The sequence below is a fragment of the Archocentrus centrarchus genome, chromosome 3 (assembly GCF_007364275.1).
Source record: "Archocentrus centrarchus isolate MPI-CPG fArcCen1 chromosome 3, fArcCen1, whole genome shotgun sequence".
NCBI classification, from domain to species: Eukaryota; Metazoa; Chordata; class Actinopteri; order Cichliformes; family Cichlidae; genus Archocentrus; species Archocentrus centrarchus.
This window is the reverse complement of record NC_044348.1, coordinates 21,707,539-21,832,851: the sequence shown is the minus strand read 5'-3', so window position 1 is coordinate 21,832,851 and position 125,313 is coordinate 21,707,539. Positions and strand designations below refer to the sequence as shown.

Genomic DNA, 125,313 nt, shown 5'->3' with positions numbered 1-125,313 from the left:
CAAGACCAAAGTGCTGAACAACAAAAACAGCACACAACAGTACACAAAAGTGTATATAAAAAAAGTAACAAACAAGACAACAGCAACAATAAAATACATAGTTTATCATAAGTCAAATAATAAAATAGTATAAAATAACCAGATAATAAATAAGAAATAAATACATAATGACTAAAATCAACATCTCAAACCTGGTCAAAAGCCAGGTGAAATAAGTGGGTCTTAAGAAGAGATTTAAAAGTTGTCAGCGAAGAGGCCTGTCTAATATACAATAGCAGGGAGTTCCACAGTTTAGGGGCTGCCACAGCAAAGGCTCTGTCCCCCCTAAGCCTCCACTTAGTCCTCGGCACATCCAAAAGCAGTTTGTCAGCTGATCTGAGCACAGCAGGAAGGGGCGTGTACATGCAGTAACTCAGAGAGGTACGATGGAGTAAGGCCATTTAAAGACTTAAAAACAAATAAAAGAATTTTAAAATTAACTCTAAATAAATGAGTAACGAGTGCAATGAAGGTAAACAGGAGATGCACCAAGACTGATGTATTAGCTGTAAAAATAAACTTTAGCTTCCATTTCTGCTCACCAGTTTGGACAAATTAATTCAAATAAATTATAGTATGCTTAACATTAAGTTTTTTGTTTGTTTTTTTTAAAAAGTTGGGTTTAATCGCTCAGATCACACAAACATACTCTTTGCCACACATTTAGTTTGGTGGGTCACCCTACTTTTCTCATTTTGTGTTTTGGAGGCTGTACTTAAAATCAATGGAAAGGATGAAAAGTGTGAAGGCAGTTGGTCCAGATGACATACCTATGGAGGTATGGAGATACCTAAGAGAGAGGGGCAGTGGTCTTTTTAACTAGATTATGCGATGTGATATTTGCTTTGAAAAGTTGTTGATGAAGAAGTGTAGAGCAGGTCAGAAGGAGTTGTACTGTGTCTTTGTGGAGCTAGCAAAAGCATATGACAGGGTGCCAAGAGAGGAACTGTGGTACTGCATGAGGAAGTCAGGAGTGGCAGAAGAAGTATGTGAAGGTGATGCAGGACATGCATGAGGACAGTGAGAGACTGGCGAAGTGTGCAGGAGGGTCAATATCAGTATAAAGTACCTCATCAGAATCAATAAATTATTGTTAACATGTTTCAAAATATGAAATTTTAGGTATTATTATAAATGTGGATACACTGACACACACATCAGTACAAGAATAAGTTTCTTAAAATTAATTTCACTAATTTTATACCATTTTCTTTGGTAGAATGTATCTGTTTTTGCTGTGTCTCACACGCTGGTCTGCTCCTTTCAAGCAGTGTAATAAGGCAGTAAATGGCATAAAATGAAAATAGTTTTTAAATGTTCTTATTACTCTTAACAAATTCTTGGGTAAAACAAACCATTTAAGATTTTTTGTCTCCATTTTTATTATTTTATTTAACATTTTGTGCACGTCCCTAAAACTACTGTCCACCCTGTTATCATGGAGTAATTGCCCCTTTAAGAGACCAACTAATGAAATCAGTAACATCAACACCCTGAATCTGTCTTTCTTCAATGGAGGTTGAAACAGCTGCAGCAGCTACAGTGAGCAGCTACACTTATATTTCCTAATTTTTATGTAATTATGTTGGTAGTTAGGTGTGGTCAACCTTAACATGTCCACCCTGTCAGAGGGTCGCGGGGGGGGGGCCGCAATAGAAAAAGTTTTCACAAAGTTTAAATATATTTTGAAAACAGCATGTGGTCTCCTTCAATAACCAGTTAACTTTGGTAGCTGATGGTCCACCGTGTGCTTTTAGATACTAAATTAATCCAAAATGTCCACCCTGTCATTGTCCACCTATCGCCAAACCCCACATGGCAGGGTGGACTTTGTTTTGTATAGTTGGGATTTTATTTAATTTTTTTTTTACATATTTTGATGAGATGGTGATAATTTAAGAATTCTTTGAACTTTTTTTTTTCTCAAATTAGGATCATACTGCTAAAAAGGGTCAATCATTGGGGAGTTTTGTATTGTCTTTTGAGTCCAGGTGGAGCAGAGACAGCAAGGCAATATTGGGAACACCAAGATGCTGCCCCAGACAGAGTAAGAGATGGGATAAAGACAGAAACACTGGAAAGAAGAAAGGTATCCCTGAGCCCAGTGAAACAGAGAAGGGGGGAAATGGGGAAAAAAAAAAGAGAGATGAGTATCCTGCTGCTTTAACTTGCTGTGGAGAAATGCATCAGTACAATTGAGATATTTTTTTTTTTTACGTAATATCATTGTTGCTACAAGATTCCATCCATCCTCTTCCGCTTATACTTTTCAGGGTCGCGGGGGGGCTGGAGCCTATCCCAGCTGACATAGGGCGAGAGGCAGGGTACACCCCATACAGGTCTCCAACCTGTCGCAGGCCTAACACAGAGAGACAGACAACCATTCACACCTATGGGCAATTTAGAGTGATTAATTAACCTAACCCCAGTAAGTGCATGTCTTTGGAGTGTGGGAGGAAACCACGCAGACACAGGGAGAACATGCAAACTCCACACAGAGAGAGGTCCGGGCCAAAGTGGAATCAAATCCGGACCTTCTACATGTCATTCTAATTGTGAGGCAGCAGTGCTAACCACCACGCCACCGTGCTGACCTCTGAAAAATTATGTTAGTCGAAAGGCAACTGGACACAAGCAAACTTAAGACAGAAACAGTGAAGAACTTGGGAAGTGACGCCCAGAGAAGCAATTAGTCAAACACTTCCTTTTGCCACCTTAGACCCTATTATAGATCTTAATTGTGATGCAAAAAGCTTATGCATGTTCATATTTATATTTTGTAAAGTTTACTTTTGTTGAGAAAGCTCTTAATAAATCTATTCATGTCCGCAGTTAACACATTTTTGTGACCCTGTCATCATACCCTGTATTTTTCAGTTTTTTTGAAAATAATCAAGTTATTGTCACAGGTTAGTAAAGCTTTTCACATTTTCTTAATAAACTGTGCCAAATAATATTGTTTTGAAAAAGTGATCAGATTGCGGTTTTTAGAGATTTTATTTAAAAAGGAAAACAACTATCACAGATTCTTTGAAGACACGGGCAATTGCAATGATTCACTATTTTCAAAAGCCTTATTTTACCAAATAAATATTATATTGAGCAAGGGACAAACTAGCTATCTGAAAATGTGCATTGTATAATCATGTTGGCATGAAAATTTATTTTCATTTGACTTTGTCCACGACAGCGTGGACATATTTTACAATGTGCTCATTCTTTATCTGCTGGCAGTAAATTCATAAAATGTATGGGCACTTGACCAACATTCATTTACAACAGCCTAAAGTCAACTTGATACAATGGATATGAAATTAGTTGGGAAATTGAAACTTTTTTTCTGGACGATTTATGAAGTCCCAAAAGCACTTTTTGGTGATATTGACCCAGGAATGACGGGGTCAGGGTGGGGATGGGATTACATCAGGGATAAGCTCTGAGCCCTTTCTTGTTTCTGATGGTGATGGACAGGTTGACAAATTAAGTTAGGCAGGAGTCTCCGTAGACTCTGATGTTCAGAAATGACACTGATCTGTACTGAGAGTAGGGAGCAGGTGGAAGAAAGGTGGAGGTATACTCTGGAGAGAAGAGGAATGTAAGTCACTAGAAGCAAGACAGAATGAGAGAGAAACAGGTGTAAGAGTGGAGCTGCAAGGAGCACAGGTAGTGAAGGTAGTTGAGCTTAAATACCTGAGGTCAACCATCCAAAGCAATGGACAGTGCACAAGAGGTGAAGAAGAGAGTGTAGGTAGGGTGGAGTGGGTGGAGACAAGTGTGAGGAGTGATTTTTGACAGAAAATAGCAAGAATGAAAGGTTTACAAGTAGTGTGACCTGCTATAGGTATGATTTGGAGACAGTGGCACTGACAAAAAGACAGGAGGCTGAGCTGAAGATGCTGTTTTATTGGGAGGGACCAGAATGGACAAGATTAAAAATTAGTATACAAGAGGGAACAGCTTAAGAGAAAGTTAGAGAGGCAAGGTTGAGATAGTTTGGACACATGCAGAGAAGAGATGGTGGATTATGTAGGACAAAGATGCTAAATATGGAGCTGCCAGGCAGGCGATAAAGAGGAAGACCACAGAAGATTCATGGATGTAGTGAAGGAGGACATGTAGTCAATGCAAAAGAGGAGGATGCTAGATATAGGGTGAGGCTAGGGGCAGATGATCTGCTGTGGCAACCCCTAAAGGGAACAGCTGAAAGAAGACAACTTCAAAATAAATCAAAAACATGGGTTTACTGTAAAATAATTTATTTCATAATATCTTTTGGTACAGATGTATTGTAGAATTACATGTATTACTGAAACCAGGCTCTTAAATGAGGTAAAAGCAGATTATTATATAAACAAATGAAAAATCAACAGGTTTTCAGTTACCAGGTAAGCAAAGCAATAAATTTAGTCTGTCCAAAGCACCTTCACTAGTGCAAGCACATATTCAAACAGAACTTAAATTACTTTTGCATCCACATTATATATGAAAATTCTGATTTAATGATGTTTAGAAATTATGTCATTCACAGCTGACACATTTCAGTTTATGCACCCAATGGATTATACAAAAACATACAAGACAGACGCCACTCAGCATTCATTAATACGACATAATATACTTAGGATTTTGTTCTATACAACTTTAGTGCTATTACTCATTCAAGTGCAGCACATGCACAATTAAAATTCTTATTCCCTCTTTTGAATGAGCCTCTCTGGGTGTGAAATTACTGCATCAATACAGGGATATCTCTTACTTTAAACCCTTTTTTTAAAAAAAAAAAAAAAAAAAAAAAAAAAAAAAAAACACACTTAATTATAGAAGTAATTTTTCTTCTCCTACTGGCCATAAGTATGTTGTAAGAACCCAGTATTATATTTAAGTGTGTTTGTCTCTCACCTCTTAGAAAACCCAATTCAGGAAAACATTTATTTGATGTCCTTCATCCACGGCCTACGGAGGTTTGTGGAATTTGTCACAGTCACATTTAAATCATTTCAGTAACAAATATATTCGTGGTAATATCATGAATAACTTATTTTTAACAATTTCCTGTGTGACTCTCTAAAGTCTGTCACTACACCACATATACTATATCTATATTACATCATCAGTATATCACACATTTGTATGCACATTTTGTTTTCTGAAAATCTATACATATAAGACCTGTCTGTCTATATTTTAGCTCCAACCCTCCCTCTGTGTGTTCTCCAGGATCTCTTCATAAAGCCAGCTTTGTGTGAATTCCTTGCTCTTGTCCATCAGCTGGAACAGTCGGAGATACTCTTCTGGATATACGTGGCCTGTCAGTATGTCCTCTGGCATGCCCATCTCTGATAACAGTTTATTCCCACTATCTGGTGACCAGAGACTAGAAAACACACACACACACACACACACACACACACACACACACACACACACACACACACACACACACACACACACACACACACACACACACAAAAAAAAAGGCACAGTAAGGAAGAGGGAAAGAAGCTGTCAGCTTGAAGTTTGCTAATACTATAATGTGACTAGTACTCAAATTAGAACCGGGCCCATGCATTTCCACCAACTAAAGACTGGTGCTAGCGGCAAAAATCTCACACCAGCAAGGCATCACAGATTTGCTGGACTAAAAGTTGCAGCTACTTATATTAACAGCTATAGCAGGAACTACCACAAGAAACTCACCAATGATGATTGGCAGATGCAGCCCACAGATTCTGTCCACTATTATTTTCTTGGGATGGAAACCCCCAACTTCTGCTAGAAGCTCTACAGATTATACTTGTACAAACTCAACCTCTCCAAAATGTTTCCCTCTGTCAACACATCCTATGATCGGTGCAAACACTGGCCTCTCTAGCTTGTACATTCTGGAACTGCCCAAATATTTTCAACTTTTGGACTAAGACACTGCAGACTTTGTCAGAGGTTCTGTGGACAGATCCGTCTGGATTCAGTTCTGGCACCATCTGAGGTGAAAACAGCCACCCTGGGATTGTCAAATAATCAATACATACTGATTTGGTTTGTCTTTTTACTAGCACAAACACTTGTTTTATTGAATTGGAAATAAAACACCAACCCACCTGCATGTGAATTTATTTGTGAGTGTGAATTTATTTTACGTGATATAGCAACCTTTTATTATTTTAACAAAGACCTTTATCTGCAGTATTACCTGTGACATCCTTTTATTATTTTCAATCCCTGAGAGAAAATATTGATATTCATGTTCACACTGTACCAAAAAAAAACAATAAAGAGTTGAGAAAAAATAAATAAATAATGAGCTCCCCAACCTGTCGATATATGGGTGGTTCTCAGAAGGGGCCGCATTGATGATAAACTGATGTGTGCAGGTATTTGACTAAGATTACTTCTCTGATTCAACATGTGCAATATTTTGCCTATTTAAGCTGTGTGCACTGCTTACTTGAGCCTGTCAATGAGCTTGACCTTCCTCTTTGCCAAACACTGCTTGACCATCATCAGCAGAGTTGACGCATTAGATGGAGTCAGTCCTCCAGAGAACAGGTCTGCCCGTGGACGCAGGCGCACCAGGCACAGGTGATCATTTGGAAGCTGAGGGGAGGGCAAGGGGAAATTTTATAATAAATAGACAATTCAATCAAGTTTAACCAATTGCTGTTATTGAGCCTATTCCCTTCCTTACCCAGCCTTTATGGCTAGGTACGCTCTGTCCTGATGACACCACAAATGACTCCCACGGCTCCTGCACAGAAAAAAGTGAAGAGCTGACAGCTGCAAGACTCTTTATGAAAGATTTCTTACTGTTATGTTGAAAATGTGTAGAGACCTCAATGGAGGCATTGGAGTCGAAAAGCTGTGATTGTAACATGCTTTTACTTTTTAAATCTTTTTGCCACTGTCCGTCATACTGTACCTTGTGCAGTAGTTCAATCTCACAGGCCATCTGCCAGAGGACGCCAAAGGCTCTGTAGTACATCATTTCACCAGGACGCGCCACCAGTTTCTGATATTTTTACACAAGGATCAAAGAAAACCAGATTGATTCACGAGTCACCAGACACTAGTCTCTACTACAGGTTGTGTTGTCAGCATGAATATGGAAATACAGCGAAGATCACCAAAGCTTATGAGCTATACAGATGCATCATGGCTTAAAGCTGCACCAAATAAAATCAGGAAGTGCAAGAAGATGTTTAATCTATTCCATCCTCATTAAGATGAAAATACATGCCAGTTTATACTCCGTAACATGGTTATTTCTGCACAGGTTAAATACTCTTGTTCATTTACCAGGTATTCTTTCTCGCTTATGAAGAGGTTGAGCTCTATTCTTCCATATCTGTAGACAGACAGCCGCTCAAACAAAGCGTAAACCATCTTCAGCAGCGTGCTACGCTCATTGCGCTGGGGCAGGATTCCCACCACCTTCACTGGGATATCTAAAGAAAGGCATCCAAGAATTCATCACCATAAGTCACACGTGAACCCTTTAAAGCCTGAATCATGAAATAAATGCCAAAAAAAATCTTAAAAAACAAAAAACAAAAAAAAGAGAGTGTGAATGATTTTATTATTTTATTCTATTATTTTATTATGTGTGTCCTGATTAGGATTCAAGGCACTGTTGAGCACAAGAGTAAAACTGTGGTATTTGTTAGCAGCCAGAGGGGCTCAGCTGAAGGACAAAAATCCCTCCTTTCTCACCATCAGTCCAAGCAGAGTCTGAGATTCCCAGGTCAGTAAAGAGCTTATCGGTGAACATAGCTGGGGGTTTCACGTTGCCGGGACCAATGGGGTCTAGTTTAAAGTAGTCACAGTGAACTACTTCCAGCTGCCCATCAAGGCGGCTTTCTAGCTCCTAAAAAGAGAAACATTTATTAGTCTAACTTGTATATCAAAGAGAAACATTAACTGGTGACATAAAATACTACACTTAAAAATTTATCAGGTTAAAATAAAGGGCTGGTTAAGCTCTGTGTACAGAAACAAAAAGCAGTCTGATGATTAGAGATATTTAGGTTACCTGTAGGTCACGTAGAAAGGACCTATCACCCTCAAGAGCGACAACTCTCTGAGCTCCAGCATTTAACAGTGTCCTAGTTAATACCCCAGGACCTGAAACAGACAAACACAAATGTAGCCCATCAATAATAAGAATAATATATTACATTTTTTTATTGCACCACTCTAGTTAAAAAAACACAAAAAAAAACTGTTTGTCAATGTCTGTGCAAAGTTGGAAGAATACTGCTCAACACTGTACAGATAAATACATACCTGGGTTACATTCAAAGATAACAGTTTTAGCATCTTGTAGATCAGGTCCCAGATGCTGTGCTACCAGATTAGCCAGGTCAGGGTCCACTATGAAGTGTCTGATTTTTTTACAGGCCTGAGCACGTCGTACATTCTCTTCTATCTCCTCGAGGTCTAGGAAGTCATACTGGCTCAGAGGACGGCACTGGCCCTGTAAAAAGACATAAATGCAACGGGCATTGTCAGTGAAAAGGCTCAAATTACAATAAAAAATGTAATTGTTTTCAAAATTTTATCTTTCATTTCAGTAATGCATGGTTTCTTTCCTGCACACATCACGTTGATCAAGTAACCTTAAAAATCTACAACAACCTCAAACACAGCAAAATATGCAGGTCTAGTGCAGATTTATCTTACGTGACGTGCTAAAGGAATGCAGGTACTGTCAGATAATAGTGGTGAAAATAAAGCTGATCATAGACCACAACTATGCTAGATATTTTATCTCTTGTAAGCCTGTAAACCCATAATAATGTTCTAGGAGAGCTGGAGGAAGATTCTGGTTCAAAGTAAACAATTCCTTGTAATGATTCTAAATGCTACACAACATTTGCCAGTACACCAATTTACCCTGAAAGACAGAAATTTCTCTCTCTGTCCCGTTTTTTTTTTTTTTTTTTTTACATCCCATTTAGAAAAAGGCCACACATAAATACAAGCAATTGAAATGCAGTATATGGCTATTGTCTCGAATCAATCAAAGTTAAAATAAATGTCTACCTGTACAGCTACAGCTGACAGATTCCTGTGTGTGAGCGCAGACGAGGGGGATGTCCTCTCTGCACGAGGCTGTTGGGAATTTGGACCGAGTGAGGGCCGACCAGGACCCAAAGACAGGGAGTCCAGACTGTAGGCCCTCCTTTGAAGGACAAAAGCACCTGGAGCACAGAAGCCAGAGGGACCCACTGGGGTCAACACTGCCTTGCGCAAACAGGACTGACCTCTGACAGTGTGACAGCAAGCAGAGCGCAGCATCAGCTCCACCACTCTACAAATCTGGATGGACATGGTGGATATACGGCTACAAGAGAAGGAGGGGGAGAGAATGAAGACCACTTTGAGTTACTGCCCAGAAAGAAAAAAAGAATCACAATGACTATAATTACATAAAATATTATCAATAACAATAATAATACATTTCATTTTAGGTGCCATTCAAAACACTCAAGGTTACCATACAAGGAAGAGTTAAAAAAAACAAACAAACAAAACAAAAACAAACAATATAAGAATAAACCAAGAAAATATTAATCAAGTAAAGAAAACAGGTTTACAATATAGAAAATCATTAATAACAGAGGATTCATGACAGGTGGATGACAATAAGAGTGAGTATGCCAGTTTAAAGAGCTGCATTTTGAGACAGGATTTGAAAGGGGCGTGAGGGTCATTGCTACAGATGTCTGGTGAGTGGGAATACCAGAGGTGAGGAGCAGAGCAACTGAAGGCTCTAGACCCCATGGTAGTCAAACAGGCAGAAAGGACAGTGAGATTGAGAGACAGGGGCGTAGAAATAATAGCAAATAACACCCGTTACGTACCTACCAATCGAGGGGTATGATTAGCTAGGGATGGTAGGGAGATGTCCCCACCAATATGAAATGATGGCAGGTATGTCCGTACCAATATTTGCTCTGCGGGTGTAATTAGTGGTGTAACATGACTCAACTCACGTCCCTACCAATGTTAATAACAAACCTACAAGCTTGTGGAGAGAAGACGATCTGAGAGCTCAAATGGGTGTGTTGACGCAAGCGTGTGACAAATAGAGGGAGTTCTGGACTAACTGAAGTTTATGGATGCACTTGAGCTGATGACCAAAGAGAAGGGAGCTGCATTAATCGATGAGGGTTTGAACGAGGACAGCGATACTAGTGGGTGTGACAGATGGAAGTATGAAGACTGAGTGACATTACTGATTCTTGACATTACTGACTCTTAACCTGACAGGGATGGAAAAACTGTGGAGTTGTCAATGAGGAGTGAAAAACTAACATTTTGACACACAGGGATTTGGTGCCAATGAGGAGAACCTAAGTTTTATCACTGTTCAGGATTCACCAGGATCTGATTGTCTAGAGACAAACATAGAGGGAAGTGGGTGGGAGAGCAGTGAGTTAGGTAGAGCTGGGTGTCATCAACATAACAATGGACATTTATATTAAATTTATGTAAGATATGATGAAGGGGGGGAAAAAACAAAACATAGACACACAAATAACTTGTAAGAGTAAAATTAATTTCTCACAGATTCTTCCCTTATCTAGTCTTTAAAGAGTCTATAATAAAATAATCATCCTCTAACATATACACTATATTGCCAAAAGTATTCACTCTCCCTACCTAATAATTTAATTCAGGTGTTCCAATCACTTCCGTGGCCACAGATTTATAAAACCAAGCATCTAGGCAAGCAAACTGCTTCTACAAGCACTTGTGAAAGAATGGGTCGCTTTCAGGGGCAGTGAATTCCAATGTAGCACAGTGATAGGATGCCGTCTGTGCACCAAGTCCAGCCATGAATATTTTCAGGAATTGGGCTCGGCACCTTAGTTCCAGTGACAGGAACTCCTAATGCTTCAGCATACCAACACATTGTGGACAATTTTGTAGGAACAGTTTGGGGATGGCCCCCTAACTGTTCCAACATGACTGCGCATCAGTGTACAAAGCAAGGTCCATAAAGACATGGATGAGCGCGTTTGGTGTGTTAGAACTTGACTAGCCTGCACAGAGTCTTGACCTCAAACTGATAGGACACCTTTGGGATGAATTAAAGCAGCGAGCCAGGCCTTCTCATCCAGCATCAGTGTCTGACCTCATAAATGCTCTTTTGGAAGAATAGTCAAAAATCCCCATAAACATAAACATTCCTAAACCTTGAGGAAAGCCTTCCCAGAAAAGTTGATGCTGTTATAGCTGCAAAGAGTGGCCGACATCATATTAAACCATGGATTAAGAATGGGATGTCACTCACGTTCATATGCCTGTGAAGGCAGATGCGCGATTACTTTTGGCAATATAGTATAGTTAAGTTTAACATTTTGCACCTTGACAAACACTCGTGTACACATGTGAGAACAATCCCTTCTGTTAGCACGTGGGTGGTTTTGCAGAAGCATAGTAACACATGCTAACTTTGACTTAACGTTATCAACCTCACCGTAGAGCCCACAGAAAAGCTCACACTTTCTTTGATCATCTGACTGCCAAAGAGGCATAAAATAACCTGAACCCGAGACACATTAATATAAACCAAAGTTGTTAGCCGAGAGTTAGCGCTAGCAGTGCGCTAACCTCTCTTAAAGCTAAAAGCCAAACAGCTATGTAATGGCGAAAAACGCGAGCATACCTCAATGCAGATTATCCAGCACTTCTTTCAAACCTGACGGCACCCAAGCTTTAAAGTTTATTCTCGTCTATCTGCTCGCTGGAAAAACTCTGTGACATTGAACCCACCGCATCCTGACCTGATCCTGCATGCGTTGTTTTTGCGACACTCGTGGTGGAGAAGAAGCACCTGCTGTCGTCACTGACAGGCGACCACTGCGTGGGCCAATCATAACCCGGTGAAGTCCTCGGCCTAATATGGCTAGTATACAAACACTTTAAAAAACAAACAAGATTCAGTATAAGTTACGTATTTTTAAGAGGGTATAATTTTTTTTCTCCTAAATACAATTTAATATAACACAATTTCTTTGCACGACATTGTTTAAGTTACTAAAAACTGCCACTGCTGTCGATATCTGTTAGCATATTAGCATATTATCGTGCTACGGAAGTAGACAGAACAGCGTCGTAAAAGCGCACGCAGTCTGTGAGGCTGTCAGACTGGATCCCGGATCCTGCTGAGAGGGTTGAAGGTGTCTGTACAAGCTTCTGCAAGCCTCTCTGCTGTCACTATGGCGCGCGTGGAAACATCTTCAAGCAGGCCGTACCACCTTGTTATCTTCGGAGCCTCCGGGTTCACGGGCCAGTTCGTGGTGGAGGAGGTGGCCCGGACGGTGTCCGAGGGTCCGAAGGGGAACTTGAAGTGGGCCGTGGCCGGCAGAAGCAAACAGAAGCTGGAAAAAGTTCTGGAGCAGGCCGCTGGAGTCCTCAGTATGTATCCGAATAAGTCCATGAGCTGTGCATATACAAGCAGATAGTTACTAGAGTAAGGCTATTCTAGTGGACTACAACTACATGTGGAAAACATTTGAGTTAAAGGAAATGAAAATGAAAATTGAAACCATGTTTATATACTAACAAACTTTCTGCAAAATAAAATATAAATATGCAGGAAATGCATGTAGTATTCGATTTGTTAGCACAAGAAGCATGAGGAGGAGGCCTTTATAAAGAACTGTTTTGTATTGTCTTACTGTTGTTTGTAATTCTGAATATTCCTTAGCTTTCACCCCAATGAGTAAATACCTCCATATATCAATGAATACAAATAGAAACTAATAAAAAAAATTAACTTTTAAAGCAGAAAAACAAAACAAGCAAAGCCAACTTTAGGAAACTAAACCGAATTTAAAAAGTGCTACATATATCTACATGTATTCTTGAAACAGGGTTAGATATCTGTTTTAAAAGTCTGATTAAAAAAGGCTTTTTAAAAACGACCTGCGACAATGTTAGCACATTGTCTGTCTGAGTTGAACAAATTAATTAAAGGAAACTGACTTAAATTTAAGATGGTAAATCTCTTCAGGTTGAGCTCACTGATAGTAATTAGCTTGATGTGACTTTGACCCTCAGCTGGAAGTTCCAAAGTACAGTAAAGCTGATGTTGCAACAAAAAGGCAATCCCTAATAATTGTTCTTCCACTGTAAAAGCATGAATAATAAATATTTTACTCAGCTAAAGATTAAAATATATAATCAGTGTCTACATTTAGTTACTTGGTTAAATCACCTGGCAAATAAATAATGAAATTAAAATGTTTATGAAGTTGTGCTATGCCCAGCTGAAATTGTAAGCTAAAAATTGTTCATATTTCTGTTTCTTATTGCATGATCAACCAAATAAACCTTATTTTGAAATGCATTTCAACAGAAATGGCTGAATTTGATTCCTTCAGAGGAAGGAACTAGGAATGCATCACATGATTTTAGTGTCTGTTAAATTAAATTGTCTTATTTAAAAAAAAAAAAAAGTAAAAGAGTTTCAATTTAATTAATGAATCAAAACAGAAAAATCTGCAGTCACAAACATAAATAGAAATATAATTTACAGGAATGCAGTCAAAAATGCGGTGTGGAATAACTGTTGTATACTAAATATATTTAGACCGGCAGTAAGTTTCCAAGTTGATGATTTGTATCTATGCAACGCTCTAAACATGGATAATTGAGTCCATCACTTGCTGAACAGCAGGGAGTTATTCTGTTGTTATTATAGTGATACAAGTTTCCAGAGGATTAGACAGGATTGTCCAGTCCTCTTTGGCTTTCTCTTCAGGGAGTGTACAACAGCTGATGGAACATACCAGTTCACTGTACTATCCCCGTCCATGACAGCACACGGCTAGTTTAGCCACTCTGTGAACACTGAAGATGGCTTGTGTATTTGTCTCCTTTTCTTCTAGGGGCTTTATATAATTACAGCAGCACATTTTAAAACTGCTCATGCTGTTTAAGTTCTTACTTATCCAAGATATTTCTTCCAGCATGTGCATCATCTGCATTATTTTACACTATGTTATGCCTGTCCTCGTTTTCACTCAGTGTACAGAGTTCTCACATCAGGACGAAATTTTTCATATTGCTGTAGGAGGCTGGCTTCATCTTTTGCCATGTTCTTCATGTTCTTAGACTTTACTAGAGTAGCATTTCCCGATTCACAGTTCAAAATTATCCTTATGTTCTGGCCCTTATGCAGTTCCTTATTTCATCCACTGTCTGAAACAATCATTTTAGGTCTTCTGCCTTTAACCCTTCTGAGACCTGAGTGGCTGTTTGTGATGTGTTTTTAATTTCTCCTAGATATTTGTGATTAGATGAACCTGATATGTATATAAACTAAGCTTCCTCTTCAAACAAGAAGTTGTGTTTTGTTACTTTTGTTAAAAAAATAAAAAAAATGTCCTCAGTGGGTTTATTTTGCAGCATAACACAACAAAGTTAACGTAGCTTAACAAAGTATGCACTGTTTAGCAGAATGAAGAATAAGGTGAACCAAAGCCAAAATGTAATGTCCCCATATGAGGACTCAGGGTCTTAGGAGTTTAAGCCACCTTTCTTATGTTTATGTGCCTAAGGTCTGAACAGCAGGTGGATGGTTCTGCTGCCATAGCTGTGAGCCTGAGATTCCCATATTAAGGCCAGCCCCTGTCACTGACATCGTGCAGAACCGAGAGTAGAAAAAGTAGAAATAGATCACTTGTAGCAGTCTGAAGCCTGAGCTTTTAGCTCACCAACATCATTATATGAAACCATATTTAACATGGATTTGTATAACCTTCATGGTATATATGACAGAAAATGTTTGAACAGGCAAAATAAATGATCTGCTTTGCATCTTTGCTTGGATAACAGTGTGATAGCAGTGGTGTAATAGCACTGACACTGAATATGCTGCCAGACACATTCACTGGACTTTAATATAAACAAATGAAAGAGACAGTATGGCCTCATGTTATTTATGTAAACTATGAACACTGATGTTTGTGTGTGCAGGTAAGCCCGAGCTAAGGACAGAGGTGGACATCATCGTGGCAGATGTAGAGGAACCAGACTCCCTTGCAGCCATGTGCAAACAGGCTGTGATTGTTCTCAACTGTGTGGGGCCTGTAAGTAGGCAATTCCCCAGATGTCTGTTTGCATTTTTGACACACAGAACTTGCACCGTCTCACGACATAAACTAGTTTTTCCTCATATAGCCTGCCAAGAGTAGCATGTTGGCATCTTGCTTTGGCATAAGTATAGGTTATCGCACCCATCTCTCACTCCCTCTTTCTTTCTCTCCCATACAAATGCACACACAGGGCATCCTTCATTTCTGCTTTCATTGACACAATGAAGGCTACTGACTTGCTGCATACAATAGCATGTATTGTGTTAAAGTCAGAATGAAGAGTGGGTTTCCAGTACTGATGAGTCGCATCCTGTGCATCATTCAGGTTTGTTTCAAATCAAAATCTTCCACTACAGGAACCACAAATGTTGGAGCAGCACTCCACTAACACACAGTTTTTCTTCTTCCATTTTCTCTCCTAGCTAACTTTTCCTAAAGCAGTATTGTAATGAATCCATTATTACCAGGGAGAGGGAAAAACACATGTCTATCTGCACCGCTTTTTCTGTTCCAGTTCTCAGGAACAGGAACTGGAAGTGCTAGTTTGAAAGAGGTGAACTTGTTCTGCACGTTGGTCTTTGTAGTTTTAATAAACCTTGCACAGAATACCAACAAAATGAAAATGATTTTAAATGAGCAGAACAGCAAGAATTCTTTGGATACAATAAGATTAGATATAAGATTAGATAGGAGAGAATTTTTCCCCAAAGCTGGGAAATTACTGTATTACAGCATCCTCAACATGAAAAACCACCTAGCTTGATTTAAAAGCAAAATCACAAAACAAAAATCTCAGAAAGGTAAAAAATTCCCCCCCAAAAATAATTAACTTAAATAGAGATTAAGAGCTCGGTAAATCAAAATGTAAATATAATACATTACGGAGCTTAATAAGTCACACCTAACAAATGCAAATATTGTGGTTTGAGGCAGGAAAGGCAGGAAACTTCACACCATAAGCGCTACAAATGTAGCATTCTTGACATAGGTATTGTATTGTATTAGAGTTTGTAGCCATACCTAATAAAGTGGCGTGCAACACTTGGCAGCAAAATGAACAAGTTCAGCAAGATTTGCTGCAGAGTGTTTTTCATGCTGCATCACTCTGCTACATGTTTGAGGCAGGAAAGGACTATAAGGTAACCATAGACACTGGTAACTGTGCAAGTGCGAGTGTGTTGCATTTGTCTTCAGAGTAGCATAAGGATTTAGCAATGGGAAAATCTCCAATTTATAAAATCCTGATTGAGTAATTAAGAGAGAAATGGTGAAAAAAGAAATGATGTAAAACATTATTAATTAATTAATTAGTCTGTCTGTGTCTATAGTACAGATTCTATGGTGAGCCAGTGGTCAAAGCCTGTGTGGAAAATGGAGCACACCATATTGACATCTGTGGAGAGCCTCAGGTATGTATGGGTGTGTTTCCTTCAAAGTCTGAACTGAAACATATTTACAGCATTTTTGCTCAAACAGCACAGAAGTTAAAGAGATTTGATTTCTTGGCAGTAGTCCTTTTTGCTCAGCATTTCTACTAGTTCTGTCATTCACACTCACACACACAGATAAGTGTTGTTTAGATATGTGCCTGTGTTCCCTGTGGATGTCCTAACATTCAGCTTTGAAATTGTTTTTGTTTGAAAATAAATGGGAGAGTTTGATACTGCAGCTTGTTAAGCAAAATTATTTCTCACTAAGCCCCGTGACAGCAACTGTTGCCTTATTGTCAGGTGCTTGTGTGTGACAATGAGGACCTGACAATGAGGCAACAGTTGCTGTCACTGTCAGGTGCTCGTGTGTGATACACCAAGTCTTACCAAAACACATACAGCACTTTGGCGTCTGTTTCCAGACTGTTTCTTGTTTCCAAAAGGTTACATGAAAGCTACACAAAATATCCCCCTACCTTCAACATGTCAGGACATCCCAGATTAAAAACTCAAAACATTTTGGGTTTTTTTTGGGTTTTTTTGTATTTGCCTCAGAGAAGATTGCAGTTATGGTTTATGTATTTCCTCTAGCTAAGTTTAGTTGTTGTTTGAAATCATGGTGAAGATAATTCTCATTCCCAGGTTTAAGATGGTTTAAAATAATCATTGATTAATTAGCCAGGTATTTTTATTTATGTGTTTGGGGTTTCTGGTGCTTTAATGTGTGTGTGTGTGTGTGTGTGTGTGTGTGTGTGTGTGTGTGTGTGTGTGTGTGTGTGTGTGTGTGTGTGTGTGTGTGTGCGCGCTTCTATCTGGTATTATGTAGTTTCTGGAGGGCATGCAGTTGAACTACAGCAGCCAGGCAGCTGAAAATGGTGTGTACATCATTGGGAGCTGTGGATTTGACTCCATTCCTGCAGACATGGGGGTCCTCTACACCAGAGACCAGTTCAAGGGTGTGCACATATTGACATGAACACAGTCTACACATTCAATATACTTGCACATTAACACAATATAATTCAAATTTGTATTCACTGTCATAAAAGTCTCCCAAACTTACATGTTTGTTTATCCACAGGTACATTGACTGCAGTGGAGAGCTTCCTGAATGTCAGCACAGGAGCTGATGTATGTTTCAGTGAGCCAGCTTGTTTAAGCTTGATTACACACTTCCTCTCCTCAGATCCTCGTACTCATTATCTTTTATTTATTTATTAATTTTTTTAAAGCTCAGCTGTTTTGAGGAAAAAGTTGGACTGTCATAGCCTTGGCGTCGGCGTCTATTCCACAAAAACTTTAGCGTTGGCCATAACTCGAGAACGATGTGAACTAAAATATTAAAATGCACTCCATAGATGTATACTGTTCAAGACAGACTAGTCAAACTTCACACATTTGACTTTACTATAACAGCTCTTTGACCCTCACTCCTCCCCCTTCCCCCTGTTGTGAATCCAAAACAGCCAAGCATTGGCACCACTCAGCGGTGCTCTTGTAGCTTTTTTTTTATAATCACAGGGCATAAGTATTTATGTTCTCCATATTTTTCCCCTCTGCATGTGTGCATTTCTGTCTTCCTCTAACAGGGCGGGTGTATCCATGATGGCACGTGGCAGTCGGCCATCTACGGTTTTGCTGACAGCCAGAAGCTTCAAAGTCTTAGGAGGAAGTTTAATCACAAACCTCTCCCTACGGCTGGCCCAAAGCTTAAACGCAGGTACACAGGGCAGTAATGCCTTTGTTTAGTTATTTAATTTATTTTTAAACAAACCAAATCCTTTAATTAGCATTAAATTGCCTGCCTCACAGTAAATATTCTCCCTTATATGTTTACCCACAGAATAAAATTAATAGTTTAGAACCTGAAAAGAATCACGGTCAAAAAATATTAAAAAAAAAAAAAACCTTCTGGAGACCATATGAGGGATAGGGTTTTTTTTTTTTTTTTTTTTTTTTTTTCATGCTTGGATCAATAACATTGCTTATCAACTCTCTGAACCTGATACTACCTTGTGCTACCTTGACTTGAGGCTGAGACAGCTGCTGTTAGTCAGGCGTGTTCAGTTGGAGGACTGAAGACACCAGTACAGCGGCCATGTTCAGATATTACAAAATGCAGTATTTTATTTTTTTCCCAGTTTGGTGGTGTTGCCACATTCATGTGCAACAAGAAGCACTATGAGAGCACAAACCTCTGCCAAGACAACTCACTCTCTGGGCAGTATTTACTTTTAGTGGAATAGTTGTATTTTATATATTCATTTTGTTTCCTTTGTTCTTTTTAAACTTTTAAGAAATTTGTAGTGCTGTAAAAATCAGAAAAGGGTAGCATGGCAGATGTTTACTTTGATCAAACAAACATTATGTAGGAGTAGGTCTTGGATAATGAGTATTAATTTGTAAATAACTGGACATAAATAACTTGAGCTTATATAATATTATACAACAGTATATTTCTAAATAGGCAGCTCATTCTCTTTCTCTTGATAATACTTTCTTTAAAGATATAACACATTTTGGGGTCAACTTGAAAGAAAGGCAGATGTGAAATGTAAAAGTGAGGTCAGAGGTCACATGTGACATATTTTAAATCTTTACACTGTACTTTCTATATGTTGACAATACACAACACACTTGTAAGAATCATAGCCCCCATACATATTTTTGTGTAATCACTGAAATGCGTGCATTTGTAGGGGAGCGTTGTTCTACAGTAATGAGATCCAGCAGTACTCGGTGCCCTTCATGGGCTCTGATCCCGCTGTTGTGAAGAGAACACAGCGCTTCCTGGTGGAGGAATATCAAGCGACTCCTGTCAGTCTTTTATTTATTTACTAGTTAGTTTCTTTTAATATCTCTTTTGTTTTTGCCTTTTTTTCATCCCTGGTCGTCTTTACACACACCATACTTATGTTAAATTTCTGCTGCTGATTCACTTGTAAAATTCATTCTGAAACTAAACTGGACAGAAACGTTTTCAAAGATTGGTGACTACACAAGGAAAATCTGAAAATGCATGTGGCTTTTCTGGATCGAAGAAAATCATCCCATATCTTTTTTTTTTTTTTTTTTTTTGGGACAGTTGAAAGTTTTAAATGAAGAGCCAGTATTCAGGAGCTTATCCTCAACTGTCTTGTTTTTCAGATGAAAATGTATGCAGCTTGTATTTCACTCATTCTTATCAACACTTCAGGTCCAGTATGGAGCATATGCAGGAGTAGGAGGTATTGGAAGCATCATCAAACTGATGTTTGCTGGCATCATGTTCTGGTTCTTAGTCAAGTTCAGTTTTGGACGGAATCTGCTCGTCAAGGTAAACAAACATAAAATTTGACTATAACTGTACAGTACAGTGTTAACAGGTAATGTGTGTTTGGAAATGCTGTCAATCATGTCTGGTTTGTCTTCAGCACCCAGAGTTCTTCTCCTTTGGATTCTTCTCAAAGGCTGGACCAACTAGAAAGCAGGTAATGTGTTGACAAAACAAAAAGCCTGAGCTTGCAGACTCTACAGTTAATCTTAAATGCAAGTGAAAATAAAACATGTTAAAATAGGTCTGTCTGCTAATAAGAACATGCTGTTTTCTGGCATGTTTTAGATGGAGGCTTCATCCTTCCAGTTCACCTTCTATGGAGAAGGCTACACACAGGAACAGGACCCCTCCCAGGGAAAACCTAACGCCAAGATCCGCACACGGGTTCAAGGACCAGGTAATCTCAAATTAAAAATCCTAGTCTGACACAAGATTATGTCTTTGATGTGGCAAAATGTGAAAACAAAGATAATTTTATCCCCTAAATCAAACTGATTGGCTTGTTATTTATTGGTTGCTGGTTTTTGTAATCTGCATGCAGCAGACTCTAAAGATGCTTGAAAGCAGAAACATGGCAACAATGCTGTGGATAGTGAGATGAATACTAGTGAGACAAATTAGCCTAGGTAGCCACTCTGGCCTTCTTTTGCTATCAAATTCTAATGCTTGTTTCGTTTTCTGTTATTCAGAGGCTGGATATGTGGCCACACCCATCGCCATGGTCCAGGCTGCTCTAACCATTCTCAACGAAGCTGCAGCCTTGCCCAAAAAGTGAGTCATCACACCGCCATCACTCCCCCACATCTACTGCTTGACCTGGATGTGACTTCACACTCAGTTATAAAACTAACCATCCATCAGTCCATCCATCCATTTTTCTTCCACTTCCAGTTCAGGGTCACAGGGTGGGGGCAGCAGTGCTAACCACTGCGCCACCGTGCTGCCCACAAAACATACCATAAATGTGTAATTCATCTTTTGACATTTGTACATTTTCTTAGGTTTTCCTCAGTTATTCATACAGATCTAGTAGATTAACCAGTATGGGACCAAGTTCATGAGAATAAGGTCTTGCAGTAAATTTTGCATGTAAAATAACCATTTAAACTCACTCCCAAAGGAACTGGGTGATTAATTTTTAGTCATAAACCAGATGGAAGTTTAATGTCTTCATGCTGATAAATGGTTCTGTGAAATATAAGTGTGTATTAGTGCGAAACAACTTTAAAATTCAAAAAGTGAGAGTGAGAATGTGGACACTTTTTGAATGACAAATATTGCTTCAGCCTTTGATACGTTGTCATGATTCAATATTAATGAATCCATGAGAGAGAAAATATTTACTTTTTTTTTTTTTTTTTTTTTTTTTTCACAGTGTAGTGGTTTTATATCTAATGAATCTCACTTGGTGAGATTTCTGGGACTTGCTCTTAATGCAGTTCTTTATTATATATTTATTTTCCAGGGGAGGAGTATATACTCCAGGAGCTGCGTTTGTGAAGACCACACTAATCGCCCGCCTCAACAAGCATGGCATCCAGTTCTCTGTCATCTAAAGTTTGTTCTCTCCCTGCTGCCATTCTCCAGGTTTTTGTGAGCACTTACTAATATGCCTAATAGCAACTGCAACGTTTCCAACATTGGAAGAGTGCTGTTTAATCAGACCAATGAGTTTCAGATGAAGTCCTGACATTGTTTGTGGTGTTATTTTTTTGACATGTATTCCTTTTGTTTAGTCAGAAACTTGCCGGTCTCTGTTTGGCTTGAATGTATTAACGTTCCGCTTGCAAAACAAAAAACACAACTGCAGCAGTGTTTCCTAGCCAAGGGCAGTAAAAAAATGTTGTGCGGAAATGGGTTTCGCGTGGTCCTCCACTAACACAATTATTGTTGACAAAAAAGGAATTCTGGAGAGAACTGGATTTACTTCACATCTTTAAACACAGTAAAGTAAAAGTGGTTGGGGGCATTTTGTATGTGCAACAATGGGATTAAAAAAGGTCCTGTCATCTGGGGTTTACGTTAAACAGAATTAGACCACTGGACACAAATTTAAAAAAAAAACATCTCATGCTCCCTTCAGTGACTGAATTTTAAAACAAAGTATAAATTTTGGAAGTATGTTTATGATTTTCTGTGGTTGGGTAGATTGGTAAGGAAGGTGGAAAAGAGGAGTGCAGCTGTAGTGAACTTCGTGAAGCAAAGTCTTTTCCTTTAAAGTCAACTTCTGCACTCTTTTGTTCTAGCATACAGTAGTTTTTTATTTTTTTTTTTTTATTTTAAATATGTACAAGAGCAATACTAGGTAGCATTAACATGATAGCCGTACATATTTTGTTCTGGTTCTGTGGAGTAAAGCCAAAAGTAGAGGACAGAAACATGCTGTGTGTTTATGTACACGTTTGCCTTTATTGGCCCGTTAGTTAAAATCTTCCCTGCTTGTTGGACTAATAACTTTTTTTTTTTTAAGGTTAAATTTCCAGTGGTTCATTTTCCAGTTAACCTTAAGCCTTGTCAGATAACTACATCCAGCTGCCTGTGCATCAAACAAGCATGAGTTATTCCATGAAACTGAACAGTTCCTCTCTGCTGTTTAAGTCTGGAAAAAGTGTTTTTTTCCTTGCTGGATTAGGTGCACAAACATGATTTTTATCAGCGCAGACTTGTTCATGTTTGGCTGTTATGTGCACGTGACAAGCTGTTTTGGGGGTTGCTTTGGTGTGCTTTGCTTTGCTCATAAATAAAACCAACTCTGCAAATAATTACAGGTCTTGCATCTTTCTCGTGCATCTTCACGGAAAAACATCAGCTGCATTTCCTGTCAAGCAAGATGTTTTATTTTTTATCCTTTCAAAATTCGTCATCCCACCATCTCAAAATGCTTCAAGGTGCATATTTGAGCAGTTAAGTATTTTCTAAATGACATTTAGAGTGTAATGATTATGTTCAATAGATTTGGATATGATACATCTTTTAGACATTAGCGTAACTGAGAAAAGCAGAAAGTAGCAAAAGTAGCAAATTACTATTAAGTAGCAATTACTATCATCCACTCACCTCACCCTCAAGATTTCTTTTAAGTATGGCCTGACTGCACTCCAAAGTGCAGTGTATTGTATTTAATATGAACTGACAGTGATGATCTTGGATATAAAATTAAAAAAAAAGAAATGATGTCAACATGAGGTTGCAAAAAAGGAAACTATTTCAGTAAAGCTGTCTTTTCTCAGTGTCTGTTGATGAGAAACTGCACAATTTAAGAATGATACAACAGTATTGTAGCTTGAATGCAGTTTTGAAGATGTCACTGATGCAACCCTGTTGTGTGGATCAGGAATAAAGAGGAAAAAAAAAAAAAGGTTGTTGCATAATTAAACAGGAAACTGCCTAAAATAAATACTAACAAAGCTCATTTATTCATAAAAATACAATTACCTCCTTTACACAGCAAAATTTGTGATTTAAAAATTGTGGGAAGGTGAATTATTTTACAAAGAGTTCCTCTTGACTATTGCTTCAAGTCAAGGTGAACCATACAAGTTTGTTGGTATTTTAGTTTTAAACATCTTCCGTTGAACAGTTGAGGTTCATGCCGTCTCTTGGTTCAGCAGCTGATGAGAGTAGATGGCATCTTCATAGTGGTATTTCTGTGCTATGGCCATGATGGAGTCGTGGCATCGGATTGTACTCAGAACTTTCAGTAGGTCAACCACAGCAGACCTACAGTAGAAGCACATGGTTTTGATTACATTTGTGGGGGTGGGGATAACATCTAAACAAACTTATGACAATAATGACTATAAAAATATTGCTGTCACACTACAGGAAACTCCAATAGCTGATGTATCAATTGAAAGAGTCACAGTATGAAGGAATTTTGGTGGGGAAAAAAAATCCATCTTTCTACATAATCTTTTTAGGTTTCGTGATCGTTTTTCCTCGTCCGTCTTTCAACAACAAAGTCGATCTTACAGGACAAAATCTACACCTTTCTTACCTAAACGTGTTTTTATTACCTGGTGTTTGGATCTTCAGGCGGCTGCTGTTTGCAGATGGCATGAACTTTCTGAACTACGTGGTTTCTGAAATTCTGCAGCTGAGGCAAACACGTGCTCTCCCCTTTAAACCAAGACAGAGGTAGACTATCTGCTATCTGAGGAGAGAGGGAGGAATGACAATGCATCATTATCAAGGTCAAACTAGCATGCAGAACACCTGTGATCCAAATAAATACCTTTTTGCATGCATAAACAGCATTGTTGGAGAGTGTCTGACTGCACAGTGTGGTCATCAGGTATCGGTTCAACAGCTTGTCCAACATCAGTTCCTTCAATACGAAATCAGGGAGCAGCAAATCCCACTTCCCCATGTTACCTAGTAGCTAACAGAAAAACAAATGCAGCTGCTATTAAGAAAAGCGGCTTCGAAATACATGGAAAATTTGAGACAACACAAGTGCCTAAAGCAGTACTTTTACAGCTGTCCAGAACTGCTGATCTCTGAAATGACGCTGAGGAGATGATGTCTCTTCAAGAAACCTGACAGAAGAACAAACAGTATAAATAACAGACTGTAAATACCCCAGGCTGATAGGACTTGATGTTGACAAAAGAATACCTTATTTGACTATTAAAAGACAATTTTATCTAATGACTGAAAAGAGACTTTTCAGCTTCAACTCTCTCTTGAGTACTATTGCTTGTATGTAATAAGGGAAAAGAGCTAGAAAGGTGCAAAATGGTGGCGGCGCAGCAGCTGCTCATACAGATATTAATCCAATATTAAAACACATCACAGAGAAACTGACTTTTTGGGGTACAGGGGAATGAAGACATCTTCATCTACACAGCTTCTCAGCCTGCGGACAACAGCCTCTGTGAATGCCTGTATGGGACACAAATAGACAAAATACGACACAGTAAATACCAAGCAAGTTTAAAATAGTAGTAGAAGACAACAGCAAGGTGGTTTTTGTTTTTAAAATACAGTTCAAGTTTAACGTGTAAGTGTTGGATTTACCTTGACTGGTTTACTCGGTTCTCCTTCAAAGGTGGAATAGTCCTCCTTCAGTCTGTGACACACATCAGTCAGACAGACAGAGAGACTGTTGATGGGACATGGGGTCCCACACCAGCTCCACATAGGCTGAAAAGCCAAACACAAAAGGACAAGCAGTACTTGACACATCTTTGGTATGAAATAGAGGCCACTATAATGTGCATATGAATTGTTACAAGACAAGCAGAGAGCAAACATTATAAAAGGCTGGGTGGAATTGGAGGCAAGGCTGCTTTCCAATTTAACTGCAGCAGGAACTGGAAAAGCAGGAAATAGAGTCTACTGTAAAATATTTGTTCTAGGTATGGATTGTCATATGGACTCTTTGCCACTTAAAGCTATCCTAAAGCCCTGAGATGATTTATACATTCAGGCCATAAAAATTTTATTTAGATTTGAATATGCACAGCAACTGAAAAGCAGAACCAAAAAGCAAAGTAAAAGAAAAAAAGGTTGAGATAATTCAGATTTATTCAGAAATTGAAGAGATGATTTTCTCGCTAAGACCTAAAGGAGACTGCTTTTTACAAAAGTGGAAGAAATGATTGCCTATACCTCAACACCTCAACTGAAGAGGACACTACCTTCTTGTAACTTAAAAATATGGGGTGGCTGTAGCTCAGGAGGTAGAGCAGGTCTAATCGGAAGGTTGGTGGTTCGATCCCTGGCTGCTCCAGTCTGCATGCCAAAGTATCCTTGACCAAGATACTCAAGCCCAAGTTGCTCTCCAGGAATATGAATGTGTGTGAATGTTAAATAGAAAGCACTTAGCTGTTGAATCAAGTAGGGGCGTAGGAATGAGTTTCCTATTGGGGGGACACATATCAGAAACCTGACAGATCCATAAATACTCTGAGCAAAGCAAAAAAAAAAAAAAAAATGCTATTTGATCTTTTACTTTTCTTTTTCAAATGTTTCTTGGAAAAATAGTGTGTGTACAGCTATATTATTACATAATTTACATATGTATATGTTTTATAATCGTAAGATGTGGGCAAACTGGCTTGAGTTACCAATGCACAGATAAATGTTACCAGTGCATAGACAAATGTTACCAGTGCATAGATAAATGTTACCAGTGCATAGACAAATATTACCAGTGCACAGATAAATGTTACCAGTGCACAGACAAATGTTACCAATGCACAGATAAATGTTACCAATGCATAGATAAATGTTACCAATGCATAGTTACCAGTGCACAGATAAATGTTACCAATGCATAGTTACCAGTGCACAGACAAATGTTACCAATGCACATACAAATGTTACCAATGCACAGACAAATGTTACCAATGCACAGACAAATGTTACCAATGCACAGATAAATGTTACCAATGCATAGTTACCAATGCACAGATAAATGTTACCAGTGCACAGATAAATGTTACCAATGCATAGTTACCAGTGCACATACAAATGTTACCAATGCACAGACAAATGTTACCAATGCACAGACAAATGTTACCAATGCACAGATAAATGTTACCAATGCATAGATAAATGTTACCAATGCATAGTTACCAGTGCACAGATAAATGTTACCAATGCATAGTTACCAGTGCACAGATAAATGTTACCAGTGCACAGATAAATGTTACCAATGCATAGTTACCAGTGCACAGACAAATGTTACCAATGCACATACAAATGTTACCAATGCACAGACAAATGTTACCAATGCACAGATAAATGTTACCAATGCATAGATAAATGTTACCAATGCATAGTTACCAGTGCACAGATAAATGTTACCAATGCATAGTTACCAGTGCACAGATAAATGTTACCAGTGCACAGATAAATGTTACCAATGCATAGTTACCAGTGCACAGACAAATGTTACCAATGCACATACAAATGTTACCAATGCACAGACAAATGTTACCAATGCACAGACAAATGTTACCAATGCACAGATAAATGTTACCAATGCACAGATAAATGTTACCAATGCACAGATAAATGTTACCAATGCATAGTTACCAATGCACAGATAAATGTTACCAGTGCACAGATAAATGTTACCAATGCATAGTTACCAGTGCACATACAAATGTTACCAATGCACAGACAAATGTTACCAATGCACAGACAAATGTTACCAATGCACAGACAAATGTTACCAATGCACAGACAAATGTTACCAATGCATAGATAAATGTTACCAATGCATAGTTAGTGCCAGTGCACAGATAAATGTTACCAATACATAGTTACCAGTGCACAGATAAATGTTACCAGTGCACAGATAAATGTTACCAATGCATAGTTACAAATGCACAGATAATTGTTACAAATGCACAGATAATTGTTACCAGTACACATGACTATGTTGTGCCTTCAAATAAAAGCACGCGGGTTAAAGATTTCAAAATCAAATATTTTTCTCCTCTGCTGTGTAATTTTTGGGTGGGACAAATGCACCTGTCTCCAGTATTGGGGGGGACATGTCCTCTCCGTCCCCCTTGGTTCCTACCCCTATGGAAAGAAGTGCTTTTTTTTTTTTGCGGTTTTTTTTTTTTTTTTGGCCACAGCGGCTTTTGTTGGCAGTGGCAGTGGAGAGAGACAGGAAATGGGGGAAAGATACAGGGGAAGACACGCGGGCAAATTGGCGACAGGCCGGGACGCGAACCCGCGCCGCCCGCACCGCAACGCGGCACATGTATGTGGTCGCCAGCTTCACCACTAAGCCACCCCGGGCCCCGGAAAGAACTGCTTTTATGAATGTGTGTGAATATATTTTGAGAATGTAATGTGTGTAATATCCCAGCTGTTTTTTTTCCTGTCAAAACTTACTAATTAAAAAGTGAATGTAAGGGCCCATTACCAGTCATTTTGGGTACGACGGTCCTTTCTATGACGTTGGACAGTGTCTGTCTGTCTGTGTGCTCTAGTTCCTCATGGCCATGTCCATGACAAAAGGTCTCCACTGCTGTGAACCATGGGAGGTTTTCAAAGTCCATACTGGCATCCTGAGAAAGGCACACACAGACACAAATCTATGGTTACTGCTGCTGTCATATTATCGCACAATAAGCTATGGCAGTTGTGTGAATGTACAACTAATTCTCTGTGTTTACAGTTCCGTTTCCCAGACATGCATTCTTTTTGTAATGCAGGTCTTAGTCTGGGACTAGGGTTAATCCATGTCTGGAAAACCTGCTGCATGTGCACACATGTTTAAGTACCTTTAAAGGGTTCCAAGCCAACAGCTGATGCCTAATGATGGGGTTCAGCAACTTAGGCAGACACAAGAGATGTAAGCATTGTGGTAGGGACTCCGAGTAGCATCCTCTCCATTCTTCAAAGCGGGACAGAATCTTTTTAACATTGCAGAAGTCGTCTTGGACATCAAAACACCTTCTGGGACCTCAACAGTATATCAGCTGGAGTGAACAGAAAAGGGAAGAAGAGAATCAGACAAATCCACACATGCCTCAAGGAATTCAGGATTTTCTCCAGTTCATGGCCTAAAATTTCAAAAAGAAAGCCATAAAGAGAGAACAGAGTTACTGTAATAACAGAAGGAAAAAAAACCAAAAACTTATACTGCAGTCTGGCAGAATCTGACTGTATTGCATTTTACTATGTTAAAGATTCACTGTTTAAACAAAGGTTTAGGCTATAGGATGAAGCTCACAAGAGTATAAAGCTGTACAGTCACATCTCACCTGTTTTCTTCTGTAACTGCTCCTCCTCTTCTGCTGAAGGCTGTGTGTCTTCAGGTGTATCAAAATCTTCCTCGGTTTTAACACCAACACTGCAACACAGAAACAAATATACTGCTATCTCTACAAGACTAGAGCAGAGTACCTGCTTAAATGTGAGCATATACCTCTTTTTCTAATACATGAACAGAATACATTAGACAAAGTACATAAAATGTAACAGACCAAAGAAGGAAATGTTATCTTGAAAGGTATTTCATTACACTCACCACTGATTTTCTGTTCCATTGGCTGAACTTCCACTCTGCTCTGCTGTGTTATCTACAAATTACATCCAGTTAATTTAAATATTACATCCTGAGACACACTGCACAGTAGGTTTTATTACACGTGGACACACAGATGCCACTCACAGCTGAGCTGCTGCAGGCGGTCTGCCTGCTCCTTAATCTTTTCTGTGTCTTTGAGCTAACAGCGCCTCCAACTGGTCAGACAGCAGAGTGTGCAACTCTAGTTCCAAAGAGTTGATCTCAACAACCTACAGCAAACAAAGCAGTGACAGTCACCTAAATTATCTGGGATTATTTAGTCAGATATTGAGATGTGGAATATACACCACAATCACACAATTTAAAATGATGAAATAATATAAAAATATTCCAGTAAAATTGTCCAACAACACTAACTGCTGGTCACAGACACGCTGATCTATGGGATACCATAAAGATACAAGCAAATTCAGCTGTTATTATTAAATGTTAACTTTGCTTATAAAATAGTCAGCAGTAGTGAGATTCTGACCTTCTCCTGCAGACACTCCACCATGTTGTGGACATAACCCGTCATGGTCCTGTAAAATTTTAGCTGCCTCTCTGAGGTGCTTTCCTCCAGATCCTCCAAGGAGGTTTTAGCACTCTCAACATCGCCCTCGATCCTCCTCAGCTCTGCCTGGCGTGCTCTGTACACCTCCTTCAAAGACTCCAGTCTAGCGAGAAAAAATTTTTTAGAAAGTGGAAAGTAAAATCAGGGAAATGCGCTGCACGTTTTGACTAAAACATGTGGAGGATGGCAATATGGAGTAATAAAAATATAGAGTATGGAAATTTATGCATGTTTAATCCTGACCTCTGGAATCATTAGTAAGGATTACCGCTACTGTACGGTATATCATTTCAAAATTTTATCCAAATCTGTTGTCACTAATATTTTAAATAGTGTGGAATAAAGAGCAAACTAACTTCTCAGTGATCCTTCTCTTGACAACTGAGACAGTGACAGGAGGAAACGTCTTTGGAATTCTGACTCCTGTAGATTTCTTTTTTTGTCTTCCTCTGTCTCGACTGCTTCTACTATTGCTGCTGTAGCTGCTGGAGTCACTCCCAGATGGGCTCTAACGAGAAAATATCAGGAGGTCAAAAGGATGTCAAGGCAACAGAACAAAGACAAGAGATGACAAAAGATAAAACAGGTGTATAACTTATAGTAAAGTATTAATAGAAATGTGCTAACAGAGTAGTGAGAATCAAAAGAAGATGTTAATGGACCTGCCTACCTGCTCCCCTGTTCGTCTCTTGACTCCCTTTCCAATTTGTGTCTCTTCCCAGAGTTCCTGCTCCTCCCCATCAGTCCCTGAGAGGCTGCCATCACTTCCTCCTAAAATATACAGAAATACACAGTAAGAAATTTTTAATTCACAGGATTTGGTTCAAAGCAAGATGAACCATTCAGACGGGCCTATATCTTTCATTTTAGCTTAGGCAGCTTTTTATTGTTTCATTAATCACACTCTCTGTGCCTCCTCCTCTTTCTTCGTTTCTCTGCACCTCCATTCCTGCCATTCTCTCTTTCTCACCTCCTCACACTATGTTCTCTATCCCGTCCTCTCATACCTAGCTTCTCAGCAATTCTTTCCCTGATGCTCTTCATCCGTGGGGCAAACTCGATTCGTTTCTCGTGATCATCCAGCTCATTATCATCATCATCTCTGTCATCTTCATCCTCCCTGCTGTAGTGATCTGGGGTGCTGCCAGCTGAACTCTGGCCATCTCTGCTCAGGGGAATGAATTCCTTTTGGGTTCGATTGGCGCGACGCTGTCTCCTGGCTGCCGCGATCTCTTTAGCATGGGGATATTTACTACAGGCACAAACAAAATAATGGAAATATAAATGAACAGCCATGCATCCAGATTAACACATAGCCAAAAAGGCAACTGATTATTTTACTCATATCATGAAGTTTTAAAGAACTGAGAATCCTTCTCTTTGACAAAAGCATACCTGGTGTATGAGCCGAGCTGCTAGAGTCTGAGGCTGAGCTAGCTGAAGGAGACCTCGCACCACCCTCATCACTGTCATTGTCATCATTGCTACCATCATCATTGTCGTCATCATCATCCACAGAATGTGGTGAAGCCTGACTGCTATGATCTTGCCTGGGAGAAGTTGATGATGAGACACCACCACCACCTGATGAAGTTGGAAGAGAGAAGAGAGTACAGAAAAGAGAAAGAGAGAGTACGAAGGTCACTGATTTTACCCAATACATAAAATGCTTGTTTTGACTACTTGACTCACTAAATAATGTTAAGTTTGATGATTGACACATTTGTTTTTTTAATTATACTACCATAAGTGCCAAATAATACTATAAGTGCATTATTTTCATCAAACTATAAAGTCAGCTGCACTGATACAGCATGTTTTCTGGTATACATCAGATATAACACAGAATCTATCGATGTAAAACCTAAACATTATAATCTTAGGATTTGTTGCAGATTGTTGCATTCAATCGTAATAGTTTGAACTGGATGGACTGGTCACACTAGCAGGTAAATGTATACAGGTTTGGAGAAATGTTTGGTGCTCATTTACTTAAGAAAAAGTCATTTTGGTCAACTAAATTTTCAAAAATAGCTGGAAAACATCAATTTCTGTCAAATAAGGTACCACAACCTTACTGCCTCTACTGAAGTCACCTCAAACAGGTCAATTCTAAACCAAGATAAAAACCTGTGTACACATGAACCTACTCATTCTTTCTTATAGGTTGGTTGCAGATACATTGCCTGCCCAATCAGTGGTTTTAATGCTCATATACTGTATGCACAATCTGTTTCTAAGGGTATTTGTTCCAGCCATGGACCTACCTGTGCTGTGGGTGGTCTTGCTGGGAGGAGCCTCCTTCCTCCTAATCTGGAACAGCACAGCTTTCTCAGATGACTTCTTCAATTTAAACGTAGATTCCTCAGCTATGAGAGAAGGTGGAACAAACCAGAGATACATGCCGTTACATTGAGGCCCCACCATCAACCTCTGTTTGGGTGATCAGATCACTACAAACTAAATGTCGGGCATTTCAGCTGCTGTTGTCTGCTAATCATATTTGGATTTCAGTAGGGATGCATCCATAGATCTGCATTTCTTCTTGAGACACATTACTTAAATGACTCATGTAAACTAGAGCCAATATAAATGTGGGCGATTGTCTTATGTGGGGATACATGTCTATGTGTACTGTAACTTTCAGATAAAAAGTAAGCAAAGCACACGGGCTCTAGGGGCAGCTGATACATGAGGACAGATGATCAGTATATAAAACTCAGTGAACTGTTAGTGTAGATTTGCTGTTTATGGCCTTCTACACGAATCACCTCCTTTGCGAGCAGAATAGGGGATCTTCAGATTTCCTTCTTCTCTAACTTTGTCTCTGAGCTGAGGAGTTAAAAAAATCGATTCATTTCCATTTACTTACCTTCCTTATCATCAGAGAAACTCAAAACAGAGGGTTCTTTCTTATTAGTCCCCTCTTTGTCTTTCTTCCTCTCTTCTCTTTCATCTGTCACGTCCAACGTTTCCCCGTCTTCTCCGTCACTAGTGTACGACTTCGGAGGCGTCGCTTCCCGCTTGGAGCTGCAAGTGATGCCGCGGCCTTGCGCTGCTTTAAGGGGCTTATTTACCACAGCTGGGGCGGTTTTCTCCGGGTTTTCGTCTCCTTCTTTGCTGTTCTTTACCTGGTCCTCATCGTCACTGGAGCTGTCTTTTCTCTGCCGAAAGTTTCTCCGGGGTTTCTTGTTAAACATTTTGCCCCACTCACCACGGAGGTAGCGAGTTGTAAACTAGCCGTAAACCGCGGAAATTGTTTGAAAATGTCGCGAGGCAACCGCAAGGCAACATAGGTAATGTAGTGCACATGGGGGTAACTAAATGGAATAAAACTTTTTGGTCTTTCAGAAGGAAAATGTTCACATATGATAGTAAACTATACACAGGAGACTCCTGTTCTGCTATGTGACCATGACATTCCAGATAAATTAATAATAATAATAATCAATAATAGTTAACTGTCTCGTTAAAACTGTTATACAACAAGAGCACTATGTGGGAATAAACTGAAGTCAAAACAGGACCTGAGATGAAAATAACACTCAATTTATTATTGATGTTCTTAAAACAGAATTAGAGCCATTGTCCCTGTGGCACCGTATAATAATACAGTGCTAAATAAAATGACATGCACTAATGTTAAAGAACATTACATGAAGTGAAAAGTATTGGTTCAGTTGTAGATGGAAAAGAATATGTTTGTAGGTTTTAGAAGACGGACTTGTACCTCACAGTGTTTTGGTCCACTGCCTACCATTCCCTAACACCTTTACTTTACAAACTATAAACAAAGGATGTTTGAGTCACTGTTTTTTGCAACATTTTATACCAAAAGACAAACAAGAAAACAAAGAATGAACAATGGAAACATAAGACCTATACAAGTAAACAAATACCATACAGCAGCATAAAACAGTCCCAGAGACTGCGAGTCATCCAGCAATTTCAAGTAAGGTTTCCAGGTGTCTTAAAACTTCACATAAGATCTACCTTTACCACACCAAATCCATTCAAGGTTAGCAGTAAGCAACAGCTCATTGAGCCAACTTTTAAAATAAACAGGTGATGTTGTTTTCTCTTTGCAGCTATCAGGCTTTCACTCAGAGTTTGTGATCTTGTACCATCAGAGTAGGCAAATATGGCCAAATCACAGTCCAGGTGAATGACCACACTATTTCCAGCTTTTTTTAAGTGACTTGATTTGGATAATATAGTATTTCTGTGTTTTGGAATTTCTCATAGATAAAGCCAGTTACAAAGCAGGCTATGATTTTTTTTCTTGAAAATTTGTGACTTTAATCTTGGGGAATTTATGATTTGTTTCTTGTAAATGTATGACTGTATAATCTCAGAATCTATGACTGTATAATCTCAGCATATATGTATATAATCTTAGAATGTATGATTTATAATCTCAGAATTTATGACTGTATAATCTCAGAACATAGTTTTCTCTAAATTTGAATAATTTCCGAGTTATGCAAGAATTTTAATCCCTTCTCCATTACTCTCCTAGTCTGGATCCATGTTATATAATATTGCCCTCACTTGTCTGTTAACTGCCTCCCATCACATCGATTGTTCTCCTTTTCCATCTGTTCCACTTGTATTCCTCCCTTTCTCCTCCTCCCACTCGGCGGACGGCCGGACGTTAGCAGCGCCCCGCAAGCTCCGATCACTCGTCGTCAGCCATGTTGTTGGTGTGACACACCGAGCTGTCAGCAACAGGTTCTGTGAACAGAAACGCTGGCAAACTTGAGTTTTCTCCTCAAAACGGCGGCTCTTCGCGGATACTAAACTTCGAGAGCGTGTGCGGGAAACCGTCCAGAAGTGGTGGCTAGGCATTTTTGGCCCCACGAAAGCTCAGAAATTGATGTTTTTAAACCGTGGCGGTGTGAGAGGTAGGCAAGCGAAACTGCTTATCTAAGCATGACTGTAAGTTTGAAATTGTTATGAGAATGCTTCTACAGACCTCCTGTGAACTTTCAGATATTTCTCACGTCTTTTCTATGTTAATGGTTCCTTGTGTGTCTTATTTAATTTGAAAATATGAAAGGAAAAAGTGTTCTTTAAAGAGGTGATGCTTCACTGTTGATGTCAAAACAACCTGGGACGGTGGGAGTTCGGGTTAGCTTGCTAAATTGTGTGTTTTAATTAAATGTTTTGTTGTAGGTTGTTTATCGGCACTTCTTTAAGGCGAGAGTTCATCTGGGAAGATTGCAAAGGCTGATTTGCAGGAAGGTCTCCTAAATTCCTCTCGGTTCAAACTAGTTGAGCAGGTTGTAGGCTGGTATCAGTGAGTGCTGACAAGTGACCAGGGAATGCAACTTTATCAGTTTATCTAGAGACACACACACACACACACCATGCACAGGTAGAAATTTTAGTGGGAATTATTGGCCTACTTTTGTTGTCTTGAGTGGCACAATGATTAAAAGCTGCAGCCAACACAAACGTATTTATTGAAGGAATTCAAGAAATTTTTCTTGTTCATTCATACCCAATACCTGACAGGTTTACTTTAGCATAGTTATTATAAGCTACTGCAATGGGAAGCTTGGTGCTGAGTCTTTCCTATACAAAAGAATCTGTTTTTACATTTAATGAAGTCCATGAGCACCAAGGTTGTTAAGGCTTTTGAAAAAAAGCTAACTTAAACTATATTGGCTCTATACAGAACTATCTATTATCCATCCATCTATTCATTGTCTGAAGCGCTTATCCACTTCAGGGTCATGGTGGTGCTCGAGCCTGTCCCAGCTCTCACCGGGTGAGCGGCGAGGCACACCCTGACAGCTCACCAGTCTACCCCAGGGCTAACATTAACACCTACAGCCATTTAAAATCACTGGTTAACTTAACATGCATATGTTTAGACTATGGGAGAAAAGCCATACAGAAAGGCCCCAGCCTGGGTTCCAGTCCCAGACCTTCTTGCTGAAAGGTGGTAACCACTGTGCCACCCACTAATAATTATTATTATTAAAACAAAAAATTGGGGGAAAATGCTTTTAGTTTTTATAAGTATGGTCAAAATAAGTCAACAAAACTTGCACCACAAAGTATTGTTGCATATGTTTGAGATTATAATGTCTTCATTGCTGCAAGTCAACTGGATTCACAAAGGGTTGAGTTTATATTCTAGTAATTCTTTTAAACTTATTTAATCTTGCAACTGACCAGTGCACCCTCCATATTATAATAGTACAAAATACTAAATCTAAACTGAATTGAGGGAACCCACTGTGAAAACCAACTGGATCTGAACTGAATTAAAAAAAAAAAGATCTTGAAAAATAAAAATAAGTTTAAAAAATCAACTGGTATGGTTGAGTGCAAATAGCTTTAGTTAAAAACTGGAACTTATATTGTTGCGTGTGTTTTTCTGACATGGCAGACTGTTGCTTAAAAAGCTTTCAAATTAACTACATCACCACAAAACATTATCAGTTGCGCCGGTGCTGTCTATTTCAGTGAAAATTTTCAGTCATTGCCTAACACTGATAAGGTCCTCTCATGCTGTGACGCTCTTATAGATCTTTTCAAGATTCTTGTGACCAAAGGCCGGCCTTTTTAGAGAGTTGCTTGGAAAACAAATAGGGGATAGAGATACAAAACAGAAATTTCAGCACATCAGAGATCCAATAAAGTTTGATTGGTCGGTGTGAGATGCATGCTGAGTGTATTCCACCAGTATAGGTATTATCCTACCTGGATAAATCTTCAAAGTCAAAGAAGTCTTTATTATCCCCAGGGGGGCAAATAGTTTTGCAGCTAGCAGTAACATTAAAAAACAACAGAACACAGCAGTTAAACAACACAGTAATCACAAAAATAGCTCGATGGTATTTAACAGACCTATTGCTACGGTAACAAAGGAGTTTTTGAGCCTCTTACTCAGTTGCACAACATATCTGCGGCCTGAGGGAAGCAACCTGAAGTGGCCATGGAGGGGCGGCTCGAGTCAGCCAGGACAGACCGGACTTTTGTTAGGTTTTTGCACCCACCAAAGGAAAACCATCAGCATTGCAGTAATTTTTTAACTGTTTTGTTATTGGGGTGTCTTTCTGTTTACTAAATGAACAGGAAAATGTACAGATTTCTCCTTAATAAGGTAACAGAGACTTATTGTCTTTTAATGCATGTAGACACATCATGGTTACAGGGCTCATCACCAACCAAAGTTCCATTTTAAGCCATTAAAACTGTGAAATCATCAAAAATATTAAAGTGATTAGCATGCTGAGTTAGTATAGAGGAGGAGGTTTGGCACACTGCAGCCTCTGTTGCTGTTTGTGACAGCTGTTTTTACCTAATCCCAACTTGATGCTCGTTGTTTTAATCCTGGACATTTTACAGTGGCCTGCTTTTTCAACCACCTTGTGTTATGTTAAATATTGCTCCCATATTAGCTCGTCAGTCAAACAGTCTCCTACCATTTTTTAATTTGGGAGTAGTGAAGCATAGCCGTGTTTCCATTGAGCAACATTCATAAGCCAAATAACAAATGTATCAGTGTATTTTCTCCAACCCTGTCATTATCTTGATAGATGCACAAATCAAGGCGAGTTAAAGCCAGACTAAAAGAGGGAGAGGTGTGCCTTGCCTCTTAAGAAAACAAAACCTCGGACTACAAACATAGTTAATCAAACCCAATCTGCAACACTCCAGATCTGCTTTGCAGCACTGTCTGAATGTGGTAGATGGGTGTGTTAACTACAGCGTGGATGATTACTAAAATATCACCTTAATAAAACTACTGAATAGTTGTCTCTGTGTTTTGGGAAAGACTTGAACATACAGACTAAAATAGCCAAACTGAAGAAAGGAGAATCAGCGATGCATAGTCAAAGGAGCTTGGGTACTTTTACTGTACACAAAGGCTGACACAGAGAGGAAGAAAGGGAGTCATTGGGCAGAAACAGAACTGTGCATGGAGTTGATGTCATTGGCGTGAGGTCAGTCAAACGAGGCAGCTGAAAATCAATCATTTCTTAGAACAGCAGTCACGCTGGGCTCGTGTCTGAAAAGAGCAGGGATGATGAACAGGATTGGGTCAGAAAACTGGTGGGGTGTAGTTTTACATGCAGAGAGGAGAGAGAGAGATTAGAGATGGTGAGAGAAGGGAGGCGAGGTTGCTCAAATGATGGTTAGTTATGAGGAACTGGTAACATTAAACAAGGAGAAAATGTTTCTGTTTTCATTCAGATTGAATGGGGTGACTTCTCACGATTCTCCCCCGCCAGAGTTATATTCTTTATTTCCTACGTCACTGTAAGCAAGAGTGCACTGGCAGCGAGGGGCAGCATAAAAGGTGCGCAGTAGCACCAAGCATAAGGTTTAAACAGACACCAGCAGTGCACCCAGAGAGAAAGAAAGGCCCACGTGGGTCAAAGTGGCTACTGAAGCAGCTAAAGTCAGGGCACAGCCATGCTATTTATCCAACAGTTTTCAGTGTTGTGTGTACTAACTGAGAGGCAAAAGTGTTCAGTATTTCACAACGGTCCAAAGCAGAATCAAGCAAGTGAGGTCTAACCAGCAAAGCCAAGAAATGAAAAAATAGACCCACAGTGGCTGCTAGTGTGGCCTATCTCCACTCAGGCCTGAATTTTGCTTTAAGTTGTTTATGTTGACCTTTAACAATAGCCCAGTGTACTCATTTTTAGTCCAAGCAAAATGCGCAGGCTGAACATGTTTGCAGATGTAGTTTGCAGGGTGGAACTTCATTGATCTCATTAGACTCCTTAGCTGTAAAGTTGGTTTAAATAAGAGAGCAGAACTTCCTGATTCTGAGCATTATTTAATTCAGGCAGTACATTTCTGAAAACTTTACATGCAAGCTGGGGTAAGTGTATTGTAGTGTCTGTTGCTTTGTGGTCAGTTGACTACCTCGTTGTGATTCTGTACTGTATTTCCAGCAGCTGTTCAAAGAGTCTTTTCATCTGTCGTGTGCACCCTTTATAATTAGGTTTCCTTATAGCTGATATGAACATAGAATAATCTATATAATCTGAATCCAGATCGGGTTACAGGATACAAAAGTCTTAGCATGTAGCGTGTGGAGAACCATACACAGCCACAACAGCCTGGCACTTCCTCCTCATCCTGGTCACAGCTTGTTCACACACTGCTGGGGGAAGGCATCCCATTCGTCAACCAGGATTTGTCACAAGTCAGCCAGTGTGGTCGTGTTGGTCACTCTGGCATGAACAGCGTGCCCAAGCTGATCCCACAAGTGTCAGTGGGGTTGAGGTCAAGACTGCAGGCAGGCCATTCCATCCTCTCAACTCCCAAATTCTGGAGGTAGTCTCTGATAAACCCCGTTCTGCGGAGACGAGCGTTGTCATCTTGGAGGATAGAGTTTGTCTCAGACTGTGAGGATATGGGATTGCCACTGGTTGCAGAATCTCATCTGCAACCAGTCAAGAGTCAACAGAATAATCTGTTTGGCATGACAGAAGATTTGGCAAGTTTTTCATGGCCGCAAGGCACATTCTGAACTCTGCTGCTCAACCTGCAAATGCATTTTCTTACAAATGTGGCACCATTAAGGATTTCCAGAGGTATAAAATTTAGAAGAAGTATTGTTACATAAAAAAATGATCAACCAAACACAAATTTCCTTACTTTTTGTGCCTTATACTATATATTGTGCCAGGCAAGTAAATGGGGCAAATGAAAGCGCACCTAATAGTTGCTAATAACAGGGTGTTTTTTGAGACACTGTTGTGTAAAGGAAAGGTATAATGTAAAAATAGTAGGTATAATGAACTGCAGCTTTAGCCCTGCACCTTTTCTGACTTTTTTTCTTTCTCTTTAGCTTAATGCCTTATTGTTGCATATTTATGTGTGCAGTCATTTCAGATTTTTTTTTTTTAAAAGACTCAGTTGATTGCAGTTGGTAAAGAAACACTATGCTTCCACAGTGGACTTCAGGATGCTGTGGGTTTGAAGAAGAATAATGTCGATATCTACCTATTCATTCAATTATTTCTTCAGTATACATGATTGTGTGGTGTGATAGACATCTCTGTTACTGTGTTGATGGCTGTTAGCAAATATAATTCTGTATTTCACCACCGTCCAGGAGCTGTTTCATAAAGTGCCGGTTGGGACACAGTGTGAGTCACATGTCTATTTATGTACTGAGCTGTGACAACAGCAATGGCTGTGTCCACACCAAGATGAGCATACACTTAAGGAAGGCTTGTGTTACTCTGTCCAAGGGTTATCAGACTTATGACTTGTCAGATTTTAAAGTTATGCAGATAAGTCGTCAGCTGTATTATTATTTTTTTAAAATCCAGAACTACATAAAACAGGTTAAGACCAATACCACTTTTGATGTTGTGTTCCTGTACATACAGATTTAGATGTTATGGTTTACACCGTTCCACCTCAGGTCTGAGAGTAAGGCAATTTCAATCCTCTGTATGTCCTGCACATATGTGGTACTGACAATAATGAAACTTGACTTTAACTACTGTTACTTGAATATAGCATCACTTACAAGTAGAGTTAGCATTTGGAGGAAATAGAAATGTGATCTTCAGTAGCTTGGGTTCTTAGTGTTATTTGTAGATTTGAACGCATACATTGCTGGTCTCTTTACATTGCAAAGACCCTATGTTCAGACTAATGTAGCACATTCTGAAGCTTTTAGACCTTCAAGTTTTCCAATGTTTTATTTTTATCTTACTGGTCTGCACACATTACTCCACACTCTTGATTGTAATATTTTGTAAATCACTGAAATATCCCTTTTTTTTTTTTTTTTCCCTTTTGGTATCCAGAAACCTTCACTTAAAAGTTGGGTCTTTAGCAATAGTGTCAGCCTCAGTTCTTTGTAGGAATTATCCTGCATGTTTGACACACCTTTCTTTGGCAGGTACTACAGTTGATGGCAGAATTGTTTCATGCTTAACCAAATTGATGGGGAGCATTGGTCCATAGTAATTTTCCCGTTTATACGAGAGCTCTGTTGGTTTTATGCCCAGATTATGGCAGGATCAATTCAGGACTTTCACTGAGAAGCCAGTCTGTGTTTTCCTGGCAGTATGCTTAAGGATTTTGCCTTGTTGAAAATCAGTGATCCTGGGCATCCAGTCCTTGCTGCAGAAAAACATCCTAAACAGCATGGTGCTGCCTCACTGTATTTGCGCTGTGCCTGGTGTTCTGTGCACATGCTGTTGAGGGCTATGGCCAAATATTTCAGTCTTTGCTTAACATCTTGACAGTCATTCAGGTGCAAAATCCCAGTGGGTTGTCATATGTCTTGTAATGAGGAATGGCTTCTGTATGGCCACTCCAACATAAAGGCTCAATGGTTGTCTTTCTCTAAGGTCATCTGATGTCCACAAAAGGACTCCATATCCATTTCACAGGGACCATTAGGCTGTTTCTTTTAATCTGTCTAACCCTTCCCCCCATGATTATTAAGGCTGCCTTTTCAGCCAGATCTTTGAAGACTATTGGTGTACTCAAACATCTTCCATTTGAGAATGTTGGAGGTTGTTTTGGGGCAGTTTCCAGATCTGTGCCTAGATACAGTCTCGTTTTGCAGGTGACAGGTCTCCCAACCTTATGGTTTGGTTTCCTTTTATATAAATAGGTGTGTGTCTTTCCTTTCTATGTCCAGTGAATTTGATCAGTCACAGATAACTCTGAGTTGTAGAAAACATCTCTAGGTTCACTGAAAGAATAGTTTGCACCAGTGCTCCTTTGTGAGTGTCAAAGCTTCTGAATATTTTATTTTTAATACATTGACAAAACACTCCCAAAGCTGTTTTCATTTTGCAGTATTCTGTGTAGATTGGTGTTTGGAAAAGTGCAACATATTTTAAGATGAATCTTAAATGTAACAAAATGTTGATCACTTACAGGGTCTGATACTGTCCGAATGCCCTGTCGTTTCTTGAAAGGTTCCTTTCCTTGATTATGAAAATTGCCTAGTACATCTGACAGGCATGCAAACCTTTATGTAAAAATATACTTGTTCTGCCTCCTTCTCTTTAATTTAATGATTAGGGTTGGGCATTTCAAGCAAAAATACCATTCAGTTTTCACTAACAATTGTCCAACTCTCCATAGCTCACTAAACATTCTAGTTTCCACTGGGATCTCTTTTCTTTTAGTTTCACAAGACGTTTTGATGGCTCTGGTCATCTTTGGCTTTGCATGTTTCCTGTTTGTCCAGTATTATCAAATCTCACCCCTTTTCACAAGTTTTATTGGCCTACCTATCACTTAATGGTAATTAGAGGCTCCTTACCTCGCCCACCCATAGGTGTGGGGAAGTTATGTTTTTGTTTGTGTTGGTCTGTTTTTGTGTAAGCAGGATAACTCAGAAAATTATGAATATATTCTGATGAAAATTTGTGTGTGTGGAACAAGGAACAACTGTTTTGGTGGTGATCTGAATCCAGGATTTTAAAAAATTTTTACCATTGGGAGATGGGGACAATATTCACATATTTGCATCTAACCTTATGAGGATAAGTCAGAATCCTCTAAAAATAATTAAGGTTAAACATGACCACAAGTTCTGTCATATAACAAACTTTGTTCATGATTGAAGGAATATTCCAGATCAAATGATCCACAGTGCTGGAAATTATTAATGATAGTCTCAGCAGTCCTAGCAGGTACCTGTAAAGACCACAGAAAATTTTGAATATACAAAAAACACGGCCATCCGTAGTGATAAGGTGATGCAGTTGTATAAAACAATGCAACAAGCTCAGTGCTTGTTTTTAGTTGTTTTTAAAAGGTCCTGCATCACTGGTTAAGTACAGCTCAAGTTAGTTTTCAAATGAGCTGGAGCCCTTGTTGCTGATCTTGACTCTGATTTTACCTTGGTGGATTCACTGTGTAAATAGTGCCTGCTGAGCAAAGACTCCTAGTGAGGGCGAGCATGTGTTTGTGTGGCGGGTGATTCCAGAAAGGATTTGCATGAAGTTTGCAAAGCTGAGGTGAGTCATTTGTGCCAGCCAAGTGAGTTGGTCAGTCGGTCAGTTGGTCAGACAGCCGCCCTATGAGGAAAAGTCACACTGCTCTCTCCCTTTGGAAACAGTAAACCTTAAAGCCAACAGTCTACTGCTTTCTTTCATTTATTCATTCAGATTCCTGCAGTGTTGCATTACCAGCGGTTAGATTGCATGGCTACAGCCTCAAAATTACCTGAGACTGTTGATCCTGTAGTTGGCTCATCACTCATGTATTGTATTAGTACAGTTGTGATGGACAGTCTATCCAAAAAAGGTGCTTTAGGGCTAGATCTAGCAATCATCACTGTTTACAGTAATGTTGGAGTGTAGAGTAGAGTTGTAAAGAAAGCCTTTACAGCAATTGAGCTGTCCTTGGCTTTTAGATACTGCCATATTAAGTACAGTCCCTAAAAAGAACTACCAAGCTGGCCATTGTGACTGTGATGGTGACAGAGAGAGTAAAATGACCTGTTATTCTCCTGAATTCAGTCAAAACTTAAGTGATTGTATTTGAAACATACCCTCTTAACAGGTTGCAAAACAGAAGGCAGAAGCAGAGGAAATATTTGATTATCAAAGACATCAAATGAGAGTATGGCCTGACTCAGGAAGGAGAGAGGGAGAGTGACAGATGGCAGGCAGCAGATTAGCCCTCCCTTGCTGTTCTCTGCCCTTGTAAGAGCATCAGCCAGGCCACATTCAGAGAACTTGCACTTTCATTCTGTTTTTTCCCGCCCTCATTCATCATATTCTCATGCACAGGGTTCCTATCAGCAAACACATCAGTAATACTGTAATACTCTAATACTGTTCCAGTTTCAAGCACAGCTCTCACGCTAATTTTTTGGGACATCAAAAGTTGTCCCTCTGCCAAAAATGTGTGATCACTTCCTGTCAGCTGATGTTGGTTGAGGAAATGCTTGCGTTCGTAGGTTACAGGCAGGAAGTGGTGAGCCAATTTCTCTCCTGCTTTTCCTCCTCCACCTTCATCATGTGAATCAGAGGGGCTGAGGGCAGAGTGATGATAACAAAGGAAGCAGTTGTTCTAATGATGTGAATATGAAAGATAAAGAGACAGTGTGAACAAAATGGTTAATATACCAACCAGATAGTTAAAGGTCATATCTGTATTCAGTGTAGCATTACTGATACTCTCAACAGTTATTTAAATATAGCCAATACATTACATGCATCCTGTACCCTGTCCCTTAGTGTAAGTTTGCATACAGCAAAAATTCACACTATATTCACAACAAAAACTGTTTTAAATCCAAACAGTTCTGTTTTGTGGTGCATGTATTTCAACAAGAAGAGCACTACAGCAGCCACAGATAAGACCTATAAATACACTACTAGTCAAACATTTGGACACACTAACCCCATTCTTGGGTTAGTGTGTCCAAACCTTTGACTGGTACTCTATATCTGCAAACCCAGCATAAGACTACTTAGTGGTTTTTGTCAACAAGGCGCTCATATGTGGTGCGTGTACTGTGTGGACAGAGTCTACTACATTTACCCTGTTATTTACACTGCAATCAACCTCTGTGCACTGTCTATAAAATTTTGAAATATTGCATTCTGGACTAGGAGGATTGACAGACCTGCCCAATCATCTGACATAAAATGCACTACTATCATTAGTAGCTCTACATCTAGCTATACACATATCTTTAAAAAACAACAACCAAAAAACACCTGTCATTGTAGTAAATTGATGTGTTTTATCAAAGGCAGTTGAGAAGCATAGATACACTCACTCTACATGTAATTCCTTGAAACTTCTAAACCCCAGACAAACAGAAGAAGCTGAGCCTCCTACTGCATAAAACAGGTTTATGCAACAATAGGCCCATTCGCACACTTTGTTTGCAAGTGCATGACTCAACAAGAATGGTTTTGAAGCATGATGAAACTGATTTGAAAGAGGCATAGTCACTAACAGGAAGGCTGGTTTGAAATCAGTGAGATTGTTGGTTATTCGCTTGAGTGTAGTGGCTGGTCTTTATTCGTGCTTATAGCCCAACTGAATGTTGAACCACATCTTTACTCTAGATGGAAATATCTTAACCTGACCTATATCCACAAATTGTAGATAGGGACTGAAAGAACACAAGTAAATGTGCTTCCTGCAAAGGGCATTTGGGCTTAGTCCTAAAGGGCGTTCACACAAGAAACGATATGCTTGTTGTGTAGCTGTAGATTGGCAGCCAATGGACATTTCAGGCTCTGGTTGCCTAGGTAAAACTCTAAGGCAGAGGTGGGCAGTCACTTTTTCCAAGGAGCCACATGAGACTGTTGTGGAGGGCCACACCAATACGTTGAACTCAGTTCTGGTGAATATTAATTTTATCTCTATAAGCTCATTGGTATGACCATCCACATCAGTCCCAGTTTCTCATGTGGCCCTTTGCAAAAATATTTGCTCACCCCTGCTCTAAGGAATGTACCACTCTGTTGTATTTCAGTTAATGGTATCCTTTGCTTTCATTGGTAGTCATTTCAATCACTCGCCTCTAAGCTGAGAAAAGTTTAACTTGGGACCTGCAATTTTTTCATCTGTTGGCATCTGAAATCACTGAGTGTGATTGACTTTCTGTGGCCTCTGGTCACCATATTGCTGCTAGTAGCATCCTTCTTTAGAGGAGTTTGGCCATCCAGGACAGGCTTACACCTAGATTAGGCTGCTGTTGCCCTTGAGAATGACCAAAAGTGACCTAAATGCTGGTGTGCACCACGCTTTGGTGTCTTATTGGTATGTTGTGCAGCTCTTGATATTTGTAAGCTGGAGCTTGCATGTCAGTCTTTATCACCGTAATGCACCATCTGATATATCAGTGCAGGAGCTCAGAGATTCCCAGGTTACATGGAGATAGATGTTGCAACAGCTTGAAAAAAAGGGCTTTCTTGAGAAAACTTTGAAAAAATCTCTGTGACAGCTTTGCTTCCTGTTTTGAATTCTACTCCTATACCAGCATTGATGCAGTTTTTTTTCTTTTTTTTTTCTAAGTGGCGACACCTGTTGTTCAGGAGAAGATGTCTGGCATGCCTCAGGAGACCAGTATAAACTGCTGTCATAGTTGGTGTGCAACACAGCCAATGTACTGACAGTAAATTAGGCTTTAGCCGCTGGAGGGAAGTGGCTCGAGAGAGGGAGGTGTGGGCAGTTCTGCTTAGACTAGACCCAGATTACCCTGGACCCAGATAAGCTTTAGAAAATGGATGGAGAAAATATCTTAACTACTTGATTGGAGTTACTACACATTTTCAAGAACCTTTGACTGGATCTTTCAAATTGAATTTTTCCTTATGAAATTTGGTAAACAAAGTTCAGATGAATTATTTTTGATCCTCTAAATTTCTTCTAGCGCTCTTTGGAAAAGATTTAAATCATTTTAATTATGATATTTGCTGTAATTATGGTATTTGCTATAATCAGACTTCTTTTTGCTGAACAAGAATTAACAACTTAGTGCTCGTTGTGTCCATGATAGTGAGTTGGTGGTGTGTCAGACTGGAGAATAAACATGAATGCAGCAGAAGATCTATGCATTAGAGAAGAAATGGTGTCTGGTTATCACCAAAGCACTGTAGATCCTTTGCTCGAGTCTGCATTAGCTGATTGAACACAAAACTGAACAGAATGGTTTGTATTCCTGGAGACAGTAAATGTAAAATTTTTCAAATGAGCTCTTGTCAGTGTAGCTCGTGTAGTAGCATGTATTGCACTATGGTCACTACAGAGCCAGTGTTGATAGTACTGAAAAAAAAGTCCATGTGGTTGAAAAGATTTGGGATGTGGCCAGAGTGAACAGGAGAAGCCCTGTTTGACTCTGCTGACCGACCAGAATCTCTCTCTCACTCTCTGCCTTGTCTGTCTCTGTGCCTCTCTCTGCCTTTTTATCTCGCTGCTCTCTGTGACAGCACTGTCCTCTCTTAGCTGCAGTATTGACTGATGACTGGACTGTGATTATGTGTGTTTTGCAGATGGCTGTGAACAGTAGCTGAGGACGTCACTGGGAGTTCTCCACCTGCAAAAATGAATGGTAAGATTCCTGCGGCCTGTGTGTGTATATAAGGGACAGTGTTAAATCTGTGTATGCCTAGAGAGAGAAAGAAAGAGGGATGTGTGAGAATGTGGCTCTGCAGATCTGTCGAGGCCAATGTAAGGCTAGTTCTAGTGATAATTGCTGGATTGTGTGTGGCTTGTGTTTGTGTACATATTTTTGCAGTAATCAGCTTCTTACTATTTTTTATCTGTTTTGCATGTGTGTGGATTTAATCGTAAAAATCCCCCAGGTCTTTCTCTGGACCAGTTTCTTTATAGTGCTACGTTTGGCACTGTTGTTGTGTTGTGTGGCAATTTTGAAGTCTGGTTCATGTCTTTTCATTTAAAAAAAAAAAAAAATCAGGTTAATGATAGTATTAGTTATAGGCCAAAAAGTTCTGGGATTAGTATATGTTTTAGGGTTTTTTTTCTTTCTTAAATAATGGGGTAAACTGTCCATTCACTGTGTCCATGGATGTCTCATGGAGTAGACAGCCTTGGTAAATACTAGTGAAAGTGTCATGTTCTGCCCTGAACCAAGTGACATAGTATCACAGTGAAAATGGAGCTTCATTATCACTTTGTCAATACTTGTGCATTCCCAGTTTCTGACTGCTGCTGAGGCTTGCCTCACGGTACTCTTTCACATTAACTGTGTGAGGCTGTCGTTGTGTATACACCTGTCTTCCTGCTTTTATGTTTACAATTCATAAAATGTTTTTTTTACACTTTCGTAATCTTGCCTTGCCTTGTTCAGGCTTAGTTGCTGTTTTGTGGAATTTGCGCTGATTTTAAACAGCTAGAATTTGTTGATCTCAGTGGTTATGACTGAAGCTTCAAATTTCCTTTTTCCCTTCAGGTGGTCCAAGTGTGTGGGCAATCTCCCCAGAGGAGAGGACCAAACATGATCAGACGTTTGACACCCTCTCCCCAACGATGGGCTATGTCACAGGTATAGACACTTAAAAACACTGTTCGTGCATGATTCCCACAGTGATTGTATGGCATATTTCATAATGCTATTTTATCATGAGGAAATCAGAAACTGCGAGCGGTTTGGCTCAGTTGGTAGAGCTGGTTGTCCACTAATCCCCGGCTCCTCCGCATGCTGAAGTGCCCTTGGGCGAGGCACTGAACAGCAGGTTCCTCCGTATGGCATGCCAGCACCATGCATGTGTGTGGGAATGGAAAACACTGCTAAGTGCTTTGTAGAGCCACAAAGACTGAAAGGTGCTTTATAAATACAGATCATTTACGACACTGAAACATGTGACTGAGGGCCATCTCAGTCTGGCTTAGTCTGGCCTGCCACATCCTAAAAGGAAAGCAAAGCAATCCTAAAAAAGTCAGTAACTCTGTGACTGCAGTGCCTCTGTGTATTTCTAATATGTTTCGTCTGTTACCTATCTAGTGGTGGATATTAGACAATTGGTAAGATAGATAATTGTTGATAAAACATTTGGGTGAAATTTCTTTTTAGCTGATAATATTTTCCCTGTAACTTTTAAACATGTTTTGAGTCACTTGTCTAATGTATGGCCCTTTGCTTACTTTATATAACTCACTGTGGTTCTCTAGAGAAAATGTTGCCCAACCAATCTCATTGTACTTCCTGTATAATGACAATAAAGGCATTCTGTTCTATTCTATTTACAATAAAGAAAACAGACGCATGTGACTACAGATGTTCAAGTGATGAGGCACATATAAATACCACTATAGGCATATGTATTAAAGGGCTGATAGTGATGCACAACCTTGCATTTGTAAATATATATTTTTTTCTTCCCTTTCTGTGACTTTCTGTAGGCGAGCAAGCAAAGAAGTTTTTCCTCCAGTCAGGGTTGCCTGAATCTGTGCTGGCTGAGATATGGTGAGAAACATGCACTAACTCGCACACTGGCAGATTTGTTAAGATGTTGTGCTTCAAGAGGATCTTCCTGAGAACCTATCACTGCTTTCCTACTTATGGTCTGTTTCCTGTCTCCTAGGACTCTGGCCGATATGAATAAAGATGGAAAGATGGACAGGCTGGAGTTTTCTATTGCTATGAAGCTCATAAAGTTAAAACTTCAGGGTACACCGCTTCCCTTATCGCTGCCAATCATCATGAAGCAGCCTCCGGTGGCTGCTCTCAGCACCTTGGCCAACTCTGCCTATGGTACAATGTTGTTATTATACAGTACACTGTAGCTGTGGATGTGAGTTAGTTAGAAAATTAACAGTTCACAATTTGAAAAGGTGTGAATTAAAAAAAAAAAAAATGAATGGACACAGCCTTAAAAATCCTCCATTCAGGGATTATGCAGGCTACTCTAAAGTGTGTTTGACTGATTGTTTCCATACACATGTATTTAAGCTAGTGTGTGTGTTTATTTTTTATAGGTATTGGTTCTATGGTGCCTGGAACAAACCTTGCTATGTTGACTCCCATGTCCATGTCACCTATGACACCAATGACCGGCCTCACCTCGATGGCTCCTACAACACCAGGACTGAGCCCACTAATGGCTTCCACTGCCACCAGGCCCATGGTTCCAACTATGGGGAATACCACACTACCAAATGGCACCATGGGACTCCTACAGCCATTTCCTTCTGGAGGTTTGAATACTGGTATGTATGATTCTCGTTTCTCTTCATCACTTTGATATCATATTTGTCTTTTGTATTTTTTTATTGTATATCTGACACACTTCTGAAAGGAAAACCTTTAGGATGAGACATGCAGTTCCTGGGGTTAATTTAATTGGTGATTCTAAATTGCCCATAGGTGTGAATGTGAGTGTGAATGGTTGTCTGTCTTTCTGTGTTAGCCCTGCGACAGGCTGGCGACCTGTACAGGGTGTACCCTGCCTCTCGCCCTATGAGAGCTGGGATAGGCTCCAGCCCCCCCGCAACCCTGAACAGGATAAGAGGTAGAGAACGGATGGATAGATGGATCTCTGCAGTGGCTCTCATAATTCTTCAAGCATTAGTCATAGAAAGATGTAATAGAGAGAATGGAGTTTTCAGCTGTGCCATCACAATTTGAAAAGGTTAATGATGAGTCAGCTTTTTAACATGATAAACTTGCAGTCGCTAATACAGAGCACTGGATTTGCTTGCAAACTTTACCAGGATTGGTGCTTGGCCCAACTTGGAAGTGCTTTGGAGTCAACTGGAAACTCCAGAGATCCAGAAATTTTGCATCATATCATATTACATCATATCAGTAAATAGTAAAAATTGTGAGACATTACTTTGATGCTCTTAAAAAAATATCACAAACTAACCAGAATGTAGATATCCTTCTGGTTAGGGTTAGGGGACTCAATTCAAGGGAATTTTCACCCTTGACTTAGGAATGCAGTGTCAGACTGCTCTTGCTTATCTCTTAGATTATTGCTTGCTTGATGCCTATCAGCTGTTTCTTGTAACATGAAAACTGCTGAGGAGAAATGCCATTCTCTAATATTAAATACTGTACATTTGTGATGATGAAGCAATTCTGGAGATTTTAAGGGAAATGCAGGAAAATGAAAAGAATCCTGTCCTGTTTTGCTGTGACAGTTCTGTCTCATCTCCATGCAAATGGCCTTCCTGTCCTTGACAAGGTTACAACAGTGATCACACTATGTTACTCAGCTTCTGTAGGCCATCTTGCCCTCTCAGAAAACTGTAAAAAACCAAAATGTTTAAACACCAAGTGAAAAAAAGATTGACACATTTTAGAACTGTGGGCGAGTGTGGGAATAAAATGCCCTAATATTGTTGAAATATGAATAACGTGTGTCTGCTTCAGGCCTACCTCTATCTGCGTCCCCTTACGCCTCTTCACTTGGACGCGCCACTTCTTCTGCTGGTATAAACAATGTCCCATCACTGCTAGACCTGGGATCTGGCAGGTAAAACCTACACATATACAGAAGCATAACTTCTCCCATCCAAGCATCATTTATCTTGTGAATCTCTTTAAGTGTGCAAACGTTAAAAATTTGGAGCACTCTGTTTTTCAGCTCAGGTTCCTCATCTCCAGCCTTCATGTCTCCCATGACTGCTCTTCCCAGTGACTGGGCCATACCGCATCCCTCCAGGCTTAAATACAGACAGCAATTCAACATCTTGGATAAACAGATGATTGGATACCTCACCGGTATGGGGTGTGTGTGTGTGTGTGTGTGTGCGCCAGGGTTATAATAGTTTTGGATTTTACATTATAGTTTAGTTTTGGTTTGTTTTTCCTTTTTTTTTTCCTTTAATTCAGTTAGTTTTAATTAGTTTTCAGAGCGGTTTTGCTCGTTTTTATTAGTTTTTATTTTTGGTTTATTGCTTAGTTTTAGTTTCGTTTCGTTAGTTTCAGTATTAGTTTTAGTTTTTCATACTTTGTCATGTTTAAGATTCAAGGTACAAGAGTAACTCTTGTGTAATAAAAACTCAACAAAAGATCCTGTTTAAAGAAATATATTCAACAACCAACTGTTCACAGACAGCAGCATTGTGTGCTAAATGTGTGTAATATTAAGGACACACATGAACATCAACAGGGAGAAACACAGAAAAACATGAACTCCCAAACTCAATAAATTCTACAATAAACTCCCAATAAAGTTCAGCGTCAGCGCAGCAGATTAACAACAGCTTTTGTTTTGGAGCTAGCTTGGTTAGATGCTCGATATGTGTCCGACCTCATGCCGCATTTATGCTTGTAGCTGGGTGTGTGTTAATTACCTTACGGTCGTTTGCTGGTGTTTTATATGCGGTGCCGGCTGGTCCTCGCTCTTTGTGCTCACTTTTTTGGCTGCAAACATATTTGTCCCTGTTTTTACACTTTCTTCATTCCCTCGCGTCCATTCCGACAGTTTTAGCAGCTCCCTCCAGGAATTTGCTGACCTTTGTGAGTAGGGTTGCCATCCGAAAATACGGAAATTACTCAATCGTCCCTTATTTGGCAGTTAGGAGCGATTCCGTATTTTAAGGGAGGAGTACCAACACTATTAAACAAAGCGAACAGGCAAAACATAACCCAGAGCATTGTTTCATTCATAAGAGCCGCGCACTGTTCGCTTTGTTTAATAAGGTTGCCACCCCTCCCGTAAAATACGGAATTCACAACAAGCCACGCTTCTATCTGTATTATCGGACACAAAGACACTCCATACAGGATTCTGCCGGTTTCTCCATTACTTTGCGGACCGGCGCGGTGAGCACGCGCACGCACACAGCGGCCCGACGACGCTCCCAGCTTAAACTCGGAGAGCGGAAAAATGATCAGTCCACAAGGCTTTTAAATAAAATGACAAACAAGAAAAGGAAGGTCATTTTATCTATGATTTTAGTTAGTTTTAGTTAGCTTTTTAAACTCACAATACAGTTTTAGTTAGTAATCGTTTTTTCCTTTTAATTTTAGTTTTATTTATTTCAGTTGACAATGTTTTTTCAATTTCAGTTTTCGTTAACTATAATAACCCTGCTGTGCGGCATTGAATAAGTTATATAAAACCAAACTATGTATGGAATTTAGGTGTGGATTGTCATGAACAACAATCAGTATTAATTTCATAACAGTTTCCTCCCTCTCATTTTTTTTCTGTGTATTAAATTTTAGTTAGCTCTGAGGAAGTAGTGGAGGCCATAGTAGCAGGTGTGTTCAGTCACAGGGTTTCTCAACACACAAGCACACAGTCAGCCAAGTATGTGTTTGCCTTTTAGCTCTGTAAGCCTTGTAGAACCAGTTCTTGTGAAAAACCAAAGATTTAGTGAAATGACAATGCAAGTCAGATTTTTAAAATTTTCTTATTTATGTGACTTGACTTTTAATTTACAGTTTTTACAGTAAATAAATTAATGAATGACCTATTTTTATTTCTCCATGTTCCTGTCCCAGTCTCCTTGTAGACCTTTTTATAAGGCTGAGTGTTGTTCATACAGTCACAGTCCGTTTATCATCATCTCCTAGATCAAAGTCAGTAATTTAGGTTTATTCAGTTTGGTTTGCCTCTGTGAGTATTAGACTTTGGAAACTTATATCAAACGTCAGTCTTGGAAAAATGGGTTGTGGTGTTGCACCTGCTTCCTGCTGTCACATTTTAAATGTAGTTTAATGAATATATCATCACACACTGTACCTCTGTGCTATCCATTTCTGACATTTGTCCCTCATGTTATCAGGTCAGCAGGTGAAGGGTGTAATGGAAACCACGATGCTGACAAAAACACAGCTGGCCTCCATTTGGTAAGATTATCTGCGTTTTTGTGTGTCTGTACATGGCTTTTGAACGGTTTGGCAGCCAGAAGTAAGAAACTTGATTCAGTTGTAGGTTTATCACAATATCTCTTTCATTGTGAAGGAATAATTGTTTAAAGAAATGGCTGCTACTAGTATCTATTACTATTTCAAACGGGGTCATTAAGTCTATGAAAAAGTAGGAGGTCCGCACACCAACGAGCTCCTGGAAATATTTTAATCCATCGGTATTTCAGAAAGTAACGTTTCGGGCTGCAATGCCCTTCTTCAGACTTAATTAGGAAATGCTACACACCTGCTTAAATACCCGCCCTTCACCCAAAAATTGGGTAAAAGGTGCCATTCGATGTCCGCATAGAAAATAGGACAAAGACGACTTAAGATAGGATGTACCACACTGGGCTGTCACATAAGAAATAGGGCAGACCATTTATCTAACATCACATCAGTGTAGCATACCTCAAAAACAATTAAAAATACCATTATAATACTCGTCACATACAATACAGCCCATTAAAAATATACACCAAATACATATCCGATCCTAATGCCCATTTTTTTTTTTTTTAACTTCTGAAATCTTTTTATCCAACAGAACTTGGCAAGAACTTGTTTATTTATTTTAAGTATACTATATTGCCAAAAGCATTCATTCACCCATCCAAATCATTGAATTCCGGTATATAAAACTAAGCACCTAGGCATGCAGACTGCTTCTACAAACATTTGTGAAAGAATGGGTCACTCTCAGTTCCAGTGTGGTATCATGATAGGATGCCACCTGTGTAACAAGTCCAGTCGTGAAATTTTCTCACTACTAAATATTCCACAGTCAACTGTTAGTGGTATTATAACAAAGTGGAAGTGATTGGGAATGACAGCAACTCAGCCACGAAGTGGTAGACCACGTAAAATGATAGAACAGGGTCAGCGGATGCTGAGGCGCATGGTGCACAGAGGTCACCAACTTCCTGCAGAGTCTGCCGAGACTGCATTGTGCCAAGTGTATAGTTTGGTGGAGGGGGCATTATGGTATGGGGTTGTTTTTCAGGAGTTGGTCTTAGTTCCAGTGAAAGGAACTCTCAATGCTTCAGCATACCAAGACATTTTGAACAATTTCAAGCTCCCAAATTTGTAGGAACAAGTTGGGGATGGCCCCTTTCTGTTCCAACATGACTGCGCACCAGTGCACATGCAAGGACCATAAAGACATGGATGGATGAGTTTGGTGTGGAAGAACTTGTCTGGCCTGCACAGAGTCCTGACCTCAACCCGATAGAACACCTTTAGAATGAATTAGAGCGGAGACTGTGAGCCAGGCCTTCCCGTCCAACATCAGACCACACAAATGTGCTTCTGGAAGAATGGTCAAACATTCCCATATACACTTCTAAACCTCATGGAAAGCCTTCCCAGAAGAGTTGAAGCTATTCTAGCTGCAAAGGGTGGGCTGACATCATATTAAACCCCATGGATTAAGAATGGGAGGTCACTCAAGTTCATCTTTTTTTTTTTTTTTTTTAAGGCAAATGACCAAATACTTTTGACAATGTAGTATGGACAGCTTTTATACAGTGTAAGCTACTTGTGGCTGTACCTGTTAATTGTTTTTATTGAATGAAGGTGCATTAATCATATATGACATACATCTTGTGCTTCTGTTTGAGCAGGGTGGAATCTGTTCTACTTGTAAATACTAAGGGCAAATGTCCCTGAGTCATATTATTTTATTTTTTTGCCCATGTATGTTATTCTGTTGCATTCAAGGATGATATAAGTATAGTAAGTAAAAAAATAAATTTGCAACCGTCCTGCAGGAATTTAGCAGATGTGGATAAAGATGGCAAGCTAAAAGCTGAGGAGTTTATTCTGGCGATGCATCTTGTGGATGTGGCAAAGAGCGGACAACCGCTGCCATTAACGCTGCCAACTGAGCTGGTACCACCCTCACAGAGGTATGTGGACACACACGAGCTGCTTGACCACAACCCCTTCAGCATCCTCTATATATAAATGCTTGACATAATAAAACCTTGGTTTTATTAATGTATTAATATGTGAGTGAGGTTATATGCTGTGTATTCAGAGATACTGTTTGAAATCTACATTGCAGGACTGCCATGAATGGCCTCAACGCTTTCCTGATTGAAGACTTGGACATTGAGCCTCCACAGAAACCCAAAACAAACAGTCAGTACTACCAACAGACACTACCAGCCTACACAGAGTGTAGAATTGTTTAACTGCAGCTTTTTATAGCCGTCAGCTGTGGATCATGGATACTTACTTTTTTTGCACACACTGACAAGTGCTAATATAATGGGATAAATATACATATATTATTGTGACACACCTACCGTACAAAGGGGACATGAGTCAATTAAGGGCAGCCAAGTGACACACAGATAATGTTGGGCACTACACTTAGGTTGCTGGATTCATATACGCTATCATCTAAGGTATCGGTGTGTCCTTAAAATGTCTTAAGTATATCTATACTAATTAAAGCCCTTTAAAAAGTATTAAATTAGTTCTCTTAAATGCAGTTTGGATGAGTCTTATTTTTAGTCACACACCATGAAAATGCAAGCAATGTTTTTGTTTTTTGCTCCTTTGACACGTTTAAAGCATCGTTAAGGTCACATTTTTTCAGCTATTTTTGCAGGTCTAATGGTTTAATGCTAATACACTCAGCTCATAAGATACATTAGTTAAATTAACTGTAGCTCTCCCTTAAAAAACCAAAATGTATATTAAAAATACAGAAATCGCCATGGCCCTTGCAGATGGTCAATTTAAGATGAATATTAAGAATAAATTTACTTTTTTTTTTTTTTTGATACCTTGAAGTGCTTACTAAACACACTGAGCTTTCTTTCAAAGGTGTTTTAGCACGTGGGTCTTGAATGAAAAGTGCATCAGTAATGCCTTCCTACTTTGTTTTCAGTATCATTTGAAGATAAATTCAAAGCGAACCTGGAACAAGGGAATGCGGAGTTGGAGAAAAGACGACAGGCCCTGCTGGAGGCAGAGAGAAGGGAGCAGGAACGGCGCGCTCAGAAAGAGAGAGAGGAGCGAGAGAAGAGAGAGAAGGAGGCTCGGGAGGCAGAGGAGAGGAGGAGGCTAGAGGAGGAGAGAAGGCTGGAGCGCCAGAGAGAGCTGGAGAGACAGAAAGAGGAAGAGCGGCAGAGAGAGATAGAAAGAAAAGAGGTGAGGTGAACATCTCTGAATAAGTTTATTTGTTCACACCAATGCATGGTATATTTATTTCTCTGTGTCTCCATTTATTCTAGGCTGCACAGCGGGAGCTCGAGCGTCAGAGAAAAGAGGAATGGGAGAGGAGGAGGAAAGGAGAGCTCCAGATAAAGAAAGAACAGGAACAGGATGAAATCACCAAACTGAAGGCTAAGAAGAGGAGTCTGGAGTTGGAGTTGGAGGCAGTGGTGAGTGGTGAAGACACAATTTTCATCTCAGTCCAACTTACAGTGTGGGCATACTCTCCATCTATGTTTTTTTGTTTTTTGTTTGTTTTTTTTATCCTTCATGAGTGCTTAAAGTTTGTCTTTAAGCATCATGAGTGCTTAAAGTTTGTCTTTAAGCATCATGAGTGCTTAAAGTTTAAAGCTTCTGGTCCTCTCTCTCTACCTGCTTCAGGGTGACAAGCACCGTCAGATTTCTGACCGCCTGCGTGACATTCAGAGCAAGAAAAAGCTTCAGAAGACAGAGATTGATCTTAACAGTCAAAGGAAGGAGACGCGCCAACAGGATATTAACAATCTGCAGAAACAAATTGAGGTCTGTGCAGTTGTTGTTTGTTTTTTTGTTCTTTTTTTCCCCCCATGTGTTTCTGAGATTAATTCAGTCACTCGTGTTTTTATAACATTATTTTATTGTGACAAAGTAGCTGTGACTATTATTGCACTGTACTACTGTACTTATGTTTGGTCATTGTGTTCTTGATGGTGTTTGTGTTAATGTTTTCTGAAAAATTTCCCACCAATGATGCATTTCTTCTTTGTTCTTCTTTTTTTTTTTCTTCTTTTTTTTAAAAAATCTGTTAGGAGTTCCAGAGAAAGTTGTCCCATCTGACTCCAGAGCAGAAAAGACTGACTGAGAAGCTGAAAAACATGTCTTTTAATAACCTTCCTGGTTAGTAGTGAGAAATTAACAGACCAAGCTCTGAAATCGTACAGAAAGCAATAATAGAAATATGGAAAATAAAGAGCACAACTGCGAAATGGCAAATTGGGTAGTTGTATAATAAAAACTTATAATTAAGTCTTCTAATAAAAGTTACTTAATACATGCATCCAACCAATGGAGTGTATTTGTAAGTAAATATAAAATTATTAAAAAAAAAAAAAAAAAAAGCTACAGAAAACTCTAAATTTCTAGATTTTTGCCTGGCAAACCTACCATCAGTTACCAAAGTGCTCTCAGAGAGACAGTTTAACTGTATTTCATCTGTTTGTAGCATCAACCATTTCCACCATGAAGATGAGTATGACCGAGAAAAAAGGGACGTGCGTGAAACTGCGAGAACAGCTGGAAGTTCTGGAGAAGGAGACAGCTGCCAAACTAGCAGAGATGGACCAGTATAACAAAGACATGCAGGTAGGAATCTATCACTACTATAGCATTATTATAACAGGTGTTAGTTATAACATTTCACATTGAGCCTGTGTTAACCAGGGATAATGTTTACTGTTGAGCAGGTTCTTCACACTGTCCAACAGTACCTTCAACTGTAACATTTAAAGATAAAAACAGAGCTCAATGCCTTCATTTCAGCTTCAGACATTTTGGGGCATTTTCACACCTATAGTTGGTTTACTATGCTCAAACTCAGTTGAGGAGGTTGTAAATTTGTAGCCTTTTCCTGTGATTTAGTTTCTTTTCATGCAGAGAAAACTCCAAGTAAACTACAAAGGAACCAAATTTTGTCACTTCAAACAATGTGAGATCTGGGGCGGGAGCAGCAAAACTAAATACAGGAATGAGGTGCTGCGTTCTGGTCTAGTGGATAAAAAGTGAGCCCTTGGTTCATTTTACATTTTAGTTAGTACAAGTTTGTGTACTTTGCACGTCTGTGGTACTCTGTTGCATCCCAGAATACAAAGCATACCAGGCTAAGGGAAGATGTTTACACCTGTTACGTGGTTCAGATTGAGGTTGGATTATGTTCTCATCGTAAATTAACCACACAGAGACCCTGAAGTGCGATTACTGTGTTCACATCTGCAGAAACGAGCTGCACCAAGGTGGAAAACCAATGAGTTTGATTTAAACGGGCTAAATACTGCAGGTGTGAAAACACCCCTAGAAAACTCCTTGTGGCCCGTAGCAGCCATGACGCTGAACATTAACCAGGGTCTTCTCTGCTATCGCTGGAATCTGCAGGATGCTTTCCACCCCTGATAACTTCAGTTAGTCGACAGAGCCAACATTTCAACCTCAATGGCTTATATTGTAAAATGCCACAGATGTTTTTTTTTTTTTTTTATTTATTTATTATCAGCAATGCAAAGAAGTGGGTTCAACCTTTAGGATTTATACAGTCCGTGCTCTTCTTCTTCTACTTGCCTCCAGTTCTCACTATTGGCAGCTGACTGAGTAAATGCTGCTTATTCTGAGATTGGTATCAGTAACTGAGGAATTAAAAACAAAAAACGTGTCAATATTTGGCTGTGTTGGTGCTGTAAGTGAACAGAAGTGTGTTTCTAAAATTGTATAAAGTGTGAGTGGAAGTGGAAAGCTTTAAAAAGGGGATGCTAGTTTGGGTGGATTTGTTTTTTGGCTGGCTGTTTGCCTAATAATAAAGGAGTGATTGAACAAATTGCATATTAAACTGTGACCTTAACAATTGATCACTAATATTGCTTCCTGGCCCTTGAGGCCTTTTTTGTCTTTCTCCTTCCCTGCCATCCTTCCTATTATGCCATCTGATACCAACATCTTAAACTTTGATTTTTCCTCTCATCTCCTGGAATTTTTTTTTTAATCTTTCCTACACTGGATCCTTTCCTCTCTTTCCTCTCACCCATCCCATATCCTTGTCCCCAACTTTTCAGTATGTGGGTGCTGAGGAGTCAATACTTCTGGCTCTCTTCTCACTGCTGGCCTGCCTCCGTAACCTCTTCTACCTACTAAAGGTTTTTGCTTTAGGTCTCATTATTATTCTTACCTTGTTTTCTCTTCTGTTTTAGTATCTTGGTTTCTCTCTTTCTTTTCTTCTTTTTCTTATGCCCTCCTACAAACTGCATCATATTTAGCCAGGTGTTTGCTGCTGTTTGTGCATGCTGTTTGTCTACAGTGCATGCTGTTTGTTTACAATCCTTAGACTGTTACATCCATCTTTCATTCTTTAAGTCAGTCATGTATCTTTCAGACCACTAGTAAATGTATGAACTTTTTTGTGTATACCAGGAACTGAGAGAGAGCCAAAGAAAGCAGCAGGCTGCACTGGAGAAGCTGCGCAGCATCAAAGAAGACAAGCGGCGTGAGCTGATCCGAAGGAAGGAGCAGGAAGAGGAGAAGAGCAGGAGGGAAGAAGAGAGGAAACGACAAGAGGAGGAAAGGAGGCGCAGGGAGGAGGAGGAAGAAGCTCAGAGGTAAACTTTCATTTTTATGCTATAAACATTGGTCATCGGTTATACAGTAGATGACATATGACAATTTCTAACCCACTCAGATTCTCTTTCCCCAACAACACAGAAACAACATTTTATATTAAAGTCTTTTTAAATACTGGATATGAAGATGTTATTATGAAGTCAAGTTTGATGATCTTGTTCCATGATGAAAAAAAGATAAAGAAAACAAGAAAAAAATCAACTAACAAATCCATTTTTGGGTAAACAAAATGCACAGAGAAGAAAATAATTTCCTCAATTTAAAAAACACAACAACAAAACACAACGATCTACAACAGCAACTTTTTTAGATTGGCACTGTAATAGATCCAGACCTTATACATAGCTCAGAAAAGGTTCCCATACCTTGTCCAGTATGTTCTATTTGTCTTCAGATAATGAATGATTATCCATTAATGAATAATGATGTTGTTCTTTCTGGTGAAATAGGGTGAAACCCTGAACAAATGGCTAGTTGCGAGAAATAGTTTGGTTGTTTTTAATATTTTCTCATATCATTGCAAATAACTTTTTAATCTTAATGTGCAAACTTTTGATGTCGGTGTTTACTTTGCGGTTACAGGCGTATTAAGATGGAAAAGGAGCGTCAGAGAAAGCTTCAGGAAGAGAGGGAGGCCAAACAGAGGGAGGAGGAGGAGAGACAGAGACAGGCTCTCATCCAGGCAGCCAAAGAGCAGGCAGAGCGAGAGCTCAGAGCAAGGGAGGAGGCAGAGTGGAAAAAAAGAGAGGAGGAGGAGAGGAAGAAAAGAGAAGAAGAGGAGCATCAGCGCCAAGCAGAGAGGCGAAGGCAGGAGGAGGAGAGGCGAAAGTTGGAGGAGGAGAAGAGGCAGCTAGAAGAAGAGAGGAGAAAACTCGAGGAGGAGAGGAGGCAAGAGGAGAAGAGAAGGCGAGAAGAGGAGGAGCGACGCAGGAGGGAGGAGCAGCAGAAGAGGTTAGAGGAGGAGCGGAGAGAAGAGGAACGCAGAAGGGAGATAGAGGAGGAAGAGAGGAGAAGACACAGGGCTGCTGAAGCAGCTTTCCGAGACGCAGAGGAAAGGAGAAAGCGAGAGGAGGAGGAGAGGATTAAGCGGGAGGAAGAGAGGAGAAGGCTTCATCAGCAGGAGGAGGAGAGGAGGAAGCGTGAAGAGGAAAAAAAAAGGGCAGAAGAGGAGAGAAAGAGAAAGGAGGAGGAAGAGGAGAGGAGGAAAATCGAAGAGGAGACAAAGAGAAAGGAGGAGGTGTCTCGTCCGCAGCAGCAGCCGCCAAAAACAGGAGGGAAGATTGATATTCAGGCTTTGCTGAGAGGGCTGGAGGAGAGGAAAGGTAAGAGACAAATGCATGTTTTTAAACTTTTATACAGTTCTCTGCATTGTCTGTTTTAATAGATCATTTCACTTTATGATGCCTGATGTGCTGCTTCAGGTGGGCAGCCAAGGGCGAAGCAGCACAGGAAGTCAGCATCTCTCACATCCTTCAAAGCTCTCTACCCATTTACTGCACGAAACAACGAAGAACTCAGCTTTGAAGCAGATGAAATCATTGAGGTGGGAATAAAATGAGATTGTCTTACCAGATTGTCAGGTCTCACTCTTTCCATTTTGCACTCTCTTTGGCATCATGTATAAACTTCTGCATTTTCTCTCTCAAACCTTCCTGTTTCGTCTTCTCAGGTTGATGAGACGACAGAGCGAGAGGAGGGTTGGCTGTATGGCAGCAAACAGGGGAAGATGGGCTGGTTCCCAGAGAGTTATGTCGAGAAAGTGGGCCCATCAGGTGCAGCTAATAGTGCTGCTGCTGCTGCTGCTCTGCCTCCTGCTAAATTACCACTCCAATCACAGCTTTCTAATGCCCTTAAGGCTGCCAAAGTAGCAGGGACAAAATCTGCCTTCACGCCGACACATTCTCCAAACCCTGCACCTTCTGAGACTCAGGGACAGGTGAGGGCTTTACAGAGCACTTACTGCTGCTTACCACAGTATGATTATTGTCTGGGCATATTCAGACTCTCTGCTGTTGTCTCATTATCAGCGGGTGGTGGGTAACCTGTTAGCCCAAGCACTGTGTTCCTGGACAGCGAAGACAGATAACCATCTGAACTTTAATAAGGACGACATGATTCAAGTATTAGAGCAGCAAGAGAACTGGTGGCTGGGACAACTGAACGGTGAACAGGGATGGTTCCCCAAGACGTATGTGACACTGCTGGGAGAAGATGAGAGTTCAAAGTAAGGACTTGCTTATGTATGGAGCATTTTTTTTTTTATTTGTCTCCAACACTGGGGTTAGGTTAATTGGTGATTTTGAATTGCCAATAGGTGTGAATGGTTGTCTGTTTCTCTGTGTTAGCCCTGTGACAGACTGGCAACCTGTCCAGTGTGTACCCTGCCTCTCCATCTCCCCTGCAACCCTGAAGAAGATAGACTAGTAATCAACAGTAAATTACTCTGTGGATAAACATCAATTCACTACTGAAATAAGATTAAATTTAAGCCTTAGCAATAAGGTAAAAAAGACAACTTTTCACCTTTCACTTCAACCAAATATAGACATAAAGAGATCATTTTAAAGGCCATGTCTGCCCAACCTGATTTAGCCACCTGGTTTATGGTGGGAGTTTTGGCCATATGAACTCATGAAATCAGTAAAACATACTAGTTCAGCCTTTTTTAAACTCCATTAAGTTACATAAACTCAGTAGCCTGAAGCACACAGCTGTCTACCTTCTGTATGTATAGTTTTATGCCATTGTCTCAAGTTAAACTGGTCAAAACAAGCACATGAGTTAGTCACCGATCACCAACATGTCCAGGTGTGTCAGGATATACACAGTTTGGTTTGGTGTTGTAGGAACTTGAGCCTGAGGTTTAAGCTCTTGATTTACTAGTCAGTCAAGTGCAAGTTCACCTGTATTCATGACATTTGGTTGGTGACCAAAACAATGAGATTGCAGGTTTAAGGAGCCCTAAGCAGTTTCCCCAGTCATTCCCGTATCTTAACTCATCGACATGTGACTGTAGAAAGTCTTGCATTTCTCTAGTGGCACCTTGTGTTCTGTATCATAGGCTTCGGAAGATTGATGGATTGATAGACAGGACAGTATGTATGTATCATAATGTGGTCTTTCCTTGTTTATAGTGCAAAGAGCTCTCCACCTGATGTTCCTAATGGCGACAGCCCTCAACTTGAAGGTAAAGTACAAACTCTTGTGAAATGTAAATTATGCTTCCTGGCATTGAATGCAGCTAAAAGTCCAAATATTCGCTATCCACCTTCAGTTTTCACATTTTGAGGTTGTATGTTTGATATCTGTGATTTCTATAATATTTTAACATTTAATAAAGATCAAATGGTTGAATAGACCATTTGATTTGTGTTTACACATTAATTTAGAGTAGAGATAATACTGTGGTTGACATACAGCAGATACCTAATCTTGTGGCCAGTCATTCTGGACTTGTTGAAACTCTAAAACTGAACTCCATAATACTGTAGTTATCTATGTAAGCAACAGGACTGGGCCTGTAGCTGTATTGCTGTTTCTTAATCCTCCTAACTTCTTTTCATTTCAAGAATTTGTGGCGTTGTACACCTACGAGTCTCCGCAGTCCGGTGATCTGACATTCAGAGAGGGAGATGTAATCTTGGTGAGCAAGAGAGAGGGAGAGTGGTGGAACGGCTCAATAGGAAATCGCACGGGTGTCTTTCCCAGCAACTACGTAAAACCTAAAGAGACAGATGTAAGAACGCTCAACATAACACACACACACACACACACACACACACACACACACACACACACACACACACACACACACACACAGGGCATAAACTGGTCTGCTGCAGCAAATATTTTGGGAGAGTCTTGATTTAGTTCTTTAGTCAGTTTTGAGACTTCAGTTTGGTGATTTAATAACAGATTACATTATAATGTAAGCAGTTATTAAGAAATGCATGCAAAATTTTTAAACCTTTCTTCTGCATTTATATTTTCAGACATCGAGCACATCTGGAAAGAAAAAGCCAGGTAAGATTCAAAGAGTCTCACATTTTAGCACACGTCCTCGTTGTGCATTTTACTGAAATAAGTTGTGCTTGTGTTTTATGTCCACAGAGGTCGCTCAAGTGACTAGACCGCACGCTTCTACTGGGCCCGAGCAGCTGAATCTGGAAAATGGCCAGCTCATCCTCGTCCTCAGCAAGGACGTCTCTGGCTGGTGGCTCGGAGAACTGCAGGTCAGCGTTCAGTTGTTGTCGTGTATAATAGATGGAAGTAGCCACAGTGACATCACCACAGGAGTAACAACTCTGTGATAGGCCCTGTGGCAGATATTTTATTTTGGCCCCTTTGACACCACATTACACCTGCACCAATGCACTCTTTTCTCACTCACACTCTCACTCACAAAAATAATATCATATAGCCATAATCAATAATATCAATAGCATCATTCCACCTTTTGATCAGCACAATGGACAGCAGCTGTAAAGGCTGTGGGGAAAGCTTAAGCTTATGCTATAAACTGACCCCATCTTCTTCAAGTAGGCTAACACAAGCCCAAAACGGATTCATCCTTGCTAAACTAACATGAAGACAACTGTAAGGTTTATAAGCATAGAACAAAAGAGAGAAGGCCATTCACCACAGGTCCTCACAGACTGAGTAAGCATCCTCATTTATAGAATGTCATTCAAGCATTTCCAGTGGAGCAGCTTATAAATATATATTACATGCACACATTTTCCATTATGAGTGCAAATTTTCAAAATATAAGAAGTATAATATTTAAATTCTTTACAAAAACACCAAAACATAATGATAAAAAACGCACCCATCAGGGCTTCATCTTTCAGGGCTTGTGGTCAGCAAAGTCATTGATACCTCATCCTGCTCTCCTGTCCTTCTTAAGAGCACCACTTTTTTTTTTTTTTTTTTTTGCTTTGCCTTGCTAAACATAATTTATTTCTGCTGGAAAACTCAGTTATCATGGACTGAGAGATGATTGTTTATCAGTCTGATTAAAGCCTTACTGAAACCCAGTGATTGTATTTTCTGAATCTAGGCCCGTGGTAAAAAGCGTCAGAAAGGCTGGTTCCCTGCCACTCATGTTAAAGTACTGGAATCCAGCAGTGGCAAATCCACACCAGCCCCCCAACCAGGTAACACACACACACACACACCACTTCAAGTAATGTGGTGGGAAAAGTCAAAGCAGGAGATGGTTTACAGCATTAATAAAATAACAGTGTGGACAAAGCATATTAATAACTTTAATGTCCTCCTCACATTCAGTCTGTCAGGTGATCGCCATATACGATTACACAGCTGCCAACCAGGAAGAGATGAGCTTCTCTAAAGGGCAACTGATCAGTGTTTTGGACAAGAGTGACCCTGACTGGTGGAAAGGAGAAGCCAACGGGGTCACTGGTCTGTTCCCAACCAATTACGTTCAGATGACCACTGCGGATGGTGACCCCAGTCAGCAGTGTATGTAAATCTCTCATATCCATGTTCCTTCAAACCTGTACGACTAACTGTTCTTGAGTATTTGTTAATTTACCCATACCTACCTACCACCCTGATAGTTTATGATCTATACGTCCCTCTGTTTGTCTTTTCTTCACACTGACTGTTTCTTTCCCCCCTCCCAATCTGTATTTCTCCCTCTCTCTCTCTCGTTCCTTATTTGTTTCTCTTTTTAGGGTAGTAGAAAGACTCTTCCTCCTCCACCTCCTCTCCCTCTACACCTCCCGACTTCAGAGAGACCCACTATCACACTCTGTTTTGACGGGGTGAAGTGATTGGACACTCTTACCTTCTAACTCCTCCCACTGAGCAAATTTCACTTTGTATATTTAAGACAGACTCAAAAAGCAGGTGAAAAAAATTTTAAAAGGAGGGTCTTGAGTAAATAATTTTGGGCCTGAAACTGGTTTTTCATGACTTAGTGCTGATTCTGGGATTTATTGAAGCCTTTGTGCCTTTTTGGTTCCTTTGGTTTTTGTTTTGATTGTGAAAGTTGATGCTGAATGATAGTGGGTTTCTCTGTGGCTTGTCTTTTGTCTTTCCTTTTGTTTATCTTCACTACACACTTATGTTTCTTCCCCATTTAACCCACACCTGCCTCTGTCACATGTTTTTTCTTTTCCCTACATTACAAGTGTTATTCCAACTACATAAGTCTTGTTCTTTATACTAAAGATTAAGAGCACGACAAACCTCAAACTTTGAGGAGGAATGAACAGTCCAGATTGGGTTCATGGCCTTTCTGCAAAATGGTTGCCATCAAGTTTAACTTACTTTGTTAATGAAAGGAATTCTAAAAAGCAATGAAGACACAATATGAGCATCGCACTTGCACTACAGCAGCAAACTTTTCTAGGACTTGCCTGGCAGAAGTGTGTTAGATGGTGCAAATTTCAAAGCTAATAGTGGGCGTCATGTTTGCTGCCTCCTGTATGCTCTTTACAGGCAGTTCACTTGCTTAAACCACACAGCGTGGATGCATCTGAAGCAAAATTATTTTCTGCAGCATGCCACGTGTGAGAGAGGATATTTTCCACAGATGTCCTAACTTAATTCTCCCCAGTTGTCCAAATTTCACGTGGTTAAAACAGCTTTAGGGTGAGTAAACCGATAATAGGCTGTCGTCACGCGTTAACTCTGCAAATCAGATCGAAATGAAGTTCTCTTGAAGTTTTCCTTTCTCACTTGTAACACACAACAGAAGATGGTGGTCTTCAGATGCATTCATGCACACTGTCTGTTATCACTGTGCTGGTGTTGTTCCTACAACATGAAGGAACCAGTCACGTTTTTTGTGATGTCTTAGTTTTGCAACCAGGAGAAAAAGTTTGACTTCTTTGGTTTCTGCCTGAAGGCCAAGCCAGAAAGGCTTTTTAATACATTGTGGCCATTTTGAAAGGGTCTGTTTTAATAGAAAATATGATCTTTTATTCACTAAGTTAAACCAATTTTTCTTCCTCAACCTAACCAAAGTACAAAACTTTTAAGTCCACTACATCTAAAAGCAATAATTGCACATTACTCTTGCTTTTGCAGAGTAAACATCCAACACAACCTCATCACCTCAACGCAACCACAACCTCAGTGGATTTTGTCAATACTTCTTCCACTGTAGTGATTCACCTGTAAAGTTGCAGCATCAAAACAATATGATTATTAATTTGCACATAATAAGGTGCTACAGGAACAACACCAATACTGCTTTCTCACTTTTTGGTTTGAAAAAAAATTGTAAATGAAAGAGACTTTGTACTGTGGAGCCACTGAGCTAAAGGTCCTTTTTGTGTCCAGTATAGCTGCATTGGGCTTCTGCATTTTCACCTGTACCTCCCTTGGGTAAAGTCTAGAAAAGTTCAGGACTGCGGCGCGTGTGTGAAACTGGCAATAAGCCTTTCTTCAGGGGGTGATAATAAAAGATGATTGCTGCACTTTATATTAATGAATGCTGCTTTTCTGCTGCTGCTCAGGATGACTTTGTTTTTGAAGGAAGTGACTGCATGTCTGCTCATGGTGTTAACCACAGGTTACATATTGAAACAAATAACCTGGTAATGGTCATTATTTGGATTACGGATATTTTCAGATCAATGACTGAATGATTATGTATCCTTTTTTTTTTTTTTGAGGGTCCTAGACTCACTTCATCAAAGTTTATTTGTTGAGATTTCAGGTGAAAAGCTGCCAAAAAATTGGGAGAACAACATTAACAGAAACCTGCATAAAGAGCAGGATATGGTAGGATGTGGTATAAAGGTGATGGAATTATTTTAGAAGATTTGTCTCGTATATATTTTCTGAATCTGAAATAAAAAAGAGTAAAAGATTCTGTGTGTGAGTTGTACTTACAATAAAATACACGTGAATACGTGAATAAGATGAAGAGATAGATGAAAACAACATTTCTCACCTTGTTTTTTGATTTTTGTAATTTTTCTGTTCGCCAGTTTAGACAGTTCTCTTTCTAACATGCATAGTTCAAAGGATTGCTCTGTTTGGATTTGTTTCTCTCCTTTGTATGACTTTGGCTATATCTTTACTTAACCTGCACTGGGCTGCCTGATCTAAACACACTTATAAATATCTACAGCTTTACAGGCTTATCATTGGTGGCTGAAGGTGTAGAAAAATAGGAAAAGGACGTTTTTTTTTTTTTTTCTTTCTATATTATTTTCCACCCTTCCAAGGGTGAAAAAAGAATTTCCTTTCCTGTTTTGGTACAAACAGATTTACCCCCAACAAGAAGATAACAGTACAGAAAGAGACAAACCAGGCAGGAGAGTCACAGTATGATCAGACTGAGCAAACAGCCAGACAGCAAACGTTGGTGACACAAAGTCACGGTCATAGCAATGGCTTCGCAGAACAGATTTCACTTTCTAAACCTTTGGAATGACACACAAGATGATAGGGAAGCAAGTGAGGGAAAGGAAGTACGGGAGTTTGTAAAGGATCAGCAGTCAGTTTGCATTGAGTCCACACAGTGGATAAATGTGCACCCTGTATCAGGTAAGTTTGTGTTTGTGACTGGTGTCGTCTGCCACATCCTTTATAAAAGTAATCTGAACTTGAGAAAGTACAGAGGAAGAATCCTTTTTGTTTTCCCATGCCAACACTTCCAGCAGGAGGCAGTAAATCCAAACCTGGAATGCTGCTGCAAGCGGTCGCTTGCGGTTTTGTTGAAACAGATGGACTAGATGGATGTATTTATTTTTTGGTTTATACAAATCCCCGCTCTTGGGCATTGCTCCTGTTTTGCAGGGTGTGCAAACCTGAACAGCCTGGACACACTGAGCCCTCAAGAGAAGAAGAGGCAGGGTTACATCCATGAGCTGATAGAAACCGAGGAGAAATATGTGGAAGACTTACAGATAGTGCTGGAGGTAATTTCACACAAGCCTGCTGAATAAACTTGTAAAAGCAGTAAGTGGCATTCTGACAAATCACACATTCACTAAATAGTCCAAGAAGAGGTACACACTGCAGTTATGTGTGTGAGCTGTGACTTGGGGTGTTTTTGTAATATTTGTGGCCTTTCCTCTTCTTGTGTAGGTTTTCCACAAGCCCATGTCTGTGTCGGGCCGGCTGAATGAATCGGAGATGACTATGATTTTTGTCAACTGGAAGGAGCTGCTGGCCTGCAACACTAAACTTGTCAAGTAAATATCTCATGGAGGCAGTGTGTCTAACAAAGTGATGAAATGTTATCCAAGTGTTTATGCAGATTTTGTCTGTGCGAAAATACATGTTTTGTGCGTGTGTGTATGTGTGTGTGTGTGTGTGTGTGCGCGCGCGCTCGTGCGCAGGGCGCTCCGTGTTCGTAAGAAGACGGGTGGGGAGAACAACCCGGTGGGGATGATTGGTGATATCTTGGCTGCCGAGCTGTCCCACATGCAGCCATATATCCGTTTCTGCTCCTGCCAGTTCAGCGGCGCCACGCTGCTACAGACTCGCACTGACAGTGATTCGGACTTCAAGGACTTCATGAAGGTAGGAGGGAGTGGAGAGCAAGGAAATGTGGAGCTGTGGTGAAGGAGGTGGCATAAGGGCACATCTCAGATCTTACATCTATACTTCCAATGAGAACTCTGTTTTTCCCATTTATAGTTTTGGGAATGTTAAGGGTTTCCAGTTGTATTGGAAAACAAGAATGCGTTTTTTTAGTCTGTTAATATTGACTTTTATTTCCATCAGAAAATCGCCACAGACTACAGGTGTAAAGGCATGCCGCTTTCCAGCTTCCTGCTGAAACCTATGCAGAGGATCACTCGCTACCCACTGCACATCAAAAACGTAGGGCATCCTTTTCATGAGCATGTCTGCCCTTACAGTGTGTATCAGAGGTTGTTAGACTTATTTTTTGTTAGACTGTTTTTTTTTTTGTTTTTTTTTTGTCATTTTGACATACAGGGTCTTAAAAATTCTGTCATCATTATTTTTTTTTGTTTTAATGTTTTGTTTTGTTTTTTAATTATATTGAGACACATTTAAAAACATTTTCAAAAAAAGTTCAGTCACAGTAATACACAAAAAGGTAAATTTATGAGGGCATGAAGAATAACATTGTGTACTCACTTTTTCAGTTTTATGATACTTTTTGCATCTAATTTTACTTTATTTTGAGACTGAACTTTCCATCTGCTCCCACGCTGGAATGTCTTTTCAGCTATAGCTTTAAATTCAGGGAAGCATTTATATTACGTTTATACTTTGATGCTCCAATATGTGAACATAAGCTTATTGATGTATTTACTTATGTAGATCCTGGAGTGCACTGCAGAGGGCCATGCTGACCGAGGTCCTCTGAAAGAAGCTCTGGAGAGGGCGGAGGAACTCTGTCAACAGGTTCTTATGATTATTATTGCCTGTATTAATTAACCCAGTCAATAATTTCATTAGAAAGTCTTTGTGTTCTGGCTGAAAAGGATGTGATGTGTCTGGGCAATTATCTCGTGCAGGTAAACGAGGGTGTGAGAGAGAAGGAGAACTCAGACAGACTGGAATGGATTCAGAGCCACGTTCATTGTGATGGTCCTGTCGAGGTATTGTGCTTTCTGGTATTTTCCTTCAAGGTTATTTCCACCAAAAAAAAAAAAACATGTAAAACATTATTTTAAATGTTCTCTCTTTTCACAGCATTTGGTCTTTAACTCCCTTACCAACTGTTTGGGCCCCAGGAAACTGCTCCACTATGGCAAGGTGAGTTTCACTGCTGGTTTTTATATTCTAAAGAATATAAAAGTATAAATGTTTTAAAATGTAAGGAAGTAAAAGAGGCAGGTAGGGTAGGGCATAAAGGGTGATGAAATTGGAAACAATACTGGTTCATATCCCAGGAAGTAACAGTTACTAGTGACAAGCTTCAGGCCACAAAGTAAAACTTTGAGACACCAGTAAGCAGGGAGAGATAAGCCGGGAGAGATGATGAATCACCATTACAAAATCATGTTTTGCTGAAGATTTGCAGAAGAAAATCAGTTACTGTTGTTTAGTTTTTAAAAATATTGTTAATCACATATTTGTGGGTATATCACTCTTTCTTTACAGATATACAAGACAAAGAGCAACAAGGAACTCTGGGCTTTCCTCTTTAATGACTTCCTGCTTTTAACTTATGCGGTTAAACAGTTCACCTCGTCTGCACCCGATAAACTATTCAGCAACAAGAATAATGTACAGCTCAAGATCTACAAACCGGTGAGACACGCAAGTGGAAGTCTCTGCCTTTGGGGCAACATTAGGCTTTGTGTTTGTGTATTTACATGCATGATCGTGTTTATGCGTCTTGTGTTTCCTGCAGCCCATCTTATTGAACGAAGCTCTGGTCAAGCTTCCAGATCCTTCCAGTGACGAGCCCGTCTTCCACATCTCACACATTGATCGAGTCTACATACTCAGAACTGACAACATCAATGAACGGTATGTGCACACGTTGACGTACACACAGAGAAATATGTTTGGGAACTGGTGGATTTTACAAATGCCGTTTGTGTTTCTCAGGACGGCGTGGGTTCAGAAGATTAAGGTGGCGTCTGAGGAATTTATTGAGACTGAAAAGAAAAAAAGGGAAAAGGCTTATCAAGGTTTGTGTCTACACTCCAAGAGCCACATTCACGTCACCTAAACGCGATAATCTCAATCATTTAAGCTGTGTGTGTGTGTGTGTGTGTGTGTGTGTGTGTGTGTGTGTGTGTGTGTGTACAGCACGCTCTGTGAAAACTAGTGGAATTGGCAGACTCCTCGTCACCATCCTAGAAGCCACTGAACTCAAGGCAGCAAAACCCAACGGTGAGCATGAATGCACTCATAGTGTAGGATCTGCTTATTCTTCACTGGACTTTAAAACACATCAGTTATGTTTTTCCTCCTTCATATATTTTTTACACTTTATTTTATAATTTTCTCTTTACTTACGTCCTCCTTTTGTTCTCGATTCTTCCATTTCTATTGCTCTGCTCCTCTTTTTCAATGAATTCTTGGCTTGCTTTGTCTTTACCTGCTTTTATCTGCGCCTCCTCATGCCCTACTACTGTCTTCTCCTCCTCCAGGTAAAAGCAACCCTTACTGTGAAGTGACCATGGGAGCTCAGATCTTCACATCCAGAACAATCAATGACACCCTGAACCCCAAGTGGAATTTCAACTGTCAGTTTCACATCAAAGACCTCTACCAGGATGTCCTCTGTATCACCGTCAATGAAAGAGACCAGTTTTCACCTGATGGTAAGCTACAAGCTAATTATATCACTTATCTACCCTGGCTCTTTTATTAGTTCCTGCTGCTTTGTGTGTTTATAATTCTTTTAATCTGATAAATTGAATAATTTTATTAACTGGCTCCTGGCCTCATGTCATGTTCCTAAAGTGGCCCTTGGGTAAAGCTTGTTCAGAACTCCCATCATTAGAAACCCCTAAAATAATCAATTTATGGCCTAAATATACACAAAGTCAATGTAACCTTTAACCAAGGACGTTATTATAAACACTTTATTTACAAAAAGGTGGAGTGCCTACTCCAGGTTAGGAATGAGTTGCAGCCCCCAAGTGGAGGAGTTTTAAGTATCTCGTGTGAGGGGAGAGTGGAGCGGGGACATTGACAGATTGTGTGAATACTGTACAGTCTGTTGTGGTGAAGACAGAGCGGAGTGTGAAAATGATGCTGCTGATTTACCCTTCAGTCTATATTCCCACCATCACCTATGGTCACAAGCTCTGGGTAGTTACTGAAAATATGAGTTTCCTCCAAAGAGTGTCTGTGTTCAGCCTTAGTCATTCAGGAGGGGCTCCAAGTAGATCCGCTACTCCTCCATAGCAAAAGGAGCCAGTCTAGGTGGTTAAGGCATCTGATTAGGAATTGTGTTTTGAGAATGTCTTGCTGGCCCTGGTGGACACAGTGGAGAGACTGTAACCCCCCCCCTCCCACCCCACCCCTGATAAAGACTGATAAAGTCACGCGCCGCAGTCCTGATAAAGACATCACCCATTGCCTGTTACACAAAGTAGTTAAGAAATAAACCCTTAACATGCAAGCTTTTTTTTTTAAATGATTATTAGTAGTATTCAAGTAAATAGCAGTGGTTTTGTTTTTTAAATAGGTTTTGGGCTATAAATGATCCATAATTTAAAGTGAGTTAGACACCCCTGGTGTTGGCCTTAAAAGAAATAGGAAAAGTTAGAAGAACAGCATCACATGTCTCACTCTGAAAATATCTCAACACACCCTCATTAAATGCTGGCTGTTGGTGCTGAATGTTTTAGTTAAATTGTGCATAGGGTAACTACAAAAAGTACCTATAAGCATTTTTTTTTTTTTTTTAAAGAATCCAGTTCCTCCAAACTCATGTGCTGTTCTGTTTCCTCATATCAGAGTTCCTGGGTCGTACGGAGGTTCCAGTGGCGACCATAAAGAAAGAGCTGGAGAATAAGGGACCAGTAACGCGTCGTCTTCTGCTGCACGAGGTTCCAACAGGGGAAGTCTGGGTCCGCCTCGACCTGCAGCTCTTTGGCCACAAGTAGCTGTAAAGGATGAACTGAAACAGGAAACTGCATCCTCCGCAGAGACTTCCAAATAATAACAGTTAACCAAATTTTAAAAAGCTGCTTTTTTTCAAATTAAAAAACTAGGATGGTTCCTCTTCCATGCTGAAACTTGGCTCTAAGGAGAGACTGTCACATACATCAAGCCTTAATGAATTTAATATTAACCATCATTAATAATACCTCTTCTGATGTCCTTGAAAGCCTGCTGTAGGACCTGCGTTACAGCAATTCAAGCCACGAAATAGGAGTTAAAGCGCTTTTTTTGGTTTGGGATGACATTAGATGGAAAGGGAAATGTGACTGGTGCACCTGCTCAAGAAGGAGACTTGGTATGTCACAAAGCTGAATGTGGATCCTCTAAAACTTACAACTTTCAGCTGGATCTAGGACTGGACAAAAGCTGAGAAGTAGATAATTAAAAGCAATAAAACTAGTGTGCTCGCCTCTAGACTCACAGTTCTGTATCTCAGTCGGTTTTTAAGTATTCATTTTGCCTCCTCAGCCAAGGCCATTAAACGAGTTGACACTGAGCTAACTACTGTTTTATCTTGACAGTCAAGATATATATGTTGACTTTTTTCATTTTTTTCTGTGGAACTCTTGACTGATTTCTTTTCAGAAACCTCGCTGGCCTGCTTTTTTGTCTGTGACTGATCATAAACTGTCTGGCCTCACTTCTCACAGTGACATTGAGGGCATCAGAAACAGTAGATGGCAAATGATGGACAGCGGCACAAAACGCATCAGACAACTTGGAGAATAAGTCTGTAGAGCTGGTCGGAAGTCAGTTTACTACTGTAGATCTCAGGATACGTTGTTCTGGGTCAAGTCTGCGCCACTGTAACAGCACTGAACACTCGTTTTGTTGAGTTTTTGTGTGCATGTGTGAGTACGTGTCTTTAGTGTAAAAACAGAGAAGCGTACAGATGCTGCAACTTTTGGAGGATGCTTCTAACTCCTAGCCTTAATGCTAGTCATTTTTGACCTTTTTTGTTAATCGTGTCTAAAATTATTTACTTTTCATTGGGATGATGCTGGGGTCGACTGTAGACTTCTTTGATTTTCCTTTACTGTGTGAAATCAGCCACGGCCAAGTAATTTCAAGTGAGAGTTTAAGATGATTAAGGTGAAAACAGCTGTTTTTATGCAGATGATTATGATGGTGTTAACTTTTTGAGGTGTCACAGATTTGCAGCAATAAGTATTTTCTTACTTGAATTTTTTTTTTTAATGCTTTCAAACTACTAGACACAATTTTAGGCGTCATTCTCCAGTTCCTGCCTATTTACAGCAATATTGCAACTCTGTGTTGCCTCAAAAAATTGCCGCTTATAAAAATCTGCCACAAAGGTAAAGGGTGTAAAAGCTGTGTATTTGTGTTGTTTTTATTATCTTACTCTTTGTGCCCAGTTTATTTTCTGACTCTGCATTTAAACAAAATGTGTTGTATTTATTTCCTAATTTATGCGTGCGACTATCCAAAGTTAGTAGCGCCTTTTTGTGTCATCGTGGAGAATCAGTTGGTAATCGCTGAGTTTTTCTTGTGGGAAAGCTGGCTCAGTGTCTTAAGACTTTCCACGCATGCACTTCATCAGATCAGGACATTTTTCCACAGTTTTCCTTTCTTACATGTAGCAAACGTGACTAACAGTTAATGTCCGAACTGATGGCATCAGAAATTTGTGTTGTTCATTAAGCTGTTGGGTAATGTCCAGAAAAGTCCAGGGCTGAAGTGCATGTGTGGAAACAGCTTTACATGATTTTCCCCCCAGTTGAGTTTTTCTGTAAGAAGACTGAGTTACTCATTATTTTCTTAGGTCTTCTATTTTGTGCTCTTGTACTCTATTTTTGAATCAATTAGTTTGTTTTAAAGTCTTCTTACCATGTTTTTCTTTTTCTTTTTTAATTTGTGGGAGTTGAGAGACTGGACTACCTTCCTCGTCTGTGTAGGGCTGTAAAAACTTGTTTTCCCCTTTTTATTTTCAGCAGCCTCCTGCACTGACTGCTGAGTTTATGACCGCTCTAACCCTGACTTGCCTGTTCACAGCTAATCAGCCTGGATTCTGTAACCTGCTGTTTATACTCACCTTGGGCCTCTATGTGGCACTTGCTGTATCAGGGTTTCTTAAAGCAAATTAAAGATATTAAAAGTGAACAAATTGTCAAATTACTGGCTGTCTAAATAAAATGAAATTTTAACAATTAAAACTGAGTGCATATCCTCCTGGAGCCTGTGCAGTTAATCACACTGTGTGGGGCATCAATGCACAGTAATTATGATACAGTTATTCATTACTAAACTAGAACAAATGTTACAGACATCTTAAAACCATACATAATTTGACAATAAATTCCAGCAAATTGTATATTTCTAAAAAGTATTTGTAACTCTTGGGTTCCCTGGTTTTCCTTGGTGTCCAGCCATAGAGTCAGAGTTCAGTGCAGAGTTGTCAGTGCGCACCAATAGCTCTCATTAAGTCCTCCTTCACCCTCCACTGGCTCTGGGGCCACAGGAGCAGCAGCCATTATGTAACCGCACCAAGCGGCTCTGCAAAGGGCTGACAGCAACACACATGGCTGCGTGACTGGCTTGAGAAAGTCAGCTGAACTCCACCTTTTGTGGCAGAGTGCTACGATAAAACGAATGGTTTTAATGCAGTGGGGGAGGTGGTATAACTGATAGCATCTAATGTTATTTACACTTAAAAAAAAATAATGTCACAGCATTGCCACGGTTTTCTTGGTCTCAAAAAATTAAGTTTTACAAAGTAGTTTTTCAGTACACATTTGACTGACTTGGAAAAATGGTCGTCAGTGTCAACATTCAAATGTTTGCATTTAGTGAAGGTGTTCCATGTCCCAAAAACCAATCTGCAATGCTGAGGGTCCACACACCCAAGGCCCAATCTTTGCCTACTGCCCAGCTCACACTGCACCCATCCCCGTGGGTGGTGGGCCAACAGGGTGTCAAAAGGAGCCAATTTGGGGATCTAGTTGGGATGCTTCCTTTTCTGGGTACGCCCAATTGGGAGGAGATGCTAGGGTAGTCTGTGTAATACCTTGGGATCCCCCCTGGAGGAAAGTGGAGCTTCAGTCTTTCCAGTGTGGCTGGAAAGACTGACGTCTGGAATACCCTGTTTAGCCTGCTGCCACAGCGATCTGACTTCAGATAAGCAGAAGACAATGGCTGGAATGCATTTAATGAAGCTGACCAAACTGAAAATTCACACATTGAAATTTGTAACATGTAAAAAGTCTCATAACAACAAATATAAAAAATGAAAAAACATCTTGTGATAGAACCAACATGGTGCAACACCTCTGCCTTCATTTTAATGTCCACTACACAGTTATAGTCCTCTCACCCTATGACAGCTAGGATATGCTCCAGCACCCCCCCGAACCGACCCTGAACAGGATAAGCAGAAGCGAATGGATGGATGGATACACAATTATTACATTTTGTAACTACCGCGTTGACAAAACGTTGACACTGACATTTGTGGTGGTTCCCGCTGCTCTGGGTATCTCCAGGTCCTAACTCTTGCCAAGATGACACAGAGTAAGATGAAAACAATATTGGATACAATGGCTATCCTCTCTGTCAATACAGATTCAAGCAAAAAACACTGTTGCTCTATTTTTCCTTTAAGAGTCTCTTAGTAAGGCATTGGGCTACAACATGCCACCAGAACAGTTCAATAGACCTTGGATTGGATTCTGCAGCTGAAGGGATGAATGCCCTTTCTCTCATATATTCCTTTATTTGGTGTTTTATGGTGGGCATGAGTCAAGATGAACTGCTGAAGTTCAAATTGAATATGAGATGGTGAAGAAAGGTGATTTTAGTGACTTTTGAATGTGGCATGGTTGTTGGTGCCAGATGGGCTGGTCTGAGTTTTTCAGCAACTGCTGATCTACTGGGATTTTCCCACACAATCATCTCTAGGGTTTGCAATGGTCTGAAAAAGATAAAATATCCAGTGAACAGCAGTTCTCTGGGTGAAAATAGCTTGTTAATGTCAGAGGTCAGAGAAGAATGGACAGACTGCTATACAAGATTGGAAAAATGTTGCCTGGTCTGATGAGTCTCAATTTCTGCAGATTTTAGAGCAAGAGTTTAGTGTAAACAACATGAAAGCATGGATCCATCCTGCATTGTGTTAACAGTTCAGGTGGTGGTGTAATCGTGTGGAGGATATTTTCTTGGCACATTTTGGGCCCCTTAGTACCAGCTAAGCATTATTTTAACAAAGCAGCCTATTTGAGTGCCGTTGCTGACCATCTCCATCCCTTTATGACCACAATGTAACCATCTTCTGATGGCTGCTTCCAGCAAGATAACACTTCATGTCACAAAGCTCAAATCATCACAAACTGGTGTATTGAATATGACAATGAGTTCACTGTACTCCAATGACCTCCACAGTCACCAGATCTCAATCCAACAGAGCACCTTTGGGATGTGGCGGATCGGGAGATTGCCATTATGGGATGTGTAGCCAACAGCTCTGCAGCAACTACATAAAGACATCCAACATGGAATTAGCACCTAATAAACTGGCCAGTGAGTGTATGTCAATTATGAGAAAAAGGTCAGTTTTCACTCCAAGATCCTTGTATAGGATTTTTTTTCCTTATAGAAAAAGGTACAGTATAGCTGCAGAGGCAGACAGAAACAGAAATAGCAAAAGAAGAGCCAGAGGGAGCGAGAGAAACAGGTAGACAGAGACTGTGCATGAGACAAAGTGAAAAAGAAATGTGCAGCAAAGCGGAAGAAAAGAGCAGTTTAGAGGCAGGAGGAGAAAAACAGAGACAGAGGAGAATAAACACATATGGAGACAGAAAGAGAGTATGGAGGGAGAGAGTGACATGTGCATACAGGATGAGTCTGAGAGGCCCTCAGTTCCACTTGACTTAGTCATGGGAATGATTTGATTATCACCACATGAACAGCTGTCTTATGTAATACATACACACACACATACACACACAAATACACTCACAAAGAAAACACAGAAATAATGAGGGATTTGTGTCCTGGCAAAAAACCTACACTGAGCAAAGGTGCCCTGAAGCAACAGGGAGACAAGAGCGTAAAAGAGAAAGTCCACATCAAGGGGAAAAAATACGGTCATCCAGGTCTTTTCCTGGACATTAAAAAAATAAATATAATAAAACACCCTTTTTTCTAATCTTCACCAAAATGAGCACAAATCATTTTCAGTTCATGCTTCACAACACTTATGTTGATTTATGATAACATTCATGACTTGTAGCCAATACATAAATAAATTGCGGGCACACCTAAAAACTGTTGCAGAACTGCTGTTGTGTTCGCCTGAAACAAACACTTTTGCTCGTGTGTGGAAGGCGGGAGGTCCCAAGACTGAGACGTCAAATTGAATTACAGCAAACCAGAATCAGTGGCAAAACCATATAAATGCATAACAAAGATTAACACATATGGTATTTTGTCTGTAGTCAGAGTGGAATATGCTGAAGATGAGAGTGGGCTGTAGACCTCCATTGCTGCCCAAAATGAGTTGAAACATGTCAGTGGAGCACTGTGTGAGATTCTAATTTATTCCAGTAAATGAAGAGACTGTTTATTTTTATACTCAGCTCCAGATGAATCATCCTGTTGCTGTAAATGCTCTAAAATAGCTTAAATGTGTGTTAATGAGCATCTGTAAATAGTTCCCACTAAATGAACCATTTACTGTTGCTTGAGAAAATATTGCTAAAAGCTACAGTATCCAGCTGTTTTATGAAATTGTTTAGTCATTCGTGAAGTTGAAAGTACAGATTTGTGACCCATTTGGGGTTTAAGGTTAAGGGCCGCACACCACAGAACACGTCCAGGTTAACCAAAGCCCGGGCACGAGAACCTGGGGACATCTTTAGATCGGCCAACTTAATATTAAATAATAAATATTCATTACATTCTGCCATGATGAAGCTGATTCTGTTTCATTTTGCTGATTTGCTGAGATGAGATTACCCACACTGACCTGAAAATTCACCCCTTAAGCTTCTTAAATAATGAAGTGAAATAACTGTGGAGCAAAAACCCTAGTGCGGTGCAGACCCAGTGTTCCCCCCCTCAGCATGTGAAACTCACAAGTTACAGAGAGGACTGACAATAATTCCTCACAGCAAACACTGCACACAGTTAAGAGAGTTAATATTTCAGCACCCTGAGCAGGAAGTGCAGAAACAAATGCATTATGGATGGAAAGTGGTTTGTGTGTTGTGTATTCTGTCTAAAGAACAATGTTTAGACTTTATTTTATGATCACAAAAACATATGGGAGAAGGCTGGCTTTATCAATATCTGCTGGGACTATGTCTTATTAATGTTGCCTTAATTCTGTTATATAGTAACATTCATACAGTGCAAAAAGGTTGGAAAGAAAGACGTGTGGCTTCACAACTAGGTATTACTTTATTGTTTTCGCTCCAGTAATTGTGTAAGAGAGGGGAATTTAAATGTGCTGAGACTTCAGATCGTGCAGACCAAAACACGTCCAGGATCACAACGTTTTGGGTGATATTAAGTGTTGTATAAACAACTCATTAAAGAATTATAGAAATATGAAGATGTTGATTTAATGACTTGTTCAAGTGTGGTTGTAGAAAGGACAAGGAGTCCACAGTTTCACCACAACAGAGCAAAATAAAGAAGAGGAAGACCAAAGCAGACATGGAGGAGGGCTGGGTCATACATGGGCATCCATGGAAAAGCTGGCTAAGGAAAGACAAAGAATAGAGGCACTTCATCGCTGCCCTAATAATGGCATAATACCTGACCTGAGCAACTGGGGTCAGATTTTTTTTGGTCTGCTTTTGTGAATCTCAATAAATGAGACATTCTCCTCCAATCTGTAGCCATGAATGGATGAAGAAAATCCTTTAAAGTGTGATATTGATGGCTGGACTAAGAGGCAAAAAAACATCATATGCTGAAACATATGTTTATAGCATTGGAAAATAAGTTTACAAGGTGTAAATTGTACCTATTAATACTGGTGTATGTGTGTGTAGATCCAAAAACAAACATAGAATAGGCTACAAAGATAAGCAGGCCAAGCTCTATGAAACTAGATGCTGTGTTTTACCTTTAAAAAAAATGCATGGTCTGTAGTTTGCCTGAGGTACACACACTCACTCTCATTGCATACTCTTTCTTTCTGAATACCCGCTGATGTGTGGAAAAAGCTGTAGGCATGCATTTTTGTGCATTTATTCATGCAGCCCCTGATGAAGTAAAACAAACATGAAGGGACAAACAGACCAAATAAAACGAATTCTAGTTGGTCAGTTGTTTGTAGCCATGTTACCCATGTTAGCACAGTTGTAGTCATATCGGTCCATATCTTTGCTTCAGACCGAAATGCCATGAAACATCAAAAATTTGTGCGTCCCAGATGAAGAATTCTAATGAACACGGTGATCCTCTGACTTTTCAGTTAGTGTCACTGTGACAATGACATTTTGAATTCTGGGTTGCATGTTACAGCACTATTACAGGTTTTCATGCCCCCCTCAGTGTCAATAGCATAATTTACTCATCCCTGTTAACCTTTCGTCATCAGTTTTTATTTTAATTTGGTCAATATTGAGGCTCAGGCCTCCAAAAAAGAGGAAAACGTCTGATATTCTCATCATCTGAGCTTGTATTTATTGCTGTTAAGCAAATATTAGCATGCCAACAGCATCACCAACTCTGACATCATCCAGTGTTTTGTCTCAAGTATTTTTGTTGTATCCACCATAGCTGGATACAACTAAGGCGTCACAAGGGCACAGCTCACCCGACAGAAACTGAGGAACACTGCACGCCTGTACGTGTCATGGAATGGAGCATGTAGAGGAGAACACAAACACAGACAATTTGAAACAAAGCAAACCATTTTATGGCTGTTTGCAGTGTCCCAAAACTAATCAAAACATGCATCTAACATTGCATGAGAATAACACCTGAGACTACTGCTACTAAATAATATTAAAAATAGAACAGAAATAAAACAGAAAACAAGGACTCAAGGATTCTTTATCACATTTGCATGTAGTGGAACAAAATTCTGTCCTCAGGTCCCAGTGTTGCCCATGTGCAAATATATATATATATATATATATATATATATATATATATATATATATATATATATATATATATATATATATATATATATATATATATATATATATATATATATATATATATATATATATATATATATATATATATATATATATATATATATATATATATATATGTATATATATATGTATTAGGCCCGTCCTAAAAAATATTTACATTTATTCTCTTTTTGGATTCCTGCTGGGACCATAATTTACAAAATGGAGATCATGTTGCACTCAATAAAACATTAAACTAGGGATTGAGGCTCAGTAAACTCCTTTGATTCGTTCCCTGCTGGGAGGAATGCAAGTTTAAGGTGTATCTGCACTAGCCCATCTTTTATATACATTTTATGGTCAGTATTAGACGGGGAAACCACAAGCATGACTTTAAATGACACTTTTGATTCAAGCAAAACAACGTTAAACATAAACTGCCTGTTATTTATCAACGAACATAATCTTCTGACCTTTCTAAGACATTGGTAGAATCCTTTTCTTTTCTATTATTTTTCACTTTTTCTCTTTCTTGACTTGGTTAGGTTTACAGCAAGTTTTGGTTTGGTTTGAGTTAAAGTGCATGGTTCAACAATGTTAACCACGTCTTGGAGAACCTGTCTGAATGAAAGCCTTGAAGCCATGTGTGCACAGACATGCAACAAAAGAATGAGCAAACTACTGACAGCTTAAACACACCGCAGTGATTTAAAAGGTGTGTAGGACAAGTGTTGCAGTGAGATGAGTGTCATATGAGTGTACAGCAGCTTAATACAGCTGGCTGTCTGAACAAGTTCACAGCCTTTGACTTTTATTTGACATTTATTGTTTAGAATCTGTTTTGCTGCTGCTTAGGAAGTCTTACATCTTTCTGAAAAAGTGAAAATCCAGCATGTTCCGAATATCCTAAGTAAGAGCAAAGTTTTACCAAGGATACCACTGCATGTTTTTTTTTTTCCCCACTTACCTGTTGAGCACTGTTACCTTGTTTAACTCTTGTCACCCTCCCAACCACAGACATCAAGGGTCTTTCAGGCTTGTCTCGTTGCATAACACCAGCACAAAAATAACCTGCCAAGTTGACAGGGAGCTAATGAAATTTTGATAAACGTTAATCTGACATAAAGTTTTGTTTTCTTTTAGAAAAGTGTTGATTTGGGGCTAAAATATCAATCATGAGGATTACCATAAGATTCACACGATCTAAGCGCAAACAGCAACCACAGCATAAATAATAATAATATCCAAAGTGTGGCCATGCAGGTCGCAGGTGACTGAATCCCCATTCCCATCACAACACTATCTGTCACTGCCATTCACTGTCATCTCTGCCCATACAAAAAGCTGAGTGGCTCACTTTTGAATTTTCATCTCATGTCTGTTTCACTGATGTGTGAATGTGTGTTTATATATTACTATAATTATTCTTACATTTCTATTCACAGGCTACAGGCGTGATGTGATGTGATTATCTGAAATTTCATGTGGTAAGTCTAAATAATGGCAAATATTTTTTTTTTACCAAATGTTTTTTTTTTACCAAATGTTTTTTTTTTTACATTACACACAAAATATTGTATTCCGCTTGCCTTCCTGCCACACTGTCCCTAATTTTCTCCTCTCCTCAGTGTCTCTCTCTCCTCCCTCCCGCTGAATGCTCTGCATGAAAAACAGACAGAGAACAAACGAGGAGAGGCAGTGAGTCTTCATTTACAACTACACATGTGTCCTGCTGTGTGTGTTTTGTTGAAAGAAAGAGAAAAAGCAGCAGAGTCAGAGAGGAGGGCACGCAGACATTTGGGAAGGGGAGAGAGAGGAGAGAGATTCGGCCGACCTGTCGGGGTCTCTCATGTCACATTTCTGCCCAGAGGAGCCGACCTATGTCTCTCTCTAAAAAGGAAACTAAAACGGAATAATGAAAAACTGCACTCTGGAACACAGTCGGAGCAGTGTACCTTCTCCTCCTGCTGCTTCTGCATTAAAGAAAGAAGAACTGAGGGCATGAAAGGAGAATGAGTGACATTTTTAATTTGTATCTACATAAGAAAGGGAAGAGGAGATGGAGTCTTGTGGGTCTGTCTGACAACTGTGGGAGGGCAGAGGAGATTTATACATATAATTGTGCTGTTAGTCTTCTTTTGGTACTCTTTCAGGGAAAAGCTAAGAGGTAATAGGAGAGGAGCAAAAAGGGGAGGAGAGAGTCAAGCGCAGAGTAGAGGAGTACCAAGAGGAGGAGAAAAGAGAAGACCAGAGTAAAGAGAGGAGAGCAGATGGGATCTTCACATTATTAGCATGTAAGTACAATCGTTTATTTATATGTGCTGTCAACTGCTCACAATGATGCTGCTGTTGTTTTTTGTATCTGTTGATAATCATTATGATGTTGTAGGAAGTCTCAATCCTGTCTTTCTCCCTGCTGGATTACTTTTTCATCCTATTATTATTCTTTGTGCTTCTAATTAATTGTTTCCTTTCTTGAATTTTCTGTTTTATTTCCTTTTTTTTTCTTTTCAAAATCTGTCTACACACTCTCTTGGGTGCAGCAGGAGAGCGAAAGACCAGTGTCACATTAGATTAGCATCAACAGTTACGCACACTGGAGGAAGAAATATGCTTAAAGTGTGATGAGTGTGATGTGGAGGATAGAGCCAGTGCAGGAAGAGCTGTTGTATCATTTGTGTGCGTGGTGGTGGACGATACAGTTTTCTTAACCACACTGAGGAAAACAAAGAGCTATTGTGCCACATAAGAATTTGGCCAGACACACAGACACAAAAAAGACAGGGGAGAATCAGCGTGTATGAAAACAACAACTTCCTGCTCAAGTGTAGGATCCAGACTTTGCTCATTTAGGAAAACTAAAAAAGAGGAATAGATAAGGAGCTTTATATATATTTTTATCGCTTTCACTGCAATGATCAGACTGAAAACATTTAAACTATCAGCCTTTATGGCCTAAATAAGGCCTGGAAAACATACCACGTGTATGGATTTGCAGTTGTGCAAGTAACACTTGGTTGCACTGAGATGCGATCACTGAAACTTTGCATCCCCACAGAGTTAATGACCAAGCCATGGGTAACCATCGATTGTCACACCTCTTCTCACAAACTGAGGCATCGTCGCACAGCAAAGCTGTGAATTACCAAAAAACTCCGGAGTAAAACACACACTATTCTGCAGGTTTTTCTGTCTGTTATCCAACATTTTGGGAGAAATTGTTCAGACATTTGGGAAACTAAAAAATGGTTGGCATAAAGTACCAATAATAGTAAAATATTATATGCCAGGACAGAGCCATCAACTGAAGTAACAGAGAACCATTTTAATATATGAAACAATCCAAATTATAGCTATGAGAATTTTAAAGTATTTCAATGAAGATTTTGCATATTTTGAAAAATAGAGTGATGAGGTTTTGATTTCTTAATTTTTTTTTTTTTTTAGGATTTTGAAATTAGTAATAAAGCTACTTTCAGCTGTTCTCTTATTCACAAGGGGTCGCCTCAGTGGGTAGCTCTGCATGTACTGATTTGGCAGAGTTTTTCTGCCAAAATCTCCCGCTGGAATTGAACTGGGGATCTCTCTAAAAATTTTGATTTGTTATAATAAATTATACAAACTCAATCAATCAATCAATCATTGCCTAATTTTACATGTCTGCTGAGCCATGATCATAGATTACACCGACCCAATTTGAAACAAATCCATGCAGCCAATATGAGAACTAAACTTTAAGTATTTGTGGAAACTCCTACAAGCAAAGCTCAATGTGCTTTAGTTCATGAGCTCAGGATCCAGTTACCAATATGCGTCTCAAATTTCGGGTTAGCACAATAAAGTGGCAGCAGGCATGGACAATGAGATTTCTACCAAGGCATCAAATAACTATTGGTGTGGCAATAAAGTTTAAACCAGTCAAAACAGAGAAGAGTTCAGAAATGCATAATGTACACCGTGAACAGCATCATAGAAGAGGTCCTATAGTGTGCCCATTCCTTGGCCACTTGCACTAACTCCTCTGTCTGGAGAAAGAGAGCTGTATCCAGGACATAAACGATGCCAACATCACAACAGTCTGCAAGAACAAGAATGATAGAGGCGACTGCAATAACTATCATGGCATATTATAACTCAGTATGATGAGTAAATATTTGCTCACCTGGTACTGAAGATGCTCCAGATCTGTCATATAATATGGATAATATGGATTCAAACCTGAACAAGCCATGGTTGACAATCGCAGAAGAAATGCCAGAAACCCAGAAGGCCAGGGACAGAAGTCTTCCTGACCTTCATCAGTTTCACAGTCTTCAACCTAGAGAGCAGAGACAATCTTTGCATGATCCCTGAGAAAAGCCAGAAAAGAAGACTATGTTCTGTGACAGATCTATGACTGAAGCATTTGATATCCACATCAGAGTATGCAAGACTGTTTACACGCCACACCTTTATTTTAAAATTTCCTTTAAAATTTCAAAATGTAGAATTTTCTTTGCTGGTCACTTCGCCACTCTATTGCAGTCATCCATGTCCTGAATCCCACAGGAAGCTGTTTAACCTGCTAAGGTTGATAGGCTAAACAGTCAAGAAACTCCCTCTTTGCTGATGACACTACTGTTTCCACACATGATTATCAAGCACTGCCTCCAACAACTGATGGATTGTTTGTTTTCCTATTCATGCACTATATGCTCCGAGTTAGTAGGGGCATGCAGGTATTTTGTCCTAACCATCAGCATCAAAAAAGAAAATTATTCTGGTCAAAAATGTTGACAGTCTCCAACATATCAGCATAAAATTCCACAAATGTGAAAAACACTTCAAGTACACGTTTTTTGTTCATAGAATTTTTTTTTTTGGTTGAAAATCCATCTACCACTCTTGCAAGGTAAACAAAAAAAGTGCTGGCAAATTTTAAACTCCCAGACTTGTTTGGTGAGCACACTCCTGTACACCTGTGAAACATGATCACTAAAGGCTCATCAGGAAAAGATTTTGTGTGGCTTGCACATGTGGTGCTTTCGCTCAATATTTTGCACCTCTTGGTAAGAAAATATTCCAAACAGAGCAAAGATCCCATCTCCTCCTCTCTGGTCCTCTCTGCACCATACAGAGGATGGCAGAATCCCCAAATACCTCCTCTATGAAGCTTCTGGGAAACAGCTACCAAGGTGGCCACACCTACACCACAAAGATATATTGTATGTAAACATGACCTGAAAGCCACCTGCACTGATGCATTTACTGGGATGCCTCAACATAAGAGAGCCACACCTGGAAGCTTGAAATCTCGAAGGGTCAGCAGAGCTTCAAAGAACAACAGCTGCTTCAGTGGGATGAGAGGACAAAAGAGGGGATCCACAAGTGCACAATGCCTGAGTGAAAGACCAGCCAGTGCCTACATCTGTAAACAGTGCTCTAAGGACTGCCAAAGGACTCATATGACTTCACATTCACAGGAAAACAAGAGCAGTTCAGGTTGCCTATATACTAAGATCATGGACTACAGGATGTAGTTTCATATTTATTGGGCAGACAATCAGGAAGAAAGAAAATAAAGGTATTTGCACATCTTTCTTTTGCAGTTCGACTGTGACATACACACTGAGAAAAAGCCTTTCACATGTGGTTTAGTCATCAGTGTAAACAGCTCCTTTTTTCTAGACTGCTGAACAGTGTGACTGACTGTAATGAGCTGGCAGCAGGCCAATCGTTTCACACTAATGTCATTACATAACTATGGTGATCAGCTGGCTGATAGTAATTTATTGCATGAATTTTAACTTACCACTTACCTGCTCTGATACCGATTACTGTTTCATTAGTTCTCTGTTTGTTTGTAAAGGTAGTATAGATGTAGTATAGATAGTAGTATAGTTTTTTTTTTTTTTTAATGTGTGATTAATATCCTTAAGTATGAATTATTGATGGTGGCATGATGACATTTTTTGTTGTAACATCCAGTAACCCATATTGTCAGATCCAAAGACAGAAAGAAAGAGTAAGCAGAAGAGTGGGCGAGAGAAGGGCAGCCATGTCCTGCAGCATTTACACACAACATCACAAAATGAGCCTGACAGTCAGTGAATTTAGAAGGGCTTCGAGGTTGTGTTGTGTTTGGTCGTGTTATGTTACACTGTGATGAAATGCAATTTGCTGTCTTTCTTTTTTTTCGCTTTTGCACTTGCCGTGATGATGCATTACTTTTTGATTTAGTTTGTTTTCGAACATAATTAGAAGCGTGTGTGTTTTTATGCTGATGAATTAGTGAGGATGGGACAAAAATGCATCTTGCTGGGCACATATTTCTAGAAATGTGACAGATAAAACTGCAGATTTGCTCTCCAGCGTCTTCTTGGTTTTTCCTAACAGGTCAAGAGTGCTGCACTTCAGCGTTTTTACTGCTGAAAACATGCTCAGAAATTAGGCCAGTGTGATCTTTACTGAGAGCTTCATCCATTTTTCATCTGTTCAAGTTTAAACTTCCATGCCATGGCTTTACAGCTCTGCAGCATGACAGCACAACATCTTTATAGTGCTACACACTTTAAATGTAAAAACATTTATTAAATTGAAAAAGTTCTACAACGAGTTCTAAATAATGTCTGTGTCCTCACATAGCAGGCCTGCTGCTCATATTTACAGTGGGATTTTATTTAAAGAGATTCAGCCAAAGATGTTAAAAAAGAGAGTCTTTGTGAGGCGCGTTGCAAATTTTCTGTGTAATTAGAATCATGCTTTAAGCGGCACTCACATTTGATCTGTCATCTCTGCAAATTTTGCTTAATTAAACTAAAAGTGACTTAGCACACATATTGTCATTTATCTCTAAGAAGACTGTAAATGTTTGCAGATCTGCATGTGTTAATGCATTAATTCAGTTATCTTACACTATAGGCATTATCTTTAGGAAGAGCGAGCTTTTATGAGATGGACTAGCTGATGAAGACAGGTTTCTTTTTGGAGCAGCATAAGTAAAGTCAGTCAAACCGCATCGTACACATCATAAGAATCATATGAAGCCTTAAAACTGCAGTTTGCAGAAATATAAAAAAGGGGAAAAAACACCACCAGAATAGACAGCCCACTCCTGCAATCATCCTTCTCTGCTTTAAGCAATCCACGTCCTCCATATGTGCTAAAAACATGTCAGTGCTGACGTTTGGCTTCACACTAGATCTAAGGAGTGCTCTGAAGGTCTTCTGTTTAACCCACTTATCCACTGCATCTTATTTCCCGCACCGACAGTTTGTATCACTCAGCTGATTTGGTTAGAAAAGACCTGTGAGTCTTTCGTAAGAGGCGATATTTGGTAAAGCCTGAAAACAAAGCCCAGACCATTTCAGATTTTAATTATAATTTTCTGAAAGGTTATTCTGATTTTGTCCAAATGGCACCAAGAGGTCACCACAGTGGATCACGAGCCTCCATCTCATCCTGTCCCAAGCCTCCTCCTCTGTCACACCAACCCTCTACATATCCTCCTTCACTGCATCCATTAATTCTTATTCATTATTCTGTGAGATCTTCCTCTTTTCTTCCTGCCGGACAGCTCTATCTTCAACATCCTTTGTGCATTATATCCATAATCCTGTCTCTGCACATGATCAGCCCATCTCGGCTTGACTTTCTCTCCAGCCTGGTAAACCTGAGCTGTCCCTCTGATATACTCATTTCTAATCTTGCTCCTCTTGATCACTCCACAGAAAATCTTAGCTTGTGGCTCCCTGTGGCTCGGTTAAGCGGTATTGCTGTATTTAAATGAACAAAAAAGAGAAATTAAGGGAAATATAATTTATTTTGTTTTGTAACTTCTTAATGATCTGTCACCCTCTCAGATTTAACTATTCATTACAATGTAATAATCATCATTTGCAGTATATAACACTGACCATAATGCCACACTCCTCAAACTAACATCAGTTTGAAATATTCAAACTCATGAATGCTGGAACATAAGAAAATGCTCCAAATTACAGTAAGTTTAGATTTTAATGCCCAGACTACAGACTGTATATAATACACTCTATTCTGTGGCCTAGATAAAAAAAAAAAATTACAGATCTTCTTGTTAGTGTGGATAATTTATGAAATTGTCTGAAGCCTGCTTGATGGCCTGTGTCTCTGAAACAAGCACATTTCCAGGTCAGTGCCAAATGTGTGCATGTTAAACCACTCTCATATTTTCAGCTAACTGACAGAGCTGATTAATATACAGCAGAATAAATGTAGACATTTTAAAGGGACAATTCACCACAAATGTGCACCACAAATTTTTTGCTCGGGTCTGCAGTTCCATTTATCCAATTAAATTGCTGCTCAAAGCAACAAAAAATACATTTGAAAAGATCTCAAAAAAATGTCTCTTTACAGAAACTAGTTACTCAAAAACAAATGTTGTGAGCCGCTTCATGTAGAAACCATTTTCTCTGCATCTTACTGTGCATCTGTCTGTGCAAAGAGATTCATGCTCATGACAGCATGACAGGAGGTAAACATTAATAGTGTCCCCTTTGGCTGAGCTGTAATATTAGGTAGCCAGAAACATTTTGGATAGAGGGTGTAGTTCAAGAGAAAGTGGACCACTCTACAGCTGATGCTCAAAGCTCCCCCCAAAAAATCTATAAAGGAACATATAATTCACATCCTGCCTGGCCTGATGCCGAGCTGCAGTCCAGATAAGGCGTTTAAGTGCTGAGACATTACTACTACCTCTTAATTTTTTCTTGTTTTCTTCTTATACACGACATCTGCATTTTCTGAGCTTTAGCACATTTGAAACAAGAGCCTGAAACCTTTCAGCACTAAAGTTGCTTTGTCAGTTATCAGCTAGTCTACGACAGCAGTATGTGTGTTAGTGCCTGCTGGGAGGTCAGCAAAGTCTTAATGTGAAGGACTGCATGTGTAAGATTTCAGCAACACTGGCAGCTGTTTGTTGCCACCCAGTGGTTGAAAAAGTAACAACTCAAACACTTGATCTACACACTTCCTGACCTTTGCTTCTCTTGTGTGTCATTGTTTGAGTCTGGCTTATATGATCCAGCTACTGTTTTGTGTAGAAAAAAACAAAAAAACAACAACTTTACAGCTGGTTTTGAGACCTTGGTATCCCTCTCCATGCTGGCCTCCCTTTGCTTCCAGACACCCTCTTGAGTTTATGAGCTCTGCACTAAATCATGTGTGTGTTTATGTTTCTGTGTGCTATGTGTGTTTGTGCCAATAACAAAATATTATCTGAGGTATGACTGCCTAACTGTTGTTTTTTTCTTTCAAACCCTGCAGGAAAACAGCTCAGGCATGTTGATAATGACAGAGAAAAATGTGAGAGAAGTATAGATTGATGGGTAAGGCACCAGTGTTTTCAAAGTACTCTATGATTAACTATAATTTGTCAAATGACAGTTTAATCACTTTGACTTGTTTTCATAAAACATGGAAAAGGTTCATATGAGGCAGGATTTCATAAAAAAATAAATAGATATAAGAAGTTATTGCTACATTTTTGAGGGGTCTTATTAAGTTACGATCATGTGAAATGATTTGACAGGACTCTCTGTAGTCCTGTGAAAAACTTAGTACAACCCATGATTCAATAACTTGTAGAAGCACCTTTATCAGCAATAACTTTAAGTAATTATTTTCTGTATGATTTTATCAGTCTCTTACATCATTGTGGAGGAAATTTTAACCCGCTCTTCTTTAGAATGTTGCTTCAGTGCATTTAGATTTGCAGGCATTTAGGTTTGCAGGCATTGTGATGAAACACTGTGTGGGAGGCAGGGTCGAACCCTAACGCAGGACTCAGGAGACAGGACGTGGAATTTTGAATAAACAGCTTTATTTGCTGAAGCTCACTGGAGAGAATGCAAAATACTAACTGGCTGGCAGCAAGCCAGATCTACATAAACATAGAGTCAGGGAAATAAATACAGGAGGTAATGAGGAGGGAGTGAAAACAGCTGGGGAGAACAGGTGGACTGAATGATGCTGACGAGATGCAAAACTGAACATCATCCAAACTGGGAGCTGGTTCCACAGAAGTGGGGTATGAAAGCTGAAGACTCTGCCTCCCGTTCTACTTTTAAATATCCTAGGAACCACAAATAAGCCAGCAGTCTGAGAGCAAAGTGCTCTATTGGGGTGATACTATGAGGTCTTTGAGATAAGATTGGGCCTGATTATTCAAGGCCTTGTATGTGTGGAGAAACATCTCCACTTTAACATAAGTGAGGACTTTCGAGTCTGAAATGTAGCACTTTGGTTTTTGTCGTTTTGCTGAGCATTGCACAGTCTGACCTTGGGGTAAATTTGCTGAGATGTCTGCTCCTGGGAAGATTGTGTGGCATAGTGCTAACACACACCAAAATGCTCCAGACCAGCAAACTGCTAAAATCTCTGCTTTCATAGAGGTGATCACACTTGCTGATAATCAATTAAACAAGTGCATTTGATTAGCAACACCTAGCTGCTACTTACCCTCTTAATTCCTATGGAAGCAGTAAGGGTGTCCTTAGTTTTTCACAAGACTCTCTCTTTTTTTTATTACAAGAATGTAGTTTAGCTTTAGTACTTTTGCAAGTAATTATAATAACTAATTAAACCTAAGTGAGTTATGCTATTAATTGTCTATTTTTATGTTTTTCGGTGAGGGGGTCTACAGATTTAAAAATTATTGCAAAGCAGCGGTCATTGGGAGACATGAGGAGCGGAACCGACTTCAGCAAGAAAAATATCAACTCACTGTGAAATCATGAGCGCTCCAACAACAGGAAGCCCAAACATGGAGGTGAAGGTGGTGTCCCAGGAGATGGCATTGCTTAGCAACATATTAGCTGCTTACACCTTCATTGCAGGTACAGTAGGTTTAATGGAAACAAGCTTTTATGTAGGACAAATGTGATGAGAAAACATTATGTGCTAAGTTAAAGAAATGCTATTACCTATAGAACCCCTTTTAAGGGGTCCAAAAGTCATGTGGTTTGTTCAGACGCACCTCAATTTTCTTTGATTTACGACAGTAACATTACTTTGTAATGACAGTAGATGGACTCATTGTGCATCTTTACACTGAATAAAACTTATGCAGTGGTTTTACTGTTCTGTTCCACTAGAGATCAAATTAGGGTCTATACGGCCCACGAAAAAGAGTTTGAGACCCCTGACTGTCTCCAAATTGGAAAAAACAAAATTTGGACCACAGAGCAGTAGCTAATTTATTTGTTCATTTATCCTCCCTCTCTTATAGAGCAGCCTGAGAGAACAGCGTTGGTGTTTCTTGGCGGCGTGTGTGTTGGCCTTCTTGTCACATTGTGTGCCATCGTCTTCCAGATACACTGTCGAGCAGACTGCCACTATGGCAATACTAACAATCTACCCCATCGCCCAAGGAACAGACTTCAACACCGTCGCCATCATAGCTGTCCCCATCATCAGCCCGCAGACAGTAACCCAGACAATACTGCAGTCGTCCCCTCTGGAGAGACTGGGCCCACTGGGGACAGCGAGTCTGAGGACTGGGATGACACAACTGATCTATCAGCACAGAGACGAAGGCGCTTCGAGAGATCCCTGCTGCACGCCACCATGTTCACATCAGCCGAGGGTATCTGTGACAGACACATACACAAATAACGGACACCAATGTCACCATCCACACACTAAGATATCATTTCCATATCCAGCAAGCTGTTTTCTCAGAAATAAAGTCCTTAATATGATAACCCACACACCAAATTACATCAGAACATTGCTGTGATTTGGATTATCTGATACTCTGACACTACTCGAATCATGCATTTTAGACTGTCACAACCTGTCAAAGTTTGCAGACTCATGTTATTTTAAAGCTCAAAATTTTTTGGTTTTTCTTGTCAAATGAGTTATTTTTTCAGCACTTCCAGTTAGTAAACCAAAGTAAAAGTCAAAATTTTTAGATAATGATAATTTTTACCTACAGATGGCTTTTTTTCACTGTTGGAAACAAACTGCCATAGGACTCAACTGCAGACATGCGGAGGAAGATTCAGTGAACAAAAACCACACTTTTATTGGTGGATAGTCAAAGGTTCAACAACAAAATCCACAAATAAAGCAACACAAATCAAGACACAGCAGACATAACACTTGGAAACACCCAGGCGCTGTCCTTTGCCACAGTTTACACTCTCACCCAGGCGCCCAGAGGCGTGTGTGACACAGGCACACGCAATCAATACAATCACTGGTCAGTTAGAGGCGCCTGGGTGGCTTAGTGGTGAAGCCGGCGACGACATACACATGCCGCGTTGCGGTGCGGGCGGCACGGGTTCGCGTCCTGGCCCGTCGCCAATTTGCCCGCATGTCTTCCCCTGTATCTTTCCCACATTTCCTGTCTCTCTCCACTGTCAAAAAAAGCTGCTGTGGCCAAAAATGCAAAAAAAAAAAAAAAAAAAAAGGACAAAGGGAAAGGTTGGCTATTTATACACACTGAGGACTAATTGGAGTATTCCACACAGCTGGGAGTAAAGGAGACACAGGCACACACAATCAATACAATCACAGGTTAGTAAAAATCAGGAAGTAAAAATAATGTAAGGCACAGAAGACAACTAACTACCAAAGTAAAACAGGAAGTAAGCAACAATAACTAAGCTATAACAAAACCCAGATCCCACAACAAACCCTACAGATCATTACACTGACCACTGCAGAAGAGGGAAGCGCACATGCCAGAGTGAACACATGATGTAGACACTAAGGCAGGGTCTTTAAACCCAAGTTTGAGCCCACTGGCCTTTGCTGCATTGAATAAGTTTGATCATGGCTTCAGATCAGTAGTACTGTTACCAACCTGACATCATCCACTTGTTTGCAAACTCTGTGGCAGCTGAGTGTTATTACCAGATTTGACTAAGAAACAGAGGCTGCATGCTCATACACTAGCAACGTGTCAATCATAAGGTAAACCAGCCCCAGAGCATATCATCTATTTCACTCTAATAAACAATAATTAAAAAAATTAACATCATGCTGTACTCAACAGGGCTTGAAATTCGCGACTGAGTCCGTAAACTCATCTGGAAAGTGTTTACCAAAGGCTGCCAATGAGTAATTTTCTCATAGACTTCCATATGCATGGGCTTCTCTTTCAAAATCAGAAGTCGCCCCCTGCTGGATTAGTAAGCATGCTTGAATGAAGAAAGATTAAGGCACTTCCACAATGGCTTCCCTTTTTAGATCTGAAAGCTATGGCCATCTTTGATATACAGTCTACTCACCCATGTTGCACAGTGTCGATTGCAATGAACTAATAAAAATAAAATTACTGAAATTTCTCCCACCACTCATGAACAAGACCCAGAGATACCCACTTGGGGCAAGAACTCGTTCCTGAGGACCATGGCCTCAGATTTAGAGGTGCTGATTCTCATGCCGGCCACTTCACACTTGGCTGCGAACCGTTCCACTGCGAGCTGGAGGCCACCCCCTGATGAAGCCAACAGGACCGCATCATCTGCAAAGAGCAGAGATGAGACTCTGAGGCCTCCAAGGAAGAAGCCTTCCGCCGCCTAGAAATTCTGTCCATAAAAATTATGAACAGAATCGGTGACAAAGGGCAGCCCTGACGGAGTCCAACACCCACAGGAAACTAATCTGACTTATTACCGGCTATACAGACCAAGCTCTCACTGCGGTTGTACAGAGATTGAATGGCCCGCAACAACGGGCCAGACACCCCATACTCCCGCAGGACCTCCCAAAGGATACCCCGAGGGACACGGTCGAATGCCTTCTCCAAGTCCACAAAGCACATGTAGACTGGTTGGGCAAACTCCCACGCACACTCGAATATCCTTGAGAGGATAAAGAACTGGTCCAGCGTTCCGCGACCAGGTCGAAAACCGCATTGTTCCTCCTGAATCCGAGGTTCGACTAACAGACGGACCCTCCTTTCCAGCACCCTGGCATAGACCTTTCCGGGGAGGCTGAGGAGTGTGATTCCCCGAAAGTTGGAGCACACCCTCCGGTCTCCCTTCTTAAATATGGGGACCACCACCCCGGTCTGCCAATCCAATGCCACTGCCCCAGATCTCCACGCAATGTTGCAGAGGCGTGTCAACCAAGACAGCCCTACAACATCCAGAGCCTTCAGGAACTCAGGGCGAATCTCGTCCACCCCAGGGGCCCTGCCACCAAGGAGTTGTTTAACTACCTCAGTGACCTCACCCCCAGTGATGTTCAAGTCATCTCCCTCGTCCCCAGACTCTGCTTCCACTACAGAAGGCGTGTCAGTGGGATTCAGGAGGTCCTCAAAGTATTCCTTCCACCGTCCAACTATAGCCTCAGTTGAAGTCAGCAGCACCCCACCAGCACTATAAACCGTGTGAGTGGAGCACTGCTTCCCCCTCCTGAGTCGCCTGATGGTTTGCCAGAATCGCTTCGATGCCGTCCGAAAGTCTTTTTCCATAGCCTCACCGAAGAGGGAGGGAGCTTAGTGTAAAAGCGAAGCTCTCGATTTACCGGTCGATCTACGTTCCTACCATCACCTATGGTCACGAGCTTTGGGTAGTGACCGAAAGAATAAGATCACGAATACAAGCGGCAGAAATTAGTTTCTTTCGAAGGGTGGCTGGCCTCTCCCTTAGAGATAAGGTGAGGAGTGCGGCCAACCGGGAGGGGCTCAGAGTAGAGCCGCTGCTCCTCCACATTGAAAGGAGCCAGTTGAGGTGGCTCGGGCATCTGATTAGGATGCCTCCTGGATGCCTCTTGGGTGAGGTGTTCAGGGCATGTCCCACCGGGAGGAGGCCCCGTGGCAGACCCAGGACACGCTGGAGAGATTATATCTCTCGGCTGGCCTGGGAACACCTTGGGGTCCCTCTGGATGAGCTGGAGGAGGTGGCTGGGGAGAGGGATGCCTGGGCTTCTCTGCTTAGGCTCCTGCCCTCGTGACCAGGCCCCGGATAATTGGAAGAGAATGGATGGATGGATGGATTACTGAAATTTCAGTGTGTCAGTGCCACACTCTCTGGTTATGTCTCTGAGCAAGACTGTCAGACATACTGATACACACATGCTCCTATCTTCAAGTAGAGTAATAAATAGAATATAAATTATAAAAATATTTGACAGTAATGTGAATAGACAGTATACATAAAACTTATTCTGTGTGTGTGTGTGTGTGTGTGTGTGTGTGTGTGTGTGTGTGTGTGTGTGTGTGTGTGTGTGTGTGTGTGTCATCAGAGCTGGACCGGGCCCAAAGGCTAGAGGAGCGGGAAAGGATACTCCGGGAGATCTGGATGAACGGACAGCCTGACATCAGTACAGTCACTCAAAGCCTCAACAGATATTACTGAGACGACAATAAATAGAGAGATGTGCAGACTGAGATACAGACTGGAAAAAAAAAACAAAAAACACGAGGAAACAAAGATATACAGACTGATGGACAAAAGGTGAACCAATAGCTTCATAGGTGAATAAATACTATATGACATGAATAGCCATCAGCTCACTGGACTGATGCACTGACAGTACTGAATCAAAGTAAATCTTGTGAAACTGTCATTGACAGAACTGCCGGCAGCAGTCCCTCTACTGTGTAAATTAATGAAAACATATGAGCTGTGATGGTTCAGTCCTCCAACAAGGGATGACAATGACATCTTTGGAAGAAGAATGCCCTGAAAATCCAGCTGGTAGCGACACAAAGGGACCTACAGTGCAGAGCACAGATGACCAACACTGCTGCCATCTGCAGCAGATATTTCAGAGATTCTGCAATATGCAACTTTTGTCTTAAAGTCATTGGTATTTTCTAACTTTTCTATCATTAACAGGTGCTTTGAGAAGTGCATCATAGAGGCTGCAGCTGTATGTGTGTACAGTTTGGAATCAAATGATAAGATTAAGAAGGCGACTTTCAGCTGCTCCCTTATTCACAAGGGGTCAGGCCATCACAGTGGGTAGCGCCACATGTTTGATTTAACAGATTTTTTTTTTATGCTGGATGCCCTTCCTTATGCATAACCAAAGGGATTTGTGTCTCCTCCCAGGACTGAACCGGGGATCTTCCCTTTTTAAGCTGATAAAGAACATCTATACTGGCTTTGCTAACAGCCAATTTTCTACTGGCTTATAAGATTACATTTACTAATGGCAGTGATTTTTACTGAATATGTCACATCAGTTTTATGCTAAGTATTTAAACATAATCTAATGAAAGATTTTAAAACAGTTAACTTATTTTTAATTATTGTCAATACTATCCTCTATAGTATCGTTTAGTATAGTATTTTTACAGCCACATAATCAAAAAAAGAAAAACATTTAGGTTATTTTTCAATCAGTGGCTCTCAAACTTTTTCAGGCATTCTCCCACTTCAGAAGCTTAAAGAATTTCACATACACAGTTTTAAATGATAGCAATTGCAAACTCTAAATTGTTTATTTATTTCCCCCATCACGGATCATATTTCTTCAGCTTGGTCTTCACCTGTAGTGACTCAATGCCCAACAAGTGGGATATACCCACAGTGTGAGAACCACTGTCTTAAACACTGGTATGAAGTTATGGGCCAACTAGGAGTGTTTTTGCAATGTTTCTCATCTACTCTTATTTGTTTGTAAACCTGCTATAATCCCAGTGTGAGTACAGGAAACTGTACAATTAAAGGCAACAGAAGGGAAAAATAAAAAATATGGAGGGATGGCTCTAAAACTTCCTCTCTGGCATATTAACTCCATGCAAAGATGGAGATGTACTGGTGCTTATATTGCTCCTAATGACTGTGTACTAACAAGCATGACACAAAAAAAGTATGGCTTAGAGTGGCAGCTAATAAGCTGTAGGTCTTTTTGCACATTAGACAATCATGTATGAGCAGCTCATGCTCAATTTCAGTCCATGTTAAAGAGTTTAAAAAGTGAATAAACTTTAATTTTAGTGTTTTATGCGGGTTGTTTCTACATATTATTCAGGAAATTTTAAAACATCTAAATAAATGGTATAAATTTATTTTCTTTGTCTTGGGTGTGTGGCACATATTACTGTTCAATTCTTTGGCAGAATTCAATTCATTCATTATGGTGAGGGTGACAGCATGAATATTGATTTTGCCAAATGCAACATAGCAAGAGCAGGTAGTCCGGGGAAGCGATGTGTACAGTGCTTTTTGAGACTGAAGGCAAAAATGACAAATTTACATGTCAAACCTAAGCAAAAGTCTACGATGGACAGGAAAGTGGTGCCTCAAAGAAGCTCTGGATATAAAGCTGCACCCTGATATCACAGTTGCAGGTGCTCGCACACTTATTTACACAAAAACATGATCATTTAGTGGACAAAATCCAGTGCCAGCAGTGCACTCTTATCATTTACCGTGAAACTGTCATTAACGCCACCTGGCGTCCAAAACATGCCTCTGCTGCTCAGCTAAAAAAATTCAGCCTTAACCACCCCCTCCTCATTATGTCCGTATACAGCCCCAAATGGTTTAAAAGTATATTTAAAAAATGGAAAAAACACAAAAGAAGACTGGATAACTGTTCAATAAGGGGAAGAATATGCGTACCAGAAAAGCACAAAGCAGCCATTTCACTACTGCGTTGATTCTCGAACTATGAAGTCTCACGTCTTCCTAAGAAATATCACTGAAGTCCTCAAAAAAAAAAAAAAATCCTGATGCTAAATAAATTAATTCACTATGTGACTGGAGCTTGGCTGCCCTGTCCGTGTCTTACCTCAGTCACTGGCACTATCGCTTTAACGGGACGAGCTGTGACGCTGGGACGGGGACGCGGAGCTGGGAGAAGCGGGCTGCTGCAGCCAGACCGACTCCCGACCCAGACCAGAACATCACTGACCGACCTGAAGACTAGCTAGCTGTTTATCCCGGAAAACCGGACAGCTCAGGGTTCAATTCCACCATGAGAGACTACTCGGCCACTCCGAGCAATGGAGGGGCTTGCATGTCGTGCTGCCAAGTTTGCGTCTTCTTCTTTACCGCATTTCTCCTGGTTGCAGAGAGGACGGCGCGTGAGTCCTACCTGGGACACACATACCTACATGCATACATGCAAAACACACACACACATACACCAAGCTGAACACTGTGCTACAATTTGGTTGGGCGTTTTGGTTGATTGTAATCATATACCGGAGCTCAATGCTGACGGTTTTATTTGACTTTATTGTGCGCGCTCATTTGTCCGTGCCTTCTTGGCCACAGTGTGTGGATGTGCTGAGTGAGGGCGGCACTGGATGCAGGGGGATGGATTCGGGATGAGACAGTGGATTTAAAAATCCAAAATGCAAAGTTGTGCATTTGTTTTCACTTCAGCGGCTCTGTTGTGCTGTCATGAATAATAGAGTCTCACCGGAGTCCGCAGTCACAGCGTCTCTTTCCTATTTTCATACCCTGCACGTTATGAAATCCTCTATGCGGCAAGACTGCTGACTCATGTCAGACTTTTCCCATATTTTAAACTGTACCATTTCGGGGTTTGGGTGATGTTTAGTGGATAAAAACTAAGGAGAGCCATGTTGTCATATTTCAGCGCTCTTTTTTTTGGAGGTACATGAGTGGACGAGGGGATGGGCGTACCCCAGGACGGGGCCTTCTCTGCCCGAACAGCCCGCCTGTTTAGGAGCTAAAGCGGTTCAGATTACATGTGTGAAGGGATGGAGGGAGCCAGAGCTGCAGAGCCCCAGAGTCTGTGATGTGGATAGGAGAGGCATCAGTAGGCCTGTTGTCAGTAAAACTTAGATGGGATGAAGTACACAACAGAGGTCATTGAGAAAGTGTGGACACACTATCTGCAGATTAAAATGTGTATGTTTTGTTAAGCAACCACTGATCACATGCTACTCCTGGCATAAACAGTACAATACCAGAGTGCAATCACACACTGTTATTTACTTCTAAAATGAGAGGGGGATATAATGTGAAGAGATAGGCTTGTCTTAGAATGGGTGTATGCACTGCAGTAATATTGTAGCTCACGAGGCTGATATAATCATTCTGTCCTTTTATTTAAGGCTAGGGTGATAGAGCAAGTAACATGGCTGCCCCTTTGCAAAAATATGAATCAGAGCAAATTGCACAAGAAAGAAACCACTGAATCATTATTCACATTATTACTTTGTTGTTACAAAGTAACAACAAAGTGGAGCCAGCAATGTTTCAGATGCAATAAGAAAGCAAATGCCAAATGGCAACATAGCAATCAAAAAATGTCTAGGAAACAGAAATTCAGTAATCTGCACAATCAAACAAAAAGGGCCTTGGCTAAATGGCAGAGAATCCTTACATAGTTTCATAATTTACATAGTTTCCTAAATAACATGTATAAACTAGCAGCAGTTCAAAAACTGAGCTTCACAGCGCTACAACAGGAAGCATAATTCTAGTAAAGCAGAACAACCATAACGCGCTGTGGTATCCCTCAGAGAAAGTATAGACATCAGATTTTAAAGTCCAAGTCATGCATTCAAAATTTTATGTAATTAAAGAAATGCTTTTTATTATGTAGAAGAGTGGACCTTGTCATTGCCACATTATTGTGTACATTGTTTTGCTATGATAACCTTTTGAATGTGACAGTATTGATCTTATCTTAACTACTCTGTACTGTTTATTATGTGAGTAGTTATATTTACAAAAAAGGTAAAACATTTTGTGCACAAAGGCATAATCAGCTGAGTATATCTTGATGTCAGAAATTCATCTAGATAGGAATGCATCAATATACTGACCAGTGATGATTGACTAATTGATATTAGTATAACAGTAAATTGAAATGCATTGACCAGTATTTGTCTGTCGTGTCACATCAATTTTGCACTGGCCAAATATTCAAAGATAGGGTGAAGAAGAAGTGAAAGACATGAAAATACTTAAATTGTTTTATAATTAAAATTTCCCTAAAAGAAAAAGGAATAAATATCAATACAGACGAAGGGGGTGGGGGTGGGGGGGATCTTGGCATCTTTTGTTTTTAACATCTGTGTTATCCCAATGTTTCACAGTCAGTTCATCGCTAAATCCAAGATATTAATGTAGCACATTATGTGATACAATGTATTTCCATGCGAGATGTAGCCTATTGGAGTAACTGTAGAAAATAGGATTGAATAGAAATACTCAAGTAAAATATAACAGTGTTAAATACACTTATGCTCAGTATTTAAGTAAATACATTTAGTGTCTGTGTATTTCAGGCTTAATGGCAGATGTTTTGTGTGTGTTTGTGGCCTGTGAGTGTGCTTCCTCTCTCCTCAGTGATCTACTGCTTTGTGTACTATCTGTGGATCGGTCACAACTACTGCTATGGCTATCTTGCCGGCTTCACCGCACTGTTCCTGCTGCCAGGTGACAACAAGTATAACAGCAACAAATAGATCAATAAATAACTCTGGATAAACTGATTGATATCCATTTTTACGATTCTTTACAATCAGGTTGGGGTCCCCAGTGGCTCAGTTATCTGTGGTACCTGTCAGATGGACAAATACGCAGGAAGTCTCTTACCTGGACACACATACTGCACCTGGGTCTTTTCAAAAGGTGGATGGTCCTTATATGATTCTGTGCATGTATAATAGTGATATGGCTTACGGGGAAGGTTAGAACTGCTTTAATTGGTCCTTCTCCAATATTGTTTTCCAATATGGTTGGAGTGGTGAATTAGGTTTAGACTCCAAGTTTGTATGATGATGATGACTATAATGGTCTCTCTTTTTGTCTCTTTCTTTATTTATCTTCATCTTTGGTTCTTGCAGGCTGTGGGAGTGCATGCATCTGCCAGATGAGGATGTGTACGGTGAGATCATGCAGCAGGCTGATGCATCTGCCTTACGTCTGTTTGAAGCCTTGGTTGTCACCCTCCCCGAGACACTGCTCCACGCTTACGTGCTCATCTGTACTGATATAGGAGTCAAATCTCCAGGTAATCAGAAAGCAGAAAGTGTGGTTGCAAGTTTGACAATAAGGTCTGAAAAAAGCACATGTAATTTTGTGCCTGTGCAGTGTTTGCTGTCTGACAGTAATCAGTAGGTAGTTACTAAATATTTCAATTCACCGACTCTTGAATAGGCTGGCAGTAAAGTACAGTCACACTGAGAAATAGGTTGAAGTGATGAACCTTAAAAAAACAAGACCTACATTTGCAGCTCTGTTCACATTTTTGGAGCTTATAACAAGTTTCACTTCATTTTTCCTCATGTCATTGTCAAATGTATGAAACTAGATTTAGAAGTCCAAAAACATCCACAGATGCTATGTTTCTGGTGGCTACCAGTAACATCTTCACATATTATTATAGCGTGCCTATGGTGGAGACTTATATCTTACAACAGTGCAGGGTCGTAATGCCTCTGTGTTGGCCTGTGGCTACACAATGAAGATCAAATAAAAGTTTAATGTCAAAGTGCTGCATCAGGATTATTAACAGCCTTCAGCTCTGTAGAACATTTAGGCATTAGATAATTGCTATAGTTTTTTTTTTCTGGTTCAGTCAGTCTGCTCCTGTTTTTGTATTATTTTCAGGTGGATCAGGTAGCTTAGTGAAATAAAGTAAATATGTTCTGTTTTCCAGTCAAAGTATTACTGCTGTTAACAGAGCACTAATTCAGAATGGACCCTTTATGTTTATTGCATCAACTTTGGATCTTGTACCAGAATGGCCAAAAAAATCTGTTACTGCTGCTGTAAATCAGATTCATTTCATTGTTTGTTTCTGTGTTTGGGCCTTCCACAGCCTTATATCCTGAAGACTTGTATGATTCAGTATTTCCAGTGTACTCATATTTCTTTTCCTTGCTCTCTCTGTCTCTGCAGCCTCAGTGTGTTTTGCAGTGTGTTTGCTTTCTCTTGGATGGGCCTTAGTGCTCTATGCCAGAGCTTGTTCACTCATCAGACCAGGACACTTACAAATGACACCAGCTGCCATTCTCTGTCGACTACTGTGGAGGGTGGGCATGTTTAACAACTTTCTAACAACCACCATTTACAACACAGTATCTAACAGTATCAGTAATGGTGCTATGTCTGTGTTTGGTATGTCATAAATGTGTTTGTGTGACACATATGATTTCTCTTTCTGCAGGTCAGTATGTTGGGATCCAGGTTTGCCATTCTCATGCTCTTTGCACGTATCTTCAAACAGTGGGTACTGGGGGTCATCGGTAAGTCTGGATTCCAAGGCTTCATCTCAAAGTTTAGTTTTGTTGAATCAGTTTGATTTCTACTACGTAAAGACGTGAATGAAGACATTGGTGACACTCCGTCGTGGTCCACCTTAATTCTTATTCTTGGAGAATTATTCTAGTAACTTTGCATGACGCTGACTGGCAGTCCCTTGAAGAGAAAAAAAAATAGCAGGTGGGTGGAGCTTCTGTGCTCACAGCCTGACCAGTGTGGCTAAGGATATCCCCTGTCCTTGACATCATACAGAACCAGGAGTAAAAAAGAAAGTCTGAAACTTTGACTGTTTTTGAATGACTCAATTTTATTTGTATAGCGCCAAATCACAACAAAAAGTTGCCTCAAGGTACTTTATATTGCAAGGTAGAGACCCTACAATAATTTCAAAGAAGACCCAACAGTTAAAACGACTCCCTATGAGCAAGCACTTGGCAACAGTGGGAAGGAAAAACTCCCTTTAACAGGAAGAAACTGGGCTCAGGGAGGGGCAGTCATCTGCCGTGACCAGTTGGGGCTGAGGGGAGAGAGACAGGACAAAAGACACACTGTGGAAGAGAGCCAGAGATTAATAATAACTAATGATTAAATGCAGACTGGGGTATAAACAGAGTAAAAAGAGGTGAATGAAAATAAACAGAAGCCTAGGCCTATTGCAGCATAACTAAAGGATGGTTCAGGGTAATATGAGCATCCATTACTGGAACAGTGTAAAGATGACAGACAAAAAGAAGGCAAAGCATAATAGACCCCCTCAAAGGATATATATGTATCTGTTTCAGGTGTGCATTGGCTGGGTGCAACTTTCTGGATGGTGTCCCAGCAGACAGACATCATAAGATCAACAAGCCGATGGAGACTCTTCAATCTTGTTCTGGGAGCTATTCACATCTTCCTCTTCCTCAATGTGAAGTACGGTCAATCCAGATACCGCATGGCTGGGTTCTATCTGGTAAGTGTGTTTCTTGTTCAAATTATGCTTGTGTGCTCATGTTATTATGGTTTAACACACAGGGGGGTCTGTCAAAAGATGCACTGTGTAACATAACATAATATAACATAACATATGACTCTTGAAAAAGAAAAATTACGAGTTAAGTACATCATCAGAAAACTGAAAACATACATAATCTTTGGAAATGACTTGATTGCATTTTAATTGTGTAGCACTTTGTTTTGATGGGTGGAACACACAGAATGCTGAAAATGTCACTGAATATAGTCATTTCACAGACAGGTTAACAAAGATGATTAAACAAATCATCAAAGGCTGTGTTATCTGCTGTCAAAGAGACATTTTGTAATGGTAATTGAGGGGGAAAAAACATCCACCAGACCCCATGTGTGAGCTGCAAATGATTCAACTGTTAAATCTGTACAATCTCACTTTGGCTTTGGATGTCTCTCTATTGATTCTTCCTCAGGTCATGTTCCTAGAGAATGCTTTTCTTCTTCTGGCCTCCTCCTGGTTGTTCGCCATGGTGTCCTGGGACACTGTGGGCATCCCGGCTGCCGTGTTATGCAGCTTCCTCATTGGTGAGATGCAGCCAGCTTCTTATATTTCTGTGTGGAAATTCAAGTTATAAAAAGGGAACATTATATCTCTGTCAAGACCTCATTGTTTCTCTTCTTGTCACTTGTTTTTTTCTCTCTCAAGGAGTGATAGCTTTGGTGCTGTACTATCGTTTCCTCCATCCAAAGTCTTTTGAGATCTTCCAGAGTATTCGTCACAGGGGGATAACCGGGGCCTGCATGGAGCGTGGATCTACACTCTCATTAGAGGAGAAAGTCACGCCCACTTTCCATCGGCATGCAACACTGTCTGGTCTGTTATCTATCTGTCTGTCTGTCTGTCTGTCTATCTGTCTGTCTGGCTAGCTAGCCATCCATCCATCCAAAAAGAATGACTGTGCGTGTTCTGATCAGGAGGTGGGACACTCATGGACCTTCCTATTCAATGGGAGGGCTGGAAGCATCACCACTGGCTGCTGATTCGCTTAGCTCTGAAGACGGGGGATGTTTCAAGGATCTGGTCTGCGTATGGTGAGGGGGGACTGGCTGGACTGATGGGTCTGTCTGAAGAAGTTCACTCTCCTGATGAACCTTGTGTCCATCGGGTTAGTTGCCTTCTTGAGTTTTACATCTTTTTAACTAGACTTCCTTAAACTTAGTGTTTTGTTTTGTTATTTAAGGTGTGAACTTTATTACTATGATGAAATGTTTTCTGATTTTTCTGTCATTTGTCAGATTCCACCAGTTCAACCACAGGTGTCTCAGAGCTCACAACCAGCTCTTCAACCATCTCCTCAACCTGCTCCTCAACCTCCTGCTCCTCCACTGGCTCCTCCACAGACTTCACAGGCAAGATTTTTGTTTAACACAATTTATAGGACACCATAAAATGTAATGTCTTAATTCTAAACTAAGAATGCAGTACATTCCTAATTTACCCCACTTATAAGCTCAAAATAAGACATATTATCAAATTTCCCAAGGTTTCAGCGGTTAGTTCAATAGGAGACTGGGCAATTAGTGTGTTCGCGAGAACTAATATCAGTAGCCATCAAGATTGCAACTAAAAGGTTTATCCCACTGTACAGGATTCTTTATGGTTGTTTGCCTACAGTCTGAGGCTCAGGTGTCTGTAATTTCTCCAGGTGAGAGAGGTGGTCCAGCCACCAAAACCAGCTCACTCCACTATAGTGGCCCGACCGGTGAGAAAAGCTCCTCCAACAACAATCCAAGATATGAGAAGGTTTCCAGAGATCATCCCAGTCCAGGAAGTCATTCTTGAAGAAACTGCAGAAGAAGACTCCAGCGCTGCACATTCAGGGGAAAAAGGTTGAATTAGCAATAAACACTGAACGCTTCTGACGGTGCACACACCAAAAAAAACATACACACATAATTAAAGAATACTATATATAATTGCATTAGATCATTTTTAATACCAATGGGATGGCCTTCAGTGATAGTTTGGATTGAAAGTTTTATGCTATTAGGGACCCTTGAATTGAAGATAAGCAGACAATATACTGTACTTATTATGAGCAGATCCTCACAGCATGTCTGATCCTAATAAGGACGTGAACACAAAGGGAACATTTTTATAAGGTGTTATGTATTGTTTGTGTATTGTTTGCACAGCTATGTTTGAAAACCCCTAAGGACAGAAACACAATCTTTTGTGCCACTTGGGGGCAGCAGTTAAATAAAAATCATCTGTTTGTAAAGCTGAAATGTCAAATGTTACTAAACTGTCACCTACAATATTCATAATTCACTCTCTTTTCATTTGGGGTTCGATCAACTCTAGTGAGAAACATCTGCCTCTTAAGCAGCTAAATGTTCTGCTGTGTTCACCAATAAGTCAGTAACAGTGTCTGGCTCCTGTTTGGAGCTGAGCAGGAAGTGTACAGTAGTGTGTACATGTAAAGTAGAAGAGCAGTTGATGGATGTTAATGCGTCACTCTGTTCCTTTATAGAGTCTAGGGTTCTTGCAGTTTATGCATACACCTTAAACATGCCTAAGTTATGTTCTTCATCCTAAGCTAAAGGAAAAATTACTGTACTGAATGCATTATATGATTTGACCTTCTTATGCGTGCAGAGTATTTATTATTTATCATACAGACAGACAAATCTGCTGCACTAGGATTCTTACATCTATTATTGTAATCCCTGCAGCATACATGTGTGTTTTTTTAAACAGACTTATCTTTTTAATACTTTCATTTTTTAAGGTGATGAGGAGTTTCAGAGTGCTGCTTATGGCTCGCCATCACTTTCGTCACCTCAACAACCAGGAAGCCTCCGCCACATCGACAGCAATCAGGCGTCTCTGACTGAGGCCTCATCATCGGTGGGTTCTCTAGACATCAAGACACCCGGCTGGTCACCCGAGAGACGTTCCCCTCTCCTGATTGGTTCCCCAGAGAAAAAACCAGGGCTTCCTGGAGAATCAACCACTACCCTGTATTTCAGTGCAGATGCGCAGTCTCCCTCCAGTGGGAGCTATCTCGGCTGGGGCTCAGAGTTGTCACCCATCTCCAGTTATCGAAGTCCCTATCGGATCAGGGAGGCCCGTTTTGTCACATCCACGCCCCGATTGGAGCCCCGAGCTGAAAGTCCAGGCCCGTCCCCCGTCGTTGTCATTCCTGCCACTCCTGGTACAACACCAGGTGCTACCCCAGGTGGGACCCCTAGTGCTTCAACTCCCGCAGGATCAACTCCTGTAGCTTCATCTCCTGTCGCTTCAACTCCTGCCACTTCAACTCCTGGCGCAACTACACCTGGTACGCCCATTGTTCCTCTCACTCCAGTCATTTCCCATGCTCGCAAACAGATGGTCCAGTTTGTGGACAGCAGAGAGAGGGCAGTGTAATGAGGATGGAGGTACCCAGGTAAAGAAAACCCTGGGTGGGGGGATGGTGTATTTTCCAGTTTTGCTGTTCTCAGCATTAGAATCTTTTAAGTTAATTTAAACCCTGTCAGAAGTATAGTATTGCTAATATTTTTGCCCTTGTGTGCAGCTGGAGAGAAATTTAAGCACAGAAAATGTATCACACTTACCAACATCTAAGGGGACAACCCTTCGATTTTAATAGCAGAACCCCTGGATTTTTATTTATGTATCCTCCTATGCAGGCCATCACACAAAATTGCAGAAACATTTTAAACTAATATATGTGAGGGGATTAGCTGAAATTTCCCTATTTGCATATTACAGATTACAGAAAAGTATCCACAGTAAGATTAGATCAGGATTGCTCCTCAAAATAAAACAATTTCATGGGTGCTAATGAATGTGGAGCATCACTTCCATTCATTTAGATAAATCTTCAAACCAAACTTTTAACTATTAGAGCATAACCATGATAACAGAAAACCTACACCTAAGTGTCAGCTGATGTTAACTGAGATAAAATGTAAAAGAAATCAAATGAAGTGTTATGATGAGGAAGTAACTATGGCTTGAACAAATGCATCAGTTAAAGCAATGTTACCGAGCTACAGGATGGATCCTTTTAACCAAAAAAAAAAGCCCAAAATGACCAGTTTACAATAACCCAACATGCTGTCTGCCATGCTGCTGTGCAGAATTTCTTATAATGTCACACAGCAATGCAAAAGTTTTTAATGATAATTAACTTAGCTTCAGGCCAACATTCACATTTCTTGACATTATCACACTCTGTTTCTTTGCTTTCTTTCTTTTTCCTTTTGTTTTGCTAAATGCTATTGATATTGAACATCTTGTTCATTTTCTCAGAAAACTGCTAATTATTCAGTCAGTCACTAAGTTATATTTACAGTAAAATACATATTGGTGTTTACATACATCACATACACACTGTGGCCAGAAATTAACAATTGCAAAATAATACAGTCAGTATACACTCCCCTCCCAAAGCATTGGAACAGTGAGGCCAGTCCCTTTATTTTTGCTGCAGACTGAAAACATTTGGGTTTGACATTAAAAAAAAAAAATCAATCTGAGACAAAAGATCAACATCTCAGCTTTTGCTTTCCAGGTATCTGGATCTGATACACAGTTTAGATGATCGCTCTTTTTAACTAAGTTATACCCATACATTTCTTTGGCATCGTAGCTCCAATACTTTTGGAAGGGAGTGTATTTTATACTTACTGAAATGAAAGTGTGTATACACATGTACATAACAGTACACACACACATATAAATGCATGTATATATCTGTGTGTATACCTTCCTTTGTTTATTTACTTTGACTGCAATAATTTCAAACAGAAGGTACAGCTTAACTTTATTTTTAGGCAACTAACTGCTTGTAGCATTATATTTTTGCAAAGTGTACTACAGTTATAAGATGGAAATTCATCAGAGGGAGCAGAATTGAATAAAAATATTAAAGGAGTGAAGTAACTATTATTAAAAGATGTTTCTTTTATTAAATGCATTTAATTTTTCTTACATTTTTTATAACCTGTTTTTGTGTTTTAGTAATCAAATATTTGATATCAAAATGTATATTTTATGTGCTGATTATGACAGCAGTTTTTGGGCTCTGACTAATGCATATTCTTTCAGGCTGATGAAAGATGGGAAGTGTATGACTGATGATAAGGTATGTGTGAGTACGACACAAGATAAGGAACTGCAGTAGCATCATTTACCCGTTCTGTGCACGGTCAACAATATATTTTCTGGGTCAGGGTTAAACATGCATGGTGTACTTCCTAACATTCAGATTAATACAAGTTCTTAAGTTTTACATTTTAAATCTTAAATCTTGCTTCACTGCCTACTTACTAACTGGTATAATATTATATGTGCTGTGTACCGTGGAATATGTTCGAAATGCACATCACATTACGCTTTTCTGAAACAAATTAAATTAGTTCACAAACCTTGTTAGCTCAGACCACTGTGTTCTGAAATTACACTGCGTTGCAGCACTAAAAATAGTTTTTAATCTGGTCCTATAGCTCTTGAGTCACTCCTTAGTCTGTCCATTGGTTAAACCACCTACCTCAATAAAAGTGAACTTCTGTGTTGCAGTATCATTTTAAAACCTTTAATAATGAAGCTAACAGAAGAAGAAAAATTAGCCGTGGCACAGTCAAAAGAAATGAGAAATTATGCGCTGCTATTAGTCTGAAGTGGTCGGTACCTGTATTTACGTCATAATATGAAAACTATATGCAAAGCTGAAATGTAATCGCAGAACGTGATATTTGACAATGTAAGTCTTCCGTGTGAGTTTATCTATTTTTCAGTTTTTACTGTGCTGCGTTACTTTATTTCTTTGTTTCTAAACAAAATAACTGAATGGTAGAAACCATAAGGTCTGTATCTGTAATGAGCAGGTAAAGAAAAGGTTTTGCTGCTTGTGTTTGAAGGAGCAGAAACACAGGCAGCACTTTAAGATACTGTGAAACTGAGTTTATGGAACAAAGCCAAGACTTTGGGACTCGCTTTTGGTAGAAACTGCTTTTTTCAAACTGATGTCCAGCTTTCTGATAGATAAGTCACTGCATGTTACTCATTCATACAGGCAGACAGAGAGTTGTATCTACTCCCATAGAGAAAGAAAGCACTTACATTACTTATTTACTTTAACTGCACATTACAGTTTTTAACACATGCTAGAATGTATGTGTACGCAACAGCAATAAGCTAGCTAATGAATTTAGTGCACTTATGAAAAGAAATATCCACAATCATGCTTTAAATGCATCAGCGCTTTGCCTTGTAGAAAGACAGATTTAGCGGCCATGCTTGCCTCATCTGTGTATATTGCTTTAAAATAGAATAACATGCCTTGCTTTGTGTACCTGATGTATATGATAATATCTACTTGTGTTTCTAATTTGATTCATTTTGTACTTTTAAAAAGTTCTTTTATATTTGATCACGTTTACTGTTCATGAAATGTCTGGACAAGGTCTTGTGTTAAAGTTTGAAGATGTTTAGAGAGCAGATTGTTATCACTGACAGACTTGAATTCGTTTGCTGAGTCATTGTAACCTCGTCACCTTGTCACCAGATGACCTCCTTTCATCAGTACGCATCACCTGCAAGGATTTCCACAGAGCAGCTGTGGATAGTAGTGACTTATTAAGTGTGCTATTGATGTGACAAAAATAAAGTCATTTGCCATGATCAAAGTCCAGAGTGATCTGTTGGATTTTATTTATTGATTTTATTTATATTATTTTATTTTGCAAAGTAGAGATTCATTTATCCTCAGTCATGTTAACAGTATTATTGTGAGAATTACATACATGTAAGTGGAAGTGCAGCACCGTGAGTTTGATCCTAACTACAAAAAAGCCATTATAATGTTTGTTACAGTATCAAAATCTGTGTGAAATAGTTCTACTGACTGTAGACACATTCTTTATATTACATAAATGTGCTGAAGGATTCAATGACAAATCCTCCTTCTCATCTGTGTCTAGTATTACATCTCGTGTTTACTGTGAAGAAGCTGAAATGAATAACAGATTTTGAACTTGGTTTTGATATGGGACCTGTCTTCACCTGAATCTCAAAGTCAGCCCCGTTTGTGAAATTTGATATACTGTCCTTTGCTTTATTCTGATATTTATTCCTGATTTATTTTTTCTTTTGTATATTTGTCACTCTTAAATGTTTCAGTTCATCAAACAAATTTTAACATTAGACAAATGTAACCTAAGTAAATACGATCAGTTAAATGATGACTTTATTTATTAAAGTCAAACTATAGCTGTGTGAAAGGCAAAACAGGGAATTGACTCAAAACTCAGCGGTATTTGCTCGAATGCACGGGGGAAAAACAAACTAATTTAAACTAAGCAAGACTGGGGCCCCTGGGTGGCTTAGTGGTGAAGCCGGCGACCACATACATATGCCACGTTGCAGTGCTGGCGGTGTGGGTTCGTGTCCCGGCCCGTCGCCGATTTGCCTGCGTGTCTTCCCATGTATCTTTGCCCCATTTCCTGTCTCTCTCTACTGTCAATGAAAAAATGCAACAAAAAAAAACTAAGCAAGACTGGAGCCAGAAATACCTCATGTAAGACGAAACTAAGGACAAACAGAGCACACAGCAGGAAGAGCCATAGACGAGGATACGACAAAGAAACAGAGGACTTGAACAGTATTTACACATGAGGTAATCAGGGAGATAAGATACACCAGGGAGCACAACTGAAACTAATCACTGCAGATGAGACAAGATGAGTAAAACTAAACACAAGAGACAGGAGACTCAAAATAAAGCAGGAAGTAACAACACCAGTCTGGAAATGTTTACAAAGCAATTTCTAAGGCTTTGGGCCTCACTCGCTTCAGTTAAAGTCAATGTTCATAATTCAGCCCTTAAATCTGGCATAAAAGCAACATGGCTAACTAACCTCATTCCAACAGTCAAACGTGGGGGTGATAGTGTGACGGTCTGGAGATGATGCTTCAGGATTTGGATGACTTGCTGTAATTGATGGAACCATGAATTCTGCTCTCTACCAGAAAATCCTGAAGGAGAATGTCCGGCCATCAGTTTGTGCCTCGGAGTTCAAGCTCACTTAAGCAAGACAATGATCGAAAACACACCAGCAGATCCATCTATTAATGGCTCAGAAAACCAGAATGAAGGTTTAGGAGGGGGCTAGTCAAAGTCTGGGCTCAAATCTGATTGAGATGCTTTGGCCTGACCTTAAAAAGGCAGTTCATGCCAGAAAACCCTCCCATGTGGCTGAATTAAAACAATTCTACAAACAAGAGTGGGCCAAAATTCCTCCACAGCGAAGTGAAAGACTCACTGCCAGTTATTGCAAACCCTTGATTGCAGTTCTTGCTGCCAAGGGTGGTACAACCAGTTATTAGGTTTAAGGCCAATTACTTTTTCACACAGTGCCAGTCAGGTAGGTTTGGATAGCTTTTTCAGCACTAAAGGAAAAAGTAATTGCCATAAAAATGAAAAGTTCCTTTGACATTTCGTAAACAAAGGTAGTCAAAATGTTAGGTAATGGATTAGAATCTCAGTGGACTCCAGAATGCCTGCTGTATCAGACTGTTATTTTTCTGAGGATAACTGACTGCTATTGTGCTTCACAGTGAATACTTCTGAGATGCTGATTCAGAGCAAAAGTTTTTACAGTCTACTTTGTAAAGATACAGAGCACTTCTGTGAGGGCCCATTGTGTATAACAGTATATTACAGCAACAAAACATTGCTGCAGATTACTGGACTGCCTGTTTCTGGTATCTCTTTGGACACTGATTCTCATCAAGCTCGCACAGAATTCTGTCCTTTGCAGGGTAGCAGGGGCAAAAAGCAGTGTGTATGCAGGCATTAATCCCCTGCACTCTTCTGCATCTTCTACTCTCTTCTCTGTGCTGCACTGCCATAAATGCTTATTCCTCTTCCTCTTTCACATCCACACTATTGCCTCAATTGGTATCTGAGCAGCTCCTCCAAGACTGAATAAATATGTTTTACATTGCTTACAGTCATGGGTTACACTCCTGGGGTCAGCAGATTTTTGTAGTTATTTGAACTATTCTGCATGTGCAGAATTATAAAACAAAGAAATGCTGGCATATTTTGGGGTATATAGAAAAAAATATTTTCTATTTTGAACACAAAGATATTTATAAACAATATTTGTTCAAATTATGGACATATTTAGTTATTCATTTCTCTAAACTTCCTAAAACTTTATAAAACGCTTACAAAGATTGATAAATGTGATTTTCTATGTGCAGTAGTAAATTGTTTTGAAGTATTTTTACATTAAGTTCTAAAAACTTCAGCTGAGAACTGAGCCAAAGCAGCTGAGAAGAACTGTGAATTCATTCCTGAAAGAGAAGCTGTAATCAGTAAAACCCATAAAATTGATGTCAACAAACAAATCCACAATAATAATATCACTGAAATTTTCTGCAGGACCTCATGACAGACGCCTCTTTTGCCCAGTAGTTATCGATACTTGAATTATTGCTGTACAGAAACATAACTCTTTTCAAAACGAGACAGTTGGTGGTTTGACACACTGTAACTTGACCCCAGACTGCCCATGTGTTCCTATGTACAATATTCTTATTAAAAACTGGGTCACTTGCTCTGGTTACACAAGAAAGCACTTTTTTTTTTCTTTTTTGTTAAAATTTTACTCAACTTGCTTGTTAGAACAATGATAAAAGGTGATGTGGTGTCCTTATAGTATTTTCCCCAACTCATCACATTGAAAGTCAGATGACAGAGTGATAAAAGGAAGAGAAAGCAGCTGGAAAATCAGCATGTTCTTTGTGGTCAGTGATCCACAGCATCAGTAATCACGAAAGGTCAAAAAAATCTAATGAAAAAGTGCCTCATCAGGGTCAAATCACAAGATACTACTCAGAACACATACACATACATTCCACAGATAATATTGTTACAGATTATATACATGCCATAGATTAAAAAAAATTTAAAGGACGATTTAACAGAATAACATGATTTGTGTATTTATAGCAGACCACATTTTAATAAGATATATTAACAAATAACAAATGACCATTTGGGCTTGAATGGATCTAACAGGTTCCACGTAACTCAGCTTCAAGCAAATGTAATCATCATCTGCTCCTAATGCCAGGGCATACCAAGGTTTTCTTTTATTATATTGACACTATTGTTCTTACATAATACAGCTGGTAGATCACTATGACGTGTTTCAATGTTCTTCCTAAAAGGGTCATTTATTTAGACAGATTAAACTTTTATATCATTGGTCACTGGGCCAAACAAAGCGCATATATCAAATCACCTTTCAAATCTGATTTAAAAAAAAAAAAAAAAAAAAGATAAAAAGTTTCTGACCTGGGCCCAAAGCAAGGCTTTGAAGGGCTTTTTCGCTGGAAATGTAACCACAGATTTCAGTTCAGTTTTATTTTATAATCACGCACATCCCCTTAACAGTATCTCACAGCTTGTTTAGAAATATGCTACATTTAGATTTAATATTTAGATTGGAGCTGTTCTACTTAAAATGTATTCTTGTAGCACCTTGGCAGCACTACATTCAAAGGTAAAGATGAGATTTTGGGTGCTTTATAATACTGCACAACACAAAGACAATACTATAAAACTCACAACTGACAGTATGACAACAAATAAGGTTATAAGTAAAAAAAAAATTGTGAGTGAATAAATAGTTAAATTGCAGGGTTTTCATTCTGAATAAGCTTCACATACATACAGGCGTCTAAACCGGTGGTTAACGTTAGCACCATCTTGCGGTCGAATTAGAGTACTGCAGGGAAACTGAGTCCCACCGCGCCACATTTTCACAAAACAAACAAACAAATAAACAAACAAACAAAAGTCGTGTGATTGTTTTAAATTCAGGTGGTTGATTTTTATCAGCAAGAAATCGGTACTAATCATTCAAACCAACGTAAGCGCTCGGTGACCACGTGGGTGTGGGTGAGATCACATGAGCTGAGTGCACGTGACCGCTTCACGTGCTTCCAGGAATAAATAACCGGCTGGGAGGACAGTTTTACGTCTACATACTTTATCGTACTCACGCCGACAGGATCAGGTGGGGGGCAACCTGGAGCTGGAGAACTGATCGAATTCATACCAACAACTGACAAACAAGCTACAGGTAGATATTTTGTTGTTGTTTATTTCTTCCTCCGATTTTAGCCGTTGGGTTGTTTACCCGGAGAATTGACTGCTAGCTAAATTTGTGTCACATAAACTAGTAGAGAAAATACGTAAAACAAACAAACGATAAGTGCAGCTTATACCCTTTAACACTAACGTCGTTCAATAAGATTCAAAAATGTAGTTAGGAGCTTATTTGTTTGCGTGGCTTACATGTTGCTGTTTTTTTGCTCGCGAATGGGTGACCCATTTTAGCTTCGGGATCAGATGTTTTGAAACAGGTGGTGCCATTTCCCCCCCCCTGCATCATACGTGATTTATACTTATTATTCATTATTCTGTGCATTTTTGTATAGGCAGGCAGTATCTGGATAACTTAGACATAAGATAACTCACATATATATTATAAAAAATATGTGGGATTTAAAATATTGTGTAATATAATCCTGAATTGAGTCGGGGAAATGGAAAGTGAAACTGGTTCGTAAGCACGGCCTTTGAGCCCTGAACGCAAATTGAATGCTGAGACTTTGGTCAGTTTGTTGTGAACATGTCAGATGCAGGAGGAGATCCCTGGTTGAGCGGTAAACCAGAGAGAGGTGAAAACTGATTCTTCTTAATAGAGAATGACGGATTTTCCGTCCTGACCGTTGTAATGTATTGTTCCGTGTAAAGGAAATGGAAAAACATGACTTCTGCGAGAACATGGAAAGATCTAGTCTTGACTGCCACGTACAAATGACCTCAAACATTTTCTGTTAGCAGGCCCTCAGCATTATAACAAGTAATAAGGAAGTAATTTTCTTTTTTCCCTGTGGTTATCAAGATTAATACAGGTGGTATGACAACCTTGTTGGAATAAGTCCTTGTGATAAATTGAAGGACAAATCCACACCTCCAAAGTTGGAGCAGTAGATCTGGTGGCTCTGTTATGCTGTGTGGGATTTTGAGAGGGAAATCTACACAAAGTAGTTGTAATTGATCACTTTCATCCTATGTTCATCCTACATTTCTCTCCTAAAAGTAGTGGAAGATGGTGTGGAAAAGATGAATCATATTCTTTGACCCTCGCAGTCAGATCTCGGTCCATTTCAACAGCCGCGGCAGGTTTTGGACCTGGATGGTTTAAACTTCATCAAATGAGAGGATCTCTTTTGAAAGAGTGCCAAGGTGCACCACCCCATGTTATGTCAGTTTTTCATTTAATTTGTCTATGTGCAGGGAAGAGGGAGGAGTATTACAAAATGTTAAAGTGCAGCAGTTTAAAAGGCTAATTTCTGTAGATTCAAATGATTGAATTATCTTCAGAGATTGTCCTAATCACTGGTCTGAAAAGAAGATAAGAAACTGAAAGGTCTCCGTCCCCATGAACCCTTTTCAGTGGCTGTGGCTTTGGCTTTGACTCATCAGTTTTCATCTTTCTCTTAAACCGCCCACATAGGGGGAACATTTGCGGCCCTTTGGCCTTTTAAAAAAATAAATAAATTGTTAAATGTGGAAGGGGGTTTTTTTTTTTTTTTTTTTTTTTTGGAGAAATAAGGGCAGGGCTGAACAAAGGCCTCACAGCCTTTTCACTATGACTCAGCAACTTAAAGCAGCTAGGTGATGAGTGTGTTCAAGGTATTGACTTGGTACTGATTCCTTTAGAGAAGACAGCAGTGTGGGTCAGCAGGCTTTTCATCCACTTCCTCAAATCACAGGTTTTTTTTTAATGATTTTACTTTATTTCTGACAGGAGGAACTGAAACAACTTCTGTAGAAACAGAAAAAAAAAAGTCCTTGGTGTCTTTCAAATGTGTCACATTTGAAAGACTGAGCTGCAAGATGTGTGTGTGGGGGTTGGGTGGTGTTTGTTTTTTGTCAGGGGGTACTTATGTGTAATCTCAGAGTGATTGTGTCATTCTGCTACTGGAAACTTTCTGTTCTTTATTCCCTTTTTCTGACAGTGCAGTCCATCATGTGATAGAAACCAGTTTCACAGAAAGTTGCATGTTTCCCACATAGGTCTGTAGACCTGTCTGAACAGGTATGCTGTTCAGACATTAATTACGTCATACGCCAACAACATAGTAAACCTTTGTTTTCAGAGCCAGAGTAAACTCTCGGGCTGCTGAGTAAATCCATGTAGAAACTTTTTTTTGGCTTTGGTTTGGTTTGACTTGTAAGCAGAGTTTTGGTTAATTTTAGAGCACAGTGTGATCAAACTGAATCATCTGTAGCTCTTTTGCCAAATGCCATTAGATCATCTGATCCTAGAAGAAGCAGCGTGTCTGCACTGGTATTGATTTCTCTGGACTTCCTGTATTCCCGAGCACATGCCGCGCCGCTTTATAGCAGGCTACATTATCTCTAATGGAACTGATTTCAGCTCACACCAGTGCATTTTACCTTCTATAACAGGGCCTGTATTATTCATACACTGGGGCCACTTGGTGTTGTGTGCATTGGTGGTACTGTTTTTCTGCCATATGAACTGAAACCCAGTGTGATTTAACAGTGGAAAAAAGGAAGTCTTGTACTCCTAATGTTGTGAGCGTAAAGGCCTTTTCCTTTACTTTGTGGCTGTTTGTTGAAGTCTACTGAAATCGTTGAAATCAGTGCAGCATTTGCTGATGCAGTCTGTTTAACCACTGAAGGGGACTTTGACAAGCATGACTGGACACTGTCGCACTGCTTGAAGCTACAAGTGAGACAAACGCAGAGCAGAGAGAGTCCTCTTAGGGTCAGCCAGCTGTGAACTTCTCTTTTTTTTTTTTTTTTTTTTTTTTTTTTTTTTTAATGACTTAGTACTTTCAGGAATGCATCTTAAAGATGAATATCATATTCTGTGTGCAGTACAAATGTGAAAATCTTGCTTAAAAACAGTCTTATAATAAACTGATATAACCACCTTCATGTTTTAATCACAAACATATAGTGAGGGTATATCACCTTCAAAATGTGAAAGTGATGTAACCCCACCTTCAGGTTTCTCTTATTTTTAATAACTTTTACTGTACACTTGTTTCCAGTCATTTCAAGGTTAAGCACCTCTTGTGTTTAATTTTTTTCCCCCTGCTGTCTGAGCTTTATCTCTCAGATAACAGGAAACTGAAAATGTTCATTTAGCCAGTTATTGAAATAAAGTCTGTTTATGACATGACGCAGTAACAGAATAAACCAAATTACCACAGCTAACCCAAACTTATTAACTCATCTTTCAGGCAACATGTGGCATACAGCCTGCCTCCTGCTGGCTGCCAGCTTGTCTTTGAGCCTGGCCAGACCCCACCTTCATCCACTGTCCAGTGAGATGGTGAACCACATCAATAAACTGAATACTACCTGGAAGGTTAGTTTTGTATTTTTTTTTTTCTCCCTTGTTGCAGATCTCTGAGAGTCAAAGTGTTTGACTAAATCTCCTTCCTGTCCTGCAGGCTGGTCACAACTTCCATAATGTTGATTACAGTTATGTTCGGAAACTGTGCGGTACAATGCTGAAGGGACCCAAACTGCCAGTCATGTGAGTTCCAGTCATAGTTTCTCTGGTTGTGAAACAAACCATCTAACTATCCCTGACAGTGCAGTATTTCAACATACTCTCATGTCAGGGATACTTGTACTGTATATTGTGTGGTTTCAGTGTCACTGAAAAATCACTAATAGGGCTGTGTGATTGTGGCCAAAAAGATGATCACTATTTATATATATATATATATTTTTTTAATCAGTGTTGAGATCACAATTATTTGTGTCTTTTTTTTTTTTTTATTGCACTTTCAACCTAACACTGCTTTCACATCCATGTTGTGTTGCGTTCCTGCTAATCTACAGATCTTTGCATCAGCATAAAGTTGGTTCTTATTCACCTAAATTCTTCACATCTAAGTATGAAAAATTTAAAAATGGAATTAAAAAAATTGTACAAAACTTGACACAGTATTAAACCATCAGGGTGCTGCTTTCATTTTTTACATTGTGCTACATTCATGTTAATTAAAACTTCTTTAAGATGTTTAAATAATGCTTGTTCACCCGATCATTATTTTTATATGAAAGTGCAATAAAAACCTCTTAGAAGGTAAATCTAAGCTTTCACTTCATTCATTGTAGCTGCAACGTGATTAAAACGAGGTGCTCTGCAGCTGTGTATCCCTCTACATTTCCCCTGCATATTTACACTGATAAGCATAACTTTTGTCCAGCAAGCTGTTTTCCTGAAGCATTCATTACTCAGGGTTGTGTACACATCACTGGTGATTGCTTTGGTGATTGTTCTAAATCCAAAGTGTTTCCAAACATTGATGATCTGCTTCAAGGGACAAGCTCTGCTGTGCCAGAGAGCTGAATTTTGTTGTCTTTTAACACGGTGTTACTCAACCAAACTAGTCCAGGAAACGTAAAGCTGGGCAATGGAGGGAACAACTGTGATTGGCTCACACAGGCACATTTTCAGTCAGGCACTGATTTGCTTTTGGTTTGTGTTGCATTGATGGAGCAAGCATTTTCAGTATCACTTGTTCATGATTATTTAATTGTGGTAAATTAAAATTGTGATCAAGATTAAAAGCTGACTACAGTAGTACCACAGAGTAACACTTGACTCTGACTGTTTGCCTCTGCAGGGTTCAGTATGCTGGAGACTTGAACCTGCCAAAAGAATTTGACGCTAGAGAGCAGTGGCCCAACTGTCCCACTCTGGAAGAGATCAGAGACCAGGGCTCCTGTGGATCCTGCTGGGTGAGATGAAGATGCTCAAACACTAAAAGAATCTACTTGTGCAGGGGAAGAGAAATGCCTAAATCTAATGGAGCTCAACTTTTAGAAAAAATATAAATATTTGTCTTTTTCAAATTTTTCTATTGTCCGTTCCCCTGGTTCATGTCTTTGTTGTTGTGCTTCTAGGCATTTGGTGCTGCAGAGGCCATCTCTGATCGTGTGTGCATCCACAGTAAGGGTAAGATCAGTGTGGAGATCTCCTCAGAGGATCTGCTGACCTGCTGTGACAGCTGCGGCATGGGGTGAGCGGTTCTTGTCCAGCACATAATTGCGATCATTGTCGTGATTATTTTGCTCAGGATTAAGATCACAATTACTTAACAGGATCACACTATGCAAAATCTCATCTGAACAGTAGATTTCCTTCAACCGTAATAATTAAAAAGTTTAAAATATTAAAAGAAAGTGCTGTACTAGATTCGCACCATGATAACTTTCATTATTTTTATAAATCATTGGTTGTTCAGATCAGCAATTTCAGTTAAATATATCATATCGTGATATATCATATATCGTGATATATCATATATCATGATATTTGAGAAGTGAAATTAAATTTATAGGATTTACAGAAAGTGAGCAATAATTATTTAAACAAAATTAGGCAGGTGCATAAGGGTTGCCCAAAGTTTTGCATACCACTGTATGCATTAAATACAGTTTCTGTCAAAGCAGTTGTGAATTATTTTCCAACAAACCCTTCTCTCAGTTAACACTGAATTTAAAGTACAGTAAGCGCCAAACGACGTACACACATTTTAATCTGGGAAGAGGGCAAAGTGAATGAACAGTGTTTTATTTCAGTGCAGTCATAGAATATAAAATTTGTGCTGGGAGGAAAAAAATTGATAAGTACTTTTCCAAATTGAGTCCCTTTAGTATTTAAAGGTGAAAATGTTGGTGTTGATGTCTGTTTTGGTTGTTTTTTTTAGATGTAATGGTGGCTACCCTTCAGTTGCCTGGGACTTCTGGGCACAAGAGGGACTCGTCTCTGGAGGTCTCTATGACTCCCACGTTGGTGAGTGTGTTGCTGATAGATTAATGCAGTTATACACATGTTGGGTGTGTTTATAATGGCCGGGGACTCCATATCTTTGTCTGCAGGCTGCAGGCCCTACACCATCCCCCCCTGTGAGCACCATGTGAATGGCAGCAGACCTCCCTGCACTGGGGAGGGTGGTGACACACCCCAGTGTATCACTCAGTGTGAGCCTGGATACACACCAAGCTACAAACAGGACAAGCACTACGGTAAAAGGCTGGAAAAATGTTTTATATTTTGCCATAAAGGGTTTTCATGTTAGTTCAGAGTCTCTGGATAATTACCACTAATATTTTTATAAAAAGAATTAAATCAATCATTTGAATGGTATTTAGTCCCCACACTTGTGGCTGAAAGATGCCCCAGTTTAGTTTGTTATATGAATCAGTTTTGTTATATTGCACAAATGATAAATATTACATGAAATCTGAAGGACAGTTTGGGTTGTAAGTGGTCTAAAAACATGACTCATCATGATTCTCAAATATTAAAGATCTCATTGTGCACATGTACTTTTTATTTTTTAATTTATTTAATTTATTAATTACAAATTAAGTTTATGCAGACATGTTATACCCATATTAAACATTCTGCTGTACTTTTCTGTCTTAAAATATGCACACGCTGTTTGGGATTCTAACTGTGTGTGTGTGTGTGTGTGTGTGTGTGTGTGTGTGTGTGTGTGTGTGTGTGTGTGTTTCCGCGCGTTGCAGGTAAAACATCTTACAGTGTGCCATCGGATGAGCAGCAGATTCAGATGGAGATCTACAAGAATGGCCCAGTAGAGGGAGCGTTTACTGTCTACGATGACTTTGTCCTGTACAAGTCTGGTAATGCATATCCTGCCCTGCAATTTGCTGCTGATATTGGAAAGAACACTCTTGAGTATATTGTATTTAAAAAAAAATTTTGCTGCTCTGTAATGCTTTTCTTGTCCTTTTTTTTTTTTTTTTTTTTTTTTTTTTCTCCCCCCTTCTTGTTTCCAGGTGTGTATAAACATGTGTCTGGTTCTGCTGTTGGTGGACACGCCATCAAGATCCTGGGCTGGGGGGAGGAGAACGGTGTTCCCTACTGGCTCTGTGCCAACTCCTGGAACACTGACTGGGGTGATAATGGTGAGCAGAGATGCATATTTTACTACTTCTAACACATAAGGAGTCACCATCCTATGTGAAGGGATTTAATACTGAAAATGCTTCAGCTATAAAACACAAAGGCCAGTCTTATGGTGGTTGAACTCAACATTTCTTTCAATGTCACAAAGACATTACCATCATAAAGTCAGACTTTTTTTTTTTTTTTAATTTATACTATGCATTATTTTGATCAGGAGCACCTACATATCTATCTTCACTTCATTTTACATGCCAACGCACTGGATTCATGAGGCACAGCAAAGCTGAAATGCTATTCTGGCTATATCATTTAATAATATATACTATTTGACATTAATTGTTAAATGCAGTAAATAAGATAAGACCTGCTTATGCTCCCACACTCAAGATAAGCAGATATGTGGTGCTTATAAACTGATTGAACTGATTTCTGTGTTTCTCTGATCTTTAGGATACTTTAAATTCCTGCGTGGTTCAGATCACTGTGGTATTGAGTCTGAGATTGTGGCAGGTTTGCCCAAATAAGACCTAAGGTAAGACACTTACTTCTAACTTTTTCTTTACATGCACAATTCAGAAACTAAATCTAAATGCAAGCCTGAAAGTTTAAGAGTAGTGATGGCTTTAATCTTACCCCCCCCCCCCGCAGGTTTTGAGCTGCAGCATCATTACACTATCACTAGAGGGTGACACTCCACTTACCTGCCACAGAAGACAAAATTAACTGCTTTTAGTCCTTTTTAGCTAAAGCACGCTGATCACTTTGCACACCGGCTTAAAAAAGAGTGTGGTGAATTTGTAGATGGGATATGACAGAAATGCTGTGCCTGAGGACAAACTACAGGAGTTCATGTTCTTTCATCTCTAAATACATGGTCTGTCTTAAAGGTAGACAGAAGAAAATTTATTTTTAAACAGGCATGTGCATTTAATTACATCTATGTAGCTTCAAAGCAGGCTATTGCTTTCGTAGAAGTGATTAAATTTATCTGCCATCACATTTTATTGCACCGGTGGAAGTTGCAGGCAGTTTTAGAGCAATGGAATGTAAATTTTTTTTTTTTTTTTTTTTTTTTTTTTTTTTTAAGGCGAATGTGTCTAATTTGTAATGAGCACAGCTTTTATATTGACTTTTATATTTTTCAGTGCTACTCCATATTGTCAGGATGGACCATCTGTCATTGGTGCCTGTTGATGTTTTTAAACTTTAGTTTAGTAGAAAGTTTTTAGTTTTTTTTTTTTTTTTTTTTTTTTTTTTTTTTTTCTTAGGATAGTTGGAAATGAAATGCAGTGTTGTCTGCCTGTTATGATCATCATGTTGGCACATAACTGTTATGTTTTGAAATAAATGAATCTTTGGTTTCTAGTATGATGTGGTGTGTGTTTATTTATTTTAATTATTCAGATTGATGGTGTGGAGTTTGCATGTTCTTCCTGTGTCTGTGTGGATTCTCTGCAGGTACTCTGGCTTCCTCCCACAGTCCAAAGACAATGCAGTTATTGGAGTTGGGTTAATTGGTGATTCTAAACTGGTTCTGTCTCTGTGTTAGTCCTGCCCTGGTGACCTGTCCAGGGTGTCCCCTGCCTCTCGCCCTATGGCTCCAGCCCCCCCATGACCCTGATTTGGATAAGCGGAAGAAACTGGATGGATAGATATTGAGCTTTACCTTTTTTTTTTGTGGGTGGGTGGGGGCCCATGGTGGTGCACACATGTAGAAGATGGGAAAAAAAATGATTAAAATGTAATATCAATATCATAGGTTTCTGCTAATTTGAAAATTTTACTTCAAACATCTATCTTATCTATAAAAAAATCTTTTGTCATTTCCCTTCCCCCTGTACCAAATAAGCTGATGGTGGGGAAACTGAAGGTATCACAATTACTGACATTACTAAGGGTTTTTTTTTTTTTTTTTTTTTTTTAAATAAATCAGATTTTATGTTCATAATACCCAATTGATTCTGGGCACTGCACATGGAAATATAAATGACCACCTGCAGTTGTTTTTCCAGTGTTCATTAAGTTTTAATGCCGTTATGTCTCCCTACACTTGATTGCAATGCATATTCCAAAAAGCACAACACCCAATTTGAAGGAAAAAAACATCTTGGAGCCATTGTAAAATTGTAGGACATTTTCTGTCTGACCCATACGTATAAGTATGAAATGGATCCATACACAAACTACTAAAAAATAAATTTACAAATTTATTGTGTAAATTATACTTGTCCTGAGACACAATGTAAACCTAGTTGTTGAAATCGCAGTTCCAAATTATTTAAAACATAAAATGGCTCTTGAGAACCCTCACAAATTTCTTTACAACCAAAAGCATTTCAAATATAACAATAAGTTTTGGTTTTGTCGATACGTCTAAAGCATTTCTTTGAACATCATATTTTTAAAGAACAGTAATTATGTACTGAAAGTTGTGTCTCAGGACATTTGTGTAACCCTATCACCAAAATAGTTTTATCCTGGAAAAGGAAGAGATAAAACAGTGAGTGACATGAGAGTTGTGTGTTATCACCATGGATAGACTAAAGGTCCTTGATGTACTTTGTATTTTTTTGAATCTTTTGTGAATGGATTGATTGTGTGACCAGTGCAACCCTGTTACCCAGATTACCAAAGAAGACAAATTCATTTTTATATAACTACATTTATCCCTTTCACAATCCATTCCACAGCTCGCATCGTTTTCTGAGAAAACATTTAATACTAGAACTGACTGAAACAAACATTGCAAATGTTAGAAATATTATTAAATAACATAATCTACAAATAAAAGTAATATATCCATTCAACCCTGTTACTCTAATTGCAACCATGCTACCATATAATTTTGATAATCATAAATTTTTTTCTTAGCTCAGGTCTTTAATTTATTACATTTGTAATAGTTTGAGTTGTCTGAATATGTATTTGAGCAAAGATTTGAAAATAAATACTGAAATTAAAAAAAAAGTGTAACTACTGAAAAGTTGGGCA

General features: G+C 39.7%; 7 protein-coding genes across 8 annotated transcripts; 5 read left to right on the top strand and 2 right to left on the bottom strand.

The window, feature by feature from the left end:
- Positions 1-4,826: 4,826 nt before the first annotated feature.
- Positions 4,827-11,877, bottom strand: tfb2m (transcription factor B2, mitochondrial). The gene is made up of 10 exons (XM_030758981.1): positions 11,711-11,877; positions 9,079-9,379; positions 8,320-8,509; positions 8,066-8,157; positions 7,747-7,900; positions 7,333-7,481; positions 6,956-7,045; positions 6,725-6,784; positions 6,485-6,633; positions 4,827-5,413 (listed from the first exon to the last, which is right to left on the bottom strand). Exons 2-10 carry the CDS (start codon positions 9,364-9,366, stop codon positions 5,224-5,226), a joined length of 1,362 nt encoding a protein of 453 aa, XP_030614841.1. The 5' UTR covers positions 9,367-9,379; positions 11,711-11,877; the 3' UTR covers positions 4,827-5,223.
- Positions 11,878-11,922: 45 nt separating this feature from the next.
- On the top strand, positions 11,923-22,654 carry LOC115801230 (saccharopine dehydrogenase-like oxidoreductase). The gene is made up of 12 exons (XM_030758993.1): positions 11,923-12,462; positions 15,028-15,140; positions 16,475-16,555; positions 17,403-17,532; positions 17,658-17,707; positions 18,166-18,296; positions 19,276-19,393; positions 19,773-19,892; positions 19,990-20,046; positions 20,178-20,289; positions 20,582-20,663; positions 21,358-22,654. Exons 1-12 carry the CDS (start codon positions 12,264-12,266, stop codon positions 21,446-21,448), a joined length of 1,284 nt encoding a protein of 427 aa, XP_030614853.1. The 5' UTR covers positions 11,923-12,263; the 3' UTR covers positions 21,449-22,654.
- A 226-nt stretch (positions 22,655-22,880) lies between these two features.
- gcfc2 (GC-rich sequence DNA-binding factor 2) lies at positions 22,881-32,740 on the bottom strand. The gene is given in 21 exon segments (XM_030759005.1): positions 22,881-23,612; positions 23,909-24,045; positions 24,127-24,273; positions 24,364-24,430; positions 24,700-24,776; positions 24,912-24,995; positions 24,997-25,037; positions 27,781-27,925; positions 28,142-28,307; positions 28,309-28,339; positions 28,625-28,713; positions 28,891-28,942; positions 29,035-29,077; positions 29,079-29,159; positions 29,423-29,606; positions 29,860-30,011; positions 30,174-30,274; positions 30,511-30,755; positions 30,895-31,087; positions 31,771-31,872; positions 32,376-32,740. Coding segments are annotated over 21 exon segments (2,598 nt in total). The 5' UTR covers positions 32,704-32,740; the 3' UTR covers positions 22,881-23,479.
- Positions 32,741-34,120: 1,380 nt separating this feature from the next.
- itsn2b (intersectin 2b) lies at positions 34,121-75,113 on the top strand. Its single transcript, XM_030719682.1, has 40 exons — positions 34,121-34,407; positions 46,480-46,538; positions 47,400-47,492; positions 48,350-48,413; positions 48,532-48,701; positions 48,926-49,156; positions 50,325-50,427; positions 50,539-50,675; positions 52,691-52,754; positions 54,584-54,721; positions 54,880-54,956; positions 55,714-55,976; positions 56,060-56,209; positions 56,421-56,561; positions 56,828-56,915; positions 57,241-57,380; positions 59,193-59,377; positions 59,982-60,721; positions 60,821-60,942; positions 61,069-61,335; positions 61,427-61,623; positions 62,534-62,586; positions 62,969-63,135; positions 63,392-63,422; positions 63,510-63,631; positions 64,459-64,555; positions 64,689-64,883; positions 68,181-68,302; positions 68,472-68,578; positions 68,726-68,909; positions 69,114-69,212; positions 69,681-69,764; positions 69,878-69,961; positions 70,056-70,118; positions 70,467-70,616; positions 70,720-70,838; positions 70,920-71,002; positions 71,124-71,207; positions 71,468-71,641; positions 72,786-75,113. The coding sequence occupies exons 2-40, from the start codon at positions 46,532-46,534 to the stop codon at positions 72,932-72,934; spliced, it is 5,544 nt and encodes a 1,847-aa protein (XP_030575542.1). The 5' UTR covers positions 34,121-34,407; positions 46,480-46,531; the 3' UTR covers positions 72,935-75,113.
- A 7,702-nt stretch (positions 75,114-82,815) lies between these two features.
- On the top strand, positions 82,816-96,482 carry eva1ab (eva-1 homolog A, regulator of programmed cell death b). 2 transcript variants are annotated; one of them, XM_030726385.1, is made up of 5 exons: positions 82,816-83,397; positions 90,389-90,450; positions 91,767-91,959; positions 92,352-92,708; positions 96,326-96,482. In XM_030726385.1, exons 3-5 carry the CDS (start codon positions 91,857-91,859, stop codon positions 96,436-96,438), a joined length of 573 nt encoding a protein of 190 aa, XP_030582245.1. In that variant the 5' UTR covers positions 82,816-83,397; positions 90,389-90,450; positions 91,767-91,856; the 3' UTR covers positions 96,439-96,482. The 2 variants fall into 2 exon arrangements, with proteins under 2 accessions (XP_030582245.1, XP_030582246.1); XM_030726386.1 differs by having other exon boundaries at positions 91,756-91,959.
- A 2,429-nt stretch (positions 96,483-98,911) lies between these two features.
- On the top strand, positions 98,912-110,929 carry xkr5b (XK related 5b). Its single transcript, XM_030726194.1, has 13 exons — positions 98,912-99,119; positions 101,365-101,454; positions 101,544-101,649; positions 101,865-102,031; positions 102,922-103,055; positions 103,190-103,268; positions 104,067-104,236; positions 104,709-104,820; positions 104,942-105,109; positions 105,211-105,401; positions 105,532-105,645; positions 105,942-106,125; positions 107,028-110,929. Exons 1-13 carry the CDS (start codon positions 99,011-99,013, stop codon positions 107,666-107,668), a joined length of 2,265 nt encoding a protein of 754 aa, XP_030582054.1. The 5' UTR covers positions 98,912-99,010; the 3' UTR covers positions 107,669-110,929.
- A 4,321-nt stretch (positions 110,930-115,250) lies between these two features.
- On the top strand, positions 115,251-123,392 carry ctsba (cathepsin Ba). The gene is made up of 11 exons (XM_030720889.1): positions 115,251-115,404; positions 118,610-118,737; positions 118,823-118,908; positions 120,011-120,125; positions 120,291-120,406; positions 121,097-121,182; positions 121,269-121,415; positions 121,920-122,036; positions 122,193-122,321; positions 122,773-122,854; positions 122,971-123,392. The coding sequence occupies exons 2-10, from the start codon at positions 118,615-118,617 to the stop codon at positions 122,844-122,846; spliced, it is 993 nt and encodes a 330-aa protein (XP_030576749.1). The 5' UTR covers positions 115,251-115,404; positions 118,610-118,614; the 3' UTR covers positions 122,847-122,854; positions 122,971-123,392.
- Positions 123,393-125,313: the final 1,921 nt, after the last annotated feature.

Bases quoted from the DNA above. Each gene is read 5' to 3' on its own strand.
- tfb2m (XM_030758981.1), bottom strand. From the start codon at position 9,366: ATGTCCATCCAGATTTGTAGAGTGGTGGAGCTGATGCTGCGCTCTGCT. The intron at 7,482-7,746 runs GTGAGAAAGGAG...GCCTTTCTTTAG, and splicing joins AGACTCTGCTTGGACTGATG to ATATCCCAGTGAAGGTGGTG. The intron at 5,414-6,484 runs GTAAGCAGTGCA...TGTGTTTTCTAG, and splicing joins AAGCTCATTGACAGGCTCAA to TCTCTGGTCACCAGATAGTG.
- LOC115801230 (XM_030758993.1), top strand. From the start codon at position 12,264: ATGGCGCGCGTGGAAACATCTTCAAGCAGGCCGTACCACCTTGTTATC. The intron at 17,533-17,657 runs GTGTGCACATAT...GTTTATCCACAG, and splicing joins CACCAGAGACCAGTTCAAGG to GTACATTGACTGCAGTGGAG. The intron at 19,394-19,772 runs GTCAGTCTTTTA...TCAACACTTCAG, and splicing joins AGGAATATCAAGCGACTCCT to GTCCAGTATGGAGCATATGC.
- itsn2b (XM_030719682.1), top strand. The intron at 52,755-54,583 runs GTAAGATTATCT...ACCGTCCTGCAG, and splicing joins ACACAGCTGGCCTCCATTTG to GAATTTAGCAGATGTGGATA. The intron at 56,916-57,240 runs GTTAGTAGTGAG...ATCTGTTTGTAG, and splicing joins GTCTTTTAATAACCTTCCTG to CATCAACCATTTCCACCATG.
- eva1ab (XM_030726385.1), top strand. From the start codon at position 91,857: ATGAGCGCTCCAACAACAGGAAGCCCAAACATGGAGGTGAAGGTGGTG. The intron at 91,960-92,351 runs GTACAGTAGGTT...CCTCTCTTATAG, and splicing joins TGCTTACACCTTCATTGCAG to AGCAGCCTGAGAGAACAGCG. The intron at 92,709-96,325 runs GTATCTGTGACA...GTGTGTCATCAG, and splicing joins CATGTTCACATCAGCCGAGG to AGCTGGACCGGGCCCAAAGG.
- xkr5b (XM_030726194.1), top strand. From the start codon at position 99,011: ATGAGAGACTACTCGGCCACTCCGAGCAATGGAGGGGCTTGCATGTCG. The intron at 101,455-101,543 runs GTGACAACAAGT...CTTTACAATCAG, and splicing joins CGCACTGTTCCTGCTGCCAG to GTTGGGGTCCCCAGTGGCTC. The intron at 104,821-104,941 runs GTGAGATGCAGC...TTCTCTCTCAAG, and splicing joins GTTATGCAGCTTCCTCATTG to GAGTGATAGCTTTGGTGCTG.
- ctsba (XM_030720889.1), top strand. From the start codon at position 118,615: ATGTGGCATACAGCCTGCCTCCTGCTGGCTGCCAGCTTGTCTTTGAGC. The intron at 120,126-120,290 runs GTGAGATGAAGA...TTGTGCTTCTAG, and splicing joins GCTCCTGTGGATCCTGCTGG to GCATTTGGTGCTGCAGAGGC. The intron at 122,322-122,772 runs GTGAGCAGAGAT...TCTGATCTTTAG, and splicing joins CACTGACTGGGGTGATAATG to GATACTTTAAATTCCTGCGT.